We start from the raw sequence: 121,896 nt of genomic DNA on the forward strand, positions 1-121,896 counted from the left end.
GGGGCCAGTCGGGCCACTATGGAACAGCCAGCAGAGCCTTCAATGGGGAGTCCTGTCTCCCACCATCCCCCCAAACCCCACTTGCTCTACCACCCACTGCTCTTTCCAACACTCCACAACTTTTCCGCCTGACTTCACACTGGCTATGGGTGGTGAGAGCCGGGATAGGATGAGAGAAATGCAGATGACCTCAGTGGAAAGCACATCAAGCCAGCCACATAAGAGATCAAACGTCGTTCAACAGATCTGTGAAGGCTCCATTCATTCACCGTACACGTTCCACTTCCAGGTCGATGCTAGGGCTGTGAAGATGAAAGAGACCGTGTGCATTATAATGGCAAGGCAGGCAGATGAGCAGGACAAGTAGGTGGCACAGGTTTGCAGAGAGACACCCACTCCAGGCTTCGAGTGGTCCCTGGGTGGAAATGCAGAGGGGGTCCCTCGGCAAACAGCAGAGAGAGGCCAGGGCTGAGCACACAGAGCCCCGTGAGATCAAAGCAGTCGGGGAGTCCCGTGAGCTCTGATGCCTGGGAGTGCTGTAGGCATACACATTTGAGAGAATTCCTCAGGCAGTTACAGAGAGGATGGAGGGGGACAGACAGTTGAGAGAATTAAGGTCTGATGCAAGTAAAGTACCAGAAACTATTGAAGTAACGCAGGTAACATGCCACAGGGATGTGGAACTTCAGTGGATGAAAAGAGGTAAATGAAAAATATCTAGAAGGCAGCATTTGATCATGTGGAGAAGGGAAAGTCCCTGGAGCCACACAGACCTGACTCCGCTCATAGCCCTGCCGCTTGCTAGCTAAGTGCTCTGCAAATTGCCTAACACCACTGAGCCTCGGTCACTTCATCTATAAAGTGGGCCTAATTGTGTAGGAGTGTCATAAGGATTGAGAAAGAATGAGGGGAAAGAGATTAACCTGGCACATGGCAGGAGGTCAATGTCAGCCCTGTTGAAGGAAATGGCAACTCATGCCATGTGTTGGGGGCCAAGCTTGAATTTTTTTTTTTTTTTTTTTTTTTGAGACGGAGTCTGACTCTGCCATCCACACTGAAGTGCAGTGGAGCTATCATAGCTCACTGAAGCCTCAAACTCCTAAGCTAAAGCAGTCCTCTCTCCTCAGTCCACCAAGCAATTAGGACTACAGGCTAAGGCCCAGCTGATTTAAGCTTTTTTAAAAAACTTTTTATATATTTTTTGGAGATAGGGTCTCAACTTCGTTGCCCAGGCTGGTCTCAAACTCCTGGCCTCAAGTGTTCCTCCCACCTTGGCCTCCCAAAGTGCTGGGATTACAGGTGTGAGTCACCATGCCTGGCTTGAAAATAAATATTAAGAAAAAAGGAACGAGCCAAGATGAGATGCTGTGGGTGCTTAGCACCGGATGGCAGGCTTGCACATATACTCGGGGAAACTGCATTCACACGGCGTGACTCTGGAGAGCCGTATGCACCCCAGTGCATGGGCACCTAGGCTGCGTGGAATGCAGGACCCACAGCTGTGTTACCTCGAAACCCCAGATGCCCAGGAAACGACGGTTTCCAGCTCAAGCTTCTTAAGGCTGAAAGCCCTTTAACTGCACTTTTTTCTTTTGCAAAGTCACCAGTAATTCACAGAGCCCCCAAATACTGACCCACTCTCCATCCTTTTATGCCAAATCCACAGTCAAATGCTGGGAGTTCAGATCAGAGGAGTGCACTTGTGGGCAAACTGACCTAAGAGACCCGGCCACCCACTCCCAGGGTGCACCTATAACCACCCTTCCTCCTTCCGCTTCCAGCAGGCTCTTGAAGTCCATTCAGGCTGGGAGCTGATGCTGAACTCAGCAGAGCCCCAGTTTACTGGATCATTTCTCATGTGAAGGTCTGGGGAGAGGTTGGGTCTCCGTGGAGCAGGGCCCAGGGGCACTTTCACTGTGCAAAGCCACCAGCAGACCCCGCTCCACTGGAAATTCATCAGTGCACGGAAAGGCAAAGGGCAAAGTTGTTTCCGTTCACCAGGTATTCACCACGTCACTCGTTTCCTATTTCAGTGCCTCTAAAAAATTTCCCCTCAGTGACAGCGCTGAGACGCCTTTGTTGTGAAATATGGTTAACACGAGTGCTTTTTTTTAAAATGACATCACTCAAATTAGGTCTCTGTGTGTGTCAGAAAAATTAACCCCAGCAAGTATACAATTCTCCTGGCATCACAAAGAAATGCAAACCAGGACAGGAGGGCGGGGACCGGCTGGGGAGCTTTAGGAGGAACAGGGATGAAAGGAGAGGGGAAAGAAAATTAAAATCGTGGGCAGATCAAGACTGATGTGTGGACAGGTGCCCGGCAAGCAGAACGCTCAAGAAAGAAACTTGAGCTGCTTCCCTTAACGACACGGATTATCCACGCATGCATGCTTTTTAAAGCTCAAATGAGGCTGGCCACGGTGGCCCATGCCTGTAATCCCAGCACTTTGGGAGGACGAGGCAGGTGGGTCACTTGAGGTCAGGAGATCGAGACCAGCCTGACTAACACAGTGAAACCCCATCTCTACTAAAAATATAAAAAATTAGCCAGCCGTGGTTGCACGCACCTGTAGTCCCAGCTACTCGGGAGGCTGAGGCAGGAAAATCACTTGAACCCAGGAGGCAGAGGTTTCAGTGAGCCGAGATCAGACCACTGCACTCCAGCCTGGCAATAGAGCGAGACTGCGTCTCAAAAACAAATAATTATCTGATAAATACAGATCTGTTCCTCTCAATTTGGTTCATAACATCACATTTAATATATTCAAATATTTCACCCACATTGCCAGAGGCTCTGCATATATAGTCCGCGCGTTTTCACGTGCTCTACATCTGCAGATGGCTGGGATGGCTGTGGGGAGAGGTCAGAGCTTGGCCCCCCACGTTGTGTTTAAAGAAATGTTTAGAAGCCGGGCGCGGTGGCTCATGCCTGTAATCCCAGCACTTTGGGAGGCCGAGGTGGGTGGATCATGAGATCAGGAGATCGAGACCATCCTGGCTGACACGGAGAAACCCCATCTCTCCTAAAAATACAAAAAATTAGTCGGGCATGGTCGCACACGCCTGTAGTCCCAGCCACTCGGGAGGCTGAGGCAGGAGAGTCACTTGAACCTGGGAGGCGAAGGTTGCAGTGAGCCAAGATCTCACCACTGCACTCAACCTGGGTGACAAAGCAAGACCCCGTCTCAAAAAAAAAAGAAATGCTTAGAATGAGTGGACATTTAATAGAATGTCAACTTACTGGTGTTTTAAATCACTGTCAGTAATACTGGGCCCCCGTTCCTATGTGGCCCTAATGGGCTGTCACGACTTCTACAGTTTTCCACAGTCCCACCACTGACAAGCCCTCACTTCACCCATTTGCTTTCCCCGCAGGCATTTGAGGGTGACCTCTGAGCTAGGCAGCGAGGCAGGCTCTGATGGGGGGCAATCAGAGAGACACATCTGCTCCATGCTAGGGAGTTATTTATCCCTCACATATATGCAAATAACCAAGCGTTTTTCCAAACAACTTCAAAGAAAAGCAGAAGACATTTCAAAACAGAGCAGAAAGTTCTAGTTCCCATGCATTACAGTTTAAGACCCAATTTCTCTGTCACGTTCCCTAAATAGCAAACTAACCACCAGCAAGACTTGAAACGCCACTCAGAGCCACCCAGGCCTTCCTTTGGGCTGTATCATTTATGGACGCCCACCCCCGCTTGGTGGAGAGGAAGCTCTGACTTCTCACCAGGCCGTGGGAGGTGTCTGCAGTGGGGAAAGGCCAAAGAGCAGAGTCCCACTTCAGAGTGGGAACGCATCATAAGGACACAAAATCCAAGACTCATGCCTCTTACCTGATTTTTGGAAAATGCCGAGTATTGCATCTGAAGGGCTTTGTTTGTTTGTTTGTTTTCTGAGACAGGGTCACACATGCAGGCTGGATTGCTGTGGTGCAGACTCCGCTCACTGCAGCCTCAATCCCTGGGCTCAAGCCGTCCTCTCACCTCAGCCTCCTAAGTAGCTGAGACTATAGGCATGTGCCACCTAGCTAATTTGTGTGTGTGTGTGTGTGTGTGTGTGTGTGTGTGTGTGTGTGTGTTTGTAGAGAGGGGTCTCCCCATATTGCCCAGGCTGGTCTCAAACTCCTGGTCTCAAGTGATCCACCCGCCTCAGCCACCCAAAGTGCTGGGATTACAGGTTTGAGCCACTGCATGCAGACGGCTATCAAAATTTTTAATTTTTGCCTTTTAAATAACAGAAATGTGTCCCAACTCAGCTTTATTCAAATATCCCATTTGAATGGAACAGCAGATACCCTGGGTAAAAGATATACTTGCAAGAGCTAATCCTGCTGTGTTCAGAATGGAAAGCAGTAGAGGTAAAGCAACTGGAAAAACGGGGATCTGCTGTTCCATTCAAATGTGATGACCATGTGATTAGACCTCTCACGGCCTAAACTCACCATCCGCCCCAGACACGGGGTAGAGGACCAGGAAGAGAACATGTTTCAAGGGAAACAGGAGCTGGGTGATTCTAGCATTGAAGGAAGCACAGGGAAGATATTGGTGTCCAGGCGAATGAATGATGACGGCTTGAGTCTCACAGATAATGTTTAATCTGCTCTGCTGCTAAATCACTCTATGGAAGAAAACCATTAATTTAGAGGTGTTTGTTTAGATTTAGCAGCAGGGAATCCCTGACCTTTTCAATCTTCAGGGAAAATTTCTGCTAATCAAAGTAATAAGTCAGAGTGTCCCAAGCCACGTGCCACAAATGAGTTACAGCAAAGCCACGGTATCAACCCTCTTCGTTCTGTGTGTGGGCTGGCCTGGGTGGGCCAGCAGGCCTTTGGCTGCCTCAGTTTCCCTCAGAGTGTGATATAAATGTTATTTGCTGTGTGCACTGTGGCATGAAAATATTTGGAAAGTATTGCCTTCAGTTAAAATTCTCACAGAAATCCTTAACACTGGCGGCACTGGCAGTGATTAGCTATAACCTGAATCAGGTCCAACACTTTGGCTCAATTTGCTGTTCTTTATTGTAAATCCATTTTGTTTAAGTTCAGATTTTAAGTTCTTTTGTTTAAGAAAAAAATATCTGCACCTTCCTCCTGCTGATTTCCACTCTGGTTAAGCCACACTCATGGTGCCTTGGTGTTTGGAGACATCACGGCATTGCACGCCAGCTCCCTGAGGGACACACTTCCCTCGGGACTAATCCCACTCTCCCCCACCCTCAGGAAGAGCCTGGCATCCGCAGTGACCCGTGAGCAGCTGTCCCTGCAGCTGGGCCTGCCCCTCAAGCACGCTGAGCCCATCCTTCACAGTCCCGTGGTGCTAACCCGGGGCCCCAAGACCACCAGGAGGCACCTCTTCCTCTTCAGGGACTGGCTGCTCATTGCCAAGCAGAGGTGAGATGGTGACAGTCACCTGCTTCCTCTCTCCTAAAACTCAATTTCTTTCCAAGACCCTAGCAACACCCAACGGCACTGCAAGGGGCCCCAGAGTTTGGGACCCAGCCTGGCCCATGTTCGGCTGCAAGGGCTTAGGTGACTCAGTTCTTCCTCCCGCTTCCTTGACAAGCGAAGCCCCCAGAGGCTGAATTCCCGAGACAACATCACACAGGTAGTGGGCAGAAAACTAGGACAAGAAAAGTAGAGAAACTCCATGATTTAAAAAAAAAAAAAAGTCTATGCAAACCTGACTTTTTTGTTTGATTAGAAGTGTATAATGCATTTATAGCAATACATTTGAAATCAGAAATGTAGAAACTCAATCACCGAGTCAACTTGACCTGCATCATTTTTCGCTTTGGGAGGCTCTGCAATGAACCCTTCTTCAGTGGCGTATTAGAGGAGCCTCTGGACTGGAGCCACGTCTCCCAGGATATGGTGTATTTTTCACAAAGAAACCTACAAGCCCAAGGACCACGTGACAGCCTTCTAAAAAATCCACACTAGTGTAAAAACAAAAACAAAAAAACAGGGGGATAAACACAGACTTTAGGCAAGTAGAATGCAGCAGAGGAATAGTGGGGTCCCTGGGGGAAGTGCTGATGTCCCTGGTCAGAGTCAATACAGGGAGAAGCCCAGAGCCATGGGGGAAAGGACCATATTGGGCCAGCTGGTGCTGACTACAGAGGGGCGTGGGGCGGGGGACATGCCTGTAACATTACTTCTGTTTTGTAGGAAGGAAGAGCATTTACATATTTTTATACTTTCATTTAATTTCCCTTGAAAAGCTCTATTTTAAGCTTTGGGGAGAAATGGGCCACGTTTTAAAGAGCTTCTCACACCTACCCACCATGATTATTTTTTTAGGTGCTTAGAGATTTCAAAGAATTCAAAACCCACCTGGCATCCTTTCCCCCATCCCGGCCCGGGATGTGTTGTTTTCAGAGACCTGAGAAAGCCCCAGGGAGACACAAACAGCAGCTGGGGAAATCCTGCCACGGCTCAGATCACACCTTTGTCACCCACTCAGACAGCGCCCAGCTGAGCTCCTGAACATGGCTCTGGGCTGCAGGCTGGTACCCAGGGCACTCGCAGGTGTGTGGCCTGAACCACCCTCACTTTGTATTGAGTAACTCCCTGAGTCCCCGTTGTAAACAGGCTCAGCGTGCTTCCCAGCAACCAGGAGGACAGGGAAAGTTCAGTGCGGGGTGTCAGGGAAACGCGCAGGGTTGACATGGACGCTTAGCATCAAACACACCAGCAAGCCCTGGCCCCGGTGGCCTGGCTAGAGGCGCACACGGGCCACCGCACCCAGAGACCTCCCCAGGCCTGGCCACGGGGCATCCCACTGGCACAGGGCACTCGCAGTGGCCAGGAGCTGAATCAACACTCACTGGGATGCTTAGGAAGGATGAGGATCCCAGAAACCCTCCCCTGCCACTCCCTAGAGAATGAGGGTGGCAGCACTCTGGAAGGAGCCCTATGAGATGTGCACACATCCTACGAACCGCCGTCACCTTCACAGGGACCAGCTCCTTTTTGCCTCTGTGCCTCCGCCCGCGCGGCTCCGCTCCCTCCTCCTGTGGCCAGTCCTTCCCCAGGCTGGGGGCCACGGCCCCAGTGAACTGGATCAAAGCGCAGACTCTGCAACCCAGTGCTGGGCTGAATCTCCCCTCTGCCAGTTACCAACTATGACTAAGCTCTACGCGTCTCCATCTTTTCACCTGTAAAATGGAGCTAAAAATAGCATCTTCCTCACAGGGTGGATTGGGGTGGGAATTGAAAGCATAACTAACTGCAAGATCAGAGCTTAGAACCGGCTGGCGCTTGATTGCGGGGTTTCCTATGAAGTGGGGTCGCTTTCCGATGTGCTTTCCAGGAAGGGTTGAGGCCCCAACTCGCTCACAGAAAAACAGAAGCGCAAGAAGAGATCTCAGCCTCCTCCACCAGCCTGAAACAAATCATCAATCACTCATCAGCTAATGGCTCCTGGCATGGGAAGGGTCTGTGTCACTCAAGCCGTTTTGCCATACTCTGGAGCAGGCGTCCCCAAACTACGGGCCCGAGGGCCGCATGCGGCCCCCTGAGGCCATTTATCCGCCCCCCCCACCCCGCCGCACTTCAGGAAGGGGCACCTCTTTCATTGGTGGTCAGTGAGAGGAGCACAGTATGTGGCGGCCCTCCAACGGTCTGAGGGACAGTGAACTGGCCCCCTGTGTAAAAAGTTTGGGGACGCCTGCTCTGGAGTCAGAGTACAAGCTCTCAAAGAGTTTATAATACAGCAAAAAGGTTCAAAATCTGCCAGCCTTGGTTGGGAGCAGTGGATCATGCCTGTAATCCCAACACTTTGGGAGATCGAGGTGAGTGGATCACAGTCAGGAGTTCAAGACTAGCCTGGCCAATGTGGTGAAACCCTGTCTCTACTAAAAATACTAAAATTAGCCGGTGGTGATGGCATGCGCCTATAATCCCAGCTACTCAGGAGGCTAAGGCAGGAGAATCGCTTGAATCCAGGAAGTGGAGGTTGCAGTGAGCTGAGATCAAGCCACTGCACTCCAGCCTCGGTGACAGAGCAAGACTCTGTCTCAAAAATATAATTAATTAATTAATTAATTAATTAAAGTAAAATATGCCAGCCTCCATGAACAAAGGGAAGGAATCATGATTGACTCTTTACTTTGTGTGGTGTTTTGGTTTTGTTGAATTCAAAGAGTGAGACTCCTGTATGTTTGTCAAATTTATTTAATTTTTCTAATTTTAGTGTAGAATAATCTTCGACTGTAAGTTTTCAAGATATACGTGGTAGTATATTCCAATATATATAATGAGGAACTCTCTTAAAGAAGTTTTACCATTTTTATGGACTAGATATCTGATTTTTAAAGCCTTGTGAATTACGATCACGTGGTTGTTTCCTGATCTGTGAGATTAGGATCAGTGAATGAAAGTCCAGGAGAACCTCAGCAATCCCTTGACAAGAATAGCACAGCCAGTGACTCTGCAGGCGAAGGGAAGTGTTTTCAGTTGCGTTTTACTATAAACAGTATAACCTGCAAAGGCGTATTTCATAACTAGCCCAAATGGTTTTGAAATATTCTTTTGCTCTTGAGGCAACAGCCATTCACAGTTGATGATAACCACCCCCAGGACTGGCTACACAATCCACAAGACAGTGCCCTTTCTTTCAAAAAGTAGTCGAAACTTAAGAAAGCAGAAGCAGAACAATACACCAAGTACCAAGGCCTCCAAGCCTGGGGACCCAAGGACTGCACAGGTCATCTGTTCATGAAGCTGGCCCTGGCTGCCCCCTCTGATGGATTTAATATATTTTAAACCATCAAACCAATGTAAGGAACATCTAAGCATAGGGCTGTTACGGGATATATTTACCAACATTTACCAATATTTAACAACCTTCGCTTTGCTCCACAAAAGGTCTTATTTCTTTGCCAAAAATCATGTTTTAGAATAAAATAGACACAACCTCAACATTATTTTCTAAATACAAGTTACATAAGTACATCTCCCACATCTTCTGTGAATTTAAATATTTTCTAAATACAAGTTACATAAGTACATCTCCCACATCTTCTGTGAATTTAAATCAATTGTTTTATTTATTTTAGGCTGAAAGTGTTGATTCGGTGTGAATTTCACGCCATGCTGTCATTCACATGTTGACATAACCTTTCTCTTCTCACAAAGGCTAAACCATCAAACAAGCTGAATTTCAAAGAATTTAGGGTAATACTGGCCTTATGGAATAAGTCCGAAAGTATTCCCTCCTCCTCTATTTTTTTGAATCGTTTGCATAGGAATGGTATTAGTTCTTCTTTAAATGTTTGTTAGAATTCTGCAGTGAAACCATCAAGTCCTGGGCTTTTCTTTACTGGGAGACTTCTTATGGCTTCCGTCTCATTACTTGTTATTGGTCTGTTCAGGTTTTTTTATTCCTTCCTGGTTCAATCTTGGTAGGTTGGGTGTGTCTAGGAATTTGTCCATTTCTTCTAGATTTTCCAATTTATTAGCATATAGTTGCTCATAGTAACCACTTACAATCCTTTGAATTTCTGCAGTATCGATCGAATGTCTCCTTTTTCATTTCTGATCTCATTTATTTGTATCTTTTCTCTTTTTTTCTTAGTCTGGCTAAAGTTTTTTCAATTTTGTTTAACTTTTCAAAAAAACAACTTTTGGTTTCATTGATCTTTTGTATTTTTTTAATTTCAATTTCATTTATTTTTCTATAAGGTTTATTATTTCTTCTACTAATTTTGGATTCGTTTGCTGTTGCTTTTTTAGTTCTTTAAGATGTATCATTAGATGGCTTAGCTGAAGATTTTTCTCCTTCTGAGGTAGGCACTTAGCAGCTATAAGCTTCCCTCTTAACACTGCCTTTGCTCTATTCCATAGGTTTTGCTATCCATGTTTCCATTATCATTTGTTTCAAGAGATTTTTCAATCTCCTTCTTAATTTCTTCGTTGACCCACTGGTTATTCAGGAGCATCTTGTTTAATTTCCATGTATTTGTATCGTTTCTGAAAATCCTCTGGTTACTAATTTCTAGTTTTATTCCATTGTAGTCAAGGAAGATATTTGATATTCTTTCAATTAAGACTTGTTTTGTGACCTAACGTATGGTCTATCCTTGAGAACAAGTCATGTGCTGAGGAAAGAAATGTGTATTCTGCAGCTCTTGGATGAGATGTTTATAGAGTATCTTATTAGATCCATTTGGGCTATAGTGCAGATTAAGTTGATTCTGAAGAATTTAGACTTCCTGTTCCTACTGACTAAAATAACAGGTACCTATTTATTTCCCATCCCTTGAGAAAATTTCCTCACTAAGACTTATCCAAAGCAGTCATTTGGAAAGATAAATTTTAGGGTTCTCTCAGAGAGCAAATCTGATGAAGGCTGAAAACAGAATGTGCTCTTACTTTGTGCCAGGCACTGTTCTAAAGTCATTCATTTAATTCTCACAAAATCTCCCATCACATAGGAAATGAGATCTCATCACTTCTGCCACAGTCTGACCTAAGGAGCGAGTCAACAAGCTTGGCCCGCACTCAAGAGGTGGAATATTACGCTTTACCTCTTGAGGGAAAAAAATACCAAATAATTTGTGGCCACATTTTAAAACCATCACGTCGACATATGGATTACATTTAAAGCCATGAGATTTACCAAGATCATCAAAGGAGTGAGGGTGAAGAGGAAAGAAGAGGAGACCTAAGACTGAGACCCAGGCTGCTTCCACACCCAAAGGTTATTTCTGTATTTTAGGAAGGCAACCGAGGCACTAAAGTTAGGTGACCTCCCAATATCACCAAGCTGGTGATCTGAGTTCAGCAAATCACCAGACTAATGGAGGTGAGTCCCCTGATATTTGCCATTTGGTCTGGTGTGTAGAATCCATGGAACATTTTATTTCTTCTTGAGTTCTTGGCATCAACGTTCAAGCCACCAAATAACGGTGCCAGTCATGTAACCATTCACGCATTTGTTCAACAAACATTTGCTGAGCAGCTCTATGTGTCAGGCGCTATTCTAGGCACTTGGAATAAAATAGAAAAACAGTCCTGCTCTTATGGAACTTACATTTTAGTAGGGGAGATAGAAAATAGATAAGAAACATAGTAAATGATCTAGTATATTAGAAAGTGGTACACGCCATGGGAGAAAAGTAGAGTTCGTTGAGGGGAATTGGCAATTCACAGCAAGAGAGTGATTAGTTGCAGCATTAGAGTGGCCTCTGTGGGCCTCATTGCAAAAGGGAGTTTTGAGCAAAAGCACGGAGTTGGCCAAGCAGATACCCAGAGGAAGATCGTTGCATTCATGGCAGAGGAAACAGCAAGAGCAGAGGCCCAGAGCGTGGAGCGTGCCAAGCACATTGGGGAACAGCAGGTGGCCTGCAGGGATGGAGAGAAGGGAGTGAAAGCTGGAGGACAGAGGGGGAGGTCAGCAGGTGGCAGGTGCCAGATCAAACAGGGCTTCATGGGCCCTTGGCGGGACTTCGGCTTGTCTTTCTTGCTCAGTGAGATGGAAAGCCGTTGAAAACCTGACAGCAGAGTAATAATACAATCTCGCTTTTGTGTTAAAAGATTCAGTCTGGCTGCTTTGCTGAAAATAGCATGGGGCTCAGGGAGATGCCAGGGGGTAGGAAGAAGGGGAAGTGTTTGAAGCTGACTGCAGAAAATCCAGGCATGGAATGACGGTGGCTCACACTGGAGAAACTGCAGTTGAGGTGGTAAGATGTGACTGGATTCCGAGTACGCTTTGAAGGTGAAACCAACCTGCCAGATTGGAGGTGGAGCTTTCTCTCCTTTTTGGGAGAAATCAAAGAGGACTGAAATTCCCTGGCCTGAAATTCACATCTTGATGTATTGAATAGCCAACAGCCACTCTGCAAAGTTGGTATCACTTCTTCATCACACCTTGCCTGCTTCCCCAAGTCGCAGAGTTACAGTATAACAAAGGATGACATTGCCTTCCACTGTGATGAGAAAGGTTAGAGCAGAGCAGGTTCTGGAGCTGTGAGATCAGCAGTTCCATGTTGGATGTGTGAGCTCGAGATGCTGTTAGATGTCTGTAGGAAAATGGTGGGAGGCAGTTGGATATCAGAGTCGACTGTATTAGTTTTCTATTGCTGGACAAGTTTGCTCCAAGATTTGGCCGCTTACCACAAGGATCACTTATTACCCCACAGTTTCTGTGGGTATCTGAGAGCCTTGTAGCTGAGTGGTTCTGACTTAGAGGCTACAGTCAAGGTGTTACACAGGGCTGCAGTCTCATTTGAAGGCTAGTTTGGGGAAGGATCAGCTTTCAAGATCGCTTGCAAAGCTGGTACAGGCCTTGGAAGATCCACTTCCACACCCACTTGTGTGGCTGTTAATAAGCCTCAGGTCCTCATCTTGTGAGCTTCACACAGCCCTTGGCTTACCCCAGAATGAGTGAGCCAAAAGAGAATGAGGGAGTACCTATCATGAAAACCACAATATTTTTATAACCTCATCTTGGAAATGACATCCCATCATTTTTGCCGTAATCTACTCACTGAAACCAGTCACCAAGTGTTGGTGGACATATTTTTTTCAACCATCTCACTGACATGCAGATTATATTTAAAGCCCTGAGTGTGATGAAAAATGAAAAGGGGATGAAGGACCATACCTTGGATGCTTCAGCATTAAAAGGTTGGGGAGAAGAGGAGGAACCATCAAAGGAGGCCAAGAATGAGAGGCTCGCAAGTGGGAGGACAATTGTGAGACTTTGGCATTTTGGAACGAAGTAAAGAAAGTGCCTCAAGGAAGAGAGAGTGAGCGACTTCAGCAAAAGCTGCTGTGGGATAGGGTACTCATGTATACTGACTTGCCCAGGAAGGTTCCCAGCTCACATCTGCTTTCATCCTGCTGTTATTACTAATCATTCTCCCTTTCACGCTCAAAAGCAGCCAGATTTGACAAAAATCTTATGGACATCCTATACCCAAGTAAAGTAATGTGAGCACTGAGATTTGGGGATTGGATCATGCATCATGGAGGTCACTGGTGATAATGAGGGATCATTGCCTAATTGTGTCTTACCGTGGGACGTACATCGGCATACCTTTGCATTATAAATACTTTTTCTGCTAAAAGCTATTACAGAGCTAAGTAAACAATTAGCTAATATTAGCAAAGGTATAACATAAAAAACATCAAATTAAAGATTTTAAAAACACAAGCTCAATTCATTCACTAAATTTTAACTCTTCTCAATCACTATTTAATGTAAACACAGACGATGTATAAGTTTGAGTACAGCTTTCATCTATATTCATTTTATGGGGCTGAGTGTGGTGGCTCACACCTGTAATCCCCAGCACTTTGGTAGGCTGAGGTGGGCAGATCACCTGAGGTCAGGAATTCGAGATCAGCCTGGTCAACATGGTGAAACCCCGTCTCTCCTGAAAAATATGAAAATTAGCCAGGCATGTGGCACACGCCTGTAATCCCAACTACTTAGGAGGCTGAGGTAGGAGAATGGTTTGAACCTGTGAAGCAGAGGTTGTAGTGTGCTGAGATCATGCCACTGCACTCCAGCCAGGGCAAAAGAGTGAGACTTTGTCTCAAAAATAAATAAATAAATTCATTTTATGAATTACCTATTTTGAAAAAAGATTGTTACAATTGTAATGCTATAAAATTGTTTTCAAACAAAATAACTTAGCAAACCAGCAAAAAGAACATCTTTGGTATATATCCAAGTAGATAAAATAGAAACAGACATACAAGATTCATATTTATTCCTAATTATTCATGAAATGCCTTACATGTGATAAAATGTATAAAAGCTCTAGTCATGGCTTGTTCCCTGGTGTCACATCCCTCCAAATGCCCATGGCTGTCCCGACTCTTATCTTCCCTGCTGGACGCTCATGAACAGATGACCTCAATACCACTCATCTCCACTTAGCCTACACCAAATTTTAATACCAAGGTCCACCATTCATATGGCCCAGGCACCAGCCTTATCACTTCACACGTCCTGATGTATTTAGTAGCCAGTAACAGCTCTGTGAAGTTGGTATCACTCGTCCATCGCACCATGCATGCTTGTCCAAGTCACAGAGTTATGATACTGCCTTACGGTGTATTGCCCTTTGTCACGTGACAGTTTACTTCGATGAATGATTAACCTTTGTTTAAAATATTCTGGCTTATTTTTGACACTTTAAGGGAGTAGAAAGTTGATGTTAACTTTCATTTTACATATTATTTAACAATTTTTTTCTTGAGATTGTTGGCTTCGTGAAAAAAGCAACCTCCATCCACAGGAACAGTAGATTACATTTTTTAAAAATTTTTTCTTATTTGTACAAATGTATAGGATGTGTGTGAAATTTTGTTCCATGTATAGAATGTGCAGTGATCAAGTCAGGGTATTTAGGGTGCCCTCATCCATGTACAATACATTTTTGTGACCCATAATCACGCTGCTCTGCTATCAAACAATGAATTTAGGTCCAGTGCAGTGGTTCACATCTATAATCCCAACATTTTGGGGGGCTAAGGCGGGAGGATTGCTTTCACCCAGGAATTTAAGGCCGGCCTAGGCCACACAGCGTGACCCTGTCTCTAATTTTTAAAAAATTTTTTAATTGAATTAATTTATTCTATCTAATTCTGTGCTTGTATTCTTTAATCCCGTTCTCGTCTTCCTCACCTTTTTATCCCAATCACCCTTCCCAGTCTCTGTCTTTCCACTTTCTACCACCATATGGTCAAATGTTTCAGCTCCCACATCTAAGTGGAAGAACACGTGATATTTGTCTTTTTGTGCTTGGCTTATTTCACTTATAATAATGACCTCCAGTTCCAGCTACATTGCTGCAAATAACTTGATTGCATTCTTCTTCTTCTTTTTTTTTTTTTTGAGACGGAATTTCACTCCTGTTACCCAGGCAGGAGTGCAATGGTGCGATCTCGGCTCACCGCAACCTCCGCCTCCTGGGTTCAGGCAATTCTCCTGCCTCAGCCTCCCGAGTAGCTGGGACTACAGGCGTGTGCCACCACTCCTGGGTAACTTTTGTATTTTTTGTAGAAACAGAGTTTCATCATATTGGCCAGGCTGGTCTTGAACTCCTGACCTCAAGCAATTGCCTGCCTTGGCCTCCCAGAGTTCTGGGATTACAGGCATAAGTCACCATGCCCGGCCGTGATTGCATTCTTGGCTTAATGGCTGAATAGGGTTCCACTGTGTATATATGCCACATTTTCTTTATCCATCCTTCTGTCGAAGGGCACTTAGGTTGATTTCGTATCATTGTCTTGTAAATAGTGCTGCAACAAACATAGCAGTACAGGTATTTGTTTAGAGACATTTCTTTTCCTTTGGGTAAAAACCCAGGTGTGGAATTGTCAGATAGAACGGTAATTCTACTTTCAGTTTTTTGAGAAATGCCCATGCTGTATTCCGTAGCGGCTGTACTGGTTTACATTCCCACCAACAGTGTGGAAGAGTTGCCTTTTCTCCACATCCTTGCCAACAGCTCTCGTATTTTCTTTTTTAATAACAGCCATTCTAAGTAGGGTAAAATGATATCTCCTTGATGTTTTGATTTGCATTTCTCTGATGACTAGTGATGTTAAGCATTTTTTCATGTATCTTTGGCTATTCGTATACCTTCTTTTGAGAAATATCTATACATGTCCTTTGCCCACTCCTTTTTTTTTTTTTTTTTGAGACGAGTGCAGTGACGTGATCTCAGCTCACTGCAACCTCGTCCTCCAGGGTTCAAGGGATTCTCCTGCCTCAGCCTCCCAAGTAGCTGGGACTACAGGCATGTGCCACCACGCCTGGCTAATTTTTTGTATTTTTAGTAGAGATGGGCATTCACCATGTTAGCCAGGCTGGTCTCGATCTCCTGACCTCGTGATCCTCCCAAAGTGCTGAAATTGCAAGCATGAGCCACTGCACCTGGCCTGCCCACTTTTTAATGGGATTACTTGATTTTTTCTGTCAAGTTGTTTGAGTTCCTTGTGTATTCTTGATATTAGTCCCCTGTAAGAAGAATAGTTTGCAAATATTTTTTCTCATCCACAGATCGTCTCTTTAATCTGTTGATTATTTTTTTTTTTGCTGTGTAGAAGCTTTTTAGTTTAATTAAGTCCCATTTGTCTATTTTTGTTTTTGTTTCCTGTGCTTTTGAGGTCTTTGTCATAAATTATTCTTCTAGACCAATGTCCAGGAGAGCTTTCCTTAAGTTTTCCTCTAGTATTTTTACAGTTTTGGGTCGTAGGTGGATTTTGATCCATTTTGAGTTGATTTTTTATATGGTGAGAGATATAGGCCCAGTTTCATTCTTTGGCTTGTGGATATCCAATGCTCCCAGCACCATTTATTGAAAAGACTATCCTTTCTCCAGTGAAAGTTCTTGTCAGCTTTGTTGAAAATTAGTTAGTTGTAAACATGTGGCTTATTTCTGAGTTCTCTAGAAAGCAGAGATTATCTCCACTGCTCAGGTGAATATTGGCAAGGGAAAAATGGTAGAAATGAAAATTATTTCTAGAATTTTTCTAAGTGTTTCTGATATGAGCAGCGTTCTCACTTTAACTATCTGAAACTATGAAATGATTGTATCCATAATTTCATCTGCAGGCATCTGCCCTCTGACTCTCGGGCTGCGTGTGAGGAGAGGCTGGTCCCAGGAATCAGGCCATGCATTGCCACCATAGCTGCATTGGGTACCTTTCACAAGAAAGTCCCAAGCTGGGAAAATCAGCCAACTGGGAGGAAACAGGGAGACAGGACATGAAACAAGGGATTGGAAACTGAGATAAAAAACCCAACACTCACTGAGCTGTGACTTTGTGATAAACTCTGTGATAAGTCACTGTGTGATTACTTTACACACAGTGCCTAATTACCTTTATCATATCTCTGTGCAGCAGGTGCTGTTTTAATTGGCTAGTGTCACAAAAATGACACAGGACAAACCATCTCAAAACGTAGAAGCTCATGAAAACAAGCATTTATGTCTGTTGAGGTATCTCCAGTTTCTCTAGCATTCCGCTGATCTAAGCTGGATTCAGTGGGCTTGGGTTCCCAACACAGGTGTTCTCTCGTGTCTCTTATTCTTCTAGGACCAGCAGGATGGATACTCAGAGCATGTGCTTTTAATGACAACTGAAGTGCAAGAGGGAAAACCTATGCTCACAAGGATGCGTCAGGCCTTTGCTTGCCTCATGTCCACTAACATCCTATTGCCCAGACTCGTCAGATGGCGAGTTAAATATAGCACACTGCTATTCTTACAATCATCTTCCAGATGGGGATACCAGTAGAGGTTAGAAGACTTGTCCAATGTCCCAATAAGCTTAAGTGGAGAAACTGACAGTCAACCCCAGTAGACTGGCCCCAGAGCCCAAGCTCTTATGCAAGGCAGCTCGACAGGGACCAGGCAAAAACTCATGTAGGCCATGAAAGACACAGTAGGGTCAGACATGGATGGGAAAAAGACCAGAGGAAGGAGCAGGCTAGGCTCAGCCTAAGAGGAATCTGGCCCATGCTGGACCTCACATTCTAGGCCAAGGGTGGAATCATAAATTTTCAAGTTTATACCCACAAACAGAGAAGTTAACCTCAAAATCTTTTCAAAATTCTCATGAATGACCCAAAAGTATGCTTTTTTTTTTGTATTTTCAAGTTGTCTATATTGAGCCAAAGTATAACTTTTATAAATAAAAAAATTGTTTGAGAATTGGTTCATGGAATTTTTCTGTTGTGTATTGAATATGTTTAAATATACTTTGAAGATTTTTTAAATTCATGGTGTTCCAAAGATTTTCCCCTTTACAAATATTGAGTCTAAGTCTTCAGAATTTTTATCTGAATCTAAAAATCTACTCCATTGACCTGTGTAAGATAGGAATAAATTTCAGTTCCTCAAAAACTGTTTTCCAAGTATTGTAACAAATTTCATATGCGATGGATAAAAAGTTACTAAAATCAATTTAAATTGACTTTAAAATTTTAGTATATACATTAAGTAACCATTTATAACAAAACTATAATTAAGATTGATGAGAAGAGTGTTTTAAATTTAAACTTTTAACATGTTAATTTTCTATTATAGCAAAATGATACCAATATGGGCAATATTTTTTAAAACTTCAGTGAAATATAAGCACTTGTCTCCTTCTATTGATCAGCTGCTTATTCCAAATCAAATTTATAATAGGCTAAAGGATGATGAAACAGTAATTCAAGGAGAAAAACCATCAAAGGAGAGATGGCAATCTTGTTTTAACTCAAAAATAGATTTAAGAAAAAAAGAACAATTACTTAATAAGCAGATGATGCAACACCAGTACTTTCATCGAAACAAAAAAGATTCTCATGTACTGATGTCATTGCGCAAGTGATACATACCACCCTGGTTTGTAAAACCACTACCTTAATTTGTTTTCAGCAACAGATACTTGCATGTACAAACTTTGTCTTGGTTTTCAAAACCTTTAAATATAATTATGGCAAAACTTTTAATCATGTTATTAAAACAAATTTATTATTTAAAATGGAATCTTCTGTTTTGCTATTAAGTATAAAACTTCAAAACTAGCCCATGTTATAAAATAGTATACACTTTATATGCAATTGTTACAAAATGAGAGATTAATACATAAATCCATAAATCAATCACTAAATTAAAAAATATAGAAAAGTAGAATTTAAATATATCCAAATAGAATTTTTTCTTCATTTAAAAATTGGAAATAACAAAATTTTTTAAATGTAAAAATAAAAAGATCTAGTTTGCAATTGCAAAAAATTAAAAATAGGAATAAATCTAAGAAAAATTGTGAAGACCTTCATAGAGAAAGTTCATAATTAAATATGAAACAAGAGAAGACTTGAATAGTGAAGAGCTATACCACATTCATGGATGGCAAGACTCAATTTCTTTTCAAATTACTGTAAACTGCTATACCAATCAAAATCATCAATGGATTTTTTAAAACATAACTGATTATTAAATTCTTAAATGTGCCAAAAAAACAAAGCAACTCTATGAAGGTAAACAAAAAAAGGAGACAGACTTTATCATTTACCAAAACAAAATATAAAGCCATAGACATTAAAGCAGATGTCTTTGGGTAGTGACTTTATGAATGATTGCTTTTCTGTTATTTGCAGTTTTTCTGTATTTTTAAAAATTACCCACCTCCTCAAAAGAAAACATATAAAACAAATATGGACCTCGCTATTGCAAGAATAAGGAGAAGGAGTTTGAAAAAAGCTCAAGTGTTTCTTAAACAGCATTTAGGAAAATCAGCACGAAGGAAGAGCTAACAACTGGTCCACATTATATGGCTCAGCGAGCTGAACATATAATCCTCTATCTAGTCGCTGACTTACCTAGCAGTATTTTGCATCATCATGGATTGTATTTCCAGATATAGAAACGTATGTACATTTGCCATCAGTCTATCAGTAGAATCCAATTTTATTACTGTCACAGAAATAAAATGCTATATTTATATTAATTTTAATAAATCTAAATGAAATTTGCTTTACTAAAAATCTTATGTCTTTTTCAATTTAGTTTATTTATTTGTTTATTTTGAGAGAGAGTTTTGCTCTTGTTGCCCAGGCTGGAGTGCAATGGTGCAGTCTCAGCTCACTGCAACCTCTGCCTCCTGGGTTCAAGCGATTCTCCTGCCTCAGCCTCCCAAGTAGCTGAGATTACAGGTGTGTGCCACCACACCTGGCCCAAATTTATTGTTTAATATTCATTATAATCTCAAAAATTCTTTTTTATAAACCATATGACTAGTTAAGTAGAAGTAGGATATGTTGTTTCCTATCATTTTCCAGTGTGATTCTGCGGTGTGCCGACACCTGCAGAAAGGCCCTGCATTTCCAGCCCTGCTCTACAAGATGAGCTCATTATTAAAAGTAATTTGCTTAATGACTTATTTTCCTCTGGGCAGATATCCAGGAGTGAGATTGCTGGACCAAACGGTAGTTCTACTTTTATTTCTTCATGGAATCCCCACACTGTTTTCCACAGTGATTGTACTACTTTATCTTCCCACCAGCAGTGTAAACCTGTTCTCTTTTCACAGCATCCCCACCAGTATCTGCTGTTTTTGATTTTTGATTATGGCCATTCTTGCATGGGTAAGGTGGTATCACATTGTGGGTTTGATTTGCATTTCCCTAATCATTAGTGATGTTGAGCATTTTGTCCTATGTTTGTTAGCCATTTGTATATCTTCTTTTGGAATTGTCTATTCGCGTCCTTTTTTGATAGGATTGTTTGGGGGTTTTCTTGCTAATTTGTTTGAGTTTGTTGTAGATTCTGGATATTAGTCCTTTGTCGAATGTATAGATTGTGAAGAATTTTCTCCCACTCTGCTGTTGTCTGCTTACTCTGCTGATTGTTTCTTTTGCTCTGCGGAAACTTTTTAGTTTAATTAAGTCCCACCTATTTATCATTGTTTCCATCCAACCTGGATGGAATTAGAGACCATTATTCTAAATGAAGTAACTCAGGAATGGAAAACCAAACATCATATGTTCTCACTCAAGTGGGAGCTAAACTATGAGAATGCAAAGGCATAAGAATGATACAGTGGACTCTGGGGGCTTGGGGAAAAGGGTGGGAGGGGGTGAGGGATAAAAGACTACCCATTGGGTACAGTGTATACTGCTGTGGTGATGGGTGCACCAAAATCTCACAAATCACCTCTAAAGAACTTATACATGTAGCCCAACACCTCCTGTTCCCCAAAAACTTATGGAAATTTTTTTAAAAAGCAATTTGCTTTATCTGCTTTTTCTTGGGAGATGAAACTTCTGCCCAAGGGGTACTGGACTATCTCACTTAGTTAAGCCTGTTAGGTTTAGTGATGAGCAGGAGTGTGAGCTTTGGACACAGTTTCAAATCCCTGTCTTTCAATCTTGGAACTCTGTTCAGCTTGGCCACACAGTCCTCCACCTATGAAATAAGGAAAATAGCTCACTTATAGAGCGTTAATAAAGATTTAATGTTAATGGGTCGAATCGTTGATGCTCAACAAATATTAGTTATTTTCCTTAAATGTTGGTTTAAAATCTGAGATGGACTGAATTTTTAGGATAGTGTGAGGATGTTAATTACTTCTAAATTTCTGTACTTTTCTTTGGTTTGTTTGTTTTTAGGATGTATAATCCCTTTTTCCAGGTCTATTTTCTTACAGTAACTCCTCACTGTAAGGGTGATGGGAAGTTGTCTTTAATGCAGATTAGCAGGACTGCCTCCCCACAGAGTGTGGGACTGAGGTGAGGAACCGGGAGACCAGGGAGGAATGAGGATTCTGCTAAAAACAAAACAAAAAGATCCTGTGGCTCTTTCTTCCCTTCAGCGGGCATTGTTAGACCAACCCAGAGAGCAAGAAGAGCGGGAACGAGAAGGGCTAGTCAGTTCTCTAAACTCAGGGCGGGAGCTCCACAGTCCTTTCTGCAGAAGGGGAAGCCCCTGAGACTGTTCCTCTGCCAGGACACCTTGCCGGTTACATTAGCCCAGTGTCAACAAAGGACACCCTCTAGCCTGTGCACAAAGGTGGGACAGCCCCAGAGCTTAGTAGGGGGTGGAGGATGTGAGGAAGTTTATGGGCTATTTTAACTTTCTTTTTTTTTTTTTTTTTTTGAGACAGAGTCTCGCTCTGTCACCCAGGCTGGAGTGTAAAGGCATGATCTCCGCTCACCACAACCTCGGCCTCCCAGGTTCAAGTGATTCTCCAGCCTCAGCCTCCAGAGCAGCTGTAATTATAAGTACATACCACCATGCCTGGCTAGTTTTTTGTATTTATAGTAGAGGCAGGGTTTCACCATGTTAGCCAGGCTGGTCTCAAACTCCTAACCTCATGATCCACCCGTCTTGGCCTCCCAAAGTACTGGGATTACAGGCGTGAGCCACCGTACCCAGCATATTTCAAGTTTCTTAAAGGCTTAGTATCTCTTACATTGCACTGTTAACACCTAAGCTAGCATGGACCCCTGCCAGGAGTCCAGTTCTGACTGGAAGGCCTGTGCTGTCACAGACTGGGCCAGCCTCTGTTTCATTAACACAATGAACACTGTCCCACCTCTGTCACTAGAAAGAAGCTAAGTAAGGCAATTCTACTGGGCCATGAGACTTTCCATGTGCCTGCTGGTATGCCCAAATGCCACTACACGTGACTTTAGTCTTTCTGGATTAAGTGATAAAGTAAAGAGCTAACATTTTATCGTGTGTTGCCTGTGGACCAGGCAGTAGACTGTCATTTTCCTATTATTTCTATAATTGGGTCCTCATAGCAGCCTATCCTTGGTGTTTTTATTCTCAGCTTGAGGACTGAAACGCCGCTGCTTGGGTTATCTCCTTGCACGAGTACGCAGTGAGGTTAGGATTTGAACCTGGATTTGCTTGTGCTTTAAACAGCTGTGCAGGGGCCTCATAGGTCTGAGCCCTGATGTTTCAGTAGTTTATCTGGTCTAGGCTTTCTCGACGTAATGAAAAAATTGCAAAACAACATTTAAGGAAAAGTTATAAAATAAAACAATTGGTCCCAGGAGGTTATAACCCAATTTCACTAAGATACTCTAATTAAAGAAAGTATCTAAATTTGCCTCCTTATTCCTCATTTTATAGCTCATATGTTCAGTAAAATTATTTAACTCATGGTGGTTCAAATATCCCAGAAGACGTTTTCTCCATGAATTGTTCAGAGTTAACATTTCCTCATTGCAGGTCTCTGTTTATTTTTACTACATGCCAAATGTTTTTATTTTCTGTCAAACAGTTCTTCCTCGGAATGCTGGACTCCGTAACCAGGGAGAGATCCAGTGCAAGGCTGGGAGCAGCTGGGAGGCAAAACAGACGGCAGCTTGGCCAGTGGAATCACCACCAACTTCCTCCACCACGATTTCCACTGGGGCTGGTTCTGCTTGCAGATTCACACTAGGGACACAAATAATAGAAGTGAAGAGATGAAACAGAGGAACTTGGAAACCCATCCCCCTTTACTCAGATAATGGCCATTCTGTTTTTCCCTTTTTTTTTTTTTTTTTTTTTCTTGAGACAGAGTCTCACTCTTGTCACCCAGGCTGGAGTACAGTGGCGCAATCTTGGCTCACCGCAACCTCCACCTCCAGGGTTCAAGTGATTCTGCTGCCTCAGCCTTCTGAGTAGCTGGGATTGCAGGCACCTGCACCACACCAGTATTTTTAGTAGAGATGGGGTTTTGCCATGTTGGCCAGGCTGGTCTTGAACTCCTGACCTCAAGTGGTCTGCCTGCCTTGGCCTCCCAAAGTGCTGGGATTACAGGCATGAGCCACCATGTCCAGCCTGAAACCCCATTCCATTTTTAAGTATGCACTCACTAAGTCAAGACAGAGGATCCCCTTTAGCACAAGACTGAGACAGTGGGGTGAGGCAGAAGCCAGAATGTTCTTCTCTTCCTTCCGCCAGATCCATTCAACGACCAAGACCGTGTTATTCTAACCAGTCCTCTCTGCCTCATCGCAGGCCCTCATCACGTCACATCTGACTATGGCGCTTGTCTCCCTGCACGCTCGGCCCATTTCATCCTTCAGGGCCCCACAGAGGAGCAGTGGCTCCAAAACTGATCCCATCTAGCACTGCCTCACCTCACTCCCATCTCTTCCAACCCTCAAGGGCAAACATCAGCTCAGTGAAACGTCAGTAACATCACGTGCCTTCTTATGAAACCCATCGAGCTAGCATGACATTAAGAAGGTTTACTCTCTCCTACTGCCTCCCGCTCTTCCCATTGTGCAGGGGCTACTTGGAGTTGCCCAAACTCTCCACACCTCCCGTTCCTGGGTCACCTTGCTGAGTCCTCTCCAAGGCCCTTGCCCCTTTTTCTCCTCTTTGGGATAGCTCGTTCTAGCATAAATGTCACCATGTCATCGGAGTCCACTCCAGCTGCCACAGGTGGAGTGAGTTGCTCTCTCCTGAAGGTCCCCACTGCCTTTGGCGTTGCCGCCCCGTAAATGTGCCCGCCCAGGCGCCTCCCAGACAGGGCAAACCTTATCCACCTTGTGCTCTCGCCAGCAGGGTCTCAACAGAACTTCACTGGATAAATGAAGAAATGCTGAACTGATAGTAGTAGTTCATTTCTATCAAGCAGCTCTTTTAGCCAGAAATTTCCAAAATGGCCCATAGGGCAGCACCATGATAGAAAGCCGTATCAGCTGATTTAGCTGAACTTGAATTCAGTCCCAGCTGTCTATGGGGGTCTTAAACTCCTAGGTACCAGTTTCTTCCTCTGTAAAATATGGGTAGTATTAGTACCACAGCATAGTGGCGACAGGGAGATTAGAAAAGATAGTTATTAGGCTGGGTGCGGTGGTTCAAACCTATAATCCCTGCACTTTGGGAGGTCAAGGCAGGAGGATTGCTTGAGCCCAGGAGTTCGAGGCTGCAGTGAGCTGTGATTGCACTACTACCCTCCAGCCTGGGAGACAGAGTGAGACTTTGTCTCAAAAAAAAAAAAAAAGTAGTTATTGAAAAATGTTTATCACAGTACCAGGCACAATGAAAGTGCCCTAGAATGCCAACTTTTTTTTTAAAAAAGCGCATGGATGCACTGATCTCTAGTTTTATTATTCTTTCGTTCCTGAATCTCTCGAAAATCAGAATCCAGTTTCCTAAGTGCTTTGTCTCTTCAGCAAAAAGGAGCCAGATGCCTGCTTCCTCGCTGGAAGGGCACTGGGAGAGAGATTTCACTTGATCCAGTGTGGAGGGGCTGGCAGATGGCAACCACAGTGCGCTGGGCCTGGAATCTGAAGACTGGAAAACCCATGGTTTACCACGGAAACCATGACAGGACCTCATGTTAACACCCAGCCTTCCCTTTCCTCCCCGGGCCTCCCGAGCCCCCTCGCAGTGAAAGGACAGTGGTCACTGCGCTGGCAGCTGAAGCCCACTCTGTGGTTTGACCTTTCCCGTCCTCCCACGTGCTGCAGAGTGGGCCGCACTGCTATTACTCACAGGCCGCCTCGCTCACAGCACTCAGAACCGGGGAAATCACAGGCGCTGCAGCTTCTGAAGAGGAGCCTCGATGAGCAGCAGCTGCAGACTGAAGCACTCCCATCCACGCTGTTCACTTTTCTGGACACAGGGATCTCTCCTGCAATTGCTTTTGAGAAGAAAAGGACTTCATGACAGCCTCTCTTTTCCCCACAACAACCAAACCTTTTAAGAAACTGTCGTCGCTGTCCTACTTTGAAGACGTTCAAAGCGTTTTCTAATAGCTGCAGACGTGGTAACGGTTTCTTTTTAGCAAAGGCTCCAATACTCCATGTCTACTGCACAGTGACAGCTGACCAGTTTACAGCATCAGAATCTTACTGATTTACCTTCATCACCTCTTCTGGAAATAAGCTTCTCACATGGCTCTTTGCCTCCCAAGTGCTGCCCAGAAAAAAAGCACTTGTAGAAGTCAGTAGCAGTGGCCCACCATGGTGGCTCAAGCCTGTAATCCCAGAACTCTGGGAGACCGAGGCGGGTGGATCACTTGAGGTTAAGAGTTCAAGACCAGCTGGCTAACATGGTAAAACCATGTCTCTTCTAAAAATACAAAAAACATTAGCCAAGCCTGCTGGCACACACCTGTAGTCCCAGCTACTTGGAAGACTGAGGTTCGAGGACCACTTGAACCCAGGAGGTGGAGTTTGCAGTGAGCCGAGATCATACCACTGTGCTCCAGCCTGGGCAACACAGTGAGACTCCATCTCAAAAAAATAAAAAGTCAGTGGTAGTTTCATGGGCCAGACAGGGGCCTCATGTGACATGAGCAGATCTTACTGACTGCTTAACTTGGTTCACAAAGTAAGAAACAGGTATTACAAATAAATCTTTCAGCATGGCATGGGCATGGAGGTGGCAGGAAAGGATGAATGTTTTTTATCAACAAGTTTGTTGAATTTAACCCTGTGCCAGATACTATGCTACTCTACTGAGGGGCTTTCAGTCTCCCCGGCAGATGACTCATGCACAGAACACACAGCCATTTATCCCATTCCCTCCTTTGGAAAGGCAGTTCAAGTCCCAGTAGATAGCTTCATTAAGAAAGTCTCGAGCGTTAAGATGAGGGAAAGCTATATACCTCATTCCCATTTTAAAGATTCAAACAGTACAGCAGCCTTTCGGAGAGTCTGGGAAATTCTGCCATACAGAAATTGCTTAATTTTGTGCAGCAATCAGGATAGGATAGGTCATGCTGTAACAAACATCTCAAAAGCCTCAGTGGCTTCGGGCCACAAAAGTGTATTTCTCTCACGCTAACACATCATGGGTCAGCTGAGACTCTGCTCCACGTTACCTTCATCCCAGGCCTCCGGCTGATGGAACAGGCTCTGTTGCAAATACGGCTGTTCACCCTGTGAAGGGAGAAGAGACCTGGTGAAACATTCCTGGGCTCTGAAAGCTTGAATTGCAGGCGATATGTGCCTTATGGCAGCCACAGAGCAGAGGGAGTACTGCGCCTGATGCAAGCAGCCCCACAGGACAGAGCTGGGATGACAGAGCAGGACCCCATCACACAGGAAGGACCTGGCAACAAGCCCAGACCTAGAGCAGCCATTCCTTTAGGAAGTGGCAAGTAGGTGCTGTGGGTCAGAACGAAACAGAACAAAAAGAAAATCTATACCCCTTCCCAGTAGACGGGAGAAGGCAGGTGAAATGGATCCAGTTCAAATCCAGAGGCACAGAAAGTTGACTAAGTCAGCGAGGAAGCTGCTGTTTCATAGGAGGTTTCCAAAAGGTTCTCTACCTGGGTGTGGGGAGTCCTTAGGCATGGCAGGTGAGAACATTTGGGTGTGTGTCTGCAGGGGCTAGAAGACTCCAATTTCAACAAGGAATATGGGGTGTGATTTTATGCCCACAGCAAGCAATAAACTCTCCCAACAGCTACTGAGACAGGCCGATACAAACCGAGAGCATGTGACCAATGTGAACACTCTGTGCCCCAGGCGGACGTTTTATAACTTACATATTTATTGCAAAGAAAGATAGAAAATCATCATGATACACCTACCCCAAATAAGTCTGACAGGGCAGGGTCTCTGTTTGCAGAAAGCCAAAGAAGTGATTCTATATGAATCCAGTTTTGTCTTCCCCCAGGGCAGACTCCAGCATCCCTGAGATTAATTCACTGACGGCATGACCAGATGGCCCTGGAGAGTGGAGGAGACCTGGCTCACCTACGCGGGAATCTCATGCGTTTCCACTCACATGGTCTTAAGGTTATTCTTGTGAGCTATGAAGAGGTGGGATAGCCAGGCCTGCCTTATCAGAAGATTTGACGGCTTATTCTCTTCCAATAAAAAAAGTAGTTAATGAGCTAAAAATAGAAGAGAACTTCCTTAAATTGGTAAAGGATCTCTGACAGAAACCTATAATCACACTTGAAAGTGAAACATCAGCATCGTTTCTATTAAACAAGAACAGAGTGCTCATTAGTTAATATCATATTTGCAATAACAAAAATAAAATTTAGTTACTGACTTTTCTACCGAAATTCAGTTAATGAAAGAATTAAGAAGCGTGTGTGTCAGGATCCTCTCAATATCCATTTTCCCTTTCTTTCACAGTAACAGAACTCTGAGCCAGGCAAATGACCACCTGGAGTAAGAACCACGTTTCTCAGAGTCTCTTGCAGTTAGACCAGTAGCCGTGAATCTGACCAATAGGATGAAAAGGACGTGTCATGTGACAGCTTCTGGGACTTACCCAAAGGGTCAATTCTTTCAATGGAAGAAAAGCTTCTTGGCTCTTCTTCCATCCTGCTGCCTGGATACTGCCATCTCAGATCTAAAGATAAGCCACACTCTGGATGCCCGTGAGGACTTCCCAGAACAGAGTTGCTGCACCAGCCTGAGACTGCCCATCTCTGGACATTTTATGATAAACATCTCTTGTTTAGGCCACTGTTATCTGGAGGATCTGTTATTCACAGTTGAAACAAATTCTAATTGATACAAGGAGTATCAATAAGACAATATTTATCACTTATCTCGATCATTTATCTTAAACAAAGGTCAGCAAACTACAGCCCATGGGAAGAATCCCACCAGCCGTGCGTTTGTTGTAAATTTGTTTACACGCTGTCTGTGGCTACTTTTGTGCTACAATGGCAGAGTTGAGTGGTTGTGCAAAATCCAAAATAGATACTAGGTGATCCTTTACAGAAAAAGTTTGTCACCTCCTGATTTAGAAAATTCAGAGAATCAACTGAACAAAAAGCTGTCTGAGCAAATACAAATAATCCTAGTTCTACTGGGTGGACTGGGGGTGGGGGATAAAATTGAGTTGCATAATCCGTTCTGTCCATGCCATCTAAAAGGGTAATTGATCTCGATAGAGTTCCAATCTCCAAAAATCAATTGAACCTCTGAATCCTACTCAATATAAGCTGTGTGTAAGATGCCCTGTAATTATTTAAGTTAAATCTGCAGTCTCTATTTAGGGCAATGATATCATTTGTGAAAGAGGCTAAGAAGTGATTTGGAAAGAACACTAGGTTTGGAGTCTGAAGGCCTGGGTCTGTCTGAACTCTGTGTTCCTTCGTTTTTAGATTTTAACGATGTCCTTCTTGCAGCCTTGGTTTCCTCATGAGAACACCTCCTTGACAGATCGGGGCTGTGATTAAATGAGACATGTAAAACCCACCTTGCAAACATGATGGACAAATGGGGATTCTTTCACAGGGCTCTATACGAAATTTTTCCAAGTTTACATTACGGTGTCTGAAAGTTGCTCTACAGAAAAGCCAGCAAGATTCAAAACCTGTTCACAGACTCAAAAGATTTCAAAGTTTACACGGTAACATTATGACCAGAAAACAATCAAATGCCAAGCAGACTTAAAGTTCAAGGATGAAATGATAAGAAAACAGAACAGGTATGAGGTGAGGACAGCGCAAGAAACGATGCAAGGGGAAAAGCAATCAAAGGAGGTAGGAGAAAACCACTGTTCCCAGGTCTAAGATGGGAATGCCAGAAGGAACGAGGGGCACAGGGGCTGGGGCAGCCGATGGCTTGCATGCGAGAAGGGAACAGTGATCCCTCAGCCTCATAGGCTCTTTCCCAGCTCCGGTTCTTTACATGTGCTGCTTTTTCCCTTTCTCTGGAAACATTCTTCTTGCCTCTACCCTCACTCCCACCGACACCACGATTCCTCCCCCGAGTCTTTAGGTTTCAGCCTAATTGCCACCGTTGCTAACGAGTCTTTGTGCCATCATCTAACATCTAACATCTCTTGAGAAAATGAAGGAGTGAGTGGCAGGAAGAAGTCTCACAGGCAAATGGAGAGGCTAGATATATCTGGAATGCTGAATGTCGGGTATTTTAGCCCCTATCACTAGGCTCAATGATGCTTTTACTTTTCAACAAGATGTCAACTAAGCCCATAAATAATGAAGAATTGAAGTGTCCATAGATTTCAAGATGTATAAAGTTTGACACAGTGTTCTCATCTCCTCAGAGATCTGGTTCTCGATAAGCTCCAATGAAGGCAGAGACTTTGCTAATTCCTTGTCACGTGTTACACAGCACAGTGCCTGACACATCGTGGATGCTCATCAAATATTGACAGAACAAAGGAAAGCGGACCAATCTTAGGAAAACTTCATAGAGCACTGGCGGCACCCCCGAGGCTGTTGTTACTGCTATAGGAGGCTTGCTTTTCAAATCACAGAAGAGATGTGGCCAAAATTGTGTGGCTGGTGACAGTTAGACCCACGTAGACCCAGAGTCAGACACTGTGTTCCCTATCACGTTACCTAACTACGTAGTGTAAGCAGACCAAAGCATACATAGCTCTGCATCAATACTGAAAATATAACTAACTTTCTTCAAATTACTTTGAACCCACCAAAAGATCACAGTGTGCTCACAGATTCATTCAAACTGTTCTTAGTACCAGATTTTTGTTTTGCCAGGTCTGAAATGTAGAGATCATTTTATTTACATTTTCTTCATTGAATGGGTTTTGTTTTTATTTTCCTGTAAATAGAAGGGGAAAATAGACAAAAAGAAAAACACAGAGTGGTATATAGTGCTACTCCACACCCAACAACAAAAACCAGAGTTGCCTTTCACAAACATGTGAGTGACTTCTGGAGAACACATAAATGCTACTCTGCCAAAATACATCTCATCAGAAATTGCCCTTGCTGTATTTGTTTCCATTTTTACTCTGTCTCCCCCTTCCCCTTCCACATCCCTTGAAGATTTTGTCTGCTGGATAGTTAACCAGTAATTCACTGCAAACTGAAACATCTCTAGGAGTGCTGCAGTTTCAAGTGTAAATTTCTCCCTCACAGAACCCTGGTTTGGTTCAGGCGAGCACCCTTCCCTCAACCTTTGTTTCTGAGGGGAAGCTTGAAGCACCCTCAGCTTGATTAGGGTGGACTTGATTAATCTAACGGTAATCCCCTCCCCCGCCAAATACAATCAATTTGGCCTGGGAAAAACATGTGACTCCACTCTGGCCGATGAGATGCCAAGAAAGGTTTCCTGGAGGCTTCTGGAAAACTTAGCTCTGTGGAAACGGTTCCATAAAACAATAGTACGGGAGACTCCCATAGAAAATAGCCCTTTTAAAAAATGAATTCAGGACGGCTGCAGTAGCTCATGGCTGTAATCCCAGCACTTTGGGAGGCCGAAGTGGGCGGATCACGAAGTCAGGAGATCGAGACCATCCTAGCTAACAAGGTGAAACCCCGTCTCTACTAAAAATACAAAAACTTATCCCGGCGTGGTGGCATGCACCTGTAGTCCCAGCTGCTTGGGAGACTCAGGCAGGAGAATCGCTGGCAGAACCGGGAGGCAGAGGTTACAATGAGTGGAGATTGTGCCACTGCACTCCAGCCTGGCAACAGAGTGAGACTCCGTCTAAAAAAAAAAAAAAAAAGAATTCAGACTAAATCACATTAGGAAACAGACTGCCAACAAGGGAAAATAGCAAACACAATAAATGAGAATACTTGCACTTCAAGAACTAAAAATAAAATAATCTGGCCAGGCATGTTGGCTTACACCTGTAATCCCAAGAAGGATTACAGTCCAGGAGGTGGAGGCTGCAGTAAGCCATGATTTTGCCACTACTCCAGCCCAAAAACTAGAGCAGACTCTGTCTCAAAAAATAAAATAAGAATAAAACAATCTGAAAATACCCTAAATATATCTAAAATATTTAATGATAAAGGCATACCTAGCATAAAGAAAGAGCATGGGAGAGAAAAAGAGAAATTAACCTCTAAAAAGTATAAATATACAAAAAGCCTCAATCGGTGGGTTTAATAGTTGAAGAGAACAATGAATTAGCATAGAAAACTAGGAAAATCATCTAGAATGTAGTTCAGAAAGATAAAAATGTCATAAGGTGAACAGATGCAGTGGCTCACGCTTGTAATCCCAGCACTTTGGGAGGCCAAGGCAGGCAGATCACAAGGTCAGGGGTTCAAGACCAGCCTGGCCAATATGGTAAAACCCCATCTCTACTAAAAATACAAAAAAAAAAAAAAAGCTGGCTGTGGTGGCACATGCCTGTAATCCCAACTACTCGGGAGGCTGAGGCAGAAGAATGACTTGAACCCAGGAGGCAGAGGTTGCAGTGGGCCGAGATCACACCACTGCATTCCAGCCTGGGTGACAGAGTGAGAATCCATCTCAAAAAAGAAAAAAAGAAAGAAAGAAAGTTACAAGGGTAGAGTGAGAAAAGTCAACATGTGTCTAATCAGAGTTCTAGAATAAGCAGATAAAATAGAAAGTTGGAGAGGCAATATTCAAGTGTTAATGGCTGAAAATGTTTCCAGAAGAGAGGAAAAACATTTTCAAATTGTATAAATAGACTGAATCCAGGACAGTATAAGTAGAAGCTCCAAGGTACATGGTAATAAACCTGCAGATTGTCAAAAGTAAAGAGAAAAAAACCTGGATGTTATCTAATAAGCAAACAAGACAGAGAGTGAAAATGAATAGTAACTAACCTGACAGTAGATTTTCAAGACACAATAACAGATGCCAGGAGCCATGAATAATACCTTTTAAACACTCAGGGAAAAACAGTTGTCATCAGAGAACTCTAAATTCCAGCTAAATTATTATTCTAAGTTAAAAGCTAAATAAAGACAATTTCTGGCAACAAAAATTGAGAGATGAGTGCCCACAGACTCTTGGTGAAAAGAAAATGGTTATTATTTTGTACTTTGGCTAGAAGGAAATTGAATCTAAAAGAAAAAATGAGGATCCGAAAAGACAGTGACAACCAAAGAAATCATTCAAGTGCACGATCAGTCTGCACAGGTGACCAGCACAGATCATAATTACAGTTAGCTGGAGACGGCTTAAAAATCAGGATGGAGGCCGGATACAGAGGCTCGCACCTGTCATCCCAGGATTTTGGGAGACTGAGGCAGCTGGATTGCTTCGGGCCAGGAGTTCAAGATCAGCCTTGGCAGCATGGCGAAACCCTGTCTCTACAAAAAATATAAAAATTGGCCAGGCATGGTAGCATACACCTGTAGTCCCAGCTACTCAAGAGGCTGAGGTGGGAGAATCACTCGAGCCCAGGAGATCACGGTGGCACCAAGTGGTGATCATGCCACAGCATTCCAGCCTGGGTGACAGAGTGAGACCCTGTCTCCAAAAAAAAAAAAAAAAAAAAAAATTCAGGATAGTGGAACTGACATAACAGACAATGATATCATAAAAGATGGAAGAGAAGAGTTCAGAAGAAAGACCATTCCTGACTTGTTCAAGAACAGAGTGGAAATATTAATCACCTCTAGATTTTGTTAGAAAAAACATAAGGTCAAGTAAGCATTAAAAAGTAAGACTTGGCCAGGCGCGGTGGCTCACACCTGTAATCCCAGCACTTTGGGAGGCCGAGGCGGGTGGATCACGAGGTCAAGAGATCGAGACCATCCTGGTCAACGTGGTGAAACCCCGTCTCTACTAAAAATACAAAAAATTAGCTGGGCATGGTGGCGCGTGCCTGTAATCCCAGCTACTCAGGAGGCTGAGGCAGGAGAATCGCCTGAACCCAGGAGGCGGAGGTTGCGGTGAGCCGAGATCGCACCATTGCACTCCAGCCTGGGTAATAAGAGCGAAACTCCGTCTCAAAAAAAAAAAAAAAAAAAGACTTAGTGGATGGATTTCTAAAATAGTCAAAGTAGAATGTATGTTTTTACCTTCTAAAAGGAGGCGAAAGGAAATTCTGAACGCAGGTAAAAGAAGATCTGACCAATTCCACACGAGTGAGGAAGGGAGATAAAAAGGAAGCAAAGCTAAAAACTGCAGACAAGAGGCAGAAAGCAAACTGGTTAGTCCGGCAGAGAGAATGTAATGCATAGAATCACTCACTAGCTGGAGAAATGAAAAGGCAAAATGGAAACTGAGGGATCGTGGATGTCGCAAAGGCAGGAAGCAGCCGTCACGCCTCAGCTAGGAGAACAAAGGGAAGAAGTTGGAATTCATAACAGTTTGGGGATAGCCTTGCAAAGCAAAACCCATGAGAATCAGGTGATGCTCAGCCAGGTTGGAGTCCCAGAAATCAGAGTGAGGTCCCTGTGAGGCTGAGTCCCTGGCCTCTGAAGAGGAGAGGGACGCTGGGCAACAGGTGCTCCTGGCCATAAGAGAGTGTGATGAGGCCAGTTCTGAGAATCCTGGAAAAACTGAAAACTGATTTCAATTCCTGCTACTGGATGGGACTGCCATTGCCAGCTTGAAGACACTAACAGCTATTTGACAGGAACCAGAATGAAAGAAAGCAGAACTAGGAAGGAACCCGGAAGGAATGAGTCCCTTCCCCCTCCTCCAGCCTGCAGCGGCCCAATCAGCAGAGCCTCACAGGGAGCCAGACAGCAGGGCTGGCACTGGTGTGCAGGGTGGCAGCCCAGCCTCTCAGGGTAGGGGACAGCAGGTTTGGGATTGAGAAACCAAAACTCCAGCCCGTCCTGGACTTTGCTTCCACACACTCCCCTCCGTGAGCATTGGAACTCCCAAGACCTCCATGTTTTAACTTACCAAGATGGGGGTCTCTCATAAGAAATGGAGGCATTCCCATTCTCTCCCTCAAATGAGGAGCCAACACCTTGGCCGTCAGTGTTGCCATCCCCCGAAAACAGGTCACCATCCAACTCCAGGGTGGGCCTGTTGTTCCTCGAATTCAGTCACAGCCCGTTCAAATCACGTGTTACCTAAAGACAAAAACTATAAATTAATTTCCAGCAATACTTGCTCAAAGAAATAGAGGGAGACGGAAGAAGACAAAATACGTTCATCTGTAAGTACGCTCACACACACGCTGGTGACGAATGCGAGAGAGTACACGGAGTGGTCTGGTTCCCCTTTCTCTAACTGGTTGTGAGGCCGTCATTGACGTGTATGGTTTCTTTCTGCGCTGGCCACTCTGTTTCCTTTGTCCTTGGCCATGGCTTCAGCTTGGGGCTTCTCTACACAGTGACTGGAACCTTCATTCCTAAGGGGTCAGTGGCCCTGCATTTTTCTTGTTACTGTAGTTTTCCCTCAACGTTTATTATTAGACGTGGAAGAGCTAAGGGGTAGCCCCAGAGAGTCCCCGGGGCTCCAGAGAATCCTCGCTTGCCCCACTTCATGGCAACAACCACGTTTCCTCTTGGTGATTGCATGTCCACTCCAGCCAGTGGGGTAATGCCCTTCTTTTCTATGTGGGTCATAGAAAAGAAGTGAGGAGCCCCAAATGGTGTGTGGAGCCCCGAATGGTCAGATAGAAGTCTCAACTTGCAACCAATGGAACCACCGTTGGTGCTCAACTGGAGGTATTCCTCCATTGCGAAACAAGATGTCCTAGAAGAGCTTAAATTCGGGATACCAGAAGCCAGACATTCTAGAAGTATGTTACTAGGTGGAACAGTAAAATTTCCAACCCATGAACACTGGGTAAAGGAGACACAGCACTGTATGTTGAAACCCAATGAACTTACGAGATCACATCTATCAAGTAGAGAAGTTGACTTCAACGCACTTTTACTTGTTTTTGTCCTCAGCTACAGAGGCATTCCCTCACCCCACATCCTCACACACCATCATTTAATCCATCTCACCTAGTAAAAGCTTGCTAAAAATCCAACGTTTAAAATAATAACTCCCCAGTTTGAGGGATTCTCAGCTGTGGCCTCTCCGAATGCATTCACCTCTTCTGAGGCATGAGAGCCAGCCAGTGGCCATCTGTTCTCAGCAGCCAGCCCCACACGTCTCTGCAGGCAGGACAGCCCAGTTGCACGTCGCTACTCCTTGGAGTAAAAGAGCATGTTCCCAGCAAAGCAGTGCTTTCCGTAAGCATGGGAAAACCTGCCCCCGGTGCTCCCAGCTGCTTCATGATGGAAGATCCCACACATCATATTGAGTCAGCTCCGCATCGTTTCATCACCATCCCCAAGTGAAGCAAGATACCCGCGCTGAGGGCCCACGTGCTTCAGCATGAAACATGTCACGCGGGGCCATCTCCCAGAAAAAGCCCTGCTTCGTGCCCTTCCCCTGACATGGCCCATCACGTTCCTCCCATTTGATGCCACGTTTCAAGGACCACATATGAAGTGTGGATCCAGAACAAGGAAACGGTTTCCTCTGTGGTTTCTGGCACTCATGTCACCACTCTATAATCATATCTCACAGTTTATGTTCTTGTCTTCTGTCTTGGTGACACTTCATCCTATCTCCTGAAAGAGAAAACATTAACCATTTCTTGATTTTCATTTTTATTCACGTGGACAAAAAAAACTATGGCATCTTACTGCGTTGAAATGTCCTTTTGTCCTGCTGTCTACTGGGTTCGTAGAAAAGGCAAAAATTCTGTATTTGGCTTGTAGTCTACACAGCCACCCAAAATAAGTGACACAGCCTGTTTCATTAACAATAACACACATGACCATGCAACAACTCAGGCTACTGCATCCCGTGAAGATCATAAAACACAGAGGGAAGGTATGGGGGGCGAGTCAGGGGCTGGAGAAGGGCGACGGGGGAACGACTATTACGCATCAAAAGAACACTTTTAAATGTTCAAATTTAGAAGGATGGAGCCGCCTCTGGAGTTTGAGTTAAAGAACACCCAGCCTCACTATTGTTTTTTGACAAGCACATACAGTGAGGGAGAGACGTGTCACTTGCAAAGTGTACATTGCACCAAAACACAGCACCCTTAAAAATAGAAATGTAGGGCCTGGCGCGGTGGCTCAAGCCTGTAATCCCAGCACTTTGGGAGGTCGAGGCGGGTGGATCACGAGGTCAAGAGATCGAGACCATCCTGATCAACATGGTGAAACCCCGTCTCTACTAAAAATACAAAAAATTAGCTGGGCATGGTGGCACGTGCCTGTAATCCCAGCTACTCAGGAGACTGAGGCAGGAGAATTGCCTGAACCCAGGAGGCGGAAGTTGCGGTGAGCCGAGATCGCACCATTGCACTCCAGCCTGGGTAACAAGAGCGAAACTCCGTCTCAAAAACACACACACACACACACACACACACACACAAGTGTGCTCTGAAGACAGTCATCCTAGCAAATGGATTCCAGCTCTCACAAAAAGAAATTTTGCAGGAAGTGTTAGGTTTCTATTTACGTCCAAAGAACAGTCTGTGATTGTACAGTATGGGTGACATCTTTAAAGAGAATGAATTGACACGGTGGTATGATCCATTTTAAAAAAATGCATGGCATCTTCTTCATTGGTGCCTAAGTAGGCAACGCCACTGGCCATTTGCCCTTAATCTTGGCAGTCGAAAGAACCTGAGGTGCCCTGGTGGTGATATGAGAGAGAAAAACAAAATGCAACCTCATTTCTTATTATTTCAAGCAGAAAATTGTTGTTAGAAATATAGATATTTAGGATTGACAGGTCAGCCTGCCCTACAGAGTAACTAGGCTTTTTCAAGACAGCCATCAGAATCCCTTCTGCTGGTCTTTGGAGAAGAGAAGCATGCTACGAGGCCCTGCCCCAACCCTTCCTCCCGCCTCCACTACTCCCCCGGCACCCCCCAACCACCACCAACCAGAAGGCCTCCTGAGGCCCTGGTCGTCCAAGTTCACTGTCATGCACTAGCATCACCATGTGCTTCTGGGAGGGTGGAGACGTTTTGAAAACACGCAGACGCTAAATGATATTTATGAGTCTCTTGTTTTGCCCTTTCTCTTTGCTCCATTCCTCTTATTCAGCTCAGATCTGCTCATCAAGATCAAGCTGCCTTCCCCTCCTAAATCAAGGGACAATGAGGGCCACCGCCACTCAACTTCTTCATCCCTGCCAAAGCCACAGTTGTTTTCTGCCCACAATCCTCATGGTGGATTGAAGCTAGGAGGCTCCTAGGAAAAAGAGCTGGAGAACAGTCCAGAAGTCAAGAAATACGCTTCTTCTAGGGCTTCTCTTCTTCCCTCGTGTTTGGAATTTGTCTTTTCCCCGACTTAACATAATTCTGTTACGGTACCTTGCAGTGGCCGCTAAGACTGGAAGGGAAACTTACAAGTTTGTCCTTGTTAAAAAGGAATATCTCAACTCCCCTGCATACCCATGAATTTTTATTCAACCTCCCAACTCTGATACATTCTGAGCTTTTTGTAAATTTTTCTTCCTATTATTAAGTGCCTGTGATCTGCCTGGCTTTCTGCTTTTCTTTTGATCTGTTAAATTACACTTTTTATTTATACCTACAACAAAGCTGAGAAGGTGGAGGGAGCAGCTGGCTTTTGATGCTTTCAAAACAAAGTCACGGGGAAAATAATGGCCATCATTTATTATTACTGCTTTTATTATCAAAACGCTTGGCCACGACTTGGCTCTTGCCGGTGACAGAGGTTGGGTCGGGGCCGTGCTGAGACATCAGCTCTGTTAAGGAGGCCGTGTCACTGAGCTGGGCCATATCTCAACACTGGTTCCTTCTCCCCTTGGAGACAGGACTGGTAGAAAGCTGAGGTCGTGTGTGCCAGGGAATGCTTTGTCACACCAAGGCCACCTGCTGGTTCCTTCGCAAGCACCTCACACCTGCAGATCCCGGTGTGTTTATGGTGTTCTTTGTCTCCAGATGCTGTCTGGAAACTGAAGGGAAGGCTAATCAAAGACAGGTCTGGATAGAACAGGAGACGCAAGGACCAAGCGTCTAGTTTGGGGCTGTCCAGGTCTTGCTGGTGCCTGGGTTACCTTGGAGCACTTCCATTGTGGTTCACAATCAATCCAAAAGTCAGGGAAATTCTTGTTTTCTTTTTTCCAGGTCTTCCAAGAGCTACAGATTCGCACAGATGCTGCATCTGTCTGATGTGCAGATTGTCACCTGTGACAGAGAGGACGGGCAGGACGGGGACAAAGACCAGGCCCTCACCATCGGTCGAGGAAATTCTCTCGTCTTCATGCTGGCCTCCGGCCCTTGTGTCACCGCGTTTCCGTGAGTGCCAGCAGTTTTAATTACAGGTTTACAGAGCTAAGATCTTCAGGAAGCGGCTGGTCCTTTAATTAACTCATGACTATTGCAACAAACAGAACGTGACAATGTCTTCTAGAGACTAGACCAAGAAGTGTTACTTCCAAAAAATACATTGTGCCAAAGCACAGCACCCTTGAAAATAGGAGTGTGCCAGGGAGAAGGCTCTGAAGACAGTCATCCTGGCAAGGTCTGCATCCTTGACGGACTCCAGCTCTCACAAAAAGATGTTTTGGAGGAAGGGTTTAGATTTCCATTTTCTTCCATTATTGTTACAAGACAGCCTCATAGCCTGTTTTTGCTTTTTTTTTTGCATTTCATACAGATTAGTTGGCTTTTAAAGAAAGAATTGGGTTGTGTGCAAAGATACAAAGAGAAGAGAAACAGTTGGATTTTAGTAATTCACTACCAATTCCCAGACTCAAGCTGTTAGTTTTGTTTCCCTAACAAGATTTTATTACACAAACAATGGCATTTATTTTCCTTAAAGCACATTTGTGATCACATAACCCAATGAGTCCATTTACCACGTAGGAAATTGGACACAGGAAAGAGTGCTGCTCCTGTCCCTATTTGAAGAATGGGGTTCCGAGCAACCCTAGGCTCCCACCAAGAACAGACTTGAAAGGGGGTGTTTATTCATCCATGACACACCCTGCTTCCCCTTCACAGACCGTAGGGTTCTTCTGTGGGAAACGGCTGCTGGGATGATAAGATGCACACAGTGTTGTGAGGGTGACTTCTTCTTCGCTTTGGGAAAGATTGCCCATGTCACCTGTGTCAAAGGGACAAAACTTCCAAAAGTTCAGCATGTGTTCCTTCAATATGGGACATGAAGGTCATAGAAACATTGCCTTCAATGTCCTTTCCCGTTGACGCATGTGACCCACACTCTGCTATAGACATGCTCCACCTGCCTCCCTCGAAGACCAGGTCCCTCTAGCCCCTAGCCTGCAGTCAGCCCAGAGCCCAGCACACAGTAGCACCCACCATACCTGTCGCACTGACCCTTCCGGCTCTTCCAGCCTCTTCCTGAAGCCTCTTCCTCTCCCCTTGCCATCCATATTCACCCGTGCCCTCCGTTGGCTGGTGGTGCCATCTGACCTAGAGACCCACGGGAACAGGGGTGTTGCGCGTGCCCCCCAGGTCAGTACCGAGAGCCTCTGCTGTCCCTTTGTAACATGCCTTACCCCAAAACAGAGATTTTGACTGAGGAATTCCAGACACCTCTGGTGAGACCTCATATATGGAACCTTCTCAGTGTATTTCATGAACCGTGTACTTTCCAGCCTAAATGTTCTTCCTGACTCAGGCATTCCCAAACTGAGAAGCTCCAGGGAATTTAGAAACAGCCTAGAACCTGAAGGCAAGAAGCCCAACATTGGAAACCTAAATCTATCTTTTCCTGAGTATCTTCCCTGGGCAAATTCCAGTTTCCTCATCTGTTACGGAATAACTTTATCTGCACTATAGAATTTTGAGGAAAAATAAATGAGCTGTTGTCAGACATAGTTTAGAGAAGTAAGAATGAAGCCGTTTAAATAGGAATCGCTGATAGAATTTCTCGCACTGAGCAGGTGCGTGATGCAACAGCTGGTTGCTAACTGGTTTTCTTTTTATTCGGTGGGGGGGGGGGTGGTTGTTTTTTTTTGTTGTTGTTGTTTGGATGAGGGAAGATCCAGGCCAGTGAAGACGGCCTTCACAGCCAAGATGATTGATAAGGCTAGAATTGCTAAGCTTCTGATCTCAGTCAATCTCCGAGGGGTGACTTGGGAAATCTCCTGCAACCTCCCCATTTGCTTCAAATGGATCTGGCAAAAAATGGTAAAGTGCAGAGATATAAATACCTGCAAAAGGAGGGGCCAAGAAGAAGGTTCACTCTGCAGCCTTAAAGAGGCTCAATTTATAACAGAGAAGCTTGCAGCCCCCCGTATGAACTGAGAGGTTCACCGAGCATCACAATAAAAAACCAGCTCCTCAAAGTTTGTAGCCACAGATGTAGGGCTCTGGCAGGAAATGGTTAGGGTTGTGTCACCTTCTTTTACTTTCTGAAATATTCTAGAAAAATGGCTTATGTTTTATCCTTGCAGTAGATAACTGTGGTCCTATAAACTTCATGGGATCAGCTCACAGTGTACAAGGTAGGAGTCATAACTAATGTTTGTGACACTCTTTCTTGACAGAGAAACTTTAGAATACTCATAATAATAATGGTCCACAGTTACCCAGAACTCACCACGCGCCCGCCACCGTAGTGAGCACTTACACAGTAAGTCACCCACTTCCTTTCTGACACAGATGCCCTAGTCACATGTGAGAGAAGAGTCTTTCAAACTGGACGTCACAAATGGATTTTCTCCTTGCAGACTGGCTTCCTCCAAGTTAGAAGAAAATTCTTTTCTTACTAATGTGGGAAGTTCCACCCTCTCCAATATCAGGTGACCAAGAGAGCCCTGGCATCTCCACTCACGATGGCCAGAGTATGCCCATACCCTTTGAACTGTCCCTCTCTCTGTGGTCTCTGGGATATCGTGCAATCATGTGATTGCTGTTTTTGGTTCATCCGAATGGGTTCTGTTTACAATGTCAGCACAGGCCAACCAGCATAGGCAACACTTCTTTTCATAAAAAGGAACTTCAGATACTGTGCTTTTAAGAGAATTAAATGAGGTAATGATGTAAAGCTCTGAGCATGGTGCCTGCCCAGGGGAAGGGGTCGGATGGTTTGAGAACTACTGCAAGGGCCGCCGTAACAGTGAACCACAGACCAGGCGGCTTAAACAGCAGAAATGTACATCTCCCAGTTCTGGAGGCTGGAAGCCCAAGATCAAGGTGTCGGCAGGCTTGGTTCCTTTGGCGGCTGTGAGAGAAGGCTCTGTTCCAGGACTCGCTCCTCGGCTGGTAGATGGCTGGCTTCTCCCTGCGTCTTCACATCCTCTTCCCTTCATGCATCTTTGTGCTCAAATGTCTAGTTTTTGTAAGAACACCAGTCAACCTGGATTAGGGCCCCCCTAACAACCTCCCTTTAACCTGATTCCTTCTGTAACGATCCTGTCTCCAAATAAGGCCACAGTCTGAGGTACTGGGGACTCCAAAACGTAAATAAAGTTGGAGATAGGTGGGCACGCAAATCCACCCACTGCCAAGGGGCTGGTGTCACTGCACTGCAGTCAGAGAGTTTGCTATAGGGACAGGGGGCTAGGGGGCTGGCCGAGCAAACAGGTAAGACAAACTGAGCCTGAAAGCCGGCTGGAGACCAAGTCCTCAAGGGCTTTAAGTGCTGATGCGGGCAACGAGGGGCACACAGAGGATGAGCCCCTCACCCAGTGCTGCCTGAAGTCTACCAGGGAGGTGGGGTAAGGACATCCTACGACTTGAAGCAACAAAGAAGCCCCAGGGCTGGGCCAGAACTGGACCGACCCAGCCACGGAGTGGAGGAGCCACCGTGGAAGCCCAGGAGGTGCTCCAGCTCCCTCGTGCAGATGTTACCAGAGTACTAACCCTTCAGGAATCAAGAGAGGCGGCATGACAGCCGTCAAGCTGGATCCTGCCCTCTGGGGGTTACGATCTGGTAAGGCATGTGCGCATGTGAAAAAAAAAAAACCGTGGAGTCAGACCTGATGTGTCTCAAGAGAAAATCAGATGGAATAATAGGAGGGCTCAGGAAAAGGCAGCATATTCATTTCGGGGGCGCAGTAACGTATTACCGCAAACAGCTCTGGGGCTAGAAGTCTAAAGTCAAGGGATCCGCTGGCTGGGTTCCCCTGGGAGGCTCTGAAGGAGAACATGTCCAGGCCTTCTCCTGGCTGCCTGCGGCTCCAGGCATCCCGCCTGCCTCTTGGCTTGTAGATGCATTGGTTCAGTCTCTGCCTCCGGCCTCACATGCCCTCTCCTCTGTGAGTCTTCTCCTTAGTTATTTTAAGGACACCCTTCCCTGAATTTGAGGACCATCCTGAGCCAGGATCATCTCGTCTCAAAATTCTTACCTTAATTATGTCTGCGAAGACTCTATTTCCAGATGAGATCGCCTGCACAGGCTCTGTGGGTTAGGACTTAGACATATCTTTCTAAGGGACATAGTTTGAGCCACTGTAGGCAATTAACCTCATTGAGAGAGAGGGGAGAATTTGGGGATAAGGGCAGGGAGCATTCTGAGTTGGCCCTTGTGGGGATAGGCAGGATTGGGCCTTTGGATAAGAGTGGAAAAGACATTTCAGTAGAGGGACAAGAGGGGTGAAGGCCCGGAGGCGCAGAGCACCCTTCACCCACAGAAGACGGCAGCCATAGCAGAGGAAGGGCTGAACTGGATTTCGCATCTGCCCATCCCTTCCTCTCTGCTCTATATGCTACTCCCATCATCCCCAGTGATCGACACTGAGTTAATAACACGACAGAAATATTGAACGAGAATGCCCGTCCCCTCCATTCCTGCAGAGCAAGTCCAGCTTGGCCTGGTCCTAAGTTATGTGACTCCAATCCCCATACAAATGTGTGCTCAGTCAAATGCAGCCAAGACATTAGCATGACCCGGGAATAAGCATCTCCCTGCACCTCAACTTTGGTGCTTTGAGAGTAAAAAAGTACTCTATTACAAAGACAAACCCTGGTATAGTAAGAAGGAGACTTCAGCGGTGGCATGGGATTGTGCAAGAAGGGGATAATAATTCCCACTTCTCAGATTTATGGTAAGGTGTAAAGAAGATAAATTTGTAAAATGTATAAGAGAGAGTCTGACCTATGGGAAGGCCCCAATCATGTTAGAGATGGGGAAACAGAGGGCTTGGGAGACTCTTACACCCTCATTTGTCATTGTGTCCCTTCACTAGAAAGGTTTTAGAAAGACTAGTCCAAAAAAGGTACCATAGAGGTACAGGGTAGAAAGGCATAGTGTGGCCTCATCATGGAAGAGCTTAAACATCAGCCTGAGGAATTTCTGCTTTTTCTGTAGCTAATGGGAAGCTGATGCCACAAAAAATCAGTGAAGTCAATGTCTTGTACCAGATTAATATGATGCAAAGAGTTATCCATTACTTGGTGCATTTGGGCCATGTCAATAACTGATATACCACATGCCACTTTTCCTGCTCTTTGCAAAGTAGTCCAGAGCTTTGCATAATGTCTTGTTATTATCTAACTAATTGGAGACACACCTTTCTTTTGCCACCAAAAGATAAGGCTGACATCGTCTTTAGAAAAGTCATGTTTGCAAAATGAGCCATCCATCCTGGCTGGCAAAATCATCTTTTCAACCAGTCATTTGGTTGCTAGTCATTTTGTCACCCACTTGTGCTCTGACTGTTAAAATTTGTTAATTTCTTTTTTAAAACCCACATTGAGTCAGACTGTTAACTCTGTCGTGGGCATTTCCACCGCTCAACACAGAGCTTCTTAGCAACAGCGGAGGTGGGACTTTTGGCAAATGCTGTTTATCCATCTTTGAAATGAGACATTCATTGCAAATGAATTTAAAATGAAATTCCTGTAAAAAGCATTTTTTTAAAATCAGTGATCGTTTTTGCCTTTTTATTTTTCATTTGCCCATAACTTTCTGGAAATTTCTACTTTGGGCTGAATTTTCTCATAATTGTTTTCAGTGTAAGTTTGCTTTGTTTTTTATTAATGGAAAGTTTAAGAGGAAAAAAATCCCTTTGGTAACTTTTAAGTTATGATAATTTTTTTAAATACACTTTTTCCAAGTAAAAGAAACCTTTGAACATTTTTAAAAAATCAAAACCTCTGCATTTGAGGTCTATAGTGGACTCCGGGTAGTGGTTCTCAGTATTGTCTTCACTTTGGAACCCCTTAACAAACTTTTTAAAATACTGATTCTTTCTGTTCCTTAGGGAGAGATTCACTCTTCACCATCTCTCGTAGCAACAAATCTCCTGCCCAGCTTTGGACAAAGCATTTCTCTATATTCTTGTGGCCATCAGAGAAAAAGAGAGAAACTCTGGGGAACCAGCCATTGTTCTGGTTCTGTGGCCACCTTTTCCCATCATTCGGGGTCTTTTCCTGAGCTTTTGTAAAAGTTTTTACAAGGAAATTCCTCTACCAAGGGCAGCTAGGATAGAATTCCAAAATGGACCACAGAGAAAACCACACTCACTACCACAGAGGAAGTATGTCCTCCCTTCCCATCTGGGTAGAGCCTGGTACATAAAGTCCCAGAAACCAGAAGGTGACTCTGCCTCCTCCTCCCTTCTGATTCTTGGGGCTGACGGATCTCCTGACGTTTGATGACATTCCGTCACTGTCAGCTGCAGAGCTATATAGCCAAGCATGCTTCATGCTCCCGGATGGGCCCTACCAGAATTCATCCAGTCCATGGGCCTTTGCTGAATGCCAACTACACGCAAGGCCCTGTAGAGAGATCAACACTAACAGGACACAGCCCTGCCCTCATGGGAAGACAGTCAAGTAGACCACCGCAGGGGACACCCCTGGGCTTCGCCCCCCGGCCTTGTTCAAGGACCAGAGCATCTGAAAGTCACAGGGAAGTTTTGTGATCACTATGAAAGTTTAACACGTTCACTGTCAAATAATTTGGCAATTTTATACCAAAGCAAATAGTACCATGGAGTAGATTCCAACATAGACAAATGTTAGTTGCAAATTTATTGTAAATGTGAGGAGAAAACGTAAAACTAAACAAGTTTCGGCTCGCAAGTTAAATTGATCTGTGAATTAGGAAGACGCTACCATTCTTGGGTTTCGCAGCAGAACACTGCTGATGAGCTGAGGAATACCAGGCAGGGCTCCCAGGAAGATGTCTGAGGATCCTCTGGTCTTAGACAGTCACACTCACGCCAGGCAGGTCCCTTGATTGCCACAGAAGAAACTCAGGCTTCTGCGTGATTGTGTGTCTCAGACATGGCTCCTTTTTCAGGGGAAAAAGTGGTTTCCCTGTTGAGAAAAAGCAGTACAGGAAATATTTACATATTTTACTAATTTAATAAGCTCTGAGTAAAATGTATAAATCTTTGCATCCAGGGACCATTGCCAAAATGTGGGCAAGTTCTTGGAATCTGCCTTCTTCAAAGGTTTTAATCCTATCATAACCGAAACACAACAAACAAACAAGAGTGTGCAGGAAGGCAGACTAACTATAGGGCTGAAACCCTGCGGGAAGATGCCCACTCGGGACTCTTGCGGGGACCCGGGCAGCATCCTGCCAGTCTCCTCATGTTGACTTCTGCCCATAGGGTGCAACGTCTCCGGGATTTGATGTTTGCATCTGGCCATCTTTGTTGACAACTCCACTTAGAGGACTGCATTGTTAACATTGTCTCACTGTTTGTTCCTAGGTGAGGCTTTACATACCTCCTTTTTAAAACCCTGTCTTCTCTCAACCATGGCCAGCAGGAGGGCTCCACCTCCTGCCGGGTGGGCTCCAGCGCTTCTTGGAAAAGGCTGTGGGAAGTCTCCCTTCTGGCTGGCTTCAAAAGCTTCTCCCATAAACGCTGAGCAAAGGTCTTTGTCACAATCATTTGGAAAAAGGCTCCTCGGACATGAGTAGTGAGTAGATTCTAGAACGCAATCTGTTGAGTTTGTAAACTGATCCATGTTTTTGGACTTCATGCAAACATCCGCAATCCCTGTTCTCAGATGTCCTAGTTAACTGCAGAATTCCCCTTCGGTTAGGAAGTCGGTTTTTCATGTCTATCTGATAACCTGGCTTTTTATTTGAAATGCCTCCAGTGATAGAAAACAGGAACTGAGCGACTTTCATTTAAGGAAGAAAAACTCCTATCTGCCTATCACATTCTAGAGAGTTTAAAAATGAGAAGAAGGAAAACAGCCGCCAAAAAAAAAAAAAAAAATGTAATTTCCTCTTTGACAATTCTTTCTGAATAGGAACTTGAGCAATCCCACTCAAGAAGGTGAGGGTTTTGTCCCACTTGAGTGGCTCAGAAGTATGCAAACCGATGCCCTCCTGATGCCGTGGGGCTGGCCCACAGCTTTGCGTGGTCCCTGGATGCAAAGATTTGAGTGTCTGTCTCTACTGCCAGCTCCAAACTTTCTGGACCTTTCCTAGTTTCTGCCTTCAGTGATTCTGACTTGAGTGTCTACTGCTGTCAAACCACCTGCCTGCCTCTTCCCTCTGTCTGTGTGTACATATATATATGTACACATAGATGTGTATTCCTATATAAATATGTATATTTATAAGCTAAATTGTGTCTCCCCAAAATTCCTCTATGGAAGCCCTAGCCCTTAGCACCTCAAAATGTGACTGTCTGGAGGGAAGCCGTCAAAGAGGTGGTGACGTTAAAGTGAGGCAGTATGACTGGGGCCCCTAGGAGAGGGAATGTGGTCACAGAGAGACCCAGGAATGTGCACACGGAGGGAAGATTAAGGCGGGACACAGTGAGAAGATGGCCGCCGGCAAGCCTACGAGTGTGTCCTCAGAGAAACCAACTCTGCCCGTGCCTCGGTCACTCCTAGACTCCAGGACTGGAAGGAACACATTTTTGTTGTTTAAGCCATCCGGTCTGTGGTGTTTTTGTTATGGCAGCCCCACTTGATGTGTGTGTGTGTGTGTGTGTGTGTGTGTGTGTGTGTGTGTGTGTATAATATGAGGAACTGATAAAAGTTGGAGTGGTTAGTCACAAGGCAAAGCCTCCTCCATGAATTAATTCTAGATTGCTGAATCACATGGCTGTTGTCCAGTAAAAACCCCTTGTCTACACTGTCAAATGAAACATCTCACCCCTCCTGACTCTGTTCTGAACTGTGCGACAGGACCCTTCCTGGTCACAGCCCAATACACACTCCACAGCATCCTCCCGGGAGCCTTGGCTCTCTCCTTCACACTGAAGAACCATGAACATTTCCAGAAGAGTAAATGTGAATCCCAACTGTTAGGATTCAGATATGCCTGTTGACAATAGCTAATAACTTGGAAAGTGGGAAGGATGGGGACCATGTCCATTTTCCAGCTCACCTCATACCCAGTAAAGCTCCATGCACCTTGTGGGCACTCAAAAATATTTATTGACTGAATACAAATAGTAATAAAATTAAATTTTCAGAAGTATCTCAGTTCAACTCCTTGAGTACCCAAAGAATGTCAGTCTTTTTTGGAATTTGTGAAAGTTCTACCCAAAGTTCTGGATACTCCACCCTTCAGTTTTATATCCTCAGAATTCCCTTACATGTCATTTGTATCCATAGGCACTGACTATTTTAGCATCCACCACTGACTGATTTTTATTTTACATCTCTCTAGTCTATTTTAAACTTTATTATCTCAAACACACTAAAAAAAAAAGCATCATGGGCTCACTGTGAGAAATACTATTACCAGTAGCTCACTAAGATGCTGGGTTGCTTCCACTGAGAATGAGACTAACTCTGTGCTTTTTTTTTTTTTTCTTAGACAGAGTATCCCTCTATTACCCAGGCTGGAGTGCAGTAGCACAATCTCAGCTCACTGCAACCTCCACCTCCTGGGTCCAAGCAATTCTCCTGCCTCAGCCTCCCAGGTAGCTGGGACTACAGGCATGCACCACCATGCCTGGCTAGTTTTTTGTGTTTTTCGTAGAGAAGGGGTTTCACCATATTGGTCAAGCTGGTCTCGAACTCCTGACCTTGTGATCCATTCACCTCGGCCTCCCAAAATGCTGGGATTACAGGACCACGCCCGACCCAAATCAGTGCTTTTTAAAGGTTGCATTTGCGATGCATAGCAATGCTATCCTGGGGGAACATGTGCAAAAGTCATGGTAACAATTTATGGGGTCACTATGTGTTTCAGACATCTATGGCTGAATAATAAGCACCCCAAAATTCCGTCTCCTAAAACACCATCAGTTTCTGATTTAGCAGATTCTGTGGGTTGGCTGGGCAGTTCCACTGTCGGCTTCACCTGGGCTCACTCAGACGACAACATTCAGGATCGCCCAAGACAGCCTTACACACATGTCTGAGAGTTGGTGTTGGCTGTGGGCTGGGCACCTTATATCTCCTCCACGAGGCCTCTCATCCTCCGGGAAGCTAGTCTGGCTTCCTCACATGGCCATCTCAGGGCTGCATTCAAATGGGCAAAGGTGGAAGCTTCAAGGCCATTGGAGCACAACATCCCTTTTTCTACATTCTATAAGTCCTGAGGGCAGCCCCACATAAAGTGGGGAAGTAGACTCCATGTCTTCATAGAAGCTGCCGCGGAGTATGGCCACATTTCATTAACCACAAGATTGCAGCAGATTCTAAGTCACCTCGGCTCTCTCACTTTGTGAGTGAGAAGGGCTAAGTTGGGGAAGTAGTGCTCCTGAGATAGTGCTCCTCGATGTAAGGACACTGAGGCCCAGCTTCCCACCCAGGAAGAGAACATACCTGCTGTTTCTAAGATTGCCCAGTGCCTGTGGTTACAGTAGAAAAGGATCCCATTGTAACACTGACAGATCCGTTGACCCTGAAAACTGTGGCTGTGATCACTGGTTCAGCTGCATGTTGGCATTCTCTGGAGAATGTTTTTAAATCCTGAAATCCTGTCTCCAGAAATTTCCATTTTATTGGTAAAAGATTAGGCGTGGGCATTCATTATTCTTAAAAAGCTCCCTAGCAGATTTCCACGTGCAGCTAAGTTTGAGAAGGACTGATATTTAAACTTTAAACTGCCTTTTCTCAACTGGCAGAGAGATTCCATTAATGCCTTATTGACTCTGTTGACCTGGTCATTTGTGTGTGGTAAACATGCATCATGAAAGGATAATGTTACACAGACCACACACACACACACACACACACACACACACACACACACACAGAGTGTTCTTGTAGGTAGTGGTCAAGGAAGCTCACCTTCAAGTGTTTAGGGATTTTCCAAGGGGCATTTGTGAAGAGCTGAGCTCTCCCGCAAGAAACAGATGTCCTGTGGACATACAGCTGGCTTTTAGGTTCACGACAGGCTTGTACACCTGGTGGTCTGTTTGGCTTCCTTAACCTAGGCCACTGGAAGTGAGTCACTCTTGGGTAATACCACATTTATTTGAAAAGATTAAATAAAATTAGCAAAGCCTCTGCTGAGTTAGGTCTCGGGGCTCTAAGTGAGCCAAGCAGTCAACGCTTTATCTCTTCTGTTTAGCCACCTAGTAAAAGGTCTTGGGCTTATTCTCAAGATAAATGTGTGGGCCGGGCGCGGTGGCTCAAGCCTGTAATCCCAGCACTTTGGGAGGCCGAGGCAGTTGGATCACGAGGTCAAGAGATCGAGACCATCCTGGTCAACATGGTGAAACCCCGTCTCTACTAAAAATACAAAAATTAGCTGGGCGTGGTGGTGCCTGCCTGTAATCCCAGCTTGGGAGGCTCAGGCAGGAGAATCGCTTGAACCCAGGAGGTGGAGATTGCGGTGAGCCGAGATCGTGCCATTGCACTCCAGCCTGGGTAACAAGAGCGAAACTCCGTCTCAAAAAAAAAGATAAATGTGTGAAGGATTCCTGTGCGTAGCCCTCAGCTTTTGTCTTGGAAAACAGGATTGAGCACAGCAATCAGAAGCAGAAATGTGTCCAAATGTCCAAAAAGCAGAAGGACAGCTTCAGGCGGGGTGCCTATTTTACTCATTCTTAAAAGTGGATATTTGTGTACTTCATACTATGCCCCTGGGCTTGTCTTGGGGTGTAAGAATGAATTTCTCCAATTTAAGGACCTGCAGTCTAATTTCAATGGACAAGATAAATGTAAAAGCTAGCAAAGAATCATCAAATAGCCTAGTGATTATTAAAATGCCATTACATAAACTACTCCAAAGCCAGGAAGCAGGAATCTATAAAATGCATTTTACTTTTTACTTTTTCATGATATAGTAGGTCCTCAAATAACATAGTTTTGTTCAATGTCATTTCATTACAACATTGATGAAGAAAAACAATTTCTCCCCGGCTGGGGCCACTCTCAGTGTGGAACTTGCATGCTCCCCCAGCGTCCGCATGCACCTCCTCCGGGTCCTCTGGTTTCCTCCCACATCCCAAAGCTGTGCCATTAGGTGAATTGGCATGTCTACATGTTCCCAGGGTGAGTGAGCATGGTGTATGTGTGAGTGTGCCCTGTGACGTGTGGCAACTGAGCTGCCAGGATGGTCTCCTGTCACCCCAGACCCTGACCTGGAATGAGTGGGTAAATAATTATTTTCCTTGTTTTTATTCATCTTTCCTAAATGTATGTATAGCTCACACTTATTTCAATGTCTAATATTCAAAGTGTTCTGGGTCTTTATTTAGAAGTTCAGGGCCAGGCGCAGTGACTCACACCTGTAATCCCAGCACTTTGGGAGGCCGAGGCTGGCAAATCATGAGGTCAAGAGATCAAGACCATCCTGGCCAACATGGTGAAACCCGGTCTCTACAAAATATACCCAAAAAATTAGCCGGATGTGATGGCAGGTGCCTGTAATCCCACCTACTCGGGAGGCTGAGGCAGGAGAATCGCTTGAACCCAGGAGGCAGCCATAGGAAATTTACTCTTGTTTACATCATCAATTAGCCTATGGGAAAGCTGTTTTCATTATATGTTGATTCTCTCAGAGCCACGCTGATTCTCGTAGAGTCACAGTTTCCAAGAACCAATAGATGACATTAAATGAGGTCTTACTGTCCTTCCACAGTCATCATTCGAAGTGTGGCCCTCAGACCAGCTGCATCAGCATCACTGGGTACTCATTAGAAACGCACATTTTCAGGCCTCTCCCCAGACCTGCTGAATCAGAAGCTCCAGGGTGGAGGCCATGGTCTGGGTTTGAATGAACCTCCAGGTGATTCTGATACACGACCAGGTTGGAGCAGCACCGCACTGCACATTTGAGAAATGGCTATCATTGAGATTTCCAGAAGATTTCACAGAGGTTACAACTCACAGAAAGAAACTTTGGGCCCAGTGTTCCAGTCAACATATGTGAACTTAGGAAAGATAACAGGAATTTTCAAAAATATGTATCATGGGCCGGGCGTGGTGGCTCACGCCTGTAATCCCAGTACTTTGGGAGGCTAAGGCAGGAGAATCACGAGGTCAAGAGATCGAGACCATCCTGGCCAACATGGTGAAACCCTGTCTCTACTAAAATACAAAAAAAAAAAAAAAAAAAATTAGCTGGGCATGGTGGCACATGCCTGTAGTCCCAGCTATTCGGGAGGCTGAAGCAGAAAAATGCTTGAATCCAGGAAGTGGAGGTTGTAGTGAGCTGAGATTGAACCACTGCACTCCAGCCTGGTGCCTGGTGGCAGAGCAAGACTCTGTCTCAAAAAAAAAAAGACAAAATATGTATCATGCTTTCTAGTGTCTCATGTAATGTTTTATGACCCAAAAGCAGAAGGAGAAATCTTGTGATTCTTTTTTCTATAGGAAGAGCCCAGGAGGCTACATCAGGCTTGCAAAAATCACGTGGTTTTCCCTGGCCCCTCTGCCCAAAGTCTTTTCACGTAGAAAATGACACTAGCTTCAAACCCTTCCCTGGGACTGGTCTTAGAGCCTAAATCAGAACCAGTCTGGAGTAGTGCCTCAGGAAGCCAACGACTGCCAGGAAAATAAAGCACTCGACAGATCCGGCCAGAAAGGGCTAAGAACTTGCTAAATGGTTGGTAGCTGAACCTGGGTGAAAAGGTGACAATAAGATGTGAAGCCACCAGTGAGCACCGTGCCCTGAGCCCTGACAAGCTGGCTCCCTCCCACCAGATGAGAGTTTGTCTTCAGGCTAGAGACCCCTCACTGCTTCCCCGGCAGGAGCTGCGTGCCTAGTGGTCACACTCCCCAGCCTCCAGGAGCAGGGGCCACCTTGGGAGGCCATCACTAAAGGATTTTCTTAAGAGACACCAAATAAGGCACAGTATTTGAGAAAGGGACCACACACATTCAAAATAACAAATACTTTTCTTTTTTAAAATTTACACAGGGAGGTAAAAGCCCCGGATAATTTTTTTCATATGACAAATGAAAAAAGTGCTCAGTAAAAAAACTAAAGTCAAAACTACAGTAAATATATCTTTAAAAGGCACTTTAAAACCATGGGGCCAACTAAGCATTTTTCCACCATTTCTACTTTTCTGGTTCAGATTTTTACAAATGCCGCACATGAATTTTGTAGACTGCTAACAAAGAACCTCAGCTTTCATAGTTTCCTCTTTGTTTCTTCAAAGAAATAATCTACCAAATCATATGGTAGTTAACTGATGTTCAGGGTTGCTGACATGCCTTTTTTGACCTCATGTTTTCTTTGTGCGATTTTTCTGGCCAAAATATCAACAGAAGGAAAAGATTCTTTAGTTCTTAAAGTGATAAACGCAACTAAGCTGAAGCCCTGTCTGGGTCCCACAGTATTTGTCTCATCAGCCATAGAGCTTCTAATCACCTAATCTCAGGATGTCTTATTTTTAATTCTTCATCTTGATCTCAATAAGGGGAGAAGGCAGCTTAAAAAGAACATTTTGTTCTAGCCTCTCTTATTTTTTGATCCAGCTTTTGAAAACACAGAGTTCTTCAAATATTATTTTATGCTGAGCCTATTTTGTATTCCAACACAAAGGTAAATTAATAATCACAAAGATCCGAGGGGCAGATTTGAAATGTCTGTTTCCACCGCTGCAGAAATGCAGGCGTTTGTGGAGACAGCAAATTATTTCGCAAGATGTGATGATGTTTGGCATTATTCCATGGATGCCAGGGTCTCAGCAAACCTCTGACAAGTTCCTTGGAAGGTCAGCGCTTTTCCTGCCAGGAAAAAAAAAAAAAAAAAAAAAAAATGACCCTGGATTTACTATAGCTGAGACTGAGTCCTTGCCTGCATCTGTGAGCCCGGGGCCTGGGGAGAGGTGAGAATGTCTCTTCCAGGCACATCTTCCCCACCCACAGACTTTCCTAGAAGTTTCTTAGAGGACAGGCAGGCAAGGAGTTTTATTGCTAATTCGCTACAATCAGCATCACCGCATAAAAGACTTAGCAGGCTGGGTACTTTGCAGATTACTGAATCCACGACCATCATTTAAAATGAGCACCAACGCCCCAGCTCCCTGCGTCCTTTAATGTAAGTCCTCCTCTGTCTCCAGACAGTGAGGAACATGGCTCAGCGGACCAAACCTCCCAGAGCTGACAGAACTAGGGAGTCTAAGGTGAGAACAATGGTTAAGACTTTGGTCCCTGGAGGGTGAGAGGTGAGAGGCAGGACAGGTGTGGTCAAGCCCTCCTGACCGATTCACTGACAGAAGCTGCCATTCAAGTCCACCTGCCACTCAAGCCCACCGAAGGCGGGGCCTCCTTACTCACTACAGAGCGAGTCCACCTGTCTAATCCCTCAACACTGGTGTTAGCCCAAGGTGTGGGCAGGGAGAGGCTGTCTCCACCTCAATCCAATTCTGCAACAAGTCACTGTTACAGTGTGACAAAGAGGTAGTCTTTCTTCATGAAACGAAACAGTCAAAGAGACTAAGTGACAAAAAGTCTGAGGAACGAATTGCAACACCAGCAAACGTATGGTGAGATTTAAATGCTTTATTTTATCGCACAATTTTAGTAGGAATTAAAGTGTAGCAAATGCCTACTGTGTGCAAACTATGAGGCCAGGCACTCGTAAAAATAAAAGATGACAATGTGTTCCTGCTTTCTGGAGACTCAGTCTAGTGGGTGAGGCTGCTGGGCAGGGCCCGGGAAGGGCGTTTAATTCAATCTAGAAAAGTCCCTTCTTAGAGGAGATGGGACTTGGGCTGGATTCCGAAGGAAGGGCAGAATTCCAAGAGGCAGATGGGGTGAACGGCGTTCCGGGAGGAGGGAACAGTTTATCAAAGGCCTGGAGACTCAGAAGCACACTTTTAGGGGATGACAATGACCCGCGTGGCTAAAACATATGACAAGTGGGAGACCGGGAGGAGAGTTAATCATAGAAAAGCTGGATTGCCTTTTTAAAAAAAAAAAAAAATTGTAACTTGAGCTTTCTAGAAGATCAACCTGTTAATCAATCATTAGTAGCCAGACATGGGGAGATGGAGAAGTCCTAAAGGAAATCGTGAATTCTTTGGGAAAATAATCTTCAACGCAGGAAACTGTGGACATGAATCTCATTAAAGAACGCAGGGCTCTGAATCACTGGGTGGTCCCAGGAAAAGAAAGGGAAAGTGAATTCAGGATGGAGAGCCAGACTCTGCTTCTCCAGCTGGTGTTTCCCAGGCAAGCTGAGTAAACAATGTGGGGTAAATGACTTCCAAATTCTGGTTCACAACAGTCCAGACTGACGTGGTCACTGAGCCTGGAAGTGGGGGAAGAGGCTACGGTGCTTCCAGTAACCTTACAAAGCACACCTGTTCACAGCAGAGAAGCCACAGTCCCCAGAACAGAACTCACTGTCCTTAGAGACTCACCACAAGAAAAGCCAAGCCAGTTCTTTGGGGAAAATTGATTGTGACCAGGACCCAAGTGATAAAAGCCCCAGTGTGAGAAACATCTTTTCAGGTGTGGATTTCACCAGGGTTTCCTTCAGCCCAGCGCAGCGAAAGCCAATGAAGGTCCTTTCCATGTTCTGAAGACTCTCACCCTTCAGGACGAAGAGAGCTTGCTTTTCAAAGGGATGTGTGGGTGACAAGAATATGGAAAAGTGAAACGGATATTTCCATCTTTTTTTTTTAACTTTTGGCATGACTGCTTCCAAATTTCACACTGTATTTACAGATGTTTCTCCTATCGTTCAGAAAACTGCAATCAAAATTCCTGTGAGATTTTTCAGAGTTGGGGTGCAGCACCTGACCTTCACAACTCTTTCCATAGGAGGGCCATAGGCAGGTGGGGCCACAGCCATGAAGGAGAAGGTCTCCTCAGCCTCCCACCAGCCAGCCAGCAATGGTGGCTTTCCTTCCATCACAAAATGTGCCTGTTCATTAGATGCTGACAAAGGATGGCACCTCCCTCTGGGCTTTCGCACCGTCAGTTGGGTCAATAAGATGAGCCAAGACATGCTTCCACTTTCAAAAATGTAGGGGCCCTCACTTTTTTCTGTTGCCATATTTGCTACTAACTTTTCATCCTAGATAGTTCAGCACCTTCACTGATTGCTTAACTAGGAATGGTAGGTCCCAGAAGAAAAAGCAAAGTCTGTCGATGTAACCATTTTCTGCAGGTCATCAAACCATTAAATGTTATGTATTTTTAAAAGATGCTGAGGCTGGGTGAGGTGGCTCACGCCTGTGATCCCAGCACTTTGGGAGGCCAAGGCAAGTGGATTGTATGAGGTCAGGAGTTCCAGACCAGCCTGGCCAACATGCTGAAACCCTGTCTATACTGAAAATACAAAAATTAGCCGGGCCTGGTGGCACATGCTTGTAATCCCAGCTACTCAGGAGGCTGAGGCAAGAGAATTGCATGAACTTGAGAAGCAGAGATTGTAGTGAGCAATGGCTCACTCCTGTAATCCCAGCACTTTGGGAAGCCAAGGCAGGTGGATCACGAGGTCAGGAGTTTGAGACCAGCCTGACCAAGGTAGCAAAACCCCGTCTCTACTAAAAAATACAAAAATTAGCTGGGTGAGGTGTTGGGCACCTGTAATCCCAGCTGCTCTGGAGGCAGGAAAATCACTTGAACCCAGGAAGTGGAGGTTGCAGTGAGCCGAGATCACACCATTGCACTCCAGCCTAGGTGACAGTGTGAGACTGCCTCAAAAAAGAAAAGAAAAGAAAAGAAAAGAAAAAAAGAAAGAACAGTAAGCACATTAAGTTTCTTATAAAAATTTTAGAAGTCAATTTGTCAGAAAAAATAGTTTAGAAAATATATGCTGGCAATGACTATACATCACAATATACATTCTACAATATATAGAATATAGTAACATTCCATGTTGACTATTTTATAAGGAAATGTGTATATTCAGAAACTATATTTAGTACCTACTACATGCCTGGCACTAGGCTGGGCACAGCATAAATGCCCTTTTTCAATTAACAAAATCAGTGAGCTCACTTTGGAGGTTTATACAGGCAGGAGAGAGATGCTGAAAGCATGGTAGCCTCTACAGCAACGCTGGGTGAACTCTGGCACTATGGTAGCTTTAAGAGAGGGAGCACCCAGCTGGAAGCCTGAAAACCAGGATCTGTCCCTATGTCCCCACTGAGCTGCCGAATTACAAAGCAAATTCCCACCTTTCTGTGCTTCAGTTTCCCAAAGTCTGCCCCATAATCACCTCCTTTCCGTAAAATGACAATAGAATTAACAATATGGAAGAGTCTTCAAATTAAAGATGCTGAGGATAAATGAAGCCAAGTTATTTTAAAACTTTTATAGAAAAACAACACACATAGAGAAATGTGCACATACCTAGCACCACCCAGATCAAGAATGGACCATTACCAAGCCACCCCCCGGCCGCTGGAAGTCCCTGCCATCCCCTCTGGGAAACTGCTACTGTTGCTTCCAACAGCGCAGGCTACTTTTGCTGGTTTTGCGCTTTGCCTTAATGGGAGCCAGCAGGATATACACTTTCATGTGTGGCTTCTTTTCCTCAAAGTCATATTGTGAGATTCAACCATATTGCTGGATATAGTCATAGGCTGTTCATTCTCAGTGCTATATAGCATTCATCTCCTACGCGAATGGACCAACATTTATGCATCCATTCTCGTGTTGAGGCATTTGAGTGGTTTCAGGTATAACCTTTGATCTATAGAAAAGATCAGAAATTCTCTTATGCAGAGGGAGAGATCCACACATGAAATCCACCATCTCCTTCCTATTTCAAATTGGTCTGATCAAAGAAATTTTTTGTTCGTTTTCCTTCCGTGTCAGAACTACAGCTGCTCTGACTGTAAAGTGTTAATATTTTTGACCAGGAGTTACAGAAAGGAGAAACTGACAGCTGACTTGAGGGAGCTTTCCTCCTACTTCCAAAGGAAACTAACCTGGTTTGGATGGTGATCGTTCCTCAAGGGAGGGACTGTCTCGGGTTTCTTTCTGGTTCTGTAACAGTGTCCCACACCCAGGAGTGCTAATCAATGTGTGGTGCAGGTGGACAGAGCAGGTGGCACGTGGGACGGGAAATAGCATCCAAACAGGATGCAAATAAAGACACTTGAAATTATCACTTTAGAAAATAAAGTGATGTTTATGCCCAGAATAACACAATTTCTTGTTCACACATCCCACCTATGACATTAATCACAGCATTCACCTATGGGCTGAATGTCATCTTTTCCACTCCTAGTAGTTTACAGATTTTTTTTACTTTGAAATGGAAGAGAAAAAAAAAAACATAGCTGCTCTAAAAGGAATGAGGAAGTGAGAGCTCTCCAGTGTCTGGCTTGCTCCGTCCGTGTGACAGCCCATGATGTTCTTTCCGGTCTCGGTAATATTCTGAATTTCCACCTGCCCGCCCCCTCGCTTATAATGCAGAGCATGTGTAGGAAGACCAGCTCAGTCTTTCTGTCTCCCAGTGGACTAGACGGAGCAGAGTGTCATGCTGTTTCTCCCATTCTCCACAGCTCACCGGATGTAAAAGAACTCTGGCTAGAAACCCTCCAAGGGTAAGTACTATAAATTAACATGCCTGGAAATTACAAGCTGCCCAGCAAGTCACAGGTCACTCAGATCATAGGCAACAGAAGACAGCTAGACCGTGGAATGTGCTCTCACTTTATAAAGTCTCAGGACACAGAAAGCTTTGCTTCAATGTGAAGGCTGCACCTCTTTGGTGTAGGGATTCTGTAAATGTTATGTTCGTTTCATGTTTACTATTGTAGCATCCCGAGGATACGTTTTTTTTCCTTTTTGGATTAGATGAGAAAATCCATGCAAAGCACCTATTACTATAGCTGGCATACAGTGAGCACTCCCAAAAAAATGTTAATGTTAATTTAAAATGTTAATGTAACTGATATCCGGATAATCTCTTGAAATGAATGGAATAAATTAATAACAACGTTCAAAATGGTGAAGATAGTTGGCTTAAATAATTTTGAAATAATTGTGCTCAGATGCTGTTCTTAACAGCCTAAGACATCTGGTAACATAGAACTGACTTGAAATGAAAACTTGTCTACATACTAGATTTATTCCAAAGTAAAGGCAATTGAAAAAATAGAAAATAAATATATAGTTTCAAACTCTGTGCTTTGCCAAAGTGGCACTGAAAGTGGCCAACCTACTACGAGTGTCCGTCCTGACCCCTTTCCATATGATTCGTTGTAGACACAGTCAAAGTCGCATGGGAGTGAAATTCATCCCTGGGCCATCCACCCCAACGCTGATGAAGTTGAGAAGCAGCCACAATGCTGTGAGTGACCCTCTCACATTTATTCATTCACATTTCCTAGAGGCAAGAGCCAAAAGATGTTTACCTAATTTTATTTTCTCTCTTTTAGCCAAAAACACTAAATGCCAATAATATGGAGACACTAATCGAATGTCAATCAGAGGTAAGAAAGTAATTTTTAAAACTTTTTATCTGTACTGTGAGAAGGTGAAAAACTTTCTGTTTTAATTGAATATGATTTGGGTTGAATATTAATCATCGGAGTCGTAAATCAACATCATACATGTAATAAATTAAACACATTAATTAGGATCTTATATGATGACAAGCAAGACTTTAATATTGCTTCTAGACGCTAGAAAAACCATCAATGCAATCTACTGACTTAACTTTTAGTATGAATAAAACGTTGTATGTGCGTTTTATGGGGAAAGACTGGATAGGTTTCTTCAGTCACTATTTTTAACAGAAATAAATATATTTTAGGGTGATATCAAGGAACATCCCCTGCTGGCGTCATGTGAGAGTGAAGACAGTATTTGCCAGCTAATTGGTGAGTTTTGAAAACATACCGATCTTTTATGTAAGCACTAACAACCAGTGTTCTTGGTTTGCAAAACCACAGCGCTTTTACTCTACTAGGAATTTTTTTGTACGAGTGTTCTGTTAAAGACCGCAAGACATTAACCCTTAAATTGCGGGTATGCTCCAACTCACTAGAGCAGCAAGTGCTGGGAGAGCAAAGAGCCTCTCCATAGAGAATCCCCCGGTTCTGCCAAGGGTTTTTCCTGCGGTTCAATCTCCTGGCCATGTATGTTTTGGCAATTAAAGCACGCATACATTTTAAAAACGCACAATGTCTTTTCCGTTTTCTTCTTTCTCTTATGGAGAATGCATCTAAGAGCCTATGAAGCAACTGCTGCTGATCTCAAACCCCAAAGGACCCGCCATTCGCTCTCAATTTTTTTCATAACGCCTTCTATTATAATGTAACCCTGACCCAGTTCTCCTGAAACATAAAGACTGGCCACTTCTTTCTCATCAAGCTTCCACTTGCCAATCTAAAACGTACAGGAACATATGCCAATGCATTTACAAAAACATAGCCTTTATAATTAGTAAACACGGAGATGGAAGGAAAAGGACATTTTTGAGATGTAATATCCATTGCACATGCATCTTGTGGCTTGCGGAAGGACAGAATATCTTGAAAACGTTTTGCTGATAATTCCCAGTTGCCAGGTCGAGGTTCAAGCCTTCCCACAGCGATTTGTATTTGCCTCTGTCCTAAAGCAGCCACCTGGAAAACCCAGGTGACCAGTTACCTGGATGAATGAATGGGGTTAGTTCCCTCTAGTGGCTGTTTAGTGCGTGGCTGCAGACGGTTGGGGCTAGCCCTGCTAAGCGCCTTCGAAAAGATGTTGAGCAAGTCACTTCCTTGCCTTTTAAGTTTCGTTTTCCTCGCCAATTAAAGGAGGAAATTAAAATAATCTATTTCATATCAGAAATGTCCTCTATAGTTATTCCAGCCAGTAGTTTAAGATGGTTGTCTATGATCTGCACAGTTAGGTTTTGCTAATTTTCTGCAGCAAACAGCTGGAAAGGGTGAAAACAGGAAAGGTGGAGGCTTTGAGGAACCCTGGTGTTGATGTTTAGGGTCTGGTTGCCCTGGTAATAGTGCGGTTGTTTATCGGTTGGTTTTCTAGTTTAAGATTCACGCCCTTTGCTTTCTCAAGTTTTCAAAATTCTTTTTCTCCCATGGCATACTATAGACCACATTATGTGGCCAACGATACCCATTTTCTTACCTGGATCTTTCCTTATTAATCTTGTCATCTAATTTTTCTCATTGCCTTGTTTTCTTGGCTGTAGAAGTTAAGAAGAGAAAGAAGGTGCTCTCCTGGCCCTTTCTCATGAGAAGGCTCTCCCCTGCATCAGACTTTTCTGGGGCTTTGGAGACAGACTTGAAAGCACCGCTATTTGATCAGCCCTTGTCAATTATTTGTGGTGACAGTGACACACTCCCCAGACCCATCCAGGTAGGTGTGCATTTTCTCATAAACTTACTTCAGTCTTCAACTGGACATGCAAAATACTTGGGAAATCTGAATATCGTTCTCCTACTAAGTTTGTAGGAACTGATCTGCCGTACTTTCCCCCCCTTAGGCATGGTGCTTCCACATATGCATGCAGTCAGAAGAATATCTGACTGCTTCTGTTACAGAAATTAGTTGTATTTACCAATGAGCTCAGAGCGATGGCCCCTCCAATTCTCTGACTTCACAAAGTGAAGGATGCTGAAGATTTGTAGCTTCTGAAAAGCCAAAAGGGGGAGATAGAGAATTTGTGACCCCCAAATCCAATGTTCACATAGGAGTATTTTAAAGGAGAGAAGTCAAGAGTGATTTTAGAAAGTGCAAAATTCGAGTTTTCACAATTTGCCTCCTCTTAGAAAAATAGCAGGGTTGAGGAAAGCCACTGATAGCAACTGGACTGAAAGCAGAATCTGACGTTAATATTCCTGTTAAGACCGTCTTAGTGTACTAGAGAAGATAACTCACTTTTAGGGAGAGGATATTTCACGACAAGTAAAGTTGGAGACCATTGGCGTACATTATTTTAATTATTTCTGCAACCTAGGCATATATATTCATCTGTTAGTAGCAGCACAGGGTGTGTCTTCCAACCAAGAGTGACCCTTTCCTGTTCCTTATTCCGGTTTCCTTTAGGACATTCTCACTATTCTGTGCCTTAAAGGCCCTTCAACTGAAGGGATATTCAGGAGAGCAGCCAACGAGAAAGCCCGCAAGGAGCTGAAGGAAGAGCTCAACTCCGGGGGCGCAGTGGATCTGGAGAGGCTCCCTGTTCACCTCCTCGCTGTGGTCTTTAAGGTGAGTTCAACCCACTCGGCGCCAAATAACCTGCCACGGGCTCTGACATGCTCGTTCTCAGGATGCAAGAAATAAGCTCTTCTCCCCACACAGCAAGGTACACTGATATTGGATCTTAATTTTTTCATTAAGCCCTTTATTTATTTATTTAGTAAGCAACTCTGTTTCTGTGACCTCAGATTCAAACAGAAAGTGAAGCCTTCTGCTCTCCCAAAACGTCACCAAGTAAGGGCGATGTGCTTGTCCCGTGGCAGAATCCATACGCCAAAATCCAGTGGCCCCTCAGCACACACCCACCTGGGGATGGTCCCTCTGACTCTGCTTGATGTTAGAAAGTTGCAGAGAGGCCAGGGGAGTTGGAGAGAGGGTCCCCGGGATTAATCAAATGCAGGAAGGAAGGGGCACAATCTGTGATAGGCTAAGCATACAGCACCCTGTGATGGAACAAAAACCAGGTGCAAATGAGGAGACGGGACATCGTACAGTACCAACATGCTGCTCTCCTCCCCAGGACTTCCTCAGAAGGATCCCCCGGAAGCTACTTTCAAGCGATCTCTTTGAGGAGTGGATGGGCGCTTTGGACACGCAGGACGAGGAGGACAGAATCGAGGCCCTGAAAGAGTAAGTCATCGAAGTCACCAGGGACTGCCAGGTCTTCATCGCCTCCGTCTTTTGATTCTTTACGCAACTCTCTAAATGCTTCCTGATCCCTGTTTCATGAGAATTGCGATGTTTAGGGAATCCGAGTGGAATTGCTCATCCACTCCCAGAATAAAAACCAGGGGGTGCTCTGGACTTTTGAATTTTAATTTTAGCCAAATGAAAGGAAATATTTCTTCAAAAAGTAGAAAGTGAACTTCAGTACTCACAAATCCCAAGAGGTAGGGAAGTCTGAAAATGTAAGATGTTCAAAAAGGCATGAGATCAAATCAGACCCGAAACTTTAACAGAGGCCAATCGGCAAAGTGTAGGAATTTGGGGTTATCTTTAAGCTACATTTACCGGTGTCATGCAAGCCAAGAGTTCTCCCGTAAAACATCCCTTAGGATGCAGCCAGGCAATCTGGGGTGAGGGTGGGGGGATTGTTTTGTTCATAAAATTTCATAGCATATTTTATCTTCTTACAATAACACAAAATGAAAAAACTATATAAGAACAAATTCCAGTGAGAGTAAAAATAATAACATACGCAGTGGAAAGTGTGATCTGTGAGTGACTAGAGATTTCTAAAACCCCAGCTTTGAAATGTCAGCACAGTTGTCACATTCTATGAAAGTCTATCTATATGTTATAATTGTTTAGAACGGAAGACATTAGAATGTCTGTCCCAAAAATGAAAATCCTAAGGGTATCACAATGAGTTTCTACCTAGACATAAGGCATTTTGATAACAATTCCTTCTTCTGAGAAATGAAAATGATCACCATTTCATTTTTTGAGAAAGTGAGACATTAAGAAGTCTAATTTCTTATCATGAGAAACAATGTTGTGATTTAAGTGCCGCCTTCTTATGAACAGGCCCTTAGAAACTGATTTGGTCTTCATAAAGATTTCTCAGAATGTTGTAAAAATGTGTCATCTTTGTTTGGTGATTATAGGTTTGTTTTTTTGTTTGTTTGTTTCTTTTTAAGGCAAGAAAACCAGTCTAGCAGTGTTAGAAATAAATTCTACATGGCTACATGATTACTCAACAAAACTATTTTCCTTTTTTTTTTTTTTTTTTTTTTTTTTTTTGAGACGGAGTTTCGCTCTTGTTACCCAGGCTGGAGTGCAATGGCGCGATCTCGGCTCGCCGCAACCTCCGCCTCCTGGATTCAGGCAATTCTCCTGCCTCAGCCTCCTGAGTAGCTGGGATTACAGGCATGCACCACCATGCCCAGCTAATTTTTTGTATTTTTAGTAGAGACGGGGTTTCGCCATGTTGACCAGGATGGTCTCGATCACTTGACCTCGTGATCCACCCGCCTCGGCCTCCCAAAGTGCTGGGATTACAGGCTTGAGCCACCGCGCCCGAACAACAAAACTATTTTCTAAATGTAAAGGCAAATGATGGTGTTTAATGCAGACTGGCTTCACCATGTAAGCTCTGCATCAATAATAAAGGGCTGTGTTGTTGGTGGCCCGTTTATAAAGGCCAGTTTCTCAGCTCTTTGAGACCTGTGGTTAACCAGCCTCACTCTGTGTCAGTTGGCAATGGAAGTATCTGAATGAGCATTTCACAATATTACTTGTGAAAATGCGCCTTCCTCATTTTAAAGGAAGTCTGGTTTTGGCAGAAACTTTCAGTTTGCCACACTGAAGACCATTCGCCTTTTTGAAAACTAACATCCCTTGACTTTATTCCAGGGTTGCTGATAAGCTCCCCCGGCCCAACCTCCTGCTGCTCAAGCACTTGGTCTACGTGCTGCACCTCATAAGCAAGAACTCTGAGGTCACCAGGATGGACTCCAGCAATCTGGCCATCTGCATTGGACCCAACATGCTCACCCTGGAGAATGACCAGAGTCTGTCATTTGAAGCCCAGAAGGACCTGAACAACAAGGTTTGTCCTGCTCACTGATCAGAAATCTCCAACTTATGATCTCACCGTCTGTTTGCAAAAGCCAAGGCTTCTGAATTTCTCCACCTGACTCAGCATCACAGTGAAAACATAAAATGCAAAATGCTTTTGTCATAGCTCCACTCTCTCAGACGCATTACCTAATGAAACTGAATAAATCTATGTCTTCCGTCATCTGTGAGACAGATGAGTACTGCAAGTGTTTACCTCTGTATCACCCGATGTAGAAAATGTAGAAAAGCCCTTTTGTTTTTGTGTTTTGTACACTATAGTCTATCAGTTTATCGATTTGGGAAACCACTTACTTAAATGAGACTTTTATTAATAATTTAAAACAATTTTTTTTAAAGTTCTTAAATTTAAAATGCATGTCTCCAACACCAAGTAGTATCTAACTTTAATGTATATGATTATTGACATGGTAGCTCATGCCTGTAATCCCAGCACTTTGGTAGGCTGAGGCAGACGAATTGCCTGAGCTCAGGAGCTCGAGACCAGCCTGGGCAACATGACAAAACCCTGTCTCCACTAAAAATACAAAAAATTAGCCAGGCGTGGTGACACATGCCCGTAGTCCCAGCTACTTGAAAGGCTGAGGCAGGAGAATCACTTGAGCCCGGGAGGCAGAGGTTTCAGTGAGTCAAGATTGTGCCACTGCACTCCAGCCTGGCAGTAGAGGAAGAGCGTGTCTCAAAAAAAAAAAAAAAAAGTATATGACTGTTACCAAATTTCTGTATGCCCTTTTCAGACACATAAAGATCTTGAATTCTCATTTTGGCACCTGACCCCACTGTGTCTCCATTCTTCCTCACCTCTCTAAAAAGAAAAAAAAAAAGTAAAGAAAAAAAAGCCTTCAAGCTGACAAACTGCTTACTTTTCCTCCCAGGTGAAGACATTGGTGGAATTCCTCATCGATAACTGTTTTGAAATATTCGGGGAGAACATTCCAGTGCATTCCAGTATCACTTCTGATGACTCCCTGGAACACACCGATAGCTCAGGTATGAAATGTGCTATCATTTGATTGCAATTGTAGGGGAAAGTTTGTGCCAGTCTGTCACACGTAAAGCATCTCTGGTATTGGAGGCAGAAGTTACCTTCACAAATCACCAAGTCAGACGAGACTCTAGTCCGTTAGGAAGTCGTTAAACACGAAAACCCTGCTCCAGGCTTGTCCTGCGCACATCCTCAGACCACACTGTCCCACTTCCTAGGGTATAGTTCACTGCTAATTTCCTGACACTACCTTTAGCTCTAGAGTTGGGGTGAGAAACTTTTGTTTCCACTTCATGGGCTCTGACTCCATTACAATGGAAATGTGTCCAGGAGCAGTTTTAAAAATTAAGATCAATAAATTTTTCATGAAATGCTGTTCTCTCTTATTCTTTCTCCCTCTCTCTCTCTCCCCCTTGCCTGCCTTCCTCCCTCTTTTACTCATTTCCTTTCCCTATTTTTCTTCTGATCCCAAAATAAATTCAGAAAGAAAAAACCTTTCATGTGGTATATTTCTTGTCATAGAAGCCTCTAAATAGTTCCGCTAATAAATCAACTGATGCCGTGATTAGTATGAGCAGGGCAAACTGTAAGCAAAGTTCACTTCTGAAAGAGCCTGAACGGATGGGAACGATGGCGCACACGTGTAATCCCAGCAGTTTGGGAGGCCAAGGCAGGTGGATCACCTGAGGTTGGCAGTTCAAAACCAGCCTGGCCAACATGGTAAAACCTGATGTCTACTTAAAATAGAAAAAATAGTTGGGCATGGTGGCAGGTGCCTGTAATCCCAACTACTCAGGAGGCTGAGGCAGGAGAATCACTTGAACCCAGGAGGCGGAGGTTGCAGTGAGGCAAGATCACATCACCGTACTCTAGCCTGGGTGACAAAGCAAGACTTCGTCTCAAAATATATATATAAATACAAATAATTATACCTGAGCAAATGTTCAACTGCTCCCTGACTTCCCGCAGATGTGTCGACCCTGCAGAATGACTCAGCCTACGACAGCAATGATCCCGATGTGGAATCCAACAGCAGCAATGGCATCAGCTCTCCCAGCCGGCAGCCCCAGGTGCCCATGGCCACAGCTGCTGGCTCCGACAGCAGGGCCCCACAGGAAGCCGGAGAGGTCAGCCCAGAGCCCATCGTGAGCACCATCGCCAGGCTGAAAAGCTCCCTTGCACAGCCCGACAGGAGGTACTCAGAGCCCAGCACGCTGTCCTCCCAGGAGTGCCTCGAGAGCCAGGTGACAAACCAAACACTGACAAAGAGTGAAGGGGACTTCCCCGTGCCTCAGGCAGGCTCTCGTTTGGAAGGTGAGGAGGTTGAAGACCCATTTCCAGAGGAGGTCTTCCCTGCAGTGCAAGGCAAAACCAAGAGGCCGGTGGACCTGAAGATCAAGAACTTGACCCCGGGGTCGGTGCTCCCACGGGCACTGGTTCCCAAAGCCTTCTCCAGCAGCGAGCTGGACGCGTCCTCTGAAAGCTCCCCTGTGGCTTCTCCTTCCAGTTCCAAAAGAAATTTCTTCAGCAGACATCAGTCTTTCACCACAAAGACAGAAAAAGGCAAGCCCAGCAGAGAAATTAAAAAGCACTCCATGTCTTTCTCCTTTGCCTCTCACAAAAAAGTGCTGACCAAAACCTCCAGCACCGGGTCTGCGAAATCGCAAGACTTTACAAGGGACCACATGCCAAAGGGTGTTCGAAAGGAAAGCCAGCTTGCCGGCCGAATCGTGCAGGAAAATGGGTCTGAAACCCACAACCAAACAGCCCTCAGCTTCTGCATGAGACCCCATGCCCTCTCGGTGGATGACGTGTTCCAAGGAGCTGACTGGGAGAGGCCTGGATGCCCACCCTCTTATGAAGAGGCCATGCAGGGCCCAGTGGCCAGACTCGCATCCTACGGGAGCCAGACCGTGGGAAGCATGACGGTGGGGGGCATGAGGGCGAGGATGCTGGTGGGGGACTGCCTCCTACCCCCTCTTCCACCTGCTCACCACACAGGGCACTCAAGACATAGGGACAGCAAAGAGCCACCGCCTGGCCACGGACTCTCTCCCCTGCCTGAGCAATGGACACAGAGCGGAACTGTCCATGCTTCTGTGGACTCTCGGGGGCACGTGGCTGGCCCAGGGAGACCTGAGCTCCTCCGGCTGAGGACCGTCTCTGAGTCCATGCAGAGGAGTAAGCAGGACTGTCTGGTGCGACGATGTAGCCAGCCAGTCTTTGAGGCTGACCAATTCCAATACGCTAAAGAATCGTACATTTAGGAGGGGGGCCATACGCCATGCCATAGCTCGTGTTATCTGTAAATATGAGACTTGTAAAGAACTGCCTTTAGATTCTGTTCTTCAAAGGTCTTGAATAAGCTCCTTTAGAAGGTTGTGCAAAGCCCTCCTCCATGAGGATAGCTACACCATGGCCATGGCGCATCAGATAGTCTGTGTGTACCTGGATTTGTGCAATATGTAACAAATGTATAAAATTATTATAGATAAGGCGTTAGGTGCAAAGAATGTCTACTTAATCCCTGCACCCGTGTGCAGTCTTCCAGTGAAGTACATTGCTGTTCCTTGCTTCCTGAGGCACTTTTCTCTTGGTTAGTGTTTAAAAATCATCTTTGCTTTTTTAATGGGGCCGCAAATGTCACCCCAATTTTCACATTTTCCACAAACTCCATTTAGGGAGAAATGTTTAAATCTCTGATATAAGTTTACGCTATATCAGAGTCAACTGTACATTACTATATATAAGCAGCCTTGCAATAACTAATCACCATCGTAGAAGACAGAAACAGACTGCAAGGAACAGAGTTGAGTGTCTGGAGTCATCAAAGGCATTAAAAACTCCAGTAAAAGCAGAGGCCATAGCAAAAATCATGAAAAACACTTCAACATGTCCATCCAATCATCCAATTAAATTTGAGTAAATTAGTGAAAATGTCTTATGTCAATATTAGCACTTTGAGTTTCTTTGTAGTTCATAATATCTTATCCATTAGCGTGGAGGTAAATCATTTTATATGCGTTGGGGGTCATACATAAAACTTCAATGTAATTTCACTACAATAAATTGCCTTCCTTATTTGAAAGTAAAAATGTTCAGTTTTTGTTGACATGCTACCTCCTTTCCCCCAATTAATAGAAATCCACCAAGAAAATCATTCACATATTGGTTCACTCAACAAGCATTTATTGAATATATATTCACTATTTGAGACTAATAGCAAGACTGAGGATCTAGTTTAGGAAGAAAGACTCCCTGTTCTCCAGAATTTGCAAAACCACAGAAAGTACCAATTTTAAGCCATTTTTTTCCAGCAAGCAGTCATTCTGCCAAAAAAATTCAGTACACAAATACAGAATAATATAACAATTCTCATTTCTAGTGAATTAAACTTTCCAGTTTTTCATCTCATTTTTAAGATGCTCAGTTTGCTTAATTATTAGCAAACATAATGGTAAAATGTTTGTAATGGATTAGAACATTGCTGCTAAATTATTAAGATTTTACACAGTATCTTAGATACTGGACTTCAATTTTCCTCATTTTATCAAATTTTTAAAATAAAATATCATGCACACTTTTGATTTGTTATAGAAATATTTTGTGTTGGGTAGCTGCCAGATGGTGAAAACCTAGTCTTTTCAGAGACGATTTCTCAATAATGTTATGTGAAGTTAATAATGTTATAAAATAGACTGCTCAAGACAGCACACCCAGGACTAATATTAAAAATACTTTATTGATGGGCCAGGTGTGGTGGCTCATTCCTGTAATCCCAGCACCTTGGGAGGCCGAGGCAGCCAGATCGCCTGAGGTCGGGGGTTCGAGATCAGCCTGGCCAACATAGTGAAACCCCGTCTCTACTAAAAATACAAAACTTAGCCAGGTGTGGTGGTGGATGCCTGTAATCCCAGCTACTTGAGAGGCTGAGGCAGGAGATTCACTTGATTCCAGGAGGCACAGGTTGCAGTGAGCGGAGATCATGCTACTGTACTCCAGCTTGGGTGACAGAGTGAGACTCGGTCTCAAAAAATTAAAATAACAAATAAAAAAATTAAAATACTTTATTAAGCACCAATAATAGATAAATTTCATGGGGCAGAGCCTACCTGACAGCTAACTCAGGAAAAGCAGCCCTTTTGCCGAGTGGGTCACTAAGAGCAATAGTTACAATTTCAGCATCTACCACATGCCAGCCACATGCTAAGTATTTCAGCAGTAAGAAAATAATCCTCTGCCTCTAATACTAGCCACTTCTTACTAAGAATCAGAGAATTCCCATCAGTAGACCACTAAGACTACAAACCAGGAAGCTGCTAATGTATTCCCACTTTACCACTCACCTGACCTCCGTGTGACCCTACTCAGGTTCCTTACTGAGTTTTCTACTCAGGTAGAAAACCCTACCCAAATTTCCTTATTTTAAAAAAGTGGAATGAAACTGGAAGTCCTCTACACATCTTTTGCTCACGAATGTCTAGGAGCTCCCTGCCCAAGCCAATGCTGTTGTTAGTCTTTGAACAGTTGGTGCAGACACTAACAGTTGACTATTTCAAATACTGCACAGTGTGGTAGCCCCACTCCTGTCTACCGAGTCCAGCGACCTTTCAAATAGGTTTTCCCATCTGGCTCCCATGTATATTCGTTTTTGAGAGCTGCTGTAAAAAGTACCATAGACTGGGCGGCTCAGACCACAGAAATGTATGTCTCACAGTTCTGAAATCCAGAAGCCCAAGATCAAAGTTTCAGCAGGATGAGTTCCTTCTGGGGCTGTGACGGAGCATGGTTCCACGGCACTTCCTTAGCATAGACGGCCTCCTCCTCCCTGTGTCTCTCCACATCATCTTCCCTCTACATGAGTCTGTCTACAAATTTCCCCGTCTTCTAAGGACACCAGTTATACTGGATTAGGGCCCATCCTAACACCCTCATTTTACCTCTTTAAAGGCCCTATCTCCCAATATAGACACATTCTGAGATATTGGGGACTCGGATCTCAACATATGAATTTGGACGGAGCAAGATACAATTCAACCCGTAGCACCAAGTTTTTCAAGATGGTACTTAATGATACCTTGAATATGCCGATGATTTTAATATTTCACCACAACCAGAGAGCTAGGGCTTCTAGTGAGATTCGGATAACATTAAAATGGTGCTTTGGTCAAGGACCCAGGAACACCAGAGTTCTGTCCTCCATAGGCTTCCTAAGGACCCACACTAATGACTAATGGGACAATCACAGATGCACCTGACACCCCCGTGCAAAGTGTATAGTAAAACCAGGCTGGAAGTCAGGGCCTAACTAGGAGCTTAAACTTAAATTCAGGTCTGAGTCCCTGGGAGATGCTCTCTTCTCTGGTAAAGAGAGGGAGAGGTGGATGACCCATGATACACGGATTATCTGCGATGACACACTGTGTCCCCCATCCACACACCAGCACTACTGAGGACTGAAAGAAATTAAAACTTGATCTAGAAATGTTGACTTGTGGAAGTTAACCAAAGTTAGGTGCTTTTGTGGGAGCTTAGCAAAACTAAAACCACACCAGAACTTAAACACAACAAACGCAACACCTGTGCTAGACTGGGGACCTTTGGAAGCGGAAGTAGCAGCTATGCTTTGTAGCACTAATAAAACAAGCAACAGCTAATCCCCACAGTGCATCCCATGGCCATAGATAGAATGTGCAAAGAGCTACAAACACTGTTTGTCCTTAGGTTTTTTCTAAATTAAAAGAATACATTGATAGATAAATTCTTCTGATTGCGATCTCACTGGAAGAATCGCCAGTACATGCTTCCTTCCTGAAAGGTCCGACAGAAACTCACATCAGATGGGATATCACATGTTTTGAGTTTCTTTTTTAATTAAATTACGTAATCTTAAAGCTTCCTCTGCAAAACAAGAATTACTGAGGAATCAGAGGTATAAATATTTTGCTAGAATTGGGAGTGAATCACTTTTTAGCAATATTTTAAATGTGGACTGAACTTCTGCATTGTTCACTCCAGAGTAAAAATTAAATGTAAATGAGAAAAAAAACGAATGAGATGAAGTGCTTCCTCCTGTGACTGTAAGCTACGAAAAGGGGGGCATTGTGAGACAAGCAAACTTGCAAAATGCAAAATCGCCAGAAACAGGAAACACAGAATGTTAACATCTCTGTGGAAAGAGAAAGACGCATTGACACAGAAAGAATATACGGCCCAAATTCACAGAACCTGAGTCTGTGAATACCCCAAAATCTGCTCCCATGCACAGGGCACTAACCCTGTCTGAGCTCCAGTGTCTCCATCTATCAGATGAGGGTAACGATAACCTGCATCAGTTATGGAACACATGTAACGAAAACCCAGACAATAGAGGCTTAAATGAGGAGGTTCGTGCGCTCTATGAAAAGAAGAACAGACTGGCAGTCCAGGGCTGGGATGAAGGCACATGACCTCCTCCAGCCCCAGGTTCCTTCACACTCAGAGCCAGTTTCATGGGCCTGTGGCCTGTGGACCCAATGCTGGAGTAATTCTCTGCCTTTGGCATTTTTAGAGTGTTAATAATTGCTGAATAGGAGGCCTGCATTTCACTTTGCACTGGGCCCTGCAAATTACCTAACCCAGCCTTGTTCACAACTTTCTAGTCTACCATCCTTTCTGGAAACATAATCCTCTTCCCCCAGCCTTTCCCTCCAGATCCCAAGCAGGAACTTTCTGCTGAATAACCTCTGCCTCCATCCAGAGACCAGAACTTAGTACATGCCTACTCTTATCAGCAGAGGAACCTAAAAATACAGTTTTTATAGCAAATTGCCTCTTCCAGCAAAATCAGTAGGAAAGAAGGAGCAGGTGGATACTGTGTAAGGCCTTGACACAAAAATCAAATAAAAGAGATCATAGGTATACATCCAAATTTAGTTGCCATAATGATTTAAAAGGCAGGTTAAAGTAGACTATTTACTGAGTATAATGAGACTATTGAAAATATTCCATATGATTAGGAATAATAAAAAGATAAAGCAGATAATAACCTCAGGAGTATTTCAATTATTTGTTTGCTCATTGTGAGAATTTTATAATTATACAGCAGTAGTTTTAAGTAAAATAAATTACTTATACATATATATACATTTATATGTAATAAAACAGAAATCAATGAACATAATTTTTTAAAATATATGTCTATCTCAGACCAAAAGGCAGTATCAGACTTCATAAGGAAACACTAGAAGCTCCCTTGAAGTCAGAAAAAAGTCTGGTTGGCACCACTTCCTTTTATTATCTAACACACTCTGGAGCTACTGTCTAAAGCAACCAAACAAGAGAAAGAAATCAGAAAAACAAAAATTGTAAGAGAGGAGGTAGGGCTATGACTGTTTACAAATGATATATAACTGGATATCTGGAAAATTCACGAGAATCAATTAAAAACAAAAATTACTAGAAATAAAACACATTCGGCAAGCAAGGTGTAAAATAAATATATAAAAATCAAAAGCCTCTGTGCATACTAACAACAGCTGGAAAATGTAATGAAAGAAAAGGCCCCATGTACATTCGCAACAAATAGGAATAAAGTTAGCAAAACCAGTCTTTAATAAGATAGAAATCAATGAATAGGATTTTTTAAAATATGTTTATCTCAGATCAAAAGGCAATATCAGACTTAATAAGGAAACAAAATGTTCCTGCAGGATGAAGTAGAGTTGAAGAAATAGAAGCACTTACTATATCTTTGGAGAGTAACATAAAAATCACAAAATACGTCAAGCGGTCCTAAGTTAATTGTTAAACTTAAGGTGATCTCAATTAAAAAAAAAAAAAAAAAACAGGAAGGCTGTTTCTAATTTTGTTGTTGTTGTTTTGGTTGCTCACCAGAACTAAAGAAACTGAATCCACGAATCATATTTTAAAAATCAATAAGCCCTAATAGGACAAAGGACTCTAGAAAAGAGGAGCAATGATGGAAAACTAGAAACCAGCCCTTCTAGATTTTAAGCCACACTCCACACTTTTGGGAACTGGAGCTTGAGTAGACAGAGGACCTATAGAACAGAATGGAGGCACATGCATACACGACTTTGGTCTGTAAAGCTGGCAATCTCAATCAGTGAGGACTATACAGACAATTCAATAAATAGTGTTGGTATAAATGGATGGCCATTTGGGGGGAAACATTGGGACCATATCAATTTATGCTAGGGAAAATTCTGGACAGGTCAAAGATTAAACATGGGAAGTGAAAGAATTAAAGTTCTAAGAGAAATGAGGAAAAAATCATATATAATGTCAGAGTGGGAAGGCCTTGATAACATAACTTAAAATCCAGAAGACATGAAAGAAAATAATGACAAGTTAAAAACAAAATATCAGGCTGGGCGCAGTGGCTCACACCTGTAATCCCAGCACTTCGGGAGGCCAAGGCAGGTAAGTCACAAGGTCAGGAGGTCGAGATCATCCTGGCCAACATGGTGAAACCCCATCTTTACTAAAATACAAAAAAACTAGCCAGGCGTGGTGGTGGGCACCTGTAGACCCAGCTACTTGGGAAGCTGAGGCAGGGGAATCACTTGAACCTGGGAGGTGGAGGTTGCAGTGAGCCGAGATTGCACCACTGCACTCCAGTCTGGCAACAGAACTAGACTTCATCTCTAAATAAATAAATAAATAAATAAATAAATAAATAACAAAACCATCTGCATGAGTGAAACACCATAAACAAAATCAAAAGACAAAGGACAAACTTAGGAAAATATTTGCATCTCATCTAACAGAAACAGAGCTAATTTGGTTTTTATGTATTTATGTTAATAGCTTTAGGGATACAGGTGGGTTTTGGTTACATGGATGAATTGTACAGTGATTACATCTGGGATTTTAGTGGACCCATTGTCACCCAAATGGTGTACATTGTACCCAACAGGTACTTTTTCATCGATCCCTTACCTTCCTCCTAACTTCCCCCATTCTGAGTCTCTAATGTCCACAGTACCACTCTGTGTGCCTTTGTGAACCCATAGTTTACCTCCCACTTATAAGTGAGAACATGCAGTATTTGGCTTTCTGTTCCTGCATTAATTGACTTAGGATAATGGCCTCTAGCTCCATCTATGTTGTGGCAAAGGACAGGATTTGATTCTTGGGACTAACTTTTATAACATATAAAGTTTCCGTAAAAAGATAATGGACAGAACAAAACTCAATAAAAAATGTAAAAGGGATATGAACAGCCAATACATAGACAAAGAAAAGCAAATGGAACTGGGCATGGTGGCTCAGGCCTGTCATCCCAGAACTTGGAAGGCTGAGGTGGGCAGATGGCTTGAGCCCAGAAGTTAGAGGCCAGCCTGGGCAACATAGTGAGACTCCTTCTCTATTTTAAAATATGTTTGTTTTTTTTAAAAAAAAAAGCAAATGGCCCTTTAACTTTTGAAAAGATACTCAAATTCACTCCTTTTTTTTTTAAAAAAACTAAACTACACAAATACACTATTTCCCCATGAGATATGCAAAAATCTAAAAGTTTAATAATACACTGTGTTGATGTGTACATCTGTGTAACAGGTGTACATCTAAATGTAGATATACACCTGTGTACATCTGTTATTAAATATACTACTAAATATTTGATTTTTGAACCTATTATAAATGAAATTGTTCATTTTCCAATGATTTGCTGCTAAAATATAAGAACATAATTGGCCAGGTACAGTGGCTCACATCTGAAAACTCATCCCTTGTGAGGCTGAGGTGGGAAGATCACTTAAGACCAGGAGTTCAAGACCAGCCTGGTCAACAGAATAAGATCCCCATCTTGACAAAAATAAAAAATAAGCCAGGTATGGTGGCACATGCCTGTAGTCCCAGCTACTTGGGAGGCTGAGGTGAGAGGATTGCTTGAACCAAGGAGTTTGAGGCTAGAGTGAGCTATAATTGTGCCACTGCACTCCAGCCTGATTAACAGAGCAAGACCCTGTCTTTAAAATAAAAATAAAAATAAAAATAAAATAAAATAAAAAAACTGAATTGGTTTTTGTATTTTAATTTTATATACTTTGCCATATTTACTTACTACTTGATGTGGTTTGGCTCCCCACCCAAATCTCTTATTGAATTGTGATCCTGAGTGTTGGAGGTGGGGCCTGAAGGGAGGTGATTGGATCATAGGGATGGTTTTCAATGGTTTAGCACCATCTCCCTACTGCTGTCTTGTGATGGAATTCTCATGAGATCTGCTTGTTTAAAAGTGTGTAGCACCTCCCCATTTCACTCTTTCTCACCTACCATCATGTGAAGATGTGCTGGCTTCCCCTTCACCTTCTGCCATTATTGTAAGTTTCCTGAGGCCCCCCCAGCCATGCCTCTTATACAGCCTGCAGAACTGTCAATTAAACCTCTTTTCTTCATAGATTACCCAGTCTCAGATAGTTCTTTACAGCAGTGTGACAATGGGGTAATACAGGAAATTGGTATCAGAGAAATGGGGCATTGCTATGAAGATACCTGAAAATGTGGAAGCAGTTCTGGATGGGCAGAGATTGGAACAGCTTGGAAGGCTCCCACTTAGAAGAAGAAGATAGGAAGGTGAGGGAAAGTTTGGAACTTCCTAGAGACTTGTTGCATGGTTTTGACCAAAATAGTGATAGTGAGATATGGACAATGAAGTCCAGGCTAAGGAGGTCTCAGATGGAGATGAGGAACTTATTGGGAACTTGTGTAAAGGTCATTCTTGCTATGCTTCAGCAAAGAGACTGGTGGCATTGTGCCTATGCTCCAAGGATCTGTGGAAATTTGAACTTGAGAGAGACTATTTAAAGTATCTGGTGGAAGAGATTTCAAAGCAGCAAAGCATTCAAGAAGGGACCTGGCTGCTTCTAACAATATATGCTCATATGCATTCACAACGAGGTGGTCTGAAATTGCAACTTATATTTAAAAGGGAAGCAGAGTATAAAGCTTGGAAAATCTGCAGCCTGACCACATAGTAGAAAAGAAAAACCTATTTTCGGCTGGGCGTAGTGGCTCACGCCTGTAATCCAAGCACTGTGGAGGCCAAGGCGGGCAGATCACCTGAGGTCGGGAGTTAGAGTTCAAGACCAGTCTGACCAACATGGTGAAACCCTGTGTTTAAAAAAAAAAAAAAAAAAAAAAAAAAAAAAAAAAAAAAAAAAAAATTCTAGGAAGTAATTCAAGTCAGCTGCAGAAATTTACATAAGTAAAATGGAGCTGAATGTTAATTGCCAAGATAATGGGGAAAATGCCTCCCAGACATTTCAGAGACCTTCATAGCCGTACCTCCCATTACAGGCCCAGAGCGCTAGGAGGGAGAAATGGTTTTGTGGGCCAGGTCAGGGCCTTACTGCTCTGTGCAGCCTTAGGACATGGTGCCCAGCATCCCAACTGCTCCAGTTTCAGCCATGGCTAAAAGGGGCCACAGTACAGCGCAGTCCATTTCTTCAGAGAGTGTAAGCTTGATGGTGTCCCTTCAAGCCTTGATGGTGGTGTTGGGCCTGTGAATTCACAAAAGTCAAGAGTTGAAACGTGGGAGCCTCTGCCTAGATTTCAGAGGATGTATGGAAACACCTGGACGTCCAGGCAGAAGTCTGCTGCAGGACTAGATCCCTCACGGAGAACCTCAGCAAGGGTAGTGTGAAGGGCAGTTGTGGGTTTGAGCCCCCACCGAGTTCCCACTGGGGCACTGCCTAATGGAGCTGTGAGAAGAGAGCCATCATCCTCCAGCCCCCAGGATGATAGAGCCACTGACAGCTTGCACTGTGCGCCTGAAGAAGCTGCAGCCACTCAATCCCAGCCCATAAAAGCAGCCATTAAGGGTTGTACCCTGCAAAGCCACAGGGCTGGAACTGCCCAAGACCTTGGGAGCCCATCCCTTGCATTGGTGTGCCTTGGATGTGAGACACGGAATCAAAGGAGTATTTTGGAGCTTGGAGATTTAATGACTGCCCTCCTCAGTTTTGCTTGCAAGAGGCCTATAGCCCCTTTGTTTTGGCCAATTTATCCCTTTTGGAATGGGAGCATTTACTCAACGCCTGTATCAGCACCGTATCTTGGAAGTAACTAACTTGATTCTTTATTTTACAGGCTCATAGGCCCGGATACTTGCAGTGTCTCTGATCAGACTGGACTGAGACTTTCAAGTTAATTCTGGAATGAGTTAAGAATTTGGAGGACTGTTTGGAAGGCATAATTGTTTTTTGAAATAAGAAAAGGACATGGCATTTGGTAGAGGCCAGGGGCAAAATGATATGGTTTGGTTTTGTGTCGTTACTCAAATCTCATGTTGAATTGTGATCTTCAGTGTTGGAGGTGGGGCCTGGTGGGAGGTGATTGAATCATAAGGGTGATTTCTAATGGCTTAGCACCGTTCCTCTAATGCTGTCTTACGATAGAATTCTCATGAGATCTGCCTGTTTTAAGTGTGTAGCACCTCCCGCTTCGTTCTCTCTCTCACCTGCCACCATGTGAAGACGTGTTGGCATCCCCGTCATCTTTTACCATGATTGTAAGTTTCCTCAGGCCTCCCCAGCCATGCCTCCTGTACAGCCTGTGAAACTGTGAGTCAATGAAGCCTATTTTTCTCAAAGATGACCCAGTCTCAGGTAGTTCTTTATAGCAGAGTGAAAAGGGAATAATGCACTACTTCTAATTGTTTTGTAGACTAATGGTTTTTGCTCTTTATGAAGTTGAAGAAGTCCTTTATAGTCTCAGTTTAGTGAGAATTTTTCTTATACATGTATATCAAATTTTGTCCTATTTTATCTACATATGAAAATAATCCAATGGTTTTTCTCCTGTATTCTGTTAATATGGTGAGTTATATTGATTTTCTAATGTTAAACAAACTGAGGATAAAACTCATTGGTTATGATGTATTATTTCATTATCTGCCTTATGTGTGTCTCCTCTGCTGTTAAGTCCCTCTTGTTTTCCCTTTCCTATTTATTTCTTTTGGATTAAGTGAATATTTTTATAATTTCATTTTAATTTACCTTTTGGTCTTTTAGTCTTTTGCATTATTTCTTAGAAGTTTCTCTAGAGACTACAATATAATCCCTTAACTTCTCAGTCTACTTGCAATTTTATTGGTCCATTTACCATCCCCTGACACATCCCCAACACTGCCACCATCTTTTATGCCATAGCTGCCATATAATCTATCTGTATGTGATACAGACCTTAAGTCAATGTTGTAATATTTCCTCTAAACAGTTATGCACACTTGAAAGAAATTGAGAGGAAAATTGATCTTTGATGTTTACCCTAGTATTTATAATTTTTATGTTTTTTATTTCTTTTCTCATATCATTTCCCTTCAGTCTGTAGAGCTTTCTTTAGCTTTTTGAAGTGCAGATCTTTTGGTCATGAATTCTCTTAGTTTTCTTTTATCTGAAGATGTCTTTATTTTGATATCTTCATTTTGCTTTCATTCTTGAAGGATAGTTTTGCTAGATAGAGAATTCTAAGCTGATAATTTTGTCTTTGAGCACTTCAACAATTTCATTCCACTGTCCCTGACTCCTATAATTTCTGCTGAGAAGTCCACAACTATTAACATCATTATTCTCCTATATATAAAGTGTGATTTTCCTTTACTGCTTTGAAGATTTCTCTACCTAGCGCCCCCGGCCCCAGCAGTTTGACTATGATGTGTTTTTCTTTGTATTTATCCTGTTTGGGATTCACGAAGCTTATCCAATCAGAAAATGTAAACATTTTATTCAATTTAGGATTTTTCAGCCATTATTTTTTTGAACGTTTGCCATCTCATTCTTTTTCTCCGCTCTTCCTGGTACTTTATCCATAATGTCAGCTTTTTTTATATTGTGCCACGCATTTCTGAGGCTCTCTACAGCATTCCTCCCCCTCCCCTCCCCCGTCCCCCTCCCCCTTCCCCTCCCCCTTCCCCTCCTCCTTCCCCTCCCCCTTCCCCTCCCCCTCCCCCTCCCCCTCCTCCTCCTCATTGGACAGGTTCTGTTGCTGTGTTGCTGTGTCTTCAAATTCACTAGTTCTTTTCTATCTCCATTATGTTATTAGAGCCCATCCAGCAAATTCTTTATTTCATGTATTGTATTCCTCAGTTCTAAAATTTCCACTTTATATATATTTTCTTTATAAATTTTCCGTTTCTTTCCTAAAATTTCCTATCTTTTCATTTATTAGGAGCACTTTTTTCACTTTATTGAGCATAATAGCTGCTTTAAACTCCTTGACTAATAGTTTCAACATTTCAGTCATCTCGCATTGACCTGTTTTTATTATCTTCTTTGTTACCAACACACCACATTTTCCTGGTCCTTCATATTTTGAGCAGTTTTGGACATTGTGGATGTTTCATAAGTCAAGACTGTAAATTCTGTTGTACTCATTCCAAGGTTGTTGATATTTTAACAGGCAGTTGACTTGGTTACACTCATGTTGTAAACTCTGTATCTCCCAATTCAGTACTCCAAACCTTAGCTGCAAGCGGCTTTGAATCTGGTTTGTGTACATGTGGTTCACAGGTCAGCTAGAGACTAGGGCAGAGTTCAGACACGGAATTTGGGTCCCCCCTTCTCTGGCTCTGTCTTCCCTGGGATTTTTCCCACATTCTCATGGCCATGATTGCCCCAGGCTCCAGCCCCTGATTCCTTTGACCAGAAACATGGCAGTCTTTCTTTGAGAGTTTTAGCCATCCCCAGACACTCTGTGACCATGGCCCATCCTTGGACAAGGCTAAAAAACAGGAAACTCACACTCTCCTCCAAGATTCAACTCCCCTCTGCCTGCATTTGTTCACTTCCCACATTCCTTAAGTAGTTATTTTTGGTAGTTTGTCCAGTTTACAGTTGCTGTATTTGTGGGAGGGTTGGTCTGTTAGGAGTCTACTCCACCATATCACGGGGTGTGTGCCTCCCTCACCACCGTATCTGCACCATCAAGTTCAACGTCCTCCACAATGAGCTGGTGTTCATGGCTCCCAATAGGCTTATTTAAAGGATAAAATATGATCATACCTAAGAAAATTATTTTAGGCCGGGCATGGTGACTCACGCCTGTAATCCCAGCACTTTGGGAGGCTGAGGCAGGTGAATCACAAGGTCAAGAAATCAAGACCATTCGGGCCAACATGGTGAAACCCCATCTCTACTTTAAAAAATACAAAAATTAACTGGGCGTGGTGGCATGTGCCTGTAGTACCAGCTACTCAGGAGGCTGAGGCAGGAGAATTTCTTGAACCCAGGAGGTGGAGATTGCAGTGAACCGAGGTTGTGCCACTGCACTCCAGCCCGGTGCCTGGTGACAGAGCAAGACTCTGTCTCAAAAAAAAAAAAAAAAGAAAAAACAAAAGAAAATTATGTTAGCATGTTAAATGTACTGTCAAATATAAGGAGGCATTTAAATACATGTAGAAACTGGTCAGTTTCCAAAAATGCAAATACAGCCCAAATAAATATTAAGAACAATATATTAAAGTCTTAAGAAACCAGAAACATGTCAAGCCGGGGAATCTTCACTGTTAGGTGACAGGGAACCATCTGGTCATTTAATTAATGATCCCAGTTATTTTTATCTGTAGCAAAAAGCTATAGGATTTTCTGCTACTAGAAATAAGAAAAAGTATATATACATTTATCTGTGGTTTCTGGCAAATGTGTAGGTGGTATGACATTTGAATTACATACATAAGAGTTCCTAAGAATAATTGTATATGCTAAGACTCAGATGCCTAAGTTATTTAAAAAGAACAGCAAACATCTGCAGGCCCCTCAGAGCACACTGAGATACATACAGGCTAAATGTACTCCTTTCAGGATTTTTGATTATAAAAAAATTCAACAATTCTTTCAAAGATAGAGATTATTTATCTATCCAACAAACATTATGGTAGATTCAATTATCAAAACAATCTGTAAATTTGGGCATGTGGACCCAAAAAAGATTCTCAAACTGCTAACCTGGTGTTGCTAAATCAAGCTGTTCTTGCCTAAGAATTTTCACAGGTGTTCATTTGCATGCATGAAATTCCTCTCATTACATCAGTTTTTAAACAAGTTGTTTGTGTCAAGTTTCAAGTCTAATTCGTGAACATTGATGTCTGACTATCCATCCCCATAGCAGAGATAATATCTTTTTTAAATTTACAGTTATTCCTAGAGATTAAAGGGTAGGAAAATAAAAAGGTAAAATTTAAATTACAATCTACTGGTCTAAGCCTGTATCTTCAAATGGCCAGGCTTATAAATGTTTTCTTATTTAATATCCTTGCCTCAGCTGTCTTCCCCATGCAATTTTTTTTTAAACAGTCTCACTCTGGCACCTACTGCAGCCTCAACCTCCCAGGCTCAGGTAATCCTCACACCTCAGCCTCCTAAGTAGCTGGGACTACAGAGGTGCACCATCATGCCCAGCTAATTTTTTTTGTATTTTTTGTACAAATAGGGTTTCACTATGGTGTCCAGGCTGGTCTTGAACTCCTAGGCCCAAATGCGAGGATTACAGGCACGAGCCACCTCCCTATGCAATGTGTACAGTATATACAACTAGAAGCCTCATATTCCAAACCCCTACCTTCATCATGTTTCCCAAAATTTTCAAATCCCACCCTTTTACCTGGTCTTTGAGACCTTCCCCTAGAGCAGTAGCACCCAGTACCCAGTCCATGGTCTAGGCATCAGGGACCCCTGCCCTAGGGTACATCTATTTGTTCCTGGTTCTTGGAGTCACTGCCACAGCCACTGTCATTATTCCCTGATGTGGCCCCTCACAGGCTTGCATTGATGCATGTAGGCCAGCCCTCCCTCACTGACCCCGAACGCTATTACCCTGGGGCAGCTCCTACACAGGTGCAGAGCTGATGCACACCTGGGCCTTCATTCCAGTTCCCTACCTGGAATGCCTACACAGTCCACACACCCTGCTACCAGACCTTCGCAACCAGGAAGACATCTTGTCTCAAGAATTATCTCTGGGCCAGGCACAGTGGCTCACGCCTGTAATCCCAACACTGTGGGAGGCCAAGACAGGCAGATCACCTGAGGTTGGGGGTTTAAGACCAGCCTGACCAACACGGAGAAACCCTGTCTCTACTAAAAATACAAAATTAGCCAGGCGTGGTGGCAGATGCCTGTAATCCCAGCTACTCAGGAGGCTGAGGCGGGAGAATTGCTTGAACCTGAGAGGGGAAGGTTTTGGTGAGCCGAGATCGAACCATTGCACTCCAGCCTGGGCAACAAGAGCAAAACTCCGTCCCCATCCCCCCCAAAAAAATTTTTTTAAGTTAGCTAGGTGTAGGAGCACACACCTGTAATCCCAGCTACGCAAGAGTCTGAGGCAGGAGAATTGCTTGAACCTGGGAGGTGAAGGTTGTGGTGAGCCGAGATCGCACCACTGTACTCCAGTCTGGGCAACAAGGGCGAAACTCTGTCCCCTCGCCAAAAAAAATTTTTAAAAGTTAGCCAGGTGTGGTGGCGCACACCTGTAATGCCAGCTACCCAAGAGGCTGAGGCAGGAGAATTGCTTGAACCTGGGAGGTGGCGGTTGCAGTGAGCCGAGATTGCGCCACTGCACTCCAGCCTGGGTGACAGAGCTAGCTTCCACCTCAAAAAAGAAAAAAAGAAAAGAATTACCTCTGATACCTAAAGCGCTCACAGACCCCACTTCCCTCTCTTTCTCTTTTGTACCCTACATTTTAATGTCTTCAATTTTTTCCTGTTTCTCTCCTCCCAGTGGACTATACCTTCTTTAAAGGTGAGAAATGGGTCTCCTTTCTCTTTGTATTTTCCAGTACAAAAAAACTTCCTGACAGGCATATGTTAAACATTCACTATGTGTTTGTTGAATTAATGAAAAAATAAAGAAATAAATAAACTAATACTCAATAATTCAACCAAGAAAATATAACGGGGTCCCCTACATGTAATGCATCACTTACACCTCAGCTTTATATAAAACTTTCTCCAAACTAGAATCACTCATCCTCTCTCCACCACTTCCTTCAAAATTCACCAACTTCAAAGTCTCCGTAATTTAACCCTTCCCCTTTGATCCTTTTTTTTGCCATCTTCCAGATTCCACACTCCTCAGGAGCAGGCTTAAGGCCTTATCTTTCTCTTATTTTAAGTGTTTGCTTGGTTCCTTTTTGTGTCAGGTACTATAACTAGATGGGGAAAAGTTTTTTGTTTTTTTCTTGTTTTTTTTTTTTTTTTTTTTTTTTTTTTTTGGGGACAGAGTTTCGCTCTTGTTACCCAGGCTGGAGTGCAATGGCGCGATCTCGGCTCACCGCAACCTCCGCCTCCTGGGTTCAGGCAATTCTCCTGCCTCAGCCTCCTGAGTAGCTGGGATTACAGGCACGCACCACCATGCCCAGCTAATTTTTTGTATTTTTAGTAGAGACGGGGTTTCACCTTGTTGACCAGGATGGTCTCGATCTCTTGACCTCGTGATCCACCCGCCTCGGCCTCCCAAAGTACTGGGATTACAGGCTTGAGCCACCGCGCCCGGCGTTTTTTTCTTGTTTTTAATTTATCTTGTAATTTTCACAACTTCACAAGATGAGTATTAATACCCATGTTTTAATGGATGAGAAGGATAAGTAACTTGCCCAAGATCACACAGCTAATGAAAGACGGAGCTGACATTTTAACATAGGCTACTGTATTCTGAAGACACGCTCTTCTCTTTTCTCCATTCCAGCATAGGGGAAAGAGGATAAATATTCTAGGCTGGATACTTCCTTTATGTTCTTTCTGTAATAGATCTGTTATATTTTACACCATCAAGTATTTTTAAAACCACAGAATAGGTTCAGCAAAATGAGTGAAGCTCATCTTTGATCAAAGGTAAAGGCAAAGAAACTCCTGGCTTCAAATTAAAACCCCATTTTTGCAAATGTAATTTTATGACCCAAGACTAATTTTTCCTGAGTTTTTTAACTTTAAAACATCAAAGCGCAGTGGCTACAGAAGGAAGGTAGTCAAGGAGCTGCACCCAGGAATGACATTGTATTACCACAAGCCTTAATGCAACAGGCCAAATTCATTTCGAAAAGGTATTCACTTCTTAGATCCTGTGAAAAAACAACTTTTATTTTCAAGAATAGAAACAGTTAAGGGTTTTTTACATCTTCTTACAAGAAATTTCCATCCATTGGCTTTAAATTTTACTTTTCATTCAAAAGCACAGCATGTTTTTATATTGAAAACTTCCTAGGAAAATGAGAGCCATTTTCTCACACTCTGAATCATGGTTTTACTTTGACTAGGTAGACAGCAGGCACCCTCAAACTCTTGCTAGAGAGAGTCACTGAAACCTTTTCGGTTAAAAGGAAATGATTGGTAAATAGCTTTTCTGAATCTGACTTCTTCTGTAGGAAATGCAAAAACAGAGAACCTACAATTCTAAATAGCCACGTCAGATTCACATAACAACTTTGTGGGAAAAACAAGGATCGATTTGAAAGCGAGGCTCCTTCAGATCAGACGGAGGTTTTGAGGGGCCCCATGTCCTTATAATTTTGGAGGCTCTCTATAAAAAAAGAAGGCAAACTTACAAATGCAAATTTAATCATAAACACAAATATGTATTTAGAACAAAAAATCATAAAGTATAAATTTAATAAGGCTGACAAATACAGCAAACTAAATTTTTCAACAAAATATGAAATAACATTTTTATTAACTGCCTGACACATTTCTGTAATGTTCCCTTTCCTACCATTTTTAGTTGCATACTCTTTTAAAACACTTTTTTTCCCTAAAAATAAAGATCTAAACTTGTTTTCTATACAAGAATAAAAGTTGTTTTTCCTTTACCTTGGCTAAAATTTGGAGTTCTTTCTAACATTAATAGCTTAGAATAATTTATTTCAGCTTCTCAACTCATTATTGCTAATGTCATGTAAATTTTTAGAATGACTGTCTAACTTGGAGAAATCTCTGTGAAGTGTTTTCCATATAAGAGCTGTGAAATCTGGAAAAATATCTGCAGACTGCTAGTTCTGTACATTTCCAATGTTTCTCTACTACCTACATACTGCCTGTGTTAGGACCTGTAAAAAGTGTTCTTCTTATAGTACACATCACAAGCCTAGTGAGTAGGCACAGTGGCCAGTAAAACTATCTCTGAAAGCCCCTCTCACCCCAGGATAGTTTACAAATAACTTACCTACTAAAGGAAGTGACTGCAAACCACATAAGTAAATCCCACTGCTATGGCCTGAATGTTTGGGTTCCCTCAAGATTTTTAGGTTGAAATCTAACCCCTAAGGTGATGGTATTAGGAGGGAGGACACCTGGGAGGATGATGAGGTCATGAGGTTGGGGCCCTCATGAATAAGATTAGTGCCCTATGGAAGAGATCTGAGAAAGACCCCTCATCTCTTCTACCACGTGAGGGACACAGAGAAAAGGTGCCATCTGTAACCAGAAAAGGGGCCCTCATCAGACACCAAATCTGCTGGTGCTATGATCTTGGACTGCCCAGCCTCCAGAACTGTAAGAAATAAATTTATGTTGTTATAAGCCACCCAGTTTATAGGATTTTTGTTATAGCAGCCAAAATAGACTAAGACATTCACTGAAATCAAATTTAATATATTCATAAGTCAACTTTCCTTAGCCTAGTCCTAAAATCCCCATGGCCACTCCAGGGCCAGTAAACAAGGTAAGTCAGCATGAAAAGAGACATAATTGTGGTTGAAATATTTTTTGCAGCCAGGCATGGTGGCTCATGCCTGTAACCCTAGCAGGAGGCCAAGGTAGGAGGATTACTTGAGCCCAGGAACTTGAGGCCATCCTGAACAACATAAGGGAGACCCTGTGTCTAGAAAAAAAATTAATAAATAAATTATCCAGGCCTGGTGGTGCGCTCCTGTGGCCCCAGATACTCAGGAGGCTGAAGTGGGAGGATTCCATGAGCCCAGGGGTTCAAAGCTGCAATGAACTATGATCACACCACTGCGCCCCAGCCTGGGTGACAGAGCAAGACTCAGTCTCTCTCTCTCTCTCTCTCTCTCTCTCTCTCTCTCTCTCAGACAGATAGTATTATACATAGATTATATATGTAAGATATATTTATATATAGATTATATATATTTACATATAGATATATAGATATATTTATATATTTAATCTATATATAGATTATATGTTATATATATTTATATATATTTATGTAATCTATATAGATATATTTATATATGTAATCTATATATAGATTATATGTTATATATATTTATATATATTTATGTAATCTATATATCTATTTATAATATAGATATATATCTACATATAATATATAATATAAAATATAAACATGTATATTATATAATATCTATATAATATATACCTATAATAAATGTCTTATATGTATTCATACACTATTGGCTCTATTTCTGGAGATTCCAAATACATTGTTTAAGTCACTAATTTTGGAGGTGGGCAAATGGCTAGTTATATATATAATAATATATAAATAGGGAGAGAGAGATTTATATATATATTTATATATAGTTTTTTGCAAGTTTTACAAAGCCCCATGAGCATGTGAATCCATTTTGACACTTGCCAAAGCCTTAGCCCTGAGTAAATGAGAGGCCTGAACTCAAGCTGCGTTCACTTGACAGTAAAAGCCACTTCTGAGCTTCCTAGCATTTTATGCCCTTAATCTCCCACTAATAATCAGCGGTAATCACAACCACAGACTATAAACCACACTGTGGAGAAGGGAGGCAAAGTGAGGCTCACCAGGCCCTGGCATCACACACTGGATTTGGGGTTCCATGTGTGTCTGCATGTATGCATGCATTTGCTTCTCCCAGCACTGAATAAGACTCCGCTCATAACACATTGCAAACTGAACTCAGAGCTACTCCCCAGCGGAGTGGGGCCCAGGGCAGGTACCCTTTCCACTGCCCATGGTGGCTCTTCCAGCCTTCTTTTCCTCATCATAATAAGGGTGATACATACTCATTAGAGAAAAAGAGAAGCAGATGGGATTTTTTAAATTGCCTGTAGTCACATTACCTAGACAAAATCATGGAAAGACTTTGGTATATTTTCATGTTTCATGGGCCAAAGGAATTGAAAACATTAAATTAAATCAAATCTATTGCTCTCATTATTAAAGAAATGTATGTTCCCCATCAAAAATATGAAAAATATTGAAAACTATAAAAGAAACTAAAAAGCATCTGCATGTGTTGGCGAGCACTGTTGGAACAGAGGGCCATCGACGGCATGGTTTAACAATAGAAATGTTTTGCCTCACAGCTCCGAAGGCCAGAAGTACAAGATCAAGGTGTTGGCAGGCTCGGCTGGTTCCTTCCGAGGGCTGTGAGGGAAGGGTCTGTTCCACACCTCACTCTAGATTCTGGTGCTGTACTGGCAATCTTTGGCACCCCTTCGTTGACAGCATTACCCTGACCTCTGCCTTCATCTTCACAGGGTGTCCCCCCAGTGTCCAAATTTCCCCTTCTTATAAAGACACTGGTTATATTGGATTTGAGGCCCACCCCACTCCAGTATGACCTCATTCTAACTTAATTACACCCACAAATGCACGATTTCCAAATGAAGTCGCATTCTGAGGTAGTGGGGGTTACAATTTCAACAAATGAATTTGGAACGGGGTGGGGGAACACAGTTTAACACAGAACACCATCCCAAATCCTATGAGCCAAAGAAAACGGATGTCAGCAAGTTATTACTAGGTCGTTTTTGAAAATTATGGCCAGAAATTCTTTTGTTACTCTGCTCATTGAGGTTGGGGTCTATGTCCCTCTTTCTCTGAATCTGGGCAAGCTGGTGACTGCTCTGTTCAGCAATCCTAGTATTCAAGACAGGACAACCCAGGTACCAGGCAGGGGAATGAAAGAGCTTCCAGATGTTTCCAAGCCCCAGCTACCAAGTCATCCCCAGCTTGAGTCTTACTGAGCTGAAGTTCCAGACACCAGGTGATAAAGACAAACCCTCCCTCCTGTGCCTTGTTGAAATTCCAGATCCACAGAACCCTTGAGTACAATAATTGCATATTGTTTGTGATTGTTAATTTTATGTCTAGACCACAAGATACCTAAATACTTAGATAAACCTTAGTCTGGATGTGTCTGTAAAGGTGTTTGGTTGAGATGAATACTGGAATCATGGACTGAGTGAAGCAGATGGCCTTCCCCAGGGTTCCTTCCCCAGTCCATTGCAGGCCAGAATAGAATGAAAGGCCGGGTAAGGAAGAATCTGCTCCTTCTGCCTGACTACTGGAGCTGGGACATCAGTCTTCTCCTGCCCTCAAACTGGGGCTTACCCCATCAGTGCCCCTGGTTCTCAGGCCTTTCAGCTCAGATGGGAACTACTCCACCAGCTTCCCTGGGTCTCCAGCTTACAGATGGCACATTATGGGACTTCTCAGCTTCCACAATCCATGAGCCAATTCCTCATAATAAATTGCCTATAATAAGGTCTTATAATATATTTATTCACACACTATTGACTCTGTTTCTGAAGGTTCCAAATACATGGTTTAAGTCAGTAATTTCAGAGGTGGGTGGAAGGGTAGTTACCCAGCAATAGTTATATTGTAATATTTCTAGTCAGAAATACTTTAATTCTTATATTAATATTATCATTCTTAGTCTTTTTTCTGCGCCTTTAAAAATATATCTCTGACTAAAGTGAGTCACTAACTTCTTAGATCAAAAGGAAATGATAAATAATTTCTCTGATTCTGAGATTTACTTTAAGAAATATAGAAAAACAGGTCAGTCTCACTTCTAAACATTTGCTGTATATAAGCATAATCAGTATACTGACTCCAGCCATAGGTAACTCAGGGACATTCACAAGTCCCAGGTGAAGCTTTCTGACTCAGTGGCTGCTTAGACATTATGATTCTTTCCTGATTAAAAGTCAGAGTAATCAAGTAAACATTGAAGTCTCAAAGATGCAGAAAACAGCTAACACTGTAGCTCACGCCTATAATCCCAGCACTTTGGGATACTAAAGCGGAAGGATTACTTGAGTCCAGGAGTTCAAGAGCAGACCCTGGGCAACAGAGCGAGACTCTTGTCTCTTTTTTCAAAAAAAAAATACACAGAAAACGTGTGAGGCTCTTGGTGATGCAAATGGTGAATACGATGAACTACACAGCTCTGGTGTTAAGACAGGGGGAGTGTTTGGTTCTTCTTAGCATTGGCTGTCAACTGTGTAAATAGTTCAGCCAATATTAATAGATCCTGGAGCCAAATCAGGTTCACATAGTCATCATGACATTTCTTCTGAAACATGAGGTAAAGCACTTGGTGCAAGAAATCCACTTTCCCTGAAGTGAGGGAAACCTTAAGAGGAGCAGCTCAGGGAGGTTCCTGCAGGCCAAGCTGCAGCCCCTGGCCGTGGAACGATCCAGACCACACAGAGGCCAATCAAACACCTGTGTGTGGGTCCAGCATGAACAAGCCTCGTCTTGAAGTCCCTGTGGATCACGATCTCTTCATTACTCAGATCTTCATTGTGAATGCTCTTTCAGGTAGTAGATCTTTGAGATGTGTTAATGAAGGGATGGGACGGTGTATGGTACCAGGCCTTGCAAATCTGAAAGTATATGCTGTTGCCTTGAAAAACAACAGACTTAGTTGAGCATGAGGTTGTTCCCAACATTTCCCCCTGAAAACTCGATCACATGTGGTTTCGTCATCTTCTGATCTTTGGTGTTGCTAAAAAAAAAAGCTTATGGCCAGAGGGATTTTTGTTCCTGCATAGGAAACTTACTTTTTTCTATCCGAATGTTCCTAATGGTCTATTTCTTATATCTCTGTAACGTGAAAATGTTGTCACTCTTTTTTCTTGGAATGTGGTGGATTCTTTTCTCTCTCTTCACGAAATTTTTATTTTTTTGTAGAGATGGGGATCTCACTATGTTGCCCAGACTGGTTTCAAACTCGTGGCTTCAAGCGATCTTCCGGTCTCAGCCTCTCCAATTACTGGGATCCAAAGAATTGGGATCAAGTGGCAACATAGTAAAGTGGAAAGAACCCAAAACTTCTATTCTGACCTGGGTTGAAATCCCAGTTTTGCGATTTACTTGCTGTATGACTGAGTTACTTAACTTTCCTTGTTTCCTCTTTTGTAAAATGGACCTAATATACCACAGAGCAGGGGTTCTCAACATTGTCACTACTGACATGTTAGGCCAAATCATGCTTTGCTGTGAGGGCAGTCTTAGGCACTATAGGATGTTTAACAACGTCCCTGCACTGTACCCACTAAAAGCCAGTAGCAACCTCTTTTATTTGTGACAACCAAAAATGTCTCTAGACATTGCCAAATATCTCCTAGGAAAAAACCATGCCATTTGAGAACCACTGCTACAGGGCAGCAATGAGAACTCAACTGAGATAATAATAGGTCAAGTGGCTGAAACGATGTAGATCTTCAGCTCCCCTTTGGTCCCTTCAGTTCTCCTTCCTCTCTTAGGTCGCCTTCTTTCCCCTTTCTGAAAGTTCTTCCTCTTTCACTCCTGCTGTCGATACTGCCCCTTCCCTGAGTCACTCCTCTCTTGCTGGAGCAACGGCTGTTCTCCGCCATCACCTTCACTGCCTACTGGGTTTCTGGCCCTTTTTCTTTTCTTTCTTTCTTTTTTTTTTTTTTTTTTTTTGGAGCCTTGCTCTATCATCTAGGCTGGAGTGCAGTGGTGCAATCTTGGCTCGCTGCAACCTCCACCTCCTGGGTTAAAACTATTCTCCTGCCTCAGCCTCCCATGCAGCTGGGATTACAGGTGCCCGCGACCACGTCTGGCTAATTTTCGTATTTTTAGCAGAGACAGGGGTTTCGCCATGTTGGCCAAGCTGGTCTCGAACTCCAGACCTCAAGCAATCCCCCTGCTAGCCTCCCAAAGTGCTGGGATTACAGGCGTGAGCCATCACGCCCAGCCCTGTGGTGGATTCTTTTGATCTTCATCTTTGAGTTATTTTCAGCACAAGAAACACTTGTTTAATTAGGTCTTCAGTTGTTGCTTCTATTTTCCCACAGGAACACCTAAGATTCTTGCCATGAATCATTGTTCCCTCTCCTAGATAGCGCTCATCTTCTCCCACGCTGGGCCAATATTTTTAATCCTTTTATCTGCATTCTGGGAACATCCCTTAGGTGGGTTTTTCACATCCCTTTGTAGAGATGGGGTTTTACCATCTCTACAAAGATGTTGCCATGTTGCCCAGGCCGGTCTCAAACTTCTGGCTCAAGCAATCCTCCTGCTTTGGCCTCCTAAAGTGCTGGGATTACATCTTCAAGCTATTTTGCACAACGTCCTAGGTTTTTCCTCACCTCTAGGGCTTCACCACGGTATTCTTTGGTCGTAAACACCCCCCACCATCGTGTCATTTCATTTGGCAGACTCCTGCATCTTCACATGGTCTGCGCTTCAGCTTTCACGCAGGAAGCTTGCCATGACCTGGAGGACAGCTCGGAGTCCTCGTGCTTCTGTTGTGCCCTGCCACCCCTATTATCATGCACTTTGCACTGAACTGGAAATGCCAGTTCCCTTGTCTGGTACCTCACTAGATTCTGAGAGGATAAGAACCATGGCAATTTTATTCAACATTGTATCCTCAGTCCCTAACACCGTTGCTGGCACGTGGTAAGCATCAAAAAATATTTTTGTTTATAATATCACTCTTTTTCAGTCACATCCATCTTCTTGCATTTTAAGAATTCTCTGCATTGCTTTATTCAAAGGTGGTACCAAACAGCATCTTTAGGGATGCCAATGCCAATGAGTTTCACTTTTAAAGCTCTGTCTTCCTCTGATTATCCAAATGTGCGTTCCCTTCTCCTATATTCAGCATTTTTTCATAGGTTTTATGTTTCTCCTCACCTCCTCCTCCAATAAATGGAACAGATCCAGACCTGGTGCCCACCAACAGACACACATCACATTGTCCTTGGCCTCACTCTGTCTACCTGGGTGCCTGTCAACCTCTTCTTGAAGCTGTAAAACAGACTGCAATGCCCAGCTCCCAGCTCCCTCCCATTTCCATCTACAAAGACCAATCCACGGGACATGACCTGTCCCACTGCCATGGGTATTTAGTTAGAACTGACGAAATCCCAACTTCAGTCAATGCCACTTGAAACCCAGGAGTCCCCAGTACTGTCATTTTAAATGAATCCCAGGAACAAGGTCATAATTTTGATAATTTTAGCAGGCATTCTTAGAACATACTTCAGAAGCCTTATTTGTGGCCTATATATTATATCAGAATTTCATCTTAAGCCAATCTTGTGTAGAAAATTGTATAATCCTGTTAATGTCTTTGTTTTCTGCCGCTATAATCAAGAACTCACCTTTGTTCTTTGGAGCACTGACCCTGTTTCTCTGGAGTCTTTTCCTCCTGAATTGGCCACTCCCAGCTTTTCTCTTGAATAAACTACTTAAAACTGGAATAAAATAAAATTGAAAATAGAAAAATTAGCTGGGCATGGTGGCAACTACCTGCAGTCTAAGCTACTCTGGAGGCTGAGGCAGGAGGATGGCTTGAGCCTAGGAGGTTGCGACTGCAGTGAGTCGTGATTTTGCATCACTGCTCTCCAGCCTGGGTGAGAGAGTGAGACCCTGTAAAGAAAGAGACAGAGAGAGAGAGAGAGAGAGAGAGAGAGAGAGAGGAAGAAAGGAAGAAAAGAAGGAAAACAAAGACATGCAGACTCAAGGATATTAAACTGTTTCAGAACATGTGAGTTTTATTTTTCAAAACCAGAAGGTTAGCATTAACTGACAATGGCTTTCATAAATTTAAAATTGATATTCTCTCCATCAAAATCAAGGTAATTCTACATCTACTTCTCCAGCCCCAGCTTCTCACCTTCTCAGACTATGGGATGTTGTCATGCAGGTACCCTACAATCATAATATCAAAATGTTCCCCACAAGGTAGAGGAAGCAAGTGGGGGGCCAAAGAGAATAAAGGCATCAGATAAAAGCAAACGGGAATGAAGGGTACACATGCTGCCCTCATGCCAATCCCGGATTTCAGCAATGCCTGAAGCCCGCCCACAATGCTGCCATTCCTGAAGGCACAGGAACCACCCCCATAAACTTCAAAACATGCCCTTTTGCCAAGCAAATTCAAATTGGATTTCTCCCTCACGCAACTGGGAGTCCGCACTAACACGACTGCTATACATAATACCACATTACTATAAAGTTAGCTGCAGATAATTTGTATAAAATTTTTTAAATCTGATATTTATATGGCACTTCACAATTTTCTAAATTGTTACACACATTGTCTTTTTTGATATGCAAAAATAATTGCTTGAGATGGCTAGAACAGCATTTACTGTCTCTGTTTTTTTTGGGTTTGCTGTTGTTGTTGTTGTTGTTTTGGGTTTGTTGTGGTTGTGGTGGTGGTGGTTGTTTCAGATGGAGTTTTACTCTTGTTGCCCAGGCTGGAGTGCAATGGCACCGTCTCGGCTAACCGCAACCTCCACCTCCCAGGTTCAAGTGATTCTCCTGCTTCAGCTTCCCGAGTAGCAGGGATTACAGGCATGTACCAGCTAATTTCGTATTTTTAATAGCGATAGGGTTTCTCCATGTTCGTCAGGCTGGTCTCAAACTCCCAACCTCAAGTGATCCACCCACCTCGACCTCTGGAAGTGCTGGATTATAGGCGTGAACCACCACACCCCGCCACTATGTCTGGTTTTAAAACAACAACAAAATAAGACAAAGAATAATGTAAATTTTGCATGAGGTCACACAGCTAGTGAGAACAAAACAGGAGATGAACTCAAAGCTTCTGACTCCAAATCCAATACTCTAAACCCAGAACTCCGGTCTTCTGATTGCTAGCCAGTGTTCCATGTGCCACTTGAAAGCTATGCGCATTTGTTAAACATACTAGAGACTGTGTTTTGAAAGAAAACCTTTCCACCACGTAAATAATTGCCAACTAGTTGGCCTATTTTATTTTGGTTTTCTTTTTGTTTTGAGACAGGGTCTCTTTCTCTGTCGCCCAGGCTGGAGTGCAGTGACGTGATCTCACAACCTCTACCTCCCGGGTTCAAGCAATTCTACCACCTCAGCCTCCCGAGTAGCTGGGATTACAGGTGCCTGCACCACATCTGGTTAATTTTTATATTTTCATAGAGATGGCATTTCACCATGTTGGCCAGGCTGGTCTTGAACTCCTGACCTCAGGTGATCCGCCCACCTCAGCTTCCCAAAGTGCTAGGATTACAGGCATGAGCCACTGTGCCAGGCCAAGTTGGCCTACTTTGCAAATGTGATTTTTTAAAATAGTATTACCCTAATATAAGGGATACCCGAGCTGCAATTATTTCACTTACTAGAAGCTAATGAAGCATTAGTGACACCTTGTGGTTTCATCAGACGAAGCAAGCAGGAATTCAGACTTCCTGGGTCAAGGCTTGCACACGGAGGCCTGACAAAAACCTCATGTGCTTAACTGCTTCTTATGTCACAAGGTTACCTTCTCAGGCCTTTTCTACGACTCAATTGAAGGCAGCCACTCATGCCCATGCCCCCAGCCACCACAAAGCTTTTGTTCTGTTTTCACCAAAGATTTTATCATTCTGTAAAACTTTTCTTTTTTTCTTCTTTGGTTTATTTGCCTATTGTCTGCTTCCCTAGATAGGACAAAAGCTTTATCTATCCCAAGCTCCTACAATATTTCTCAGTACAAGGAAGGTGCTTAGTGTCTGTTAAATAATGAACTATTGTAAGTTCTCCCTTGCATTCTCTTGCTGATATGGTTTGGATCTGTGTCCCCATCCAAATCTCATGCCAAAGGGTAATTCCCAATGTTGGAAGTGGGCCTGGTGGGAGGTGATTGGATCATGGAGGTGTTTTTCATGAATGGTTTAGTGCCATCCATTTGATACCGTCCTCAGGATAGTGAGTGAGTTCAGTTTTGTTGTTGTTGTTTGAGGCATCTCACTGTTGCCCAGGCTGGAGTACAGTGGTGTGATCTCGGCTCACTGCCACCTCTGCCTCCCGGGTTCAAGTGATTCTCCTGCCTCAGCCTCCCCAGTAGCTGGGATTATAAGCATGTGCCACCATGCCCAGCTAACTTCTGTATTTTAGTAGAGACAGGGTTTTACCGTGTTAGCCAGACTGGTTTTGGACTCCTGACCTAAAGGATCTGCCCACCTTGGCCTCCCAAAGTGCTGGGATTACAGGCATGAGCTACCAAGCCTAGCCAAGATCTGGTTGTTGAAAAGCATGTAGCACCACCCCTTCTCCCTCTTGCTCCTGCTTCTGCCATGTAAGACACCTCACTCCACCTTTGCCTTCCACCATGATTAGAAGCTTCCTGAGGCCTCTCCAGAAACAGATGCCGCCATACTTCCTGTAGTCCACAGAACCATGAGCCAATAAAACTGCTTTTCTTTGTAAGTTACCCAGCCTCGGGTCTTTCTTTATGGCAGTATGATAACAGACTAATACATTTACCTATACTCAAAAACGTTTCCGAAGCCATAGCCATACACTCACCTTCTTCACACTGAAATGGAAAATAGGCTGCTGCTTCTTTTTTTGGATAAATTGTGTACCACTGCTATTCATTCATTCCAAAAACTATTATAACCAAACATTAAGTGATATGGTAGAGCTACAAATACAAATGGAACATGATCCCTACCCTCAAGGAACTCATGGCCTAATGGAAACAAACAAGTTAGCGAATCATTATAAAAACCCTGTGGCAAGTAAAAGAGTTGTGGCTGCAGACTGTATGAACCCAAGTTAGAATAATCAGAAACATCTTCCTGCAGAAAACAACAGGAGCTGAGGTTTAAAAGAGGAGAAGAAAGAAAATCCAGGGAAGAGACAAGGAAAAAGCATAAAGCACAAACACATTGTGGGAACATGATAGCTTGTGCGGTGGGACCGCAAGCACTCAGCTCTGCTGAGAAAAAAGTACCAGGCAGAAATTAGTGAGATGCCAGGTAGTGGTGGCCTTATAGCATAGTTTAAGAAACGTGAACTCATTAGGCAGTGGGTTGTGGAGCAAGCATGGTCAAAGCTGCATTTCTGTTAGATTGTTTTATGGTTTCAGAGAGGATCCAATTTAGATTATGGGGTTGGAATGCCGAGGTCAAAGGCCGGTAGCACTAGGAAGGATACAAACAAGAGGATCCAGAATCAAGAAACACTGAGGAAGTAAAATGGACAGGATTTGGTGATTTAGGATGGGGAGAATGAGGGGAGGTGGAACAAGCAAAAGGGGCAAGAAATGAGGAATTTGGGAGTGGGAAGATGAGCATCGTAAGCCGAAGCTAAGTTCTAGAGTCCGGCAGTCAAGGGCTTAAGTATTGGACCTGTCACTCGCTTGCTCTATGACTTTGGTAAGTTACTTTAACTTCTCTAAATTTCGGTTCCTTGTAGATTAAATGGGAATATGATCAGAACCTACCTCATTGTTAGACTGAGACTGTTACAATAACTAAATGAAATCATGTATGTAAAGTGCTTAGCAAAGTGCCTGCTACACATCAGAAACACCTATTGATTAAAGAATTTTAAAATGGCCAGGCAAGGTGGCTCACACCTACGATCCCAGCACTTTGGGAGGCCAAGGCGGGCAGATCACAAGGTCAAGAGATCGAGACCAACCTGGCCAACATGGTGAAACCCTGTCTCAAAAAAAAAAAGAATTTTAAAATGATTATCTGACTATGTCTGTGGCCATATATCTACCTTTTCTATTCTTACTATGGATGAACTGTCCATGTTTCTAGGCAAGCCCAATCCCTCTACTTGTACAAAAGAGGCTGTCTCTTTTTGCCAACATCATTCCACCAATTCTTCCCTCCCTCCCACACCATCCATTCCGTCTTCTCTCCTGAATCACTTCTATAAACATATACACATACAGTCAATTCGCCCATTAACATATATTAAACCTTTTCTTGACTCAATTTCCCTTTAACTACCAACCCATTTCTTTTTTCTTTCCTTGAGTCATAAACCGCTCTTCTCCCACTCTTTTTGGGATCCATTGTAACTGAACTTTTTCTTCTATAACTTCATAAAAGTTGCCTTTTTTCAGATTGCCAATGACTTCTGTACTGCTAGACCCCCATTTGCTTGGTACATGTATAGCATTAGATATAGCTGACTACTCCTTTCTCCTTGAAACACTTTGATTACTTATCTCCCAGGTGACCAAACTTTCTGCATTTTCTACCATTTCTTTGGCCTCTTTTGCAGTCTCCTTTGATGATTTTTCCTCATCTTTTAAAACTCTAAAATATTAGAATGCTCCACGCCTTATCTCTCAACACTCCCTCTGTAATCTTATCAAGTATCATGGCTGTTGACTCAAAAATCCACTTCTCTAAACCAGACCAGTCTCCTGTAACTCTAGACTCTGTGTCCCGTTGTCTATTCAACATCTCCACTTGGATGACTAACATGCCTTCTAAGTTTAATGTGCCCCAGACCAAACTGCTAATGCTCACCCCAATAATGGCTCTTCCCCAGCATTCCCTATATCACTAAATGGCAACTCCATTCTTCTAAGTACTCTGGTCAACAACCTATCATGACCCTCTAGCTATAACTGAATAGTTTAAATTAAACCAGTCCTCTCATGGGAATAAGTATAATAGCTGAACATTTTAAAAAAGCACACATAACAAAAACTACACAGGCCATCTGAAGACACTGGAGAGCAACCAAGATGGTCAGGACATGAGAGACTGGGATCCCAGGGAGAAGACAGATACATAAAGTGATACAGAACTCCATTGCTTTCTCTTATTGGGGCATTTGCTGAGTTTTGTGTAGGGCATTTATGGCGAGCAGAAAGCAGTGGCCTAGAGGTATCAGGAACCTTTCAGATATGGGGAGATAAATAATTGGAGTTGAAGACTGCTGACAGGACTAGAAGGGACAAGATCCCAAAGAAAGGAGAATCATAGAAAAGCCAGTCTGACATTTTGCTCGGTTTTTCTCCTTGAAGTATTCGCTGAATTCTAAGCTGTAAAGGCACTGGAAATCAAGAAACCAAAGAGTTGCTAAATAGCTAAAATGCTAAGTGTATATTCCAGCAGTCTCACAGGGCTGGGAGTACAAAAATTGCAGTTCAAGGTCACCCAAAGATGGAAACCTATTAAATACCCCAGATGTTCATGTTGAGAAAGAATAGAAAGGCCTTGCTCTGGGATGAGACCAAACCAGAAAATAATCAGCCCTCATAAAATCTGAAACCCTGATTAAAGGTCATCTGTTGCTACTTTTAATTGCTTGCCAGAATAAAATTAAATCCTTTCTGCAGAAAGACAACACCAGCCACAGTCTCTATGCAGTTTTTGTTTGTGTGTTTTTGTTTTTGTTTTGTTTTTTTGCCTGAGACTCTGTGATTTTTTTGCCTGCACAATGTCCAACACACTGTCATTTAATTATAACAATCCCAGTCTAACAATGAGGTAGATTCTGATCAGAAACCTGAGCATCATCTCTTATGCCTTTCTTTCTCTTGTGCGCCATGTCACATCCAATCTGTTCTACCTTCAAAACTGAGCTGGGATCTAATCGCTTCACACCACTTTGAGCCCAGATCCAAGCCACTGTCACCAGCCTTACTGGGAGCAGCCTCCTATCTGGTCTCTCTGCTTCTGCCTTTGCCCCACTTCAGTCTATTCCCAACCAAGCAGCTAGAAAATAAAATTTTTAATCAAATTATGTCAAGCTTCTACTCAAAACCCTTCAGGGCCTTTTAACCCTGGAGTAAAACCTAAAGTCCTTGCACTGGCCTACTACACACACAATCCAGCCTCTGGCTTCACCTCCAATGCTCTTCCTTGTACTCACTCTGCTCTACTCACTCTTACTCCCATCCCCAATATGTCTTCCTGCTTTAGAACTCTGCAATGGCTGCTTCCTGGACCTGGACGTCTGTGCCAATTAGTCTCAAGTTTCATTTCTTTACCTCCTTCATGTCTTTCCTCAAATGTCACCTTCTCAATGAAGCCTCCTCTGACCACTATAAAATTGCTAGGTCTCCTATGCCCCTAGCACCTAGCCTTCTTTCCTGCTTTATTTTTCTCCTTAGCTATTATAATTATCTAACATATGTGATATACTCACTTCTCTTGTTTGTATGGCTCCTCCACCAGCATGTCGATTCTGTGAAGGCAGGAGTCTGAATCTGTTGTTTGGTTTTGTTTTTCACTGCTGTATCCTCACTAACACCAGGGGAGTGGAACAAGAAAAGAAGAGTGGTTGGCACATACTAGATACTCATAACTATTCGTTGAATGAATCATTCAGTTTCTGATCATCCAAGAGTTGTCCAGAAAACAGTCAGATATCCAGGGCTGTCACCTGAGGGAGAAGTCTAGGTTAGAGATACATACTTTGCTGTCCTGAGTATATAAGTGGTACTAGAAATCACAGCTGTGCAATGGGACGGCCCTGGGAGAAAGTAGAATACGAGAAACAGGCTGTGGACAAAAACTTGTACAAGAACCTATAGCGGCTATCAACTTCTTTATAAAGTTCACTGTGGTTGCTATGACACTATTGGTTACCCATTCAATACCATTCTATTCTGCCCCAACATCCTTCTAACAGAATTTGTTCTTCTCCTCCCTGGCCAAGTGTTTATTGAAGGTCCATAAAGACGGGTTACCTGGTCTAATCCAAATATGGTGATCTTATATAGCACCTAAGCGTAAATCAATGATATGATGTAAGCCTGGTCACTTGGGAGTTTACAAGGGGGCTTTGCTCTTCCAAAAAAGATAAAAGAGAATATACTTCTATTACTACCTTGTCAAAGCCAACAACACAGGTGACAGAGTGGAAAGGTGAGGGGAGAAAATGTGCTGTTGATAATGTGCTGAGCCCCCCCAAGTTAACGTCCAGGTTAACCAACCTGGGAGTGTGAAATAATGAATTCCTTATTATTTTAGCCACCTGGAATTGGTTTTCTGTTACTTGAGGGGGAAAAACATTCTAATTAACGCGTTAGTGTTTAGTGTTTCCACGATGCGGCACCAGCCTTTGTTTCTGTTGATATTTCTACAGCTCATCTATACAAACCCTGCTTAGTTCTCCAAATACACCTTGGGCTTTTTGGACCCTTGATCAAGCCATTCCGAATGCACTTCCCCCAAGAGTCTGGCCAGTTAAAACACTATCATTCATCAAACACAATTTAAATGTCACTTGCTCCTCTAGCCCCTTCAGAAGTTACCTCAAGGCCGGGTGCTCACGCCTGTAATCCCAGCACTTTGGGAGGCCGAGGTGGGTGGATCGCGAGGTCAAAAGATCGAGACCATCCTAGTCACATGGTGAAACCCCGTCTCTGGTAAAAATAGAAAAATTAGCTGGGCATGGTGGTGCATGCCTGCAGTCCCAGCTACTCAGGAGGCTGAGACAGGAGAATTGCTTGACAGAGGTTGCTGTGAGCCGAGATCGCACCACTGCACTCCAGCCTGGGTGACAGAACAAAAATAAGAAAGGGAAGGAAGGAAGGAAGGAAAAAAGCAGGAAAGGAGGGAGGGAGGGAGGGAGGAGAAAGGGAGGGAGGGAGAGAGGGAAGGAAGGAAGGAAGGAAGGAGAAAGGAAAAAGAAAAAGAAATTACCTCAAAATTAACTGATCAGACCTCAAATCTTTTGGCAGTGTTTTTACCTCTAGAATTTGCCATACACCCTTATGTTAGTTTTACTTACAAATGCCTACATCTGCCTCAGGACAGACACTTTAAAGCAGAGAACAGATACAGATCTTAATATAAAGGCTTACCATTTACGAGGCACAGCTCTAAGTATTAACAGTTTTAACCCTCAAGACAAAACCTAAAGAGATAAAATTCTTCTATTTCCACTACGTGGATTCGGAAAATGAAGCACAGAAACATTTAACTTGCCTGAGGTTACAGAGCTAGTACATTACAGGACCTGGATTCAAATCAAGACAGTCATTAGCTACATTGAAGGTGTAACTGCAAATGCAAATAACTCATCACAAGGGATACACACACTTCACTCATACAAGATCTTTAACACTGCTGGTAGGAAAGCCAAAGCGTCTGCGTTTTTAAGCGCAGCCCCGCCCCGCGATACTAGATTTATTCTTCAGAGCCTGGGGCCTGATAGATTAAGGCACGGGGGAACGATGCCTTTATATTTTTTCAAAAGTCAATAAACTGCCCACTTCTTTCCCAAAATGAGGTGTCTGTGGGGGCGGCCCTTGTCGCTCCGTGTGTCAAGGGTCCTCCGATTGCCAGCACACAGCGGCGAGCGGAGAAGGCAGGGGAGGAACTGCACAGACTCGGCCGCGGCGGGCGGCGGCGGCCCGCCCCTGGGGCGGGAAGAGCGGAGGTGCCGGAAGACACCCGGAAGCCCTTCCCCGCCCGGGCACGTAACAGAGCTGGGAGCCCGGCTGCCAGGGGCGTGCCATCGCGGGGCCAGCCTGGGAGCCCTGCGGCGCGGCGGCAGGAGAAACAGCAGAGGACGCCCTGGAAGAGCAGGAGCACGTGGGCCTGAGAGAATGGCGCCAACACCAGCCCTGCAAAGCCACATCCCAAAGCGGGGCCGGTGACAGCCACCGTGGCCCCGCAGACCTCAGAGAAGACGGTCAAGCCAGCCAAGGCCGCCTCCCTGGCCAGCGGGCTCCCAACGCGCAGGCGCACCTGCCGGGAAGGGACAGCTGGGCGGAGTCAAGAGCCGGAAGTGCCTGGCACCGCAACCCTTCCCGGGAAACCAGCGGACCGGAACTCCCCGGAGTTCCCGCCCCCAGACAGAGCCCCGCGTTGCTGGGCAACCGATGTGGCCACTGCAGCTGGGAACGATCCCGGTGCAGCTCCTACCTCCTGCACTGGTAAACTCCCGTCCCGCCCACCGCCCTTATTGTCGCCTCTCCACGCGCCGCGGAATCCTTGCCCTTGGCACTACTTGCATCTCTCCGGGTCCCACGATACCTTAGCGCCCACCTGCTTCAAAGCCAAGCTCCACCGAAAGCGAGGTGTTCTGCCCCCGGACATGGCCTCGGCGCTGACTGACAGCACCTCTCGGGCCCCGAGCACCTACACCTACACCAGCCGGCCTCGGGCACTGCCCTGCCAGCGCCGTCGTTACCGGGACAGCCTGACGCAGCCGTGAGTGTCCAAGGCTCCTGTGTGATCCCTACTTGCACCCATCCCCCGGCTGGGGTCTGGCCCCTTCGCCCTGGCAAAGGCTGCTCATGCTGTCTTTCCTTGGTCTCACTCTGTCGAAATAAACGTTCTGCCCTAAGGAATCTCCCGTGGTGTGGAGGAGTGAAGCAACAAGGGGCACGGGTTGGGCATCAGTTAACTTTGAGGATTACTGAGTTGCTGCCATGGTCCTTAACATGTACACGAATCGGCTCCTTTAACAAAATTTGCATTGTGTGTATTGAGGGCCAACTATGTGCTGGGCACCTTGCTGGGGGCATTCAAATACGTTTTCTTACTTAATCCACAGTGCTGTGTTGGTTTACAACTCCGTTATACAGATGACAAAACTGCGGTTCAAAAATACCCAACAATAGCACATCCAAAATGCGAGCCGAGGAAATCTCTTCTACAGGCTTTGAGCAGAAATGAGATTATTCTTCCATGCTGGACCACAGATTGTTTGTGTATGTGTGTGTTTTGGTGGCGGTGTTTTTTTTTTTTTTTTTTGAGACGGAGTTTCACTCTTGTTGCCCAGGCTGGAGTGCAATGGCGAGATCTCGGCTCACCGCAACCTCCGCCTCCCGGGTTCAGGCTATTCTCCTGCCTCAGCCTCCTGAGTAGCTGGGATTACAGGCATGCACCACCATGCCCAGCTAATTTTTTGTATTTTTAGTAGAGACGGGGTTTCACCATGTTGACCAGGATGGTCTCGATCTCTTGACCTCGTGATCCACCCGCCTCGGCCTCCCAAAGTGCTGGGATTACAGGCTTGAGCCACCGCGCCCGGCGGTGGTGGTGTTTTAAGATGGAGTTTCCCTCTTTTCGCCCAGGCTGGACTGCAGTGATGCGATCTCCACTCACTGCAACCTCCGCCTCCCAGGTTGAGACGATTCTCCTGCCTCAGCCTCGATTCTTCTGCCTCAGCCTCCCGAGTAGCCAGGACTATAAGCACATACCACCACGCCTGCTAATTTTTGTATTTTTATTAGAGACGGGGTTTCGCCACGTTGGCCAGGCTGGTCTCAAACTCCTAGCCTCAAGTGATCCGCCCGCCTCGGCCTCCCAAAGTGCTGGGATTACAAGCGTGAGCCACCACGCCCGGCCAACAAATTGTATTTTTACGTGGGTGAATAGTTGCAAATATTCAAACATCTTTAGGGGGGAAAAAACTCCATAAACTCTTAAAGTTCTCTTAAAGTTAAATGGTTCTCTAAAGTTCTTTCCATAAGCCTCAAATGCTGAATTTGGCAGAACTTTATAGGAATGCAAGCTCCGTGGATGCAGCAACCTTTGCATCCAGAGCAGCTGGGGCTTATAGGCGCGCATCACTAGGCCCGGCTAATTTTGTAGGGTTTCATCATCTTGGCCAGGCTGGAAATTTTTATTAACATTTTAAGCAGTAACTTTAAAAATATATTTGGGTTTAAATAGCAATGAGAAAATTGACTTAATTCTTAAGCCTGATTCTTTTATTAGTGTAACTTTTCAGTCTTTGTACAAGCTTTTTCAGTCCTTTAAAGAAGGCCCCTTTTCAAATGGGCCATTTTCATATTTATTGAAGTCATGTAGATTTACAACCTATATCTGGCCCTGCCACTTACTAGCAAGGTAACCTTGGGCAGATTCCTGAGTCTGTCTCCCCTTCTGAAAAAAGAATATAATTCCCAACTTGCAGCGTATTGTGAATAATAAATAAAGTACATGTATTTTCATCTTAGTTTAGATCCTGTTGAAAATGAGTTACTTCATAGATACCAATACTCTGTTAAAAGTGGCTATACAGAACTTTCTGTTTGACAGAGATGAAGAACCTATGCATTATGGAAACATAATGTATGACAGAAGGGTTATTCGAGGCAACACTTACGCACTCCAGACCGGGCCACTGGTAAGTTCAGTTTGAATAGTCTAACACTGCGTTTTCACGTTGTCTGTGGGGAAGGATCAGTTTGTTTGTTTGTTTGTTTGTTTGTATTAATTTCTAATTCATTGCAGACTAAAACATTCATAAAATAAAGATGAATTACTACAAAAATGAAATTTTAAAAAGACATACAAATAGAGCCTGATGACAGTTTCCAGGAGCTGAGGGGTGAGGGGGACAGGGAAGGAGTTATCGTTTAATGAGTGTAGAGTTCAGTTTTGCAACATGAAAAGAGTTCTGGAGATAAGAGGATGGTGACAGTTACAGAACAATAGGAATGTAATTAATGCCACTGAATTGAATTTTATACATAAAAATGGTTAAGGTGGTAATTTTTACATTATGTGTATTTTACCACAAAAATAAAAAAAAAATAAAAAAAATAAAGAATTAACTAGGCTGGGTGCAGTAGCTCATGCCAGTAATCCCAGCACTTTGGGAGGCCAAGGTGGGTGGAACACCTGAGGTCAGGAGTTCGAGACCAGCCTGGCCAACATGGTGAAATCCCGTCTCTACTGAAAATACAAAAATTAGCTGGGCATGGTGGCGGGCACCTGTAGTCCCACCTACATGGGAGGCTGGGGCAGGAGAATCACTGGAACCTGGAAGGCAGACGCTGCAGTGAGCCGAGATCGTGCCACTGCACTCCAGCCTGGGTGACAGAGCAACACTCCATCTCAAAATAAATAACAAAAATAATTTGAAAAGAATTAACTAAGAAAAAGCCTCAATTTTTCATTAGATTCAACAAAACTCTGCCATTCTAAACCTTTCTAAACTTTTATTCTCAATTACTATACTTAAATTGTTACAGACCATTTCAAATAGTTCACAGATACACTAGCCAGAGGCCCACATTTTGAGTAGCACTGGCCTAATCCATCTAGATTTGTTTAGATCATCTCATACTCTAATACAATTATCATTATTTAATCAAAAAGTCTGATTTCTGCTTCTGTAATTCACTCAACAATTATTTATTGAGTTTTAGGTCCTGTTCTGGGTACCTAGGCTGCAGAGATGAGTGAGACATGGTATGATATTAAGGGTGGTGAGTTCTTGGCACAGAAATGAAATACAGGTGAATTTATAAACAGTATATGACATATAAGTGCCTAATACAAGATGGTGATAGAGATGCTCCTCTATTTACAATGAGGTTATGTCCCAATAAACCCACTGAGCATTGAAAATGTATTTAAAACACCAAACCTGCTAAACGCCATGGCATAGCATAATCTGCCTTAAATGTGCTCAGAGGCCAGGAGTGGCGGCTTATGCCTGTAATCCCAGCACTTTGGGAGGCCGAGGCAGGCAGACGGCTTAAACCCCTGTCTCTACAAAAACTAAAAATAACCCACAGAAATTAGCTGGGCGTGGTGGCACGCACCTGTAATCCCAGCTACTTGGGAGGCTGAGACAGAAGAATTGATTGAGCCCAGGAGGACAAGGCTGCAGTGAGCTGTGGTCACGCCACTGCACTCCAGCCTGGGTGACCGAGGGAGACCCTGTGTCAAAAAACAAAACCAAAAATACAACCTAGAATGTTAAGGAATTGAGAGAAGTTCAATATGTCTGAATTGGAGCCTGATGCAGGGAGTATCAAGAAATAACTGATTAAAAAGAAAGTAAAGATGAGTAATAGCATTCAAATCCACATAGAGGGAATGTTGTTGAATGTTTAATGAGGGATGTGAGGAAGCCACCTAAGGAATGTTTTCAGAATGAGACCCTGTCTCCAAAAAAAAAAAAGCACTCAGAACATTTATATTAGCCTACAATTGGGAAAAATCATCTAACACAAAGCCTATTTTATAATAAAATATTGACTATCATCTAATTTATTAAATATGAAAGTGAAAAACATAATGGTTTTATGAGCACATTTTCTGTGTATACTTTTTATCATCACAAAGCTGAAAAATCATAAAAAATATGTTAGGGAACATCTATTAGCCTCGTTGCAGGACGAGCCACAGACAAAACCCCTCAGACACCGGAGTAAGGAAACAAGTGACTTTATTCAGCTGTGGAGCCTCAGCAGATTTAGGTCCCAAAAACCGAGCTCCCCAAAGAGCAGTTCCTTTCCCTTTGTATGGGCTTCTAACGCTAAAGGGAGAGCACAGGTGAAACTGTGTTGTAGCCCATTGGCTGGGCATTGACCTCACAGTCCTTGTCTTTCATTGATTCACTAATTCATATTTGGTGCACGTGGGAAGGAAGAAAGGGGAAGGGTTACAGCAAACTTGGAGAAGTTGAACAAAGGTAGTTAATCATTCTGTGATAGAATTAACTTAAAGTGGGGGGGGGTGAATTGGACAAGCATTGAGTACGTGACTAAAGGCAGGATTTTGTGCAACCATGGAAGGAAAGAACATTTCTTTGTTACATTCTTAAGGTTTACAGATAACATAGGCACCAGTTTCGCAAGGGGGAGGTATCTTCCCTAACTCTCAGGCCCCACTGGAGCAGAGCCAGTGAAGTCGGCTGGCCACCTGACTGCTGACTTCAGCTCTTTACTATTTTATCTTTTACTCCCTTCCCTAGCAAGCAACAGGCAGGAGAGTAATGGCTTCTCTCCTTAGTCTGAAGCAATGGTTAACTTATTCAACATATATATGTGCTTCAACCCTATCCTGTGTCTCCTGCATTAGAACCTCCAGGGGTTCCCTGCTTCCCCCACTGAGATGATATCAGCAAGGGTGGAGCAGGAAGCTGAACTTTCACCTTGACCCACCAGCAATGAGGTAGTAGGAGATGGCACAAGTCAGTGCCCCACTGTTTCTAGGGTGGTGGCAGCAAACCCAGGGGGTAGCTGAATTGCAGTCCTATCTGGCAGTAATGAGGTGCCATGAGGCAGTGCTAGTCAGTGCTGCACTCCCACCGCCCCAACACCAGTGTCAGCAGAGCCTAGCAAGGAGCTGAACTACCACCCCCACCTGGCACCAATGTGTTGGTACAAGTTGACCCACTGCTTTTGTTGAGATGGTGTCAGTGGGGCCCAGCAGGGAGTTGAACTTCCAACCCCACACAGACTTGTGCACTAAAACAAAAAGGGCAATTTCCTACTGAAAGATAAAATAGAATCCCAAGTCTTAGAATATAATACCTAAAATAGCCAGGATACAAACAAAAATCATTCATCATACAAGAATCAGGACAGTTACAACTTGTATGGGAAAAAACAATCAAGAAATGACAAAACCCGGATGATTCAGATGTGGGAATTACCTGACAAGGATTTTAAAGCAACAATCAAAAATGTTTCAATGAAAAGTGAATAATTATAGACACTCTTGAAACAAATGGAAAAAAAATCTTAGCAAAGAAATACAAGATACAAAAGTGGAAACTTACAGAACTGAAAAATACAATAACCAAAATAAAAACCTCACTAGATGGATGCAGTAGTACATTGGAGATGACACAGGAAATAATCAGTGAACTTGAAGAAAAATCAATGAAGAATGGAAGTTAACCAGTTGAACAGAGAGAAAATAGACCACCACCATCCCCACACAAAAAAAAGAGCCTGAGAGAGCTGAGGAACAATCACAAAGATTTATATTCATGTTGTTGGAATCCTAGAAGGAGAGGAGGAAAAGTATGAGGTGGAAAAATATTTGAAGAAATTATGCTTTAAAATTCCACAAATTTGTCAAAAGGCCACAGATCCAAAAAGCCAAGTGACCTCCAACAGGATAACCCCAAAGAAATCTACCCAAGACATGCCAAGATCAAACTTTTGAAAAGTAAAAACAAAACATTTTTAAATCAGCCAGAAAGAAATTACTTGTTAGCTAAAGGAGAACAATGATTTAAATGGCAGTGGATTTCTTACCTCAAATATGGAGACAACAAGAAAGGGGCACAATATTTTTCAAGTCCTTAAAGGAAAGAACTATCAAGCTCTAATTCTAATCCAGTGAAAATATTTTTCAGTAGTTCTAAAATGGCAGCATAGAGGCAGGCTGGCTTCATTCCCCGTACGACAGAAAACCAAGAACAAATGTACAGTGCCAAAATGATCACCAGCAATATTCTAGAGCTCAAGTAGAAGGAGGAGGCAGTTCCCAGGGCTACAGAAAAGTGAAAACGCTCCAAAGAGATGGCAGGAGAATCAGACTTCCATATCTACAACACCTCTCCTTCTAGTCTGCCTGGCACTAAGGACGTGGAGGATTGTATTAGTCCTTTAGAAGGACAGAACTAATGGAATAGATATATATGTATAAAGGGGAGTTTATTAAGTATTAAATCACAGAATCACAAGGTCCCACAATAGGCCGTCTGCAGGCTGAGGAGCAAGGAGAGCCAGTCCAGGTTCCAAAACTGAAGAACTTGGAGTCTGATGTTCAGTGACAGGAAGCATCCAGCACAGGAGAAGGATATAGGCTGGGAAGCTAGGCCAGTCTCTTTTTTTCACATTTTTCTGCCTGCTTATATTCTAGCCACTCTGGCAGCTGTTTAGATTGTGCCCACCCAGATTAAGAGTGGATTTGCCTTTCCCAGTCCACTGACTCAGGTGATCATTTCTTTTGGCAACACCCTCAGACATACCCAGAATCAATACTTGGTATCCTTCAATCCAATCAAGTTGATGCTCAGTATTAACTAATCATCACAAGGATTTATCTCTGACTTGTGATTTCTGCACTGGAAAAAATAAGATCAAGGTAGACAACTAGTTTCCCTACCATGTTGGGTTCCCTGGCAGGAGATTCAACCCACAAAAAGTGTCATGAGTTCCTGAAGGGAGAAATACCCCTGAGTACAGCCAGAGACAAAATAGGGAGGTGAGACTACCATCCCTGGCCCTGGACACCCTGTCGTATAACTCAACCAAAGGAAAAACCAAATCAGAGTACCTGTTCAGCAGCACCACACTGTAGGAGATACATTGTACTGCTCCCTGGTCACAAACCCTTAGGCACACTGCCAGGGTATCCCCTTCGGGACCTCTCCATTCAGGATGGGTAGCACCTGCCAATTTACTAGAGCCGGGTGAAGCTTCCCTTAAGGTACCACCTAGAGCAGAAAAGGAGGCAGCAATCTAGAGATAAGGGATCTCTGGCAAGGCACGGTGGCTCATGCCTGTAATCCCAGCACTTTGGGAGGCCAAGGCAGGCAGATCACTTGAGGTCAAGAGTTCAAGACCAGCCTGATCAACATGGCAGAACCCCATCTCTACTAAAAATACAAAACTTAGCTAGCCTTGGTGGTGGGCACCTGTAATCTCAGCTACTTGGGAGGCTGAGTCAGGAGAATCGCTTGAACCTGGGAGGTGAAGGTTGCAGGGCACCAAGGTCATGCAACTACAATCCAGCCTGGATGACAGAATGAGACTCTGTCTCAAAAAAGAAAAAAAAAAAGGATCTCTAAGAAAATATATCCAATGAAAAGCAAAGCAAGCCCTCAGTACATCTGCGGGAAACAACAGCAAACAGGGAACCATGACCCACCAAAAGGGACAAAGCAAAGAATCAGTAACTGGCCCTAATGAAAAGGCAAGATGTGAGCTGTCTGGCCAAAAATTCAAAATACCATCCTTAAGGAAATTCAGTGATGTCTAAGATAACACAGAAAAGCAGTTTAGAAATTTATTAGAGAAATTTAACAAAGAGATTGAAATATTTTTTTAAAATCAAACAGAAGTCTTGGTGATCAACATTTGTTGAACTGAAAAATTTATTAGAGGCTTTCAACAACAGAATGAATCAAGCAGAGGAAAGAATCAGTGAACATGAAGACAGACTATTTGAAAATACACAGTCTGAGGAGAAAAAAGAATGAAAAGGAACAAAGACTGCTTACAAGATATGGAAGAGTACCCAAAAAGACCAAAACTAAGAATTACTTGTATTCAAGAAGGAGCTGAGCAAGAGCAAGGAGTAGAAAGCTTGTTTTAAGAAGTGCTAACAGAAAACTTTCCAAAACTTGGGAAAGAGATAGATATCCAGGTACTGGAAAGTCAGAGAATACCAAACAGATTCACCCCAAATAATGCCCCATAGAATAATCAAGCTCTCAAAATCAAGGACAAGAAAAGAATCCTAAAAGCAGCAAGAGGAAAGAAGCAAATAGCATACATGAAGGAGCGCCAAGGCATCTGGCAGCAGGCTTCTCAACGGAAACTGTACAGGCCAGGAGGGAGTGGAATGACCAAGAGGGACTGGGATGACATTTTCAAAGTGCTGAAAGAAAAAAAAAATTCATCTAAGAATATTGGATCCAGCAAAGTTACCCTCAAATATGAAGGAGAGATGAGCAAATTCAGCACCCTTATGCCCATCTTAAAAGAAATGTTGCCGGGCGCGGTGGCTCAAGCCTGTAATCCCAGCACTTTGGGAGGCCAAGGTGGGCGGATCACAAGGTCAAGAGATCGAGACCATCCTGGTCAACATGGTGAAACCCCGTCTCTACTAAAAATACAAAAAATTCGCTGGGCATGGTGGCGCATGCCTGTAATCCCAGCTACTCAGGAGGCTGAGGCAGGAGAATTGCCTGAACCCAGCGGGTGGAGGTTGCGGTGAGCCAAGATCGCGCCATTGCACTCCAGCCTGGGTAACAAGAGCGAAACTCCAACTCACACACACAAAAAAAAAAAAAAAAAAAAAAAAAAAGAAATGTTAAAGGGAATTCTTCAGCCTAAACAACAACAACAACGAAGAAAAAACACTAATGTGCCAAAAGAAAACATTTGAAGGTATGAAACTCACTGGTTAAATTAAGTACACAGACAAACCTTAACTGTGGTATGCAATCCACTCATAGTTCTAGTATGAAACACAAAAGACAACTATCAAAAACAATAATAGCTGCAGCAACCTGCTAAGAGGTAGGTAATATAAAAACATGTACAATGAGACAACTAAAAGTTAGTATGTGGGGGATGGAGTTAAAGTATAGAATTTTTTTTCTTTTTTTCTTTGCTTCATTCTTTGTGATCTAAGATAAGTTGTCATCTCTGCTAACAACTTGTTATATACGATGTTTTGTGTAAGCCTCGTGGTAACCACAATGCAAAAATCTGTAATAGATTCACCAAAGATTAAAAGCAACAAACTAAAATATACTATGAAATAAAGTCTCTCAACACAAAGAAAGACAATAAAGAAGGAGGGCGATACAAAACAATTGGAAAATAAGCAACAGAATGGTAGTAGTAAGTCCTCGCTTTATCAATAAGAATACTGAATGTAAGAGGACTTGGTTCTCCAATTAAAAGGCATAGAATAGCTGTTTGGATAAAGAAACAAGACCCAACTATATGCTCCTACAAGAAACCCACTTCATCTACAAAGACACACATAGACTGAAAGTATAGGGATGGAAAAAGATTTTCCATGCAACTAGAAACCAAAAAAAGCTTGAGTATACTTACATCAGATAAACTACAAATCAAAGACTGGAAAAAGAAACATGGTCACCCTATAATAATAAAGCGATCAATTCAGCAAGAGGTTATAACAATGATGAAAATCTATGCACCCAACACCAGAGCTCCCAGGTATATAAAGCAAACATGACTAGATCTAAAGGGAGAAATAGACTGCAATACGATAATATTCGGAGATTTTAACACCCCATTCTCGGTAATAAATAGATCATCCAAATAGAAAATCAGGGGGAAAAAAAGAAAGAAAGAAAAGAAAATCAGTGTTACACTTCTCATTAGACCTATTAGGACTAACTGGTATTTATAGAACATTTTATCCATCTTCTGCAGAATACACATTTTTTTTCTTTAGCACATGGAACATTCTTTAAAATAGACCATGCCACACAACAAGCCTGAACAAATTTTACGAAGTAGAAAATCATATCAAGTTTCTTTGCTGACCACAATGAAGTAAAACTAGAAATCAATAGTAAAAGAAACATTGGAAGCTACAAAAATATGTAGAAATTAACATACTCCTGAATAATCAGCAAGTCAATGAATAAATTAAAAAGGAAATGTTTGCATTATTTTTTGTAAATGTATAGATAGGATCGTACACTCATCTATTCCAGTTAACAGCCCTACTTTGAAGTTACTTTTATGCTTTGTCAAACATCTTTGTAATTATCTGGCAATACAATTTTAATCAATTTAATATTGATAAATTGTATCTATTTCCAATACAATTTTAATCAGGTCAATGATAATCAGGAAATATTATGACAAATGCTTTTATACTACCCAGGAATTGCTTTTGGAATGGCAGTTCATGTATGCTTTACGAAGTATTTCTAAATTCTAGAAGTCTTTTCTATCTCTGTTAGCCCGGACAGCCTGATGCTCTAGAGCTTCAGAGACAACAGGAAGCTAAGAAGAGGGCTCTTGCCAGAAAACGAGCCCAAGAGCAGCTCAGACCACAAACACCTGAGCCTGTGGAAGGCAGAAAGCATGTCAATGTGCAAACAGGTGTGTGACTGTGCCGTTGGGATTATGTCCTCTCAGTTTACTCGTTTGTCTATGTCAGTTCATTTTTATTGGGCCTTTGTATTATTTATGCATCTCCTGTGCTGATACTTCCCCAATTACATGGTAGGGAAGTTCATTTATTAAAGAAATGCATAGATTAGGCTGGGTGTGGTGGCTTATGCCTGTAATTTCGGCACTTGGGGAGGCCAAAGCAGGCAGATCGCCTGAGGTCAGGAGTTCAAGACCAGCCTAGCCATTGTGGTGAAACCTTGTCTCTACTAAAAATACAAAAATTAGCTGGGCGTGGTAGCACGTGTCTGTAGTCCCAGATACTCGGGAGGCTGAGGCAGGAGAATTGCTTGAACCCAGGAGGCGGAGATTGCAGTGACCCGAGATTGCGCCACTGCACTCCAGCCTGGCACTTGGCGACAGAGCAAGACTCTGTCTTAAAAAAAAAAAAAAATACAAAAATTAGCCAGGCGTGGTGACCAGTGCCGATAATCCCAGCTACTCGGGAGGCTGAGGCAGGAGAATCACTTGAACCTGGGAGATGGAGGTTGCAGTGAGCCAATACTGTGCCATTGCCCTCCAGCCTGGGCGACAAGAGCAAAACTCCATCTCAAAAAAAAAAAAAAAAGAAAGAAAAGAAACAAACAAAGAAATACATAGACTACTTACTATTATAATAGTGGATATGGCTGGAAGTGTAGAATGGGCTTTAAAAAAAAAGAATTTTGGCCAAGCACAGTGGTTCACACCTGTAATACCAGCGCTTTGGGAGGCAAGGCAGGAGGATCACTTGAGCCCAGGAGTTTGAGACCAGCCAGGCAACATACCAAGACCCCATCACTACCAAAAAAAATTTTAATTAGTTGAGTGTGGTGGTGCATGCTGTAGTTCCATCTACTCAGTAGGCAAAGGCAGGAGGATCATATGTTCCCAGGATTTCAAGGCTGCAGTGAGCTATGATCTCAGCACTGCACTCAGCCTGGGCAATAGAGGTTGCCTATCTCTAAAAAATAAAGAAATAAAAGAATTTTATGACCAAACAAATTCTGTCTTAGCACTTTTCACATACTCTATTCTCAAACTGGGATTCTTTCTCATAGCCCAACATGAATCACTGTTCTTTTCATCAGGACTTACAGGGAAGGACAGCAGTATAGTTCTATTTTGTCATTTTATTTGTCTTTTGAGAGGAATAAACCCACTGCCATCTGAGTCCTCTGCCTCTCACACCAGCCTTGTCTGTACTTTTGTTCTGTGACTTTGCCCACTCCCCAGGGCCACACAGGAACTGCTGAGGCAGGTGCCAGGATTTTCATACTTGTCTGTCTGTTCTCAGCCGTAGAGGCTTACCTGGTCCCATAGGGTCTAGCTGTGTTGTTGACAGAATCTTGGTCATCAGACAGTGCTTGGTATTTTCCTTGGACCACTGTCACTACTCAGGTTCACCTTGCGCCCTGACAAGATGGTGAGTGGATCCATCAGGATTATTTCTGCATGGTAAAGGCAAAAGGAACCATTCCATGCTTTAACCCCTGACTTTAGGCCAAGACTAGTATGCATGTATGTCTGTCTTTAGCCAAAGAGCTAAGTTTTCATGTTTCTTTATACCATCAGGATAGTAAGTGATATAATAGCAGCCAGATTTTTTGGATATTTCCTCAGAGACTGAACCAGGTCCTTTATTCTGTGTATTTCCTTCATTATTACAAAGATTCTGTGTGACAGGTAGTTATGGCCCCTTTTACAAGTGAAGAAACTGAGGCCCAGAGAGGACACAACTTAGCCAAGTCCTATACCCAACATCTGACTCCAGTGCTCATGTTCTTTGCTTGATGCCACATTGCCCCTGCCTCATATAAATTACTCCTAACATGAAATTTGTTTTCATACATCTGTTTATAATTCTAGTGTAGAGGGAACATCAAATAACCTGGTAACTTGGTACATGATTTTTTTTAAATATCCGGGAATTTTCAAATCTTTATGTGTTTACTATCTTAGGACTCAAATGTATATATGTATTATTGACCTTTGTCCCGTTGTACTCCACATCTTATATACATCTACAGTCTCATATTCTTCTTTAGTTCCGTTTTCAAATACGAAGCTCAGTGCTTTCTAGACATTCAGTAAATATTACAGCCTGAATGACTCTATCTATGGTCTTCCAAATATATAAAAACCCTTAATTCAGTATGTGAAGTAAACCCCACATTTGAGCACTTTCATTCTAATACTGAGCTAAAACTCCATATATGCATATATGCTTGAAATAGACCAGAATTATTTTTTCTTTGAGAAAGAGTCTTACTCTGTCACCCAGGCTGCAGTACAGTGGCGTAATCTTGGTTCAGGCAATTCTCCCACCTCAACCTCCTGAGTGGCTGGGACCACAGGTACCCACCACCACGCCCAGCTAATTTTTGTATTTTTTGTAGAGATGAGGTTTCACCATGTCGGCCAGGCTGGTCTCAAACTCCTGGCCTCAGGTGATCCACCCTCCTCAGCCTCCCCAAATGCTGGGATTATGGGCGTGAACTACCATAACCAGCCTTAGACCAGAATTTTAAACTCAATGTATATGATATTCTTCTTAGAATTATACCTTGAAGAAATTGCTGATCGCATAATAGAAGTTGATATGGAATGCCAAACAGATGCATTTTTGGACAGACCACCAACACCACTCTTTATTCCTGCCAAAACTGGCAAAGATGTGGCCACCCAAATACTAGAAGGAGAGGTAAAGTACATTCTGTGGGCTTCCCTCTGTTATCTTTATAAATGAGGTAAAGTTAGGTGTAGATAATGCTTAATATGAGTAAGAATCATGTCACAATTAGATTCTACTTCTTGGATTTCTTTCCAGATACTATCTATAATGGTTTTATCATATAGTACTCAGAAATGTTTTAAAATACCATGTTCAGATTTCTTTGCTGATTAGAAGCCAAATCATTTAAAAATATTTTTAGAATATTTCCACATTTGATTTTTGTTTATGTGCTTGCCTGATGTATGTATATCAGCTAGATTTGTACTAAATAAGGAAAAATAATATCCCTGATATGAAGATTCCACAATTAGTTGCTTGTGGATTATATAACTTCTGTGAAGATACTTGTTTAAAAATATATATATATAATTACATTTTTCTATCAGTGTGGAATGCATAAATAGGCCGGTTTATGAAATTGGAGAAGGCAGTGATTATGTTCACAATGACCTAAATGAGTTTTAAGATTTGGCGGGAACTTGAAAGAACTGTCATTGAAATTGGGAAATAAAATAAATCTTCAGAAGTTGTATTTGCCTATAAATCCTAGCAACGAATCTCCAAAATACCTGTTATTCTTGTTCCTTCATTCATCAAACTATTATTATCAACAGCCGATAAAAGTCAAACAGAAAAGGCAAAGAATGACAGACAAGGATATTTCTCTTTGGTGTCACAGTTCATTCTGATGAATGCATATTTTTTCATAAACTTTGATTTAACAGATTTTTGCCTGTAAACAAAATGTTGTTCATTTTGAGGATTAGAAATCACAAATAAAGCACCAGCACAGTGTCTGGCACACAGGAGACACTTAATAAATAATACCTCATTATGGCTATTCATTATATTTTTGTCGAGCATTTGATTCATAATTAAAATTTTAAGTTTGCTTTATTTTGTATGTTTAAGCTCTTCGACTTTGATCTTGAAGTTACACCAGTGTTAGAAGTTTTGGTGGGGAAAACAATTGAGCAATCTCTTCTGGAAGTCATGGAGGAAGAAGAGCTGGCTAACCTGCGGGCCAGTCAGCGCGAGTATGAAGAACTACGGAACAGTGAACGTGCTGAAGTTCAACGACTTGAAGAGCAAGAGAGGCGACACCGAGAAGAAAAAGTATGTATCATTATATTTTTATTTCTTAGGCAGTCTTTTGGCCAATTCACCTATTATTTTCAAAATTACATGCAATGATATCTCATAAAGCTAAAGATCTTTGGGAATATATTAGAAAAAGATCTATAGTTTTTGCTCAGGTCTCTCCTATGGATCATAGATCTTTCATGGACCAAATGACATCTTTTAAACTCCAGTTTACATAAATGTACCTAAATTGAGTTTCCAAACATTTTGAAATGAAGTGGAAGTTCCAAGGTGACATGTGTCCCCGTTGGAAGGCTCTCTCAAATATCAGGAGACCTAGAGATAGAAATACCTAAGTTGGTTTGCCATAATTCCGTGGCGGAGAGATGAAAGGAAGGAAAAGTGAGTGCATTGAAGACAGCCTGTGGGTAAGAAGTAGGGGATCTGGATAGAATTCTGATTCTTTTTCTCAGTGACCGGGCCCTTCTTTATACCCTTAGTGACACACCAGACCTGTTTGGGTTTTTATAGAATATTTTTCAGAGTAAGAGTTTTAGAATCTTCAATAAGGAAAGGTTTACAGTCCAGTTTTTTAAAATGTGCCACTAGCCTACAGTGGAAGCACTAGAAAAGACAGCCTCTCTGGTTCTGGCAATAACTGTCAGCCTTTGTTGTATACCAGTGAACAAATTATAAAGTAGTACCTTAATACCTGAAACAGTTAAAATTATTCCCCAAAGGGCTTAACTTATGTACTATGAAAAATAGCGTAATTGTTGGGAAATCCTGCTGAATACCTGTCAAATGGACTTTAATTTCAAGATTAATACTTAATTGTGTAAAGAACATAGGGCTTACAATAAGGATTATGCAAAAGTCAGACTTTGTATACAAATACAAAATAAACTGGCAAAATAAGCTTTGTTGAAATAAGTCATAAAATCTTTATCAAAAAATATTTGTTTATTTACTATTTGGAAATATGTCATGGAAACTGGATATAAGAGTCACCTAGATTTATATTTGTTTAAACTTTGAAAATAGATTTAATTAGAAAATATATTAATGCTCTCATTTCCACATGAGAGTACAGAAGAGGATTCATCAGCTTTGTAAATATTACATGGTCTAAAGGAAGCAACAACAAAAAATAAGAGGCTTGCTTTTTTTTTTTTTTTGAGACAGAGTTTCTCTTGTTGTCTGGAGTGCAATGGCATGCAATCTCATCTCACTGCAGCCTCTACCTCCCAGGTTCAAGCAATTCTCCTGCCTCAGCCTCCCGAATAGCTGGGATTACAGGCATGCACCACCATGCCTGGCTAATTTTGTATTTTTAGTAGAGACAGGGTTTCTCTATGTTAGTCAGGCTGGTCTCAAACTCCCGACCTCAGTGATCCTCCCACCTTGGCCTCCCAAAGTGCTGGGATTATAGGTGTGAATCACTGTACCTGGCAACAAAAAATAAGAGGCTTTCATAATCTTCAGAACCATTCAGCTTTACGAATTCAGGGAATTATTACAAATGAACTCATTCATTGGCCTGAGTTGTCTCATTGAAGATTTTTAAGCAATTGTAATTTTTCTTACCAAATAGTTCATGATAATGTTAATTTAAAATGCATAAAATGGTGATTATCTTTTTGCTGACATCTATACTGTCAGGCATGAATGTCTTGAAATTATTTTACTTGAAAATTAATAGTGAGATATTTTACCTTAAGCTCCATCTTTTTAACTTTCTGAATTTAGTACCCACTTGCTATTGAAATTCGTTAAAATTTTGATGAAAAAATATGAACCTTTAATAGAGACTTTGCTGTCCATTTTTTTATAAGTCCACATTCTTAGATTCAGTACTTGGGGAGTGCATAAGAGCTAAATAACCACGTCTGTCGTTCTTGACAGGAACGGCGTAAGCGACAGCAGTGGGAAATAGCACACAAGCACAATGAGACATCACGAAAAATCGCTGCCCGAGCATTTGCACAGCGTTACCTGGCTGACCTTCTCCCGTCTGTTTTTGGCAGCCTCAGGGATAGTGGCTACTTTTATGATCCCATTGAAAGAGGTTTGTAGATATTTTTGTTAGATTAATTTTGTTGTAATAAGCACCCTCTTAATGGTTCAAATTTATCTTCTGTCCATTTTTATTTTGAATTGGAATTTTTCTTTTTCTGACACAAAGTCAGTTTTAGTTGTTTTTTTAAAGTAAGTACAGTCATCAATGAGATGTGTATTCCAAAGATCTTGATTTAAGGACATTAATGTTTGTTTATTGAGAAGCAACGTTTGTATAGTAGAAAAAAATATGGACTTGGTATTGAAAACTTGAGTTTGGGTTGCAGCTTTATCATTAACTAGCTTGATGACCTCCAGTTTCTTCAAGTGTGAAATGAGGATTTTTTTTTTTTTTTTTTTTTGAGAAAGAGTCTGATTCTTTTGCCCCCACTGGAGTGCAGTAGTGTGATCTTGGCTCACTGCAATCTCTGCTTTTCAAGTTCAAGCAATTCTCCCTGCCTCAGCCTCCCAAGTAGCTGGGATTACAGGCACCTGCCTCCACACCCAGCTAATTTTTGTATTTTTTAGGAGAGACAGCATTTCAGCATGTTGGCCAGGCTGGTCCTGGCCTCCAGTGATCCACCTGCCTCCGCCTCCCAAAGTGCTGGGATTACAGGCCTGAGCAACCAAGCCTAGCCTAAAATGAGGATTATTTAGGAGTTAAGTCATAAAATATATGAAACTGTAAACTATAAAGTCCTATATGTATAAGTGGTTGTTATTAACCTTTCCTCAGCTGACTTCTTATTCCAAGCAAAAATCTTTTGAGGGCAACTATCAAGGTCATTTATTCATTTAATTAGGCCCTTACCCTGTGCCGGGCAGTGTTTGGTGTTGGAAAAAAAGAAGGATCCCTGATCTCTGCCATTAGGGAGCCCATAGCCTGATAGCTGTCTGTCTGTATCCCCTCTAAGCCCACATTCCTAGCTGCTTAGCCAATGGAAGGGAAGAGCTGCATGTCTTCACCACCACCCAGCTTCCTCAGGGTGAAAGCACTGACATCCACCATGTTTGATATAAGGTCCTATTTTGTTGGCCAATGATATTTTGGGGCACATGTTAGTAGTGTTAATTTTAATGATTATATATTCAATTCAATACAAAGAGATGAGCTCACAGACAAATATTATTAGTTTACATTTATATCTTCCTTCCCAGTTGACATAGTATTTTTCATAGGTAATATCATTTGATAATCCCAATAACCCTGTAGGATAGACAGGTCAGATATAATTCCCATTTTTTCAAAAATAGAAACTGAAACTCAGAGAAATTAAATGCCTTGCTCCCAAATCCTCATGCAGTGTAAATATTAGGCCTCAAACGGACTTGGAACTCAGACTCCAAGTTCCAGTGTTCATTCTCTGCTACCATCCTGCCGTCCTGTGCTCTAGCTTGGACTCTCTTAGCCAGAGAGACCAGTAATCTTTTTTCTATCACAGATTGCCAAAAAAAAAAAAAAAAAAAAAAAAAAGTCAGTTACAGATCATTTAAAATCTTGCAAATGAAATTCATGCCTGAGATTAAAATTATTTATTATTTATCGTACTGAATATAATACTCTATCACACTCTCCATTTCATCCTATTAAAAAATAAAAGTAGATGCCTACCCCCCAAAAAATACTGTTTTGAAACTTTAAAATGTATATTATAATAGACCGTATTTTTTAAATGCTTACACAGATTTCGGTTTGAACAAACTTAATACTGATGGAAACACCCAGTTTCTGACCTATTTCTAGATGGCTGTCTCCTCAGATGCCCTCTGACCTGCATTCTCTGAGTCTGATCAGCTTCATTCCATTAGGCCCTGGGCTTCAGGTGGAAACTTTCTTTTACTGGCATTGCTGAATCTCAGATTTGCATTGCATTTCGATTGGAGTTCTTCCAAACCCATATCCTCCCCCTGCCTCCCTGATCTATCTCAGATTGCACCTATGAAGTAGACTCCAAATGCCTTGATGCCAAGGAAGGCCTCATAGTTGTTAAAATATCACTTATGCAATAGAAAGGAAACTTACCAGAACATATATAAGGAAGATGGCAAAAGTTAAGCTGTATGAGTCTATTTAACATTTTGTATTATGAAACCAATGTTGATGAGTCTGTTACATTAGGAGAAAAGCACATTATTTCTCTGATGATTCATAAAAATCAATGAATTCTTTTATTACAGATATTGAGATAGGATTTCTTCCATGGCTAATGAATGAAGTTGAAAAAACCATGGAATACAGCATGGTGGGAAGAACAGTGCTTGACAGTAAGTTAATTATCCAAAAGTCATCTCTAAAATTTTTAGTAGAAAGAATATATTAAATAAATTGAAAGAAAGATTAATTTTACAGTTCTAATGTTTAAACTTTTAGTGTATCAGTAGTATTAACAAAAGTGCAAATTTTTACCCTCAATATTATTTTTGGCTCTTCTGTAATTTGATATCTATTAGTATCTTCTGTTATTTTATAAATGATATTCTGTTAAAATAGAGTATAATTCATGTTTAATACATCAAGTGTGAAGTTAAGTATGCTGACTTGAGGCTTCATGAAGGTTTTATAATCATCTTTAAGTCAGCATTATAACTCCTAAAATATACCACAGTATGAAAATCATAGTGATGTTTGGACATTTAAATTTTCAGTGTTGATCCGTGAGGTGGTTGAAAACAGACTGTATATGTATGAGCATCAGAGAGACTCACATCCGTCTCCAGAACCCGAGGATGAGCCTGGTGGTCCTGAAGCAATGAGAGAGTCACTGGAGGCTTCTGAATTCCTGGAGCAGAGCATGTCACAGACACAGAGACTGCTTTTAGACAGAGATGACCTACAAAGAACAACGTATGATGAAAGTTCATCCCAGGAAAGGAAGTTTATGGAAGAGAGCGAGCTCTCAGGGCAGGATGAAGAAACAGCCAGGAGGGAGTCCTTAGGGAAGGAAGAATTGCCGTAGGAGGGAGCTTCGAAGTCATGAAACCAATCAACAGCCAAGTCAGCAAGCAATCAGGTAATGATGCATGAGTCCCCTCAGGTTACAGAAATTATGTTGTATTTGGTCCATATGTCTTTTTATCTAATGGCTTGGCCAATCAAATGTCATAAAATAAAACTACTTTGAAAATGAAACTTAAATTGCATTCATTTACTTAATCGAATATTCAAAGGCTGTATTGTAATTCTAATGAGAATTATATTTAACCTAACCTTCTATCACCATTATATATAACTAGCAAATATATTTTTTCTTAATCCTTCTAATTTTGCAGGTTAGTTTTTTTAGTAAGTGTGATATTTAATGTTCAGTATCAGTGCTGTCAGCCATGTAGCATTTCTTCTCTATAGGAAAACCATTTCACCTACCGTAAGAGAGAACGCCTAAATGTTGTGCTACTGAA

The 121,896-nt window shown here is 43.0% G+C and overlaps 2 protein-coding genes and 1 long non-coding RNA gene across 5 annotated transcripts; 2 read left to right on the forward strand and 1 right to left on the reverse strand.

Moving 5' to 3' along the window:
- The first annotated feature begins 57,764 nt into the window (after positions 1-57,764).
- On the forward strand, positions 57,765-72,146 carry TAGAP (T cell activation RhoGTPase activating protein). Its single transcript, XM_003933772.4, has 10 exons — positions 57,765-57,911; positions 58,576-58,660; positions 58,749-58,802; positions 59,126-59,192; positions 60,512-60,678; positions 61,369-61,530; positions 62,042-62,151; positions 63,877-64,072; positions 64,977-65,091; positions 66,056-72,146. The coding sequence occupies exons 1-10, from the start codon at positions 57,775-57,777 to the stop codon at positions 67,351-67,353; spliced, it is 2,391 nt and encodes a 796-aa protein (XP_003933821.1). The 5' UTR covers positions 57,765-57,774; the 3' UTR covers positions 67,354-72,146.
- Positions 72,147-83,395: 11,249 nt separating this feature from the next.
- LOC141584231 (uncharacterized) lies at positions 83,396-101,728 on the reverse strand. 3 transcript variants are annotated; one of them, XR_012517142.1, is made up of 4 exons: positions 100,293-101,728; positions 99,182-99,418; positions 92,413-92,505; positions 83,396-84,604 (listed from the first exon to the last, which is right to left on the reverse strand). It is a non-coding gene; the product is annotated as an uncharacterized LOC141584231 (long non-coding RNA). The 3 variants fall into 3 exon arrangements; XR_012517141.1 differs by lacking the exon at positions 83,396-84,604 and having other exon boundaries at positions 91,865-92,505; XR_012517143.1 differs by lacking the exons at positions 83,396-84,604; positions 92,413-92,505 and adding an exon at positions 92,512-93,763.
- Positions 101,729-101,992: 264 nt separating this feature from the next.
- On the forward strand, positions 101,993-121,627 carry RSPH3 (radial spoke head 3). The gene is made up of 8 exons (XM_003933771.4): positions 101,993-102,198; positions 104,038-104,125; positions 112,430-112,571; positions 115,178-115,323; positions 116,269-116,472; positions 118,345-118,507; positions 120,676-120,762; positions 121,144-121,627. Exons 1-8 carry the CDS (start codon positions 102,083-102,085, stop codon positions 121,452-121,454), a joined length of 1,257 nt encoding a protein of 418 aa, XP_003933820.1. The 5' UTR covers positions 101,993-102,082; the 3' UTR covers positions 121,455-121,627.
- Positions 121,628-121,896: the final 269 nt, after the last annotated feature.

Source organism: Saimiri boliviensis, chromosome 4 (assembly GCF_048565385.1).
Source record: "Saimiri boliviensis isolate mSaiBol1 chromosome 4, mSaiBol1.pri, whole genome shotgun sequence".
NCBI classification, from domain to species: Eukaryota; Metazoa; Chordata; class Mammalia; order Primates; family Cebidae; genus Saimiri; species Saimiri boliviensis.

Excerpts from the sequence above, each read along its gene's own strand:
- TAGAP (XM_003933772.4), top strand. The coding sequence starts at position 57,775 with ATGCAGAGCATGTGTAGGAAGACCAGCTCAGTCTTTCTGTCTCCCAGT. Across the intron at positions 61,531-62,041 it reads TCCTCGCTGTGGTCTTTAAG|GACTTCCTCAGAAGGATCCC; the intron begins GTGAGTTCAACC and ends TCTCCTCCCCAG. Across the intron at positions 65,092-66,055 it reads GGAACACACCGATAGCTCAG|ATGTGTCGACCCTGCAGAAT; the intron begins GTATGAAATGTG and ends GACTTCCCGCAG.
- RSPH3 (XM_003933771.4), top strand. The coding sequence starts at position 102,083 with ATGGCCTCGGCGCTGACTGACAGCACCTCTCGGGCCCCGAGCACCTAC. Across the intron at positions 115,324-116,268 it reads CCCAAATACTAGAAGGAGAG|CTCTTCGACTTTGATCTTGA; the intron begins GTAAAGTACATT and ends TGTATGTTTAAG. Across the intron at positions 120,763-121,143 it reads GGGAAGAACAGTGCTTGACA|TGTTGATCCGTGAGGTGGTT; the intron begins GTAAGTTAATTA and ends TTAAATTTTCAG.